The 144179-nt window shown below is 48.9% G+C and overlaps 2 protein-coding genes across 2 annotated transcripts; one reads left to right on the forward strand and one right to left on the reverse strand.

Annotated features, from left to right (window-relative positions):
- The first annotated feature begins 21028 nt into the window (after positions 1 to 21028).
- On the forward strand, positions 21029 to 46110 carry LOC149343437 (uncharacterized). The gene is made up of 4 exons (XM_089546968.1): positions 21029 to 21118; positions 21889 to 22161; positions 22300 to 22876; positions 45908 to 46110. Exons 1-4 carry the CDS (start codon positions 21029 to 21031, stop codon positions 46108 to 46110), a joined length of 1143 nt encoding a protein of 380 aa, XP_089403094.1.
- A 1760-nt stretch (positions 46111 to 47870) lies between these two features.
- LOC149343438 (phospholipid-transporting ATPase ABCA3-like) lies at positions 47871 to 106294 on the reverse strand. Its single transcript, XM_089546969.1, has 27 exons — positions 105976 to 106294; positions 105071 to 105301; positions 99639 to 99715; positions 99206 to 99355; positions 98173 to 98416; positions 92616 to 92810; positions 90868 to 91046; positions 89136 to 89264; positions 88052 to 88169; positions 85385 to 85539; positions 84309 to 84464; positions 82663 to 82873; positions 80687 to 80945; positions 79545 to 79603; positions 78492 to 78817; positions 75928 to 76058; positions 75504 to 75645; positions 74280 to 74622; positions 73765 to 73890; positions 70054 to 70332; positions 67137 to 67345; positions 65265 to 65519; positions 64507 to 64694; positions 57608 to 57781; positions 56814 to 57030; positions 48855 to 49071; positions 47871 to 48370 (listed from the first exon to the last, which is right to left on the reverse strand). The coding sequence occupies exons 1-27, from the start codon at positions 106247 to 106249 to the stop codon at positions 48258 to 48260; spliced, it is 5157 nt and encodes a 1718-aa protein (XP_089403095.1). The 5' UTR covers positions 106250 to 106294; the 3' UTR covers positions 47871 to 48257.
- Positions 106295 to 144179: the final 37885 nt, after the last annotated feature.

The raw sequence follows: 144179 nt of genomic DNA on the forward strand, positions 1-144179 counted from the left end.
TATTATTGCAGGACAGAGTAGAGTACCTGTCTGCAGGCGCCTTAAAGTTCGCTCCTCCGTCTTACTCAGCCCTTTTGCAGGGGCCGGGAAAAGGCGGTGGTTGTCGCTATAATGTGTTAATATTTCCCTGAATCGCAGCAGCGGCTGGTTAGTCTCCGAGCCAGAAGAGCTGGGATGTTGTTGTTGTTGTGACTGAGAGAAGGATGAAAAGGAAATTGCACGGGCCGGCTACTGGCTCGAGCCAAGCCACCACCGCTGCCACGTGCAGACAGAGGAGAGTTAAGAGAGCAGAGGAAAGAGAAAAAGGAAAGATAAGACGCGCGTCGCAGCAACAACTGCATCCGCCGGAGCGGACGCTGCACAAAAAACAGATAAGCAGCCGAAGCCGCGCTCGCCGAAGCGAGGACAGATACTCTTCCTGGATGAGGAGCCCGGTGAGTAAGCGCTCGGGCAGCCGCGTCAGCGGCCTCATTACCTCGTAAGCCCTGGTGGCCAGGAGCCCAAATGATTCGTTTGGGTGTTGGATCAGTGGCAGTCCGTCGTAGAATACAAGCAGCTAAGGGGGAGATCTCCCCTGCCAAGTAATGTTCACATGCTTTTCGGGAGTCCGTGATGATTATTCTCGAATTGGCGTGGGCGGCAGCAAGCGCTATCGCTACTTCCTCGGCCCGCATTGAATTCGGGGCTCGAAAGGAGAGTCCATCAACGTGCATTTCCTGGTGAACGACAGCGGCCGAGTAAAATCCCGTGGGCGATGGCCCTGCTACGTCTACATAATATACACCGGGTCGGGAGCCGTGTTGTTTCTCAAGAGCCCGAGCCCGCGCTTGTCTGTTTTCATGCATGTCGGTGTCCATGTTACGGGGGAGCGGGGATACCCAGAGCATATGGCACCATAGTACTGGGATACGCTACGCCTCCTCTGGAATGCAGTCGTGTTGGATGTGTAAGCGGTTTAGCAGGCGGCGCCCAGGAGCCGTCTGCGTGAGCCGCGTGTATTGGTTCACGAGGTGGACCTCCCGCAGCTCCTGGTAGGAGTTTAGCACCCCCAATGCCTTGAGTTTGGCATTAGAGGTAGCCACCGGGAGATCCAAGGCTCGCTTAGTTGCCTTGCATATGATGGCGTCTATTCGCGCCTCGTCTTGCTTAGTAGTGCGGAGATATGGCACGGCGTAGAGGATCCGGCTAGTCACGAAGGCATAGACGAGCCGGAACGAGGTGACACAGGCCGTAATTCACATTATCCAAAAATGGATCGAAGACAATCCGCGCGTCCTTAAACGCGTAGGGCCCATCAGGGACGCTAACCACCCCTCAACATTCAACAGAGTTATTCCCGATGTGTTTGACTTCTCGGAAAACTCCTGCACGTCTGCGTCGGGAACTAGCGGACTGGCGAGTATTAACAACGTAACCCCAGCCCCCACCTCCGACCATGGCCCCCAACCCTAAGTCGCGAGCAAGAACAACTCAGCCGCTTGCACTAACGCAGTGGAACTGCCGGGATCTCAAGAACCGCAAGAAGCGGACTCATCTCCGCCTCTATCTTGAGACCCCTGAGTTCCTCGTTGCCGTGGTTGCCCTTCAGGAACCCGGCGACGGTGCCAAACGCACAAACTACACTACATTTCAGCACAACCCGCAGACATGTATACTTGTTCGCAAGCGATATACTGCGCAGGAGGTCACGCTCCCCACAAAACCACCTTTCCCATGCACGAAGGTGTCAGTGCTGCCCCTAAAGCGGTCTGATCCACCTATACATGTTCTAAACATTTACTGCCGACCGAAACTTAAGAACGCCACGTTCATGAAATTTTCACCCAAGCTATGCAGGTGGCGGGAAGGGATCCCCTCCTGATCGTCGGCGACTTCAATGCCCCGAGCAGGCTATGTGGGTACCCTCGAGAGGACAGGCATGGGAGGAAGCTTGCGGAACTTCCTTCCACACTTGGACTGACCCTACACACTGGCTCCGCCAACCCAACACGTGTCTGCAATTCGTTTCAACGCGATACTTCATATTTACGCGCGATACCTCGTATTTACGTGCAACATACGCCATGCCGACTGGCTGAATACAGAGTACACTCTGGGTAGTGATCACTGTATAATGAACACAACCATTTACATGCGTCCCCTGAAACGCTTTTACACGGGATACATGTCCGGACTTAACCTTCACTCGCAACATACGCCACGCAGACTGGCTTAACACCGAGGAGACCCTCGGTAGCGACCACTGCATCCTTAACAATACACTAAGCACATGCCCCCTCAAGCGTCCCAGAACACAAGCCCGTATCCCAGCTTGGACGAAATTCAGGGAACATTTTCACTCACTTGATAATACACCCTTTTCCGAGTAAAGCTAACCAGTATGGTCCCAACAGCTGCTGACACACCTTTGCTCGCATGAAACTCAGATCCAGCTCTCAGAGGCGGTCACGGACGTGGATAACCACCTTCTACACCTCTGGGAGGCCCGCCGCAGCCTGGTCCGCCGTTGGCGACGCCAGAAACACAATAGAAAGCTTAAAGCTCGAATTGCCGAGCTTACCCAGAAAGCGGCAGAGTACGCGGCCCAGCTCGCCGACTCCAACTGGGTGGATAGATGCAACACGGCCGCGCGACAAATACCCAGCCGCAACACGTGGCGTATTTCGAGCCTTAATCGACCCAACCCAAACACGAACCTAAACACAAAAACATTTGCAGCGAGCCATGCACACTTTCTCTGGCAACACAACTGGCAAAAGAACTTCGGGACCAGTATTTGTGTACAGCCCAAGACCCCCATGGATCTGCGTACTCTTATGCAGGCAAAGAGAACACGGAGCTGGATCAACCTTTCCAGCTGCATAATCTGCGGGCGGCTCTCGCCAAAATGAAACGGGGCACTGTGCCAGGAAGGGATAAGGTCACCGTCAAGGTTTTGACGAACCTGCCCGACTTGGCATACCATGCAGTCCCTCCTGGAATACGTCAATGGGATTTGGTGCGGGGACACCCCGCTGCCAATCGACAGGAAAACGGCTCTGGTCACTTTTTTTCCTAAAACAGGCAAACCAGTTGACACAGATAACCTCCGCCCCATCTCTCTCGCCTCTTCTGTGGTCAAACTAATGGAGACGATGGTCTGGGATCTGTTATCTGCATATCTTGAACACAAACATGTCTTTGCGAGCACCGTGTTCAGATTCCGCCCACACAGATCCGCACAGGATGTTCGCCTGCAACTCAATCGGGAAGTCCTTGACCGCCTGGAATGCCCCCATAATGACTGGGTAGTGCTCGCCTTGGATCTTGAAGGGGCATTCGACAATGTAACACACGAGATCATACTCACTAACCTAAGCCAGACCGACAGTGGCCTCAACACATTCGGATACATATGCCATGCCAATTTTTAATGGATCGTCAATCCAAGATAGAGAGCATTTTCCTTACCTACTCGGCACGCGGAGAACCCCCCAAGGCGCGGTACTTTAACCGCTGCTCTGCAATCTAGCTATGATGCACCTGCCGGCCCAGCCGGGTGGTGTCGCCGGCGTGCAGCACGCCCTGTACGCCGATGACATCACTCTATGGGCCACGCAGGGCAACACAGGAGACATTGAAACCAGCCTGCAAACAGCGGCGACGGTAGTAGACCGCTACGCCCGCCGCTGCGGTTTTTGAATGTTTCCCTCAAAAATCGGAATTTGTGCACCTCCAGCCCTCACAAAAGTGCACAACTAAAATCTCTCTTTCTCTTGAGAGTGCTCTCATACGCGAAAGTGGCGAGATACGGGTACTAGGGCTCTATATCCACAAATTCAGACGGCCAGACACTACATTAGCCAAACTCCGTAAGGTGGGGGACCAAGTGGACCGCATGGTCCGCGGGGTTTCCAACACACGCGGGGGGTTGCGAAGTAAGGATGCCTTGCTACTGGCAAAGCCCTTTGTAACCAGTCGAATTCTCTATCTCCACCTACAGAAACAAGAGGAGCATGCGCTTGAGGTCATCGTTCCCAAAATTATAAAGCGTGCCTTTGACCTCCCCATCACTACTTCAAACAGCCGGCTTATGGCCGTTGGGGTGGTGAATACATTCCGGGAGCTCCGGGAGGTGCACATTACAAACCAGTACACGCGCTTGTCGCTGACGTAGTCGGGTCGCCGCCTTCTTGCTCGACTCCATATCCAACACACCACTCCCATGGAAGTCAGGTTTCACATCCCAGAATTGCGGAGACGTGCCCTCCACGTGCGGCCTCTTCGAGCAAACATGTCACACGAAGACCATAATGGTCAGCACCTGGCTCGATCGGAAGCCCTAGCCCGACATTATGGCAACAAAACAGGCGTATACTATGTGGACGCCTCCGGTCCTCACCACGGGGGATGGTACACGGTCTCGGTAGTTCACAACAGCAGCACTGGTAACGGCCTCATCTTCAGAGCCCGTAGTGCGACACAAACAGAAGAGGTCGCGATTGCTCTCGTGGCTCCACATTCCGATTCAAAATACATAATCACCAACTCGCGAGGGGCCTGTAGGAAGGTCAAACAAGGCTACACTCCCTTCCTAGCCTATCGAATCTACCAAAATTGCACACGGGATACGGACCCCGCGCACCGTTACCTTAATGGGCCCCTGCTAATCAGGGGTTGGCAAGAAACGAGGCAGCAGACGCAGCCACCCGCGCGCTCTCTCCGGGCTGTTTTCTCCTCCCCACCCGGTCAGGAACCCGATTTTAATCCGGCCTATACGTTCAAAGATATTGCAACCTACTATCAAAATAGTCATCGCCTATCAAAATAGTCATCGAAGAATGTTCTTTTAGCAATTATAAATAACATTATAGCCACACAAGTAATACCCCCTGGCCTCAAGGAAGCGCTTGTAATTCCTCTTTTCAAAAGCGGACAGGTTAATGTTGTCACAAACTACAGACCCATTTAAATACTTTCGTGCACTGCTCTTATACTAGAAAAACATATTTTTCACGTAATGCAGAGCTTCATTGAAGCGCACAACATACTGTCGCCTAATCAATACGAATTTACTTGCGGGCGTGGCACTAGGTTAGCATTAGAGGAATTAACCGATTTCCTTAATAGTACTCTCGAAAGTAGTGCATTCGCTTGTGCATTATTTCTAGATGAATGAAAAGCTTTTGACTCCATAAACCATGAAATATTACTTCGTAAACTTCATAGCTATGGCTTCCGAGGGCCCTTCCTAACTTTCCTTGAGAATTATTTGCGCGGTCGAATCGAAGTAGTAGTTTTCTGAAATATTAAAAGCAAACCTAGACAGTTGACCGCTGGAGTTCCCCAGGGGTCGATTTTAGCTCCCCTTTTATTTAACTTGTACGTTAATGGTCTCAGTCAAGCAATTTTTCACTGTCGGGTGTTTCAATACGCAGATGACACGCTTTTAGTATGTCGTCATACTAATTACCATCAAGCCGTGGCTGAATTACAAACTGACACTGTAAATGTAATCAGTTGGTACCGTAACAACTTAATTCCTATTAACCAAAATAAAACTAAATTAGTCAGTTTTCACGATCCGCTGAAATCTGTTTCTGTCATCACTCCAGTGTTTCTTCAACCTCCTCTGTGTAACAATTGCTCATGCTCTCCTATTCCATACTTCTCAAGTGTCAATTATCTCGTTGTCCATTTTGATTCTAAGATGTCCTGGAACACTCAGTTGGCTAACGTTTGTGAAAGGCTGCGAAAAATACCCTGCCTGCTATATTCTATTAAAGCACTATGCCCAATTTACATAAGGAAAACAATAGCACATGCATTGGCGTACAATGTGCTGCGATATGGAATCTGTTCTTTTTATTTCTTTCCAGTGCAACAAAGTGAATTCTTTACTAAAATCTATAATTCGGGCTGTGATGTATGGTGGGCAGATTACTAATAATTCAAATCTTTTTTCATGCTCGCACATGCCTTCGTTCAGGCTGTTATTCAAAGAAACTGTAATCCTTCCCTTAGCAAAAACTAATACGTTTGGAATATACGGAGGGCTATTTAAAATGTATTTTAAACATATTTTGTATTCATGAATGCACTAAAAATATGTAGGAAATACGTTTCTGAAATTTTATGCTTGGTATTCGAAATATATTTTTAAAATGTGCCAAAAATACCTCACTTAAAGCATACTTCGAGCACTTTTCAAATACATGAAAAAATATGCATGCAGTTTTAGCATCTTGTCAGTGTATTAAAAGTGTATTTTCGGAAATATGAAATTAATTCATCGAAAGTATACTTCAATTCTAGAAAACGGGCAGCCCTTGTAAACGTATATGTATGCAGTTTTAGCATCTTGTCAATGTATTAAAAGTGAACTTTCGTAAATATGAAATTAGTTCATCCGAAATATATTTCAATCCTAACAAACGGGCAGTCATTTTAAACGTCTTTGCACACTTCTAGCTGCCATGAACAGTCGAGTGCTCGAAATCGCGTTTCGGGAAATGGCATTTGCGTGTCGTCAATGTATTTGAAGTGTACTTCCGTAAATACGCAATTAATTCGTCCAAAGAACACTGAAATTCTAGCAAATTGGCAGTCCGCATTAGCATGTTTCCAGCGCACTACAAGCTGTCGTTGAACAATCTAATGCTCAAAATCGAGTTTCGGGACATCGCATTTTGGTGCTGGCCATCTATTTAAAGTGTACTTTCGTAAATACGCAATTAATCCGTCTGAAGTATATTTAAATTCTAACAAATGGGTTGTCCGCGTAAACATATTTGCATTACACTTCAAGCTACCGTGCAACAATCTAGGGCTCGAAATGACGTTTCAGCGAAGAGTGAAAACTTTCCCTTTCTTGTCATCCTTTCGTTTATGGTAACTTCTAGCAGGAAGGTGATCACCACTTATACCCCTGCTACACGGGCACTTCGAATGCCTTCCAGCCGAATGTCATCTAACGATGCTACACGTGTTTTGTCTAAGGGAGTGCTTGAAGATAATATTACGCCAATGAATATTAACCGCGTCAGCATGAAATTTCCCCGGGAGTGCGCCGATGAGGACGACTGCACTCATACTGTTGTTTACATCGCTTGTTTACATAACATCAAACGCAATCTGCGCTTTGGTTCTATTAAACAATCTGTTTTCTTTTTTACTGGTTGTACTCGTGATTGTTTACGCAGTGCGACAATGTGTGGGCAGCGATGATGCGATCGCACGCCTGAGAAAGCCGGGTTGTTGGCATCGCAGAGGACTGGCGCTTCTCGCTTCTTGTCCCGGCTTTCTTCGACGTGACCAGCACTTTTTTTTAAACTACTTTATCCAGAAGTATGTCTGGCGACTGTTCGCTTTAACTGAAACGGCCTAACTTGTTATCCACAAGCTAGCGACGGCGACGACTGCTGCTGGCCGTAAAGCACGGCTCGGCAGTCTGGGTCACACCGGCGATGCCCGTTCATCGTACGCGTGCCCTGCGATGTAAGCAATAGTTGATTTCAGGTCACTGTTGCCAAAACTACACTTGGTGACCATTTGCATTCGCTAAAGCTTGTGATTCGCTCTTCACAACCGCCGAAATCACAGATCCAACCCTGCGAGCTCGCTGGGCCTAGTCATCACGGAAGGGAACAGAGCCGTCGTCGATTGAAACTGATTTGGCAAGCGCTTATCGCTGGTGAGTGTTCAGGTATGCACACGTGAAATATAGCCGTTCGTTTCGCTCATTTAGAAGCACGAGCATATACACACCGCCGCCTCATCACCGTGCTCTCGCTCAGCCGCTGACAAGGCTGACCGTCCGCCGACCGGATTCGTCGGTGTCGTTGGCCTGAAAAACGTGTCCCTCTAGAATCATATTATAGTAAACTAGATATTTCACTATAATTACATGCTGTTGTTCAGCGTGATATATACTGTCGTTGTCGGACTAGTGTGACCGCCGTCGTCGTCGTCGCTGTACACTGAAAACGAGCTGAGGCTTTCGAATGCGTTTCGAAAGTGTCGTGCAGCACCGCGGCAGTCCGTCGAGTCCGAATGTCATTCCTATTCTCGACTATCATTCCACTCAATGTCATTCGAACATTTCCGTGTGAGAACGTGATAGCATTATACCAGCAAAAGCGCCTTGGGTACTCCTGGGTCCGAATAAGCCAGCGGAAAGGACCCCGTGTGGCAGGGCAGACCGGTTCCCTTACACGCCCATGTATCTGTTGGTTGACAGTTCGACTCCTGACCTGTGCCTGACGCACGTTTCAACTAGCAATTCCGTTCTCAATTAATCCTAGATTCGAACGCGACCAGTAGGGTACTTCTGCGATAATTTGGCAGCCCACAGTATTTGCGCAAAAAAAGGCATCACCGTGCAAAATAGTGCGTCGCTTTCGCTGGGTATATATACGGCAAGCCAAGTATGGCGCTTGTCGTAGGATTTGTTGTTTGCTGTGTCACTGTCGTCTCTGTGTGTAGGTATATGCCGTTCCCATTCAATCACGTGACCTTATAAGATCAGACTCCTGTTGATTAATGATAAACCCGTGTACGATTTGTTCGCCAGTTGAAGAATTAACCCGTGTCATTCCATGGAGCCGCCCGGTAGAATTTTTTTAAGCCCGAGTAAACACATTTTTAATGTATTAAATGTATATTTTTAGTATATTTCTAATGTATATTTTTATTATATTTTAATGCATTATAAATATGCTAAGCGGGCAAAAATGTACTTTTCACGTATTTTTAAGAACGTTTAAAATACTATTCCTAGTATACTTAGAAAGCATTCGTATTGCAGTTTAAGCATAGGGACAAAAAATGCGAAATAAATATGAAATTAATACAATACGTTTGAAATGCATTTTTAGCACATCCTCTTTTTCGCTAAGGGTTATGTATATATGGTACAATGAGTTCTGCCTCCCGTATGTCCCCGCCAGAGCATTAAGTCCATGCGACCGCTTTACCTTGCCCAGAGTACGGACAAGATATGGTAAACGTGTCCGTGCCTTTTATGTACAGTGGTGAGCAGCCTTGTCTAGAGCGCTCGGGCGGTGCACTTCCTTGCAAACAAATCCAGATTTTGTGGCAGCCTCTAGGGTCCAGCTGCAACGCTTGCACGGAAGTAGCGCCAGATAGCCTCGTAAACAAAGCATGCACGAAAACGTTGCCCTGTAATGAGGGGCTGCTCTCTAATTTCGGTTTTTGTTACCAAGTGCGCACTGCTCAAGCGCTCTAGACAAGGCTGCTCACCACTGTACCTGATCTGTTGAACGACCTGCCAGATAATGTTTTATCTTTCAGCACTCGGAAAGAAGTGAAATCTGCTATCTTTGATTTGTAGGTGTAATTTTCTCTTTTCTTTTTTTTTACTTCCTTTTTTTCCCCCGTCCTTTCTCACTGCCTTTCCTTAGTTTCACTCTAAATTTGTGCAGTATTGATTAACTGTGCCGTTCTCTGGGTTGCTCCATTCTGCCGAGCACTGCCCCACAAGCCCATTGTTGGCTTGGGCGGGCTCGTATTTGTACTATGTAATTTTTCAAATAAATAATTTTTATTTATTTATTATTTTTACCTTAGCCCATGTAATGGCCTGAAGAAGGCTGATGAGCGGCCCCTTCTCCGCCTTCTCACCAGTACATTGCTGTGCCCGGCAGCACTAAAACATTTTGACCCCTCCTTTAACGGTAGCTGCCCACACTGTAGTGCGGTGCCTTCTGACACCTATCACATGGTGTGGGCCTGCCCCTCCAACCCGGCTATTCCCCCCATCCCCAACCCAACCCGGGAGGACTGGGAGACGATCCTGCTCGGCTGCCACGACTTACAGGCCCAACAAGCCTCAGTCGTTGCGCCCGAGCAGCGGCCACCGCCACCAGGGTCCCATACTAGGGACCTCCACCTAGTGCTTGTAAGGATCGGTCCCTTACGGGCTTATCCGAACATACCTCTTGTCCCTTCTTAATAAATGTTTTCACCACCACCACCCACTAACACAAGCTCGTGTCCCGGACTGGACGACTTTCCACAGCTGTTTACCTATCGTAGGCCTCCTCCAGTCGGTATACGACGCCTGGTCGAAATCACTCATGTCTACCCTCACACAACACGAAAAGCAGAAACAGCTCACAGAAACACAAACGGACGTCGACAACCACCTGCTGCACGTTTGGGAGGCCTGCCTTAGCCTTACCAAACGATGGAAGCAACAGAAACATAACAGACGCCTAAAGAAACGCATCCTCGAACTCACACAACAGGCAGCGGAATATGCTACTCAGCTAGCCGACACTAACTGGGTGGACCGGTGAAACGCGGCTGCGCGCCAGATCTCTGGCCGCAACACGTGGCGCCTGTTTCGCGCTCTCATCCATCAAATACAAACACGCACGGAAACCCAACGCCAATTACATAGGGCCCTGCACAACTTTACAGGAACGACGACACAGCTAGTGCACACGCTCAGAGATCGATACCTGTGCAGCACTAAGGACCCCCGGCCGGCGGCGTACTCGTTTGCAGGCGTAGAGAACACGAAGCTGGACACCCCGTTCCAGCTCCACGGCCTCCGGGTGGCCTTAATTAAGCAAGATGAAGCGGGGCACTACACCCGGGCGCGACAAGGTTACGGTCAAGCTCTTGGCCAACCTGCCCGACACAACGTACGCCGCGCTCCTCAAATACATCAATAGCATTTGGGACGAGAGACTCCCCTCCCTCTCGATTGGAAATCGGCTCTCGTGACCTTCATACCGAAGGCCGACAAACCTATTGATGTGGAGAACCTTCGCCTCATCTCCCTCACGTCTTGTGTCGGCAAGCTGATGGAAGCGATGGTGCGCGACAGACTCTCCGATTTTCTCGAAACACAGCACATTTTCGCGGACACCATGTTCGGTTTTCACACTCACGAGTCAGCGCAGGATATACTTGTGCAGCTCTACCACGACATCTTAGATCCTGTCGAATGTCCGCACAACGACAAGGTGGTCCTGGCCTTGGATCTTAAAGGCGCATTCGAGAACGTCAAACATGAAGTAATCCTTGACCACCTTCTTAACACCAACTGTGGCCACAAAACATTCCATTACATAAAACAATTTCTTACAGGCTGTCAAGCCTATACACGCATAGAAGATGCGGAACACGGGCCATACACCATCGGCTCGAGGGGAACACCTCAAGGCGCGGACCTGTCTCCCCTGCTCTCCAATTTGGCAATACTTCATCTTCCCTCCAAACTGTCTTCATTGCCCAGGATTCATCACACTCTTTATGCGGATGACATTACAATCTGGGCCACGAAAGGTAACCTGGGCCGCATGGAATCCTGCCTGCAAGCAGCGGCGACCCTAGTCGACGACTACGCGGCCTACTGCGGACTCCAGTGCCCCCCAGCTAAGTCACAATTTGTGCACTTACGTCCCTCCCCTCAGGACACAACTCCGCTTCGCATCAGTCTCCCCTCGGGACCGATCCGGGAGGCCAAGGAGATCCGCGTCCTTTGCCTCTTCATCCACCACCAACACAGTGTCGACACCACCCTAGCCAAACTTAGCACGGTGGGAGATCAGGTGGGCCGCATGCTCCGCCGGGTCTCCAAAAAGCAGGGCGGATTGCGAAGCACGGATGCACTGCGGCTTGCCTATGCTTTCGTAGCGAGTAGAACCGTCTACTTAACTTCCTACTTTCACCTGCGCAAACACGATGATAACCAACTGGACGTCATCCACCGGAAAGCCATCAAGCGGGCTCTCGGTCTCCCGGTCGCCACATCCAACCAGAGACTTCTGGCCTTGGGCGTGGTGAACACATTCCGGGAGCTTCGAGAAGCCCACTTAGTCAACCAATACACGCGTCTTGCACAGACCACGTCCGGTCGCCGCCTTTTGGATCGGCTACACATCAAACATGACTACACCATTGAGAAAAGGGAGAGAGCGCCAGAGCGCTGGAGATGCGCCCTCCGGGTCCGACACTTTCCCCGCAACATGTCCAGAAAAGACCATAGCGGTCGTCGCCAGGCGCACGCGGAAGCGTTGGCGCGATACTATGGTAACCAACAACACGTGTATTACGTGGACGTTGCCGGCCCACACCACGGGGGTGGTACACGGCCGCGGTCGTACTCAACACAAACACGGGTAGCGGGCTCACTTTTAAAGCCTACAGTGCAACACACGCGGAGGAGATTGCCATTGCTCTGACCCTCACTAATCCCAAGTCGAAACACATCATCACCGACTCGCGAGGGGCCTGTCGGAACTATGAGCTGGGCTGGGCTCCCCCGCTTGCCTGGCGCATACTGCAATATAGCTGCCGATGCTAAGATCCAACTCCACGCAACCTGATTTGGTCCCCCAGTCACCAGGAACTCCAGGGAAACGAACAGGCCGATCAGGCCGCCTGTGCACTCTCTGCCCGGGCTATCTCCCTGTCCTTGGAAGACTACTCCCAATCAGACAATCTGGCCCTTATATTCAAACGCATCATCGATTACTACAAGGAGGAGCACCGGCGCTACCCGGCCCCTTGTAGTGGTCTGGATCGCGCTCACGAGCCCCTCCTCATCAAAATTCTCACCAACACTGTACTGTGCCCGACGGTGCTTAAACATTTCAATACATCCTTTGATGGCGCGTGTCAATTCTGTGGGGAGGTGGCTGACACCTTCCACATGGTTTGGGCGTGTCAATCGAACCCATCTATCCCCCCTTCCCCTAACCTCACCAGAGAGGACTGGGAGGCAGCCCTGCTCAGCTGTCAAGACCTAAAGACCCAAAAGGCCTTGGTTCAACGGACGAGGGCGGCGTTGCTTGCCAATGGGGCCCCGGAATAGGGGCTCCACCTAGTATTGCGAGCGGTAAGGGCCAAGAGGGTCCTACCCCAGTCACTTTTGTGTAAAAATTTAATAGACGATAAATGTTTTCCACGACCACCACCGAATACCCTGGTTCGATTCCCCAACTCGACCAACTTCCTACTGGGTTTTATTTATTCATCTGGTCTGAGTAGAAAGGTTGATTATCATGCAATTAACTTATTGTGCTTTAAATCGCGTTCCGATATCATTCGAATGCCATCGATTAACTAATGTATTGGCATATGCAGATAGAAGGCACGTAACCGAAGCGCGCACACATCTGCCGACACGGCTGCTAACGACAGTATGAGGCATGAAAGGCTTTCGACTTAAAACTCAGACCCGGGACAATGGGAGGCCATTCTAGTCAGTGGAGACCCTGATCACCAGCGTGGATTGGCACGTAGGGCCCTCGCTGCCGCTCAAGCCAGTGAACTGGTGGTGGTGGTGGTGAAAAACATTTATAGTGCAATAAATATTTACAGAGAGGTGATAGGGGTAGGCCCTATTCGCCCTTTCCCCTAACAATACTAGGTGGAGCCCCTATTCCGGGGCCCCATTGGCAAACAACGCCGCCCGCGTCCGGTGAACCAAGGCCTTTTGGGTCTTTAGGTCCTGACAGCAGAGCAGGGCCGCCTCCCAGTCCTCTCTGGTGGGGTTGGGGTTGGGGGGGATAGATGGGTTGGATTGACACGCCCAAACCATGTGGAAGGTGTCAGCCACCTCCCCACAGAACTGGCACGTGCCATCAAAGGATTCGTTGAAATGTTTAAGTACCGCCGGGCACAGTACAGTGTTAGTAAGAATTTTGATGAGGAGGCGCTCGTCAGCGCGATCCAGTCCCTTACAAGGGGCCGGGTAGCGCCGGTGCTCCTCCTTGTAGTAATCGGTGATGTGTTTGAATGTAAGGGCCAGATTGTCTGATTGGGAGTAGGCTTCCAAGGACAGGGAGATAACCCGGGGAGAGAGTGCGCGGGCGGCCTGATCGGCCTGTTCGTTTCCCTGTAGGCCCTGGTGACCGGGGGCCCAAATCAGGTTGCGTGGAGTTGGATCTTCGCATCGGCAGCTATATTCCAATATGCGCCAGGCAAGCGGGGGAGCCCAGCCCAACTCATAGTTCCGACAGGCCCCTCGCGAGTCGGTGATATGTGTTTCGACTTGGGAGTAGTGAGAGCCAGAGCAATGGCAATCTCCTCCGCGTGTGTTGCGCTGTAGGCTTTGAAAGTGAGCCCGTTAACTGTGTTTGTGTTGTGTACGACTGCGGCTGTGTACCACACCCCGTGGTGTGGGCCGGCAACGTCCCCGTAATACACATGTTGTTGGCTACCATAGTATCGCGCCAACGCTTCCGCGCGCGCCTGGCGACGACCGCTATGGTCTTCTCTGGACATGTTGCGGGGAAGGGGTCGGACCCGGAGGGCGCGTCTCCAGGGTTCTGGCACTCTCTCCCTTTCCTCAATATGGTAGTCATGTTTGATGTGTAGCCGGTCCAACAGGCGGCGACCGGACGTGGTCTGTGCAAGACGCGTGTATTGGTTGACTAAGTGGGCTTCTCGAAGCTCCCGGAATGTGTTCACCACGCCCAAGACCAGAAGTCTCTGGTTGGATGTGGCGACCGGGAGACCGAGAGCCCGCTTGATGACTTTCCGGTGGATGACGTCCAGTTGGTTATCATCGTGTTTGCGCAGGTGAAAGTAGGAAGTTAAGTAGACGGTTCTACTCGCTACGAAAGCATAGGCAAGCCGCAGTGCATCCGTGCTTCGCAATCCGCCCCGCTTTTTGGAGACCCGGCGGAGCATGCGGCCCACCTGGTCTCCCACCGTGCTGAGTTTGGCTAGGGTAGTGTCGACCCCGCGTTGATGGTGTATGAAGAGACCAAGGATGCGGATCTCCTTGGACTCCCGGATCGGTCCCGAGGGGAGACTGACGCAAAGCGGAGTTCTGTCCCGAGGGGAGGGACGTATGTGCACAAATTCTGATTTAGATGGGGCGCAGTGGAGTCCTCAGTAGGAATAGGCGGTCCACCCAGAAGCCCTTGAATCTCCTTCGGCAATAAAGAAGTTCTCTTCCTCCTGTTCCTCCCCTCCCCAACCCCAATCCCACCAGAGAGGACTGGGAGGCGGCCCTGCTTGGCTGTCATGACCTCAAAGCCCAAAATGCCTTGGTTCAATGGACGTGGGTGACGTTGCTTGCGAATGGGGCCCCGGAACAGAGGCTCCACCTAGAATTGTGAGGGGAATGGGGCCAATAGGGTTCTACCCGAATAACTTCCCTGTAATTATTTAATCGTTGATAAATGTTTTTCACCACCACCAGCACCAGGGAGTCCACGGAACGCCATCGCCCGTTCAGCGCGACGTCCTGCCCGTTGGAAACACCGTGTTTAAATTAACTAATTGATCAAGTACATGCTCTTAATTTTCTTAATTACCATCACCAAGCATTGTTTTTTCATTCTGAGCATTTTGAGACCTTTGAACGCCCTTCTTAGATTTTTTTATTTGATTAATTTATCAATTAATTAGAATGATTTCGCTAACACGTTATGGCCTGTCACACAGGAATCAATTATCAATCACTAGAACAACAAGCTTTAACGTGCACTCACACCGCACAGTACACGGGCCTCTAAAATTTCACCTTTATAGAAATTCGATGTTAGTGCACGTTAATGAACACAGGTCCAAATTTCCAGAGGCCTTCATTACCACGTGCCTCATAGCCTGAGTCGCTTTGGAACGTTAAACGCCATAAACGGAACCAGCATACCACCACGATGCGATTTTTTTTGTGCAGCCCTTGATAGAGCATGCAGTGGTCTGCAAATAGCTGGAATTTAACCCTTGACGAATTTTAATCTGCCTTGTTCGATGACAAAGACAATAAATGAAAAATTACGAGGAACTTTAGCGGCTAAAGTGGTGAAAGGCGAAAGCCTCAGTGCTGCATTCTGCTACGCGATTGTTCACTTCACATTCTGTTGGTGCATTAATTAACTGCCCATTAATGACGCTTGATCTTTGCCTTTAGGAGTGGAACGCGACAGCGTGTTGTAACGCTGCCAGGGAGTCCATAGAACACCACCACCCGTTCGGCGCGATGCGTTGCCGTTTGAACGCAACGCTTTTCGAGGAAAGGAAATGGCGCTGTAATTCTCTGTCATCTCGGTGGACACCTGAGCCGCACCGTACAGGAGGGGAGGAGGTGGAGTGAAAGAAGAAAGAGAAAGATGGGCTCTAATGAAGAAAATGAAAATTGTATTTGAGGAAAGGAAATTACGCATTAACTGTCTCACATATCTCGGTGGACACCAGTCGAAAATTGTATTCGAGGAAAGGAAATTGCGCACTAACTGTCTCACATATTTCGGTGGACATCCGTCAAAATTCGCGCGCAGTAACGTCACTACCATTTCGACCAATGTGAAACGCAAATTAGCTAACACGTCTTGGTCACGACAGAATGAGCGATTAAAGGTTTTCGCTTTTAAATACCAGCCCTCTACATAGAGGCAGAACGATGAAATGCATTACTAGGATTAGGAGAATTAGCTAACAAAAAATTTTTCACATACGCGGAAAGCGCCGAGAGGCACACACCGTCTCCAAAGAGAGCGAAAAGCGCTGATCAAACCGTACGCATCTGTATTGCCGTATGTTTTCGTATTGAGCGCAGAGAAATGCAATAGCCATATTGGTTACATGTATGTTAAAATTTAGTGCTTTGAAAATCAATACCTATTTTAGGTCGCATTTGACACTGCTTTCAGTGTTTTTCATCACATAGTTATTCGAAACAAAAAGGATTCTTTAAAGTAAAACGCCAGGTAACAAAAACTTTCCTGTCGCTTTAGGATAAATAGGTGGAAGCTGTTGTGATAACCAGGCGGAGCAGCTTTAGTATCTGCCGCAATGGCTCAGTGGTTAGGGCGCTCGGCTACTCAGCCGGAGTACCGAGTTCGAACCTAGTGGCGGCAGCCGCGTTTCGATGGAGGCGGAAAGCAAAAAATTGCCGACGATTACGTTATTTACTATTGCGAATTTTGAGCGCAGCTCATCAGCTGTTTCAGCTTTTGAGGCGGAAGCCTTCGATGCCTCATCGTTGTAGGCAGGAGTTGTGGACAGAAATGTCACGCTTTTCAATCGGTCGAAATAGCCGTGACGTCAGAGTGCGCGAATTTCGAACGGGACCAATTGTACTTTGCAATGTAACCAATTAAAGGAATGGTATAGAGATGCTCTAAGTGAGACTAGTTAATATGATCACTCCCCATTAAGCCCAATTAACCTTTCTACTCAGCCCAGATGAATAAATAAAACCTATTAGGAAATTGGTCGAGTTCGGGAATCGAACCACGGTCTCCGGTGTGCGAGACGAGCACGCTAACCACTCCGCCCGATGGTTTGGAATGAACGAAGGCGCGTATAGCGAATACGGTGTCTTCGTTCACTACCATCTTCCTCCCTTCCCGGTACGGCATGGTTCAGGTGTCCACCGAGGTATGCGAGAAAGATACATTTCCTTTCCTGAAAAACTAATATACCGACGAGCAAGACGTACAGCCGAACGGGCGATGGCGTTTTGTGGACTCCCTGGCAACGTTGCAGGACGCTGTCGCGTTCCACTCATAGAGGCGGAGCTTACCATCTAAACCACACATCAGTCACCCAAGCAGCAACATCGTGCTTAATAAGGCTTTCGCCTCACCGTACTTTAGGTCAGCAAAGTACCCCGCTGAATTTTCGATAGAGTGAGGCAAACAACAACAACAACAACACCAGAACAGGTGCACGCTGCCGCGCGCTATGCGTCATCGTTTGACGTTCGCCGGAAGCGCGTGTTTATCGGGGATCACCGCAGCTTATCGATTCGAGATATCCAGGCTTAACCTTAGCTAAGCCCCAACCAATTTTTTTTATTGTAGTGTTTTCGAGCGCAGCTCATTGGCGCACATGTCGCGGCGTCGTCGCCTTTGTTGGCCGTTCGGCGTTATTTGTGTTCATTGTTGTTGCTGCGACTGAGAGAAGAATGAAAAGGAAATTGCACGTGTCTGCCAACTGGCTCGAGCCGAGCCACCACCGCTGCCACATGCAGATAGAGGAGAGTTAAAAGATGTGAGGAAAGAGAGAAAAAAAAAAGAAAAGACGCGCATCGCAGCAACAACTGCGTCCGCCGAAGCGGACGCTGGCTGAAAAAACAGATAAGCGTTCATTGGCGTTGCCGTTGACGTTTTATACTCCGATAATTTTAAGAAAAGGAAGTGCGCCAACTGGCTCCCCGAGTCAGTGGACGCCTGAATCGCGCTTTTGTGAAATTGATGCGGCCGTATGAGCCGTTGCCTAGCAACCGTCGTGGTGGACACCCGAACCACACCTTACAGCAAGGAAGAAAGTGGGAGTGAAAGAAGAAAGACAAAGAGGGTGAGTAGTGAAAAAAATGAAAAATGTACTTGATGGTTGGTTCATGGGGTTTAACGTCCCAAAGCGACTAAGGCTATGAGAGACGCCGTAGTGGTGGGCTCCAGAAATTTCGACCACCTGGGGTTCTTTAACGTGCACTGACAACGCACAGTACACGGGCCTCTAGAATTTCTCCTCCAAAGAAATTCTAGCCGCCGCGGCCGGGATCGAACACGCGTCTTTTGGGTCAGCAGCCGAGCACCATAACCACTGAGCCACCGCGGCGGCTAAAAATGTATTTGAGGAAAGGAAATTACGCAGTAACTGTTTCGCATATCTCTGTGGACATCCGTCATCCGTGTGTAGAGGAAGGGAGGAAGTGTACAGAATGAGGGGCCGTAATGAAAAAGAATTAGAGGAAAAGAAATTATGCAGGAGATTGGGCCGCTGCGCGGAGGAGAGGTCACAGTTGGCACGATTCCAGCGCACTGATGGACACCACGAGCATGGACGGACACCGCGAGCATTAGCCATTAAAGGCTTTCGCCTTAATATTTACGGGTATAGCACAATGCGCTGTAGATGGTACTAGCCACAGTCTCGAAATAGGTCTAGTCCACAGCTCTGCACACTACACCACGCCGCATTGTGCCCTTGTCCACATGGACGCAATCGTTTCCTGTCGTTCTTCTTCCAACAGCGCAGAGCGCGCCCAGCGTCTCTCTGACGTTTTAAGGCGAATGCGTTTAATGGCTCATGCTCGCGGTGAACGACTATGCTTGCGGTGGCCATTCTTGCTCTGGAATCGTGCCAACTGTGACCTCTCCTCCGCGCAGCGGCGCAACCTCCCCCGAAATTTAATTTCCTGAAATTCATTTTCTTCATTACGGCCCCTCTTGGTTTCTTCTTTCACTCCCACTTCTTCCCTTCCTCTACAAACGGATGACATGTGTTACCGCGTAATTACCTTTCCTCAAATTACGGTTTCCATTTCCTTCACTACGGCCCACCTCTGTCTTTCTTCTTTCACTCCGATTTCCTCCCTTCTTTTACGGTGCGGTTCGGGTGTCCACCGCGACGGTTATTAGGCAACGCCTCAGACGGCCGCATCAACAGCGCGATTCAGGCGTCCACTGACCTAGGGAGCTAGTTTGCGCACTTCCAGTCCCTAAAAATGCCACCCGCGACACCACACCCGATCTCACATGGGCCACACCGAACATAATCGTTAAATCTCACACGGTGCTCCAGGATAGCCTTGGAAATGACCACTTTCCAGTCTCCACTATTATAGTATGTTCTTATACATACTATTAAGATCGACGTCAACAAGTCTCGCCGGGTGGCCGCCAGCACACCTGTTTCTACTGTGCATAGCTGCGAGCAACTTCAGCGTGATTACTTTCGGGCCTGCCGCCTTGGACCGCACGCACTGAGAGGACCCAGGTGACAGCTGACTTCAATTACGGAGTTTGCCCGGTTGGAGTACAGGACCAAAACCAGACCCCCTTCACAAAGTGCCTGCACGTGTAGAACGCCGCCGCCGCCTCGGGGAGACGAACGTTATCTTCCCCATTTGCCGTGACCGTGCCAGGGAACAAAGGGCCTCGTTTCCGGCTGCTCTTTGTTGTGCCAAGCACCGCGACAAGCTGGCGGGCATCATCTCCGACCCAAGCACGAGGAACCACTTTCTGGCCTTTTCGTGACCTCTTTGTTCCGGCCTCGAGCGGCGGGTGTCTTTGATTATGAGCAGATGTCGGTGACCCGCAGAAACCTTCGACTGGCCGGAGGCCATCACCTACCGCAGTCAACGCTACCTCGACGACAACCTTCTTTCCCTCAGACTCCACATGTGACGGGGGCGTGGCCCTAAGTGCAGTGGTGTGTTTGTGCGCACAAGTTTGTGTTGTTTGTGATCCGGGCCCCTCCCACCCCGGCGTGGGCGTCCTCAACCTAGGGAACAAGAAGGCTATAAATGTCAAGAACGAATGCGGCAGAATCAACTCACTAGAGCTCTCTTCAAGCCTCTCAGAACTCACTAGAGCCTCATTTGGAACCTCAGTTCTAACCATGATGTAAAAAGATGTAAATAAACCCTCTTGTAATCTTCCTCCCATCACTTAACTCTTTGACTTGGCGGCACTCCTGTCCTGGTGGTGGTGGGAACGGGTGTCGAAGCTTGACCACGGTTCCGTCAAGCGCGCAGCAGCAGCAGCAGCGAGCTAGCAACGACCCCGAACCGACCCATCTTCGCCAACAACTGGTGGCAGCGTCAACAACTGGTTGGCAGCGGTGTGATGAACCGGGTGACATGGTGCTGCATCTGCGGGTGAGTGTTTGGTTTTTGCTTTGGATCCTCCAGGCTTCAAATTCTGGGTTAATAATTTGAACTGCTGGTTGATCGGGTGTTTGTATGTCTGTAGCACAGGGGTAGTTGCTCAGAACCATCATGAGCGAGCAAAACCAATATTTAAAAGCAGCGACCGTGGACCTGACGAGGTTGTCGAGGACAGAACTGTTGTTCTTGTGCGACGAGTTAGGAGTGGATGTGGAGGAAAGAGCGGAACATTCGGATATTGTCCAAGCAATCCAAAATTTGGAAACTGAGGAAGAGGATGATTTTCAAATTGCTTGGGATAATGTGCACAAGTGGGTAAAAGAAGGGCAGCTTAAAAGAGCTGAGGAAGCGGAAAGAGAGAAGCTAGAGGCACAGCTACAGGAGCGTGAAAGAGCTGAGGAAGCGGAAAGAGAGGAACGAGAGGCACAGCACAAGGAGCGTATGGAGAAGCTAGCAGCGGAGCTAGAAGAGCTTAAAATCGAGGCTGAGAAAAGGCGGCTCGCATGGCTTAGTGGTCTTAATGGGGACGAAGTAGCATTGAGTGACGCTATCTCCGTCCAGACAGGGCCTTCAATGTTCCAGTCCATCGCCGAGTTAGAGAGACGTGACGCTGTAAGAAACGATTGCGAATTGGCGCACAACAGGCATGGATGGCACACGACAGAGCACGGCCAAAATAGAGAGGCTACAGAGACCGCCTCCGAGTTAGCTAAGTGTAACTCCGCGAGAGCTCGTTCAGAAAACGAGTGGAGAGGGCATGGATGGCGTCGAACAAAGCCGAGCCAAGAGAGACTTCCCAAGCTAGCTAAACAGACAGTCGCCCAGTTGGATAGTCGCAAACCTGCGATTAAGGGCAGAGAAGCTGAGTCTAACCGGCACCCGCGGTTTAGAAAAGAGAGAGCTCCGAAGAGAGGCGGTGCAGTGAGAGTAGGAACCGTGGCCGATTTGGTTAAGCGCGAGGACGCTAGAAAGGGGCCTGTACAGGCGACTAACGGGCACGGGTTTGGCACGGGTTTGGTTTGGTTTGGTTTATGGGGTTTAACGTCCCAAAGCGACTGAGGCTATGAGAGACGCCGTAGTGAAGGGCTCCGGAAATTTCGACCACCTGGGGTTCTTTAACGTGCACTGACATCGCACAGTACACGGGCCTCTAGAATTTCTCCTCCAAAGAAATTCCAGCCGCCGCGGCCGGGATCGAACCCACGTCTTTTGGGACAGCAGCCGAGCACCATAGCCACTGAGCCACCGCGGCGGCCGGGTGTGAAAGGGATAACTTCCCCAAAGGTAGACGTTTCGAAAAGGAAACAAAGGGAAGCCCTTTAGTGATTGAGAATCGTGGCAACTGTGAGTTAAAGCGTCACTGCGGCGTCAGTGAACAAGCCAATGTTGTGGCTACCTCGGCGAAGCTGGCGTATAAAGTCTGTGAAGCTGCTGTTGAGTTAAAACGCAGTATTGAAAGCCAGGCTGAGACAGAGGAAGAGAGCCCGATTCGAGAAGAGCAGTGCGTTTCAGAGGAAAGCACTGAGAGCGATAAGCCAGCTGCAGAGGACTACCTTCAGGGGAGCGAACTGCTCATTTCCGGGGCAGCTGAAGGTCCGTCTGTCAGCTCTGTGGAGATGACCATCTGTTGCGAAGGCAAAGAGGTCAATTTTGTGCCTAGTGAAGGATCACGCGATGCATGTCAAGGGCTGGAGGAAACAGTCCTGGTTCAGGCGGTGCACGCGGAAAGTCCAAAGCGAAAAAGGAAGAGGACAAGGACAAAAAGGAAACGGTTGAAATGTCAGGCCCTAAATTCGCGTGCGCGTACAGGTGCTAGTGTTAGCACAGATGAAAATGCGGCAGAAGGGAAAGAGAAGCCTTCCCGCATTAGAGCTCGCAAGCTTGCGGCTAAAGTTACTGGTCAGGCGACACGCGTGGATTGTTGTAAACCTGACCGCAGTAACAGAAAGGGAAGACCGCATCTTCCAAGCAGAGCAGGAGGGGGTTTTTTCAAAGGGCATCGGCCTGCGGGAAAGCCCAGACAACCCGTACCTGACAAGAAGGCAGAAAGGGAAAAGGCAAAGCGGCCCGAGAGACCGGGAAGCGCTAGGTTGCGCGACCGTCAGCGCATGCGAGCACAGGGATTGAGAAAAAGAGACCCAGCACGCAGGCGGGTTCACCGCGCGCAATTGAAAAGAAGGATGCGTCCTTCACTTTCGGCACTGGATTCCGGGAAGCTCGCAGGGCGAAAGGGTAGCCGAGCTTCGTGCTGGGGGCGACAACAAAGAACAGCTTCCCGCGCTGGTCGCTGTGCGTCGCCAAGAGCCGGTTCTCGACTTTGCACGCGCTACCAAGGCTTTTTGAGCGTGTCGAGGGGGCGCAGAGACGACAGAGGGAGTCAAAGATGGCTTTTTTCAGTGGCCTTTTGTAGCGAAATGACAGCAGTGTCATCAGTCAAAGCGCGACCCCAGAGGGCGCGTCTGAAGGGCTAATCACTTCGACACGGCGGAGGTGAGTCAGCTTTCACCTCCCCGTAGCCATTCAAAGTAGCTGGTTTTGTTCCTTTTTTTTGTGGGCTAAATCGAGAAGGGAAAGGCTACTTTGTTTGGGCTAAATATTTGGACTTGACGAATGTTACTGTGCTTCTATATAACTTCGGCAAATGTTATTGGGGCCCCTGAGTTAGGAATTGCGAGGGTTATTTGCCACGCTACGAAGTTAAGAGAGCACTCACAGGAGTGTAGCGAAGATTCCAGAGTAGACGATGTGCTGTTTGCATAGGTGGAACCGTTCAGAGCATTCAAGTTTTGCTGTGTTTGAAGGTTGGCACAGGTTTCTTTTGTGTCGATATTAGACTCAGACGTGTCAAACTTGGTTGAGATACCAAGATCTTGTTACTACATTAACGGCAGTGTAGCTAATGCCTTGCGAAGGCAAAGAAAGTGCGCAGAATATTGCATATCTGCGTATTCGTGTTTACTGGCGCGTGGTTAGTCAGCCGATTGTGGTATTCGGAGATTAACCAAATGAAGTGGCTGCAGAATTTTGCAGAGAGAGCAGCTGTAGCAGCTTGTGTACAGGTTATGGTGCCTGACACCATGAGTTTAAGAGAAGTTTTGCGCCAGTACTGGAAGGAGTACCGATTTTGATGAGCAGTCGCATTTTTGTGAGTTTAACTGGAGCAGTTGATTCTCAGTCTCGAGCGATCAAGGTTCTTTGAGAAGAGCCAGAGGATTAAACTGAGCGTGGGCCAAATTTTAAGCAGACTTTCGATATTCGGGTGGTATTGGGAATCAGAGCTTGATTGATAAGGAATGGAGTTCCTCTCAAAATGTGTAGGCTTTGACACACCACCGCTTGTCGTACAACATGGCAGTCTGTCTTTGGCGACCTCAGATGCGACGCGGACGCTCGCTTTGACCCTAAATTCGGGCAAAATTGAGGGGTCAGTATTCTGGAGCAGGATTTTGTTTGGAATTAAAAGGAAGCCTGGTGGGTCTTGAGTGAATTCCAAGCGCTTGCGCGTGGAGCGGTGCTTTGTTGTATGGAACGTCCCATCTGTGCTTTCCTTTGTTGGTGGTTTGGTGTTTTGGGTTTGCCTTGGAAGTTGATGTTGCAAGCCAAGATATCATCGTGGACGCGAGCCCATCTCTTCCTGCCCAGCGGTGGGGAACGCTGGCCATTCGAGATTTTCCGGGCCGCGGAGGAGCTATTAAGATCGACGTCAACAAGTCTCGCCGGGTGGCCGCCAGCACACCTGTTTCTACTGTGCATAGCTGCGAGCAACTTCAGCGTGATTACTTTCGGGCCTGCCGCCTTGGACCGCACGCACTGAGAGGACCCAGGTGACAGCTGACTTCAATTACGGAGTTTGCCCGGTTGGAGTACAGGACCAAAACCAGACCCCCTTCACAAAGTGCCTGCACGTGTAGAACGCCGCCTCCGCCTCGGGGAGACGAACGTCATCTTCCCCATTTGCCGTGACCGTGCTAGGGAACAAAGGGCCTCGTCTCCGGCTGCTCTTTGTTGTGCCAAGCACCGCGACAAGCTGGCGGGCATCATCTCCGACCCAAGCACGAGGAACCACTTTCTGGCCTTTTCGTGACCTCTTTGTTCCGGCCTCGAGCGGCGGGTGTCTTTGATTATGAGCAGATGTCGGTGACCCGCAGAAACCTTCGACTGGCCGGAGGCCATCACCTACCGCAGTCAACGCTACCTCGACGACAACCTTCTTTCCCTCAGACTCCACATGTGACGGGGGCGTGGCCCTAAGTGCAGTGGTGTGTTTGTGCGCACAAGTTTGTGTTGTTTGTGATCCGGGCCCCTCCCACCCCGGCGTGGGCGTCCTCAACCTAGGGAACAAGAAGGCTATAAATGTCAAGAACGAATGCGGCAGAATCAACTCACTAGAGCTCTCTTCAAGCCTCTCAGAACTCACTAGAGCCTCATTTGGAACCTCAGTTCTAACCATGATGTAAAAAGATGTAAATAAACCCTCTTGTAATCTTCCTCCCATCACTTAACTCTTTGACTTGGCGGCACTCCTGTCCTGGTGGTGGTGGGAACGGGTGTCGAAGCTTGACCACGGTTCCGTCAAGCGAGCAGCAGCAGCAGCGAGCTAGCAACGACGCCGAACCGACCCATCTTCGCCAACAACTGGTGGCAGACCCAACAATACATACATACATATGTTCTTATACATGTTCTTGGTAACCAAGAACATGTGTATTACGTAGAGGTTGCCGGCCCACACCACGGGGTGTGGTACACGGCCGCAGTCGTACACAACACAAATACAGTCAACGGGCTCACTTTCAAAGCCTACAGCGCAACACACGCGGAGGAGATTGCCATTGCTCTTGCTCTCACTACTCCCAAGTCGAAACACATCATCACCGACTCGCGAGGGGCCTGTCGGAACTACGAGTTGGGCTGGGCTCCCCCGCTTGCCTGGCGCATACTGGAATATAGCTGTCGATCTGAAGATCCAACTCCACGCCACCTGATTTGGGCCCCTGGTCACCAGGGACTCCAGGGAAACGAACAGGCCGATCAGGCCGCCCGCGCACTCTCTCCCCGGGCTATCTCCCTGTCCTTGGAAGGGTACTCCCAATCAGACAATCTGGCCATTACATTCAAACAAATCACCGATTACTACAAGGAGGAGCACCGGCGCTACCCGGCCCCTTGTAAGGGTCTGGATCGCGCTGACGAGCGCCTCCTCATCAAAATTCTTAGTAACACTGTACTGTGCCCGGTGGTGCTTAAACATTTCAATACATCCTTTGATGGCGCGTGCCAGTTCTGTGGGGAGGTGGCTGACACCTTTCACATGGTTTGGGCGTGTCAGTCAAACCCATCTATCCCCCCCAACCCCAACCCCAGCAGAGAGGACTGGGAGGCGGCCCTGCTCGGCTGTCAGGACCTAAAGACCCAAAAGGCCTTGGTTCACCGGACGCGGGCGGCGTTGCTTGCCAATGGGGCCCCGGAATAGGGGCTCCACCTAGTATTGTTAGGGGAAAGGGTCAATAGGGCCTACCCCAATCACCTCTCTGTAAATATTTATTGTATTATAAATGTTTTTCACCACCACCACCACTATTATATCTTATGATTCCAAGATTTTCAACCCTCGTTCGCAGCTTCTCACTGACTGGGATAAATTGCGCTCATATTTGGCAACTGATTCTACAGAACCCCGTACTGTCACTGACTGGACCGACCGTCTGGTGAGGGCCATCCAGGCGAACAGCAAAAGCATTAAAAATACCCCTAAGGCACCGCAGGTTTATCCGCATCTGGCTCATCTATGGGAGGCCCGACAGGGACTTCTCAAGCGCTGGCGTCACCAGCGACACAATCGTAAATTGAGACTCCGCATAGCCGCTCTCACTAGCGAGGGAGTAGAATACGCGAACACGCTAGCCCGTGCAAACTGGGCAACCTTTTGTAACGACCTCAAGGGTACATTAAGCACTAAACGCACGTGGTCCCTTCTACACGCTCTCTTGGATTCAACAACCACTAAATCTCAGACACAAGTAACACACAATGTCTAATACCACTAGAGCTCCAAAAGGGCACCGACGTAATTGGCCAACTACGAGACACTTATATACCCACATCTCTTCAGTCGGCAGATCCACCCATCTACTTCCACCTAACCCAGAACTTGATGCCGACATCACCTTAAACGAAGTCCGCCCAGAACTCTTTAGTATTCGCCGCTCTACGGCGCCGGGGCCGGATGGCATAACGTACTAGGCACTACTCAGTCTGGACGATGTCTCCCTCCAGGAACTCACGGAGCTCTTTAATAACCACTGGGAAGCTGGGACGCTCCCATCAGCCTGGACCCATGCCAGCATGTGATTTATATCCAAACCGGGCAAAGCCCTCACTCTTCAAAATTTGCGCCCCATCTCCTTAACGAGCTGTGTCGGCAAGCTCTTCGAGCATGTCATTCTCAATCGCCTGCAACCGTTCCTAGAAACAACAGGCTTTCTCTCAAACGTTCAATTCGGCTTCCGCCCAAACATCTCGGCGCAAGACGTACTTCTCGCGCTTAGAGAGTCCCTCTTTTGCACTAAGCGTCGTACAGCCTCTACGCGAGCCATACTGGCCCTGGATATCCGTAAGGCTTTCGACACAATAAGCCATGACCATATCCTCACGACATTGGTCACTACGGGGTGTGGCACCCGCATATGGCAATACATTCGGGCCTTCCTTCAGGGGCGCACGGCAGACCTCCATTTTGGGGATATTGCCTCCCAGCCTTTCCCCCTGCCTAACCGGGGAACCCCACAAGGGGCGGTTCTATCACCTTTACTCTTCAACATTGCCCTAGCGCCACTGGCAAAGGCCCTTGCTGCTGTCCCAGGGCTCCACACAGCCATATACGCAGATGATATAACCCTGTGGACAACGGGAGGATCCCTTGGAACAGCCCAGGATATTGCTATGGACGCTACAACAACAACAACAACGACTACTCCAAGCCGTCGGTCCCATGCGTAGCAGGCTACCTCTGCTGTTTCTACTGCTGCTTCTAGCCGCCACGTATCACTTGGTGCCGCCACGGAGCTTCGGCGTCCTGGGCCTGCCGTGGACGTCGGCCGTGAGTACCTGGTCAGCGCCGCACGGCCGTACCCCAGCCCGCCCGACCTGAACCGACCTCGACGCTCACCCCAGCCCCGTCCCCCGCCCGGACCACACTACACGACGACCCAAGACCCGACGGACCCAAGACCCGACGGACCCAAGACCCCACCGACCCAAGACCCCACTGACCCAAACGTGAAGACACCGTCCCCCTGCCTCTGCCGTTCGGTGCGTCCAGAGACCTCGGCCGTCAGCTCCTGGCACTCTACGGCCCGGATGCTTCGTGGACCAGGACTCATTCTCTCATCTTTCTCATCGTGGCGGCCAGCACTGCAGCATCTTCTACATACTGTTCGACCCCCCACTCAAGACCATCGCCATTTCGCCGTCTGTTCGTCACCGATCGGGACGATCGCTCGGAGGCCCTGGGTAGTGTGACGAAGACGAAGCTGGCAGTGGCGCGGGACAGAGCGCTCGCGCTAGGCCAGCGGCCATTAAATCATCTCTCGTTCATGGTTCACCACGCCTCATTCTTCAGCTGGCCGCCACGTTACAATATCCTGCAATCTGCCATAGAGATCACCACCACTCATTTAGCAAACACAGGCCTCCGTTGCTCTCTAAATAAATCGGAACTCCTGCAGCTGAAACCCCTCCCCAGTGACCCCCCGATTGAACTGCACATGTACGGGAATCCAGTGCCCATTGTGCCTCAGGTGAAGATTCTCGGCCTTCTCATTAACATCACACTCGATGCAACCGCCACCCTTCACCTCTTGCAGAGACAGACCAAACAGGTAGCTGCACTTATCAGGCGGGTGGCAGCACGCAATCATGGGCTGTCTGAACGCGAGACCCTCAATATGACAAATGCACTAATCATTAGCCGCATTACATACCACCTTCCATACCACATACTCACTCAGCGGCAAAGACAACAGGCGGACATCCTAATACGCACGGCTGTCACCTCTGCCTTACGTCTTCTACGGACGGTTAGCAGGAAACGTCTCCTGGCCACTGGTACCCACAATACAGTGATCGAATTAATAGAGGCTCAACGCGCCAACCAATTAGTCCGCCTGAGTCGCGCGGAAACAGGACAATGCCTACTGCGACAGCTACGTCTCAATTCACCAATTCCCACGCCAACAAGTCCTACACCTTACATGATTTCTCTGCGCACGCAGGATCACATATATCAGAAGCCCCTACCGCGCAATATGAGTGCTAGTCTCCATCACGGTAGGCGGCAGGCACGAGCGAGCTATTACACCAAAACGTACAGCAACCGCTCCGATATCCTTTATGTCGACGCGGCACAAAATTCTAAACCGGCAGTCGCAGCCTATGAAGACGGCACAGTGGGGGCCGCCGCCACTATTCGAACTAATTCGCCTGCAGAGGCGGAAGGAGCCGCCATCGCACTTGCTCTGGCCCACTCCATCATTGACAAAAACATAACCGAAATTTGCACAGATTCACAGGCCGCGTACCGCCACTACCTAAAGGGCGTGGCGACTCCGGCAACACACCGTATTCTTATCACGGCCACCTCTCTTGACCGAACGGTTACTCTGTCGTGGGTCCCTGGGCATGCCTCGATCCCCGGTAATGAGCGCTTTCATGCGCTGGCCCGAGAACTCTCCTCCCGGACCCCGGAGGATCAGGCACCCAACCCTGCGCAAGAAGCCCCATCGGTCCTCTCTACATATCACCAAATCACCACATTTTACAAATTCAGCCGCATGACACTGCCACCACCCCACAGTACCTTGTCGGCCGCGGTGGCTCAGCGGTTATGGTGCTCGGCTGCTGACCCAAAAGACGCGGGTTCGATCCCGGCCGCGGCGGCTAGAATTTCTTGGAGGAGAAATTCTAGAGGCCCGTGTGCTGTGCGATGTCAGTGCACGTTAAAGAACCCCAGGTGGTCGAAATTTCCGGAGCCCTCCACTACGGCGTCTCTCATAGCCTTAGTTGCTTTGGGACGTTAAACCCCATAAACCATAAACCAAACCTTATCCAGCGCCACATGGCGGCAATTACAGACAGGCTGCTTTATTTCACCCCACCGTCTCTCATGCTTTCACCCCGCCTTTCCTCCTGATTGTAACACCTGTGGCGTGCCCAAATCCACACTTTTCCACTACCTTTGGGAATGTCCTTCCCCAAAGGCAGTACCCCCCATCCCCAATCCCACTCATTCTTCCTGGGAGGCTGCTTTACGGACCGCTCAGCCCGGCGGCCAGAAATGGCTAGTGGATCGGGCTTTACGTGAAGCACAAGCCCGTGTACTCCTGGACCAGTAGGGGGCCACCCTGGAAGATTTTTTTTGTGTGTATGTAATAAAGTTGTTTCCATCCATCCATCCCTAAAAATGATTGGAGTGTAAAACGTCAATGCCAGTGCCAATGAAGACAACGCCGAACGGGCAACGGCGACGGCGACGCCTCGAAACGGCCGCCCGTGACACGTGTCCTGACTTATCTCTGGTTAGGAACACTACAAACGCCACATGGGAGAACCTGGGGGATACCCTGGGAAGCGACCACTGCCTTCTCCGCATCACGCTTTTGGCGAAGGCAGCCCGTAAAAAATGGGGCCAGGCGAAAATAACCAATTGGCACCAATTTCGAATTCAGGACGTCCCTCCGGTACTATTCTCTGACGGCTATGCGGAGTGGGCAACACAGGTCACCAACATACAGAAACAACACACGCAAACACTTCACACCACCGACGAGATCCCCGCAGTGGACAATCACCTCCTGCATCTGTGGGAGGCGCGCCGGAGCTTAACAAAACGATGGAAGAAACACAACACGAATCGCAAGCTTAGAGCTCGTATTGCACAAATTACGGAGCAGGCTGCGGCATATGCCGCCCAGCTCACAGACACCAATTGGATAGAACGCTGCAACTCGGCAGCGCGTCAGATGAGCTCGAAGGGGACTTGGCGTCTCTTGCGCAGCCTCATCGACCCTTCTGAAACGAAAGGGGAGACGCAAAAACAGCTCCGGCGGGCTCTGCACGGGTACCAAGGTACGACGGCGCAACTTGCGGACACTTTGTGCGACAGGTATCTCTGCCGCACAAACGACCCGGTTGGGCCCGAGTACACGTACTCCGGCAAGCCAAATCAGGATTTAGACGCCCCTTTTGAGTTGCATGACCTTAAGGCGGCCCTGGCTAAAATGCGCCGAGGTGGGGCACCGGGTCGGGATCGCATAACAGTGAAACTGTTGGCGAACCTCTCCGACTGTGCATATCTCCATTTGCTACAATACATAAATCAGATCTGGGATGGGTGTCCGCTCCCACTCGAATGGAAAACATCCCTTGTAACGTTCATCCCCAAAGAAGGTAAAGCCGTGACTACGGACAACTTGAGACCCATCTCATTAACCTCGTGTGTGGGAAAGCTCATGGAGACGATGGTTCGGGATCGCCTCTCTCCATACATGGAGGGTAAGGGCTTCTTTGCAGACACTATGTTCGGGTTCCGCCCGCACATGTCTACAGGATGTCCTACTCCAACTACACAGGGACATAATACGACCCACAGCCATGCAACAAAACGACAAGGCCATTCTCGCCCTCGATCTTAAGGGGGCGTTTGACAATGTTAAACATGCCACCATACTCTCTAACTTGAACACCACTAACTGCGGGGCGAAGGTCTTCGCCTATGTCAGAGACTTCCTCTCTGCGCGTCAGGCACTCCTCCGGATCGAGGACGAGGAGTACGGCCCGTACTCTATGGGTACACGAGGTACACAACAGGGGGCGGTGTTATCACCGCTCCTTTTCAACATCGCCATGATGCACCTGCCCGGCCGACTGGCTCAGGTAGATGGCATAAAACACGCACTCTACGCAGACGACATTACAATCTGGACCACCGAGGGGAGCCTTGGGGAGATAGAGGACCGCCTTCAGCAGGCCGCCACCATAGTCGAAGCATATGCTGCCGACTGTGGTCTCCAATGTGCTCCCGCCAAATCAGAGCTTCTACACGTCAGGACAAACCACAAGGACAACACGTCTCTACACATATCTCTGTCAGGCGGTCCCATCAGAGAAGTGGCGGAGCTCCGGATCCTGGGTCTGTTCATCAATAACAAACTTAGGCCGGACTCTACTATAGCGAAACTCAAGAGCATAGGTGAACAGGTAGGGCGCATGATCCGCCGTGTTTCCAACAAGCGGGGTGGTCTGCGGGGCAGGGACGCGCTACGGCTCGCCTATGCCTTCGTGACCAGCCGGATCCTCTACGCCGTGCCGTACCTACGCACCACCAAACAACAAGACGAGCGCATTGACGCCATCATCAGGAAGGCAACAAAGCGAGCACTGGACCTTCCGGTGGCTACCTCCAACGCCAAACTGAAGGCGTTGGGAGTGGTAAACTCCTATCAGGAGCTGCGGGAGGCCCACCTCGTGAACCAATATACGCGGCTATCGCAGACGGTGCCTGGGCGCCGCCTGCTAAACCGCTTACACATCCAACACACATGCATACCAGAGGGGACGGAGAACATCCCGGTGCTGTGGCGCCACATGCTCTTGGTCGCTCCGCTCCCGCGTAACATGGACATGGCTTCACATGAAGGCAGACGACAAGCGCGGGTTCGCACGCTTGAGAGGCAATATGGGTATAAAGAGGGCGTCTATTACGTGGACATCACAGGGCCGTCGCCCGCGGGATTCTTCACGGCTGCCGTAGTCCACCGTGGAATGAATGTCGATGGGCTATCTTTTCGGGCCCCAAATTCAACACGAGCGGAGGAAGTCGCAATAGCTCTCGCTGCCGCCGATCCAAAATCGAAAACGGTTATTACAGACTCTCGCCGGGCCTGTGAACATTATCTTGCAGGCGAAATATCACCTCTGGCCTCGCAAATTCTAAGACGCGCTCTCGCCGATCCAACTCGCACAAAAGTGATCTGGGCTACTGGCCACCAGGGTCTACGAGGCAATGAGGCCGCTGATGCGGCCGCCCGAGCGCTCACACACCGGGCTCCTCATCCTAGCTCTCATGGCTCAGAAGCTCATAAACCGCTTCTGCGGTTCCGCGAAATCCTAATTTATTATTGCGACAGCCACCGTCTCTACCCGGCACCTGCCAAGGGGCTGAGTAAGGCGGAGGAGCGAACTCTGCGGCGCCTGCAGACAGGAACCCTTCTCTGTCCTGCAATAGCAAAACACTTCGATCCGAACACAGATGGGCGCTGCCCGCACTGTGGAGAGATCTGCGATATCTTTCACATGGTGTGGGCATGTACTCAGAATCCTCACCTTCCCCCCTCCCCCACCCCCACCCGAGAGGCATGGGAGACTGCCCTCCTCAACTGCTCCACACTGGAGTCCCAAAGGGCTCTGGTCAAGCGGGCGCGAGACGGGGCCTCGTCATGCGGTGTCCCGGACTAAGGATACCGACCATGCAGCAGGGTTATTTATTTTTTTTTTAACCCTCAAGCTCTCTTTGATTAAAGTTTTTCACCACCACCACCACCACCAAAGAGCTGCGCTCTAAAACACTACAATCGAAAAAGCGACCGCAGTCGCCAAAGACAATAAAAATCTGTGCCTCCCCCGTAACCGAGAGTAGGGTAAGCATGAAATGCAGATCGTTGCAGAAGTGCACGCGGACACGGCGAGACGCAGGCTTGACAAGAGTATATATGCAGCGCGTTCGAAACTGTCAAAAGTGCCTTGAGGCGAAAGCGTTTTCCGCCCCACTTTGCGTATGTAACACTGGTGACGTCACCACTGGATTACGTCACACATAATTGATGACGAAGTAATGGCAAATTACTAATTAGTCACTAATTACTGATTAATGATTAAACACTAATTAACTGCTAATTAATGACGCTTAAGCTTCGCCTTTAGGAGTGGAATGCGACAGCGTGTTGTAGCGCTGCCAGGCAGTCCACGGAACGCCATCACCCGTTCGGCGCGATGCCTTGCCCTTTGAACGCGACGCTTTTTGCGGAAAGGAAGTTACTAAGTAATTCTGTGTCAGCTCGGTGGACACCCGAACCGCACCGTACAGGAAGGGAGGAACGCCACCACCCGTTCGGCGCGACGCTACCGGCGCTTGTATGCCGGTCCTGTAGGAGGGTTTAGAGAGTCTCGTTAAATCTCGTTGAATCACGTACAGTGCCCGGATGTTCTCGTTTCAGTGCCCGGATGAGTGCAATTCAGTGCCCGGATGTTGGCTCTCGGTCTCGGCGTGACGTCACCCCACTGCCGACAACGGGAGCCAAAAGCATTTCATGCTTAAAAACTGCACATGCGGGTAGCCCACCACGCGCGAAGCGGCTCGGGGAAGCAGCAGTGAGTTGACCAGAAGGCTTTCACCAAGCACACTTTAGAATTTCAAAAGGGTCTTGGGTAGTTTTTTTCGCGTCGCGTCGAAGCGATCGCCTGCAATTGTGCGGCCTTAGGTCGGCAGCCACGGTCCGTGGAGGCCTTGTCACCTTCGCGAGCGGGCGCATAATCATGGCGTTGTCACCAGGGGCGAGCAGACTTCTGCTGTGGCTTAAAATTCGCAAAGCGATCGCTTTCCGTAAGACGCTTCCTACCTCTCCTTTCGTCAGGGGCCGTTTTACGGAACGATAAAATAAGAACCTTGTCAAAAACGCGCCAATTAGCTCCGCCATGGCCGCGCTCCTATTAGTCGGGCGTGACCGGTGGCCATGTTTATTTTGCGTTATGGGTGACTGTTGTTTACGTCACGAACCCGACAGATGTGATGACATTGCACACCTAATTATGCAGGCTCAAATTCACGTCTTTTTGTGATCGCCTCGAGGCGGTCAATTTGACGGTTGCGTTTTGACAGAAAATGGCGGCGGCAGCGGCGGTGTATATGGCGATACGACTGAGGCGGTTGCGCCGGCGCGAGCAACGGCGAAGGAGGGCGCACGAATACGCGCGTTACATACAAACAAAACATGCTTATCCCGCAAAGAAATTCTAGCGATAGCCCAAGCAATGAGGGAGGGGGATAGAAAGGGGAGACCCTTGAATATTTTAACAGACTCACAAGAAGCGTGTCGAAACTACACAAAAGGAAGGGTAGGCAATACGACACTCAGGATCCTCAGCGAGGGGACACCCTCGGGGAGGAGAGAGAAACATAACATAATTTGGATACCAAGCCACGCGGGGGTCTGGGGCAACGAAAGGGCGGACGAACTAGCTCGAGGGCTTACTATGCGAGCTGGGGGGTCACAAGCCCCGGAGGAGCTCTGGACTAGCCTAGGGGCTGGGTACTCTGAAACACTAAGTTTATACAGGGGGCTAAGATACAAATACCCCCCACCACACAAAGAGCTAAGCAAGGAAGAAGCCGCAAAATGGCGGAAGCTACAGACAGGCTCCTTCCCCAACTTATATATACTAAGCAAGATGTTCCCGACACAATACCGCGCCACATGCCCTTGGTGCGAAGCGAGGCCAACACTATACCACATAACATGGGAATGCGACAGAAACATATCGTTCCACAAACACGACACACCAAGTGCGGAGCAATGGGAGAGCCGGCTCACCAGCTGCGAACTAGAGGCCCAAAGGGCACTCATAGCACACGCAAGCGAGGTGGCCAGACTCAGTGGAGCCCTGGACTAGGGGACCACCCAAGGGTAAGGAGGCAATCTCAAGACTTGAAGAGAAGACTTGAAGAAGACCTCAACCGCAGGCTAAATCTTAGAAATCAATAAAGTTTCTACTCACTCACTCCCTGTAAATCGTCCTTCGTGGTCGTCTTCTGTTTCCCGAGGAAAAAGAAACAGACGACCACACATCACATACTGCAACGCTTCATGCTCTGACACTTTTGTCATCGATCGTAAGAGCCGCACAACACAGACTCCAACAAGCTGGCTTCGTCGATCTTTCTGCGGTCTTAGTTCAACCATACAGTATCTTGATTTTAGGTCGGGTAAAAAACAATATCAAGGCGTGGAGCAGCTGTTTTGTGCAAAGCGGCTCGTTAACGTTTCACCGCCGTCAGCGCACCCCCGCGGCCGCAAAAGTTACTCACCAGCAATTTTAATAGCCGAACTTCGCACAGTTCTTGTTTTTCTTAATATTTTCCACTTTTAAACTTAATGTTTTTTTGAAATGAAATATTAATTACTTTTATCGTTGTCCTTTCCTTTACTCTTTTAGCAAAGATTTAGCAGACGGTCCCTCGTCATGCAAACCAAATGCTCCCGGGGCGCCGCCCTGCTGTAATTGGATCCGCCGCGGTGGCTGAGCGGTTACGGCGCTCGGCTGCTGACCCGGAAGACGCGGGTTCGATCCCGGCCGTGGAGGCCGAATTTCGATGGAGGCGAAATTCTAGAGGCCCGTGTACTGTGCGATGTCAGTGCACATTAACGAACCCGAGATGATCGATTTCCGGAGCACTTCACGACGGCGTCCCTCAAAGCCTGAGTCGCTTTGGGACGTTAAACCCCAATAAACCAAACCAAACTTGCTGTAACTGGCAGATTCCTCGTTGCGTCAAGCGTCGACGTCACATAATTTCATCATTTTGACATCACTGTCAATAACTTTTGACGGGATTTGTGATCATTCCGTAATCCGGTCCCAGGCTCCGTTGCTCGGCTTAAGCAGCTGTGAAGGTGACGACACTGAAATGCAGAACTATGCAGAAGCATGCGCGGCCACGACGCGACGCAGGCCGGACAGCGTGCTCCCCGGGCGTGTATACATCCGCCGAAGATGATGATGATGATGTCCTCTGGCTGAATGGCACATACCCACGGCGGGGGATTGGCCAGGGTGCATAGCGGATACAACGCGCTTCGAACTGCTGCTGCCTCGACCGTCGACGTCGATTTCTTCTATGTACGTGAGTGCGTGGGACTGTGGCGCCATCTTCGGGGATGACGCGGAAACTGGCGCCTCTTTCTATGCCTGTCCTGTGCGAGGGCTTAAAGGGACACTGAGGAGAAATTGAAGTTGACTTGCATCGACAGAATACCAGCTCCTGATTACAAAAACGCCATTCATACTGACAACAAAGCTCTTATAATGTAGAAAAGAGCTAAGAACCAAAATACAGGTATCGCCGCCACAGGCCAAACTCGCAATTACAAGCTTCATGACGTCATAGGACAAAACAGTGTTGCTAGAACCAATAGTTCTAGCAACACTAAGACACGAGAAGCCACGAATCACTGAGGCGCAGCAAATGCCACGGCCGGTCTCGACGCGCGCACTCTCTCCTAGAGCGAGAGAGCGCGCGCGTCGAGACCGGCCGTGCAAATGCATGCGCAAATCTTCTTGACGTCGCCAGATGGCGCAACGTGTCCGACAGCTACGCGCGCTCCTGCAGCGCCGGGACCAATCAGCGCCTGCATGCTCACAGCAGTATGCGGGCTCCCGGTATTCCGCTAACGGTAACAAAGTACACGGTATGCTAAAGTGTCTATTTGCGAGAACTTCGTTGACGACTTCGAGAACGGGCTCCATTGTAACGTTGGCAAAACGCCGGTGCAAACGTAAACGAAGCGACGGCCGCAATAGCCGATAGATGCCTTCAAAGTGCGGCCGGCGGTAGCTTTCTTTTCGGCTGCTGCTGGGCCGCACTGCTCGCCGCCAGAAATCACGGAGTCTGCATTACGTCATGTACACGTCATGTTTCACGTCACTTAGTCCTGTGTCGTCATAGGAGAATCCCAGGTTTGAATCAGAGCGGCGGGAAAAACTTTTTCAACTTCGAATCCAAATTTCTTAGAAATAAAGGCATCTTTCGCTGCCGGCCAAGTGGCAACAAAGCCATGAAATGCCGAACTATCGGATTTTGCTATAAAAAAAATAGTAAAGTTCAGGTTCTCTTCGTTCCTCGCACCAGAGGTGCCCCGCCAGAGACGGTTTAACTTGAAAACTGAAGCTTATCTTCGCACCAGGGGTGCCCCTTCAGAGACGGTCTTCGATGAGTTACGATGCAGAGATAAAGGGAATACTTGAAGATTTATATACAGATATTTACAATCACATACAAGTTAAGGCACTGGAGACATATTAAGCAGCAAAAAGACAAACAACAAAAAGGTGGAACTGGCTAACACTAGGGGAGGCCCCTACTCGGCGTAGCGAAGATGCATAGCACCTGACCTTAGCTCCGAACTCTTTTTCCGGCTCCGGGGCCCGGTTTTAAAGCCCGTGAGGCCCGGCCCACATTTGGTAGCTTCCAATCATGCTACACTCTTCATACGATTGGCTCATCGAGAGCATGGCCAGCCCTCTAGCCTCCGTAGGGCAAAACACCCTCTCCATTGCAAAAAAAATAAAAACAAACACAAACGCACAGTCGTGCCAGCACGTGCGGGGTAGAACATTCCCTCGCAAAAATAAAACTAAAAACAAACATGAAAACACACTCGTGCCAACACGTGGTTTCCTCCGATGACCCCCCGACCTTGACGTCGTCTCGGAATTGGGGATCATCGGGCTTTCACGGTCAGTTACCGCTGTAACTGCCACTGCGAGCTTGGACCCGCGTTCCTTGGCGACTTAGCCTCCCCAGGCTTACTAGCTGGCGCCTCCTCGACACCTGGTTAGCCGCGTCATTCAGCTCAGGTCGTCGCTGCTCGCGGCTAGCCGCACTGTCGCCGGCCATTCCTCATCTCTATTGCCCCCCTCGCCATCGGCGCCCTGACGCCGTTCCGTCCGGCAGTGCTTAATCCTCAGGAATTCTGCAGTCTTTTCGAACGAGACGTTCGTCGCGAGCTTGTGTCGCATATCTGGTGTCCGCCAAGACGAGGGGATTAAGACAAGGGGGGGTCGACGTGTTGCGGCCCTTCAGCCACATAGCTTTCACCGCTCTTTTGCCTAGCCGGCGCGAATCAGCCCCAAGGGGCGATGGACGCCCGAGCGGCCCGGCGCCTGCGCGCGCGCGCGCGCATCGTTCCAAGCAATGTCATTCTTCCCTTCGAGCGCACCCCACCGTCCCGTCCCGTCCCGTCCCGTCCCGTCGAGGGGGGGGGGGGGGGGGGGGAGGGGGTCCATTGAAGACGGCAGCGGCGGGGTACTGAGAAAGAATTAGCGGTAGTAATGACCCCGCACGCACTACCGATGCCTTACACGCCATTTACAAGATTCTAAAAAGGGCTAATTATAACAAAAGGGATCGGTGCCTGTCACGAAACCACCCTGCGGGTGACATAACATAAACAAAACGTACACATTCAAATGCGCGTTTCACACATTTAAATCCAGCGCTTTGGCCGAAGTCCAAGCTGTCGCGCTGGGACCAGTTGCATCAACAAAACTCAAAGCAAAATAATGCACACGGGCACCAACACAACATTACGCAAAATGCTTACGGGCGCCAAGAAAACATAAGCAAAATGCACACTCAAATACACACGGTGGCATGCTTGCTGTGCGCCGTAAACCGGAGTCCAAGTTGATAGGCTGTACCAGTTCACCTGCATGCACACCGTCGTCCTGCTCGCGAACGAGCACACATACACACACACTCGCAACTGGAGCACTCAGTGGCACTGATATGGGGTCCGTAAGCGGCCACGTGAGCCTCCTTAGTCGCACCGAGTGTCCCTGTGTGCACGTTCGAGCCACTACGCGTTAATCAACCACATTAACGCCTGAAGGTCACTCAGCTCCCTAGGCTGATGACACCACGGGGCGAGAACTCTGAAGCTGGTGCCCCCCAGGGTCAAATACGTCCCGGTCTTCGATAGGTCCAAACCCCTGACCACACGACGCACCTGAGGGCCCGCTCTCTCCGGCGCGCCGGTACGAAACTCGCGCTGCGTAGGGAGCGCATCCCTTGCCCTGTCTAACCATACTAGTGCGGCCGGCTTTGCTACAACTAATTTGACGTACCGCAGCACGGAACGTACCGTTCCTCGCAGCGACTTTCAATTTGAAAGCCACGCCCCTGCCTTCGGCTACTTCGCCTCGCTTGGAGCCATTTGCCCCGTTCCTGCACGAGCCAACACTGAAATTTCCGCTCCCTGCATTGTAGGCGCTTGCCGGCTCTGTAGCATCGTTTAACTCTGGGGCTGCATAAGAACTCTCGCAGTTAATCGACCCGAGCTTGCCTTGCTGCACGTCGCTACGCATCTCCTTGTCCTCGAAGGGCCTGGTGTGACACCCGTCGGGTGCGTTCAAGAACTGCGCGGCGCCCGGCCCGGTCGGCCCATCAGGCCCACCTTCGTTCTCTGCCTCGGAGGGAATGTTCCTGTCATCACTAACGCTATGGGGCGCTTCATGCCCTATGCCTGACACAATGTGTCGTTGCGGCAACGTTATATTTCCTGCTGTCACTAGCTCCGTGTCGGAGGTCCCCAACTCAGCAATCGAGCCTGCAGGAATTAGGCCGCTGTCCAGCTTGTTATCGGACAGCTTCGTCTCGATTGCCGCCGAAACATCGGAAATTGGCTGCTCCTTTTCGTTGCTAGCCGCGTGTAGTGGCGGAAAAGCTGTGATATTTTCGCGCCCCTCAGGAATCTCGCCCTCTCCTCCTGCCTTTTTATCGGCCTTTTCGAACGACGAGGTGTTCCCGCATGCCGGCTGCTTGTTTACAGCCACCTGGCTGCTGCTTCCTTCACTTGTGCTCGACGAGCACAAGCCTTTGCCTTCCAGCGCAGTCTGTCTGGACTCGGAGTAGTTTCCCCTGGCTAGTTCACTAGCCCTTCTAACCCCCTTGAGCTCAGCCAGCTCGAGCTCTAGCTGCTGGCGCTTTGCCTCTAACGCCTTCAAATCCGGAGGTTTTTCTTCGCATAGCGGCGCCTTTCCTCCATTCACTTTTGAAAGCTCAGCCTGAAAATAAGCTAAGCGCGCCTTCGCCAGCTCTACTCGGTACCTCACATCGAGTGAGGGCCGGCATGGATAACTCTCCATACCGCCGTATGTACCCCACAACTGTCCTACCGGCTCGAACACATGAACAGGGACGTGAACAATGCGACCAAGGAAACTCACGGTTTCGATGCGTCGATCCGCATTGCCAGCTTCCTGGTGTCGGAGTCCACCGCCACTTTCACCGCGCACTGCGATGAGCTGCCGCACGCCGCTGTTCCTGTGCCCGCTGCTGTTGCCTTGCTTCGACCCGCAGGCGACCGTCGAGTTTCCGACTCGACGCGCTGCTTCTCCTGGTTGCCGTCTCTCCGGAGGTCCTTTCTCGAAAGCTGACCTGTTGCCTGGTCTTCGCCTTTTCCCTGACTTCAGTCTTCTTCCTGCGCCGTCTTCTGATGGCCGCAGGATCCTGTCGACTGCGCCAGTAAAGTTTCACAAGTTCTTTATCTTCCTTCCTCGCACCAGAGGTGCCCCGCCAGAGACGGTTTAACTTGAAAACTGAAGCTTATCTTCGCACCAGGGGTGCCCCGTCAGAGACGGTCTTCGATGAGTTACGACGCAGAGATAAAGGGAATACTTGAAGATTTATATACAGATATTTACAATCACATACAAGTTAAGGCACTGGAGACATATTAAGCGGCAAAAAGACAAACAACAAAAAGGTGGAACTGGCTAACACTAGGGGAGGCCCCTACTCGGCGTAGCCGAAGATGCATAGCACCTGACCTTAGCTCAGAACCCTTTTTCCGGCTCCGGGGCCCGGTTTTAAAGCCCGTGAGGCCCGGCCCACATTTGGTAGCTTCCAATCATGCTACACTCTTCATACGATTGGCTCATCGAGAGCATGGCCAGCCCTCTAGCCTCCGTAGGGCAAAACACCCTCTCCATTGGAAAAAAAATAAAAACAAACACAAACGCACAGTCGTGCCAGCACGTGCGGGGTAGAACATTCCCTCGCAAAAATAAAACTAAAAACAAACATGAAAACACACTCGTGCCAACACGTGGTTTCCTCCGATCACCCCCGACCTTGACGTCGTCTCGGAATTGGGGACCATCGGGCTTTCACGGTCAGTTACCGCTGTAACTGCCACTGCGAGCTTGGACCCGCGTTCCTTGGCGACTTAGCCTCCCCAGGCTTACTAGCTGGCGCCTCCTCGACACCTGGTTAGCCGCGTCATTCAGCTCAGGTCGTCGCTGCTCGCGGCTAGCCGCACTGTCGCCGGCCATTCCTCATCTCTATTGCCCCCCTCGCCATCGGCGCCCTGATGCCGTTCCGTCCGGCAGTGCTTAATCCTCAGGAATTCTGCAGTCTTTTCAAACGAGACGTTCGTCGCGAGCTTGTGTCGCATATCTGGTGTCCGCCAAGACGAGGGGATTAAGACAAGGGGGGGTCGACGTGTGGCGGCCCTTCAGCCACATAGCTTTCACCGCTGTTTTGCCTAGCCGGCGCGAATAAGCCCCAAGGGGCGATGGACGCCCGAGCGGCCCGGCGCCTGCGCGCGCGCGCGCGCATCGTTCCAAGCAATGTCATTCTTCCCTTCGAGCGCACCCCACCGCCCCGTCCCGTCCCGTCGAGGGGAGGGGGGTCCATTGAAGACGGCAGCGGCGGGGTACTGAGAAAGAATTAGCGATAGTAATGACCCCGCACGCACTACCGATGCCTTACAAAAATATTAATAGAGCTCTCCTCAGTGTCCCTTTAAGAGAGCGTAGAGCTCACTTCGAAAGACTCAGCCAATCCGAAACAAGGCAAAAAATCCTAGAATGGGTCGAGCTACAGCACAATAGAAGGCTGAACCCCAAAGCCAGCCTAACCTAAGGTTGCAGAGCCACTTGCGCATCCCACCCATGCCAAGAAATAGGAATCCCATACACAGCGATGAAAGAAGGAAAGCCAGGGCCTAGTCCATGCCCGCAAACATTTCAAACGGTCTTGTTTCTGATCACATAGCGGAATGCACCGATCATACGGTGCTTTCTACCGACGCCTTCGTCAGCTGCCAAAAACTGCATTTGGAATCTTTTCGCAGGATTTGGCATAGAGCTATTGTGCCCGCAACCCAGATTAGATTCCTATATTCTCTGCGGAATGTTTGGCTCTTGTAATGGCCCTGCACAAAATTACATGTGTAACACGCTATCATCCTCACTGATTGTCACTTTTAGTCTCCCTTGAAACTTCACAAAAATATGTTTTGAGCCATTTCCTGCGATTTTTTTCCCATCCACGTTAAAAGAGGTCCGTTTTGTCTGGGTTCCTGACCATGCAGGTATTCATTCAAACGTGGCTCATTACTAAGCGAGGTCAGCTTTGGACGGGTCAGTAACGCATCCCGTCCCGAATTTCAGTCTGCTGGCGATTTCCACGTTTCAGCGGTTCCAACACATATCAGCCAGGTTACGCGATCCCTTAATAAATACCACTTATTACCAGCATTTAGAATATCATTGGAACGTCCATTCGTGTAAAACCAGGCTGTGTGATGTATAATGACGCGGTTGCGGCGCACGATTCCCAGTTTAAATTTATATCTATGCAGATGTGGGTGGTCACCGACAAACCTATGTGACCCTTGCGGGGTCGTTTAATTTGTAGACCATATTCTCCTTTACTGTCTAAAGTTATCACTTCAGAGAAAAATTTATCTGGAGGTCCGGGTTAGGGCTCCCGTTATCTCTGCCAGTGTTATCATCGTTAGGTGCGAGCGCCATATGAAGAGCGCCAAACTTGTGGAATTCTCCATGACTACATAATTGCAACCGCTAGGTTGATTTGCTAACTCTTAAAATTCTCGGACCTCTGTTTTTTTTCACCAAAATGGTGTTTGTTATTTTACTTTAAATATTCTTCTGACATTTTCCAGCGATACATTTATCAAAATTCACACTTGGCTTTAATATTATGTCGTAATCTCCTGTGGAATTTACCTAGTTTATGCCACTACACCTTGGCCAATCCCCCCACGCGGGTATGTGCCATGCTTTAAGAGGAAGAAGGTGAAGAAGGCCATCGAAAGACAAATGGTTGGACAAGAACCTAACACTGCAGCTTGCACAGAAGCAGCCGCTGGCAAATCGGGACCTGCAGTCGCAGCAGTGGTAAACGGGACTGGCACCCTCTAGATCACGGCTTCGATAAAGACAAGAGATGCAGACGTTGCTGAGGAGGTGGCGATAGCACTAGCCTGCGTCGGCACGAAGGCAAACATAATAATCAGCGGCCTTCAAAACGACTATATGGAACCTACCGAAAGGAAGAGTCTCGGTCCAGGCGAAGAAAATCCTCGAATCAAGAGCGATCACACGCAAGATCACAATCAAATAGACGCCAGGCCATGCATCGGTGTCGAAGCGAAGCCGCTCACGCGCTCCCCCGAGATATCCAGTATCGGACGAACGCACAAAGGCTCCACATCCCAGAACACGGGGAGAGGCTAAACACACTACACATCTGCGAATATTACAGGCTTAGCAGGAAAATATTCCCGACAGCACACAAACAACTAAACAATGAAGAGACGATAAGCCTTCGAAGGCTGTAGGCTGGAAACAACCCCAATCCCAAATGAATACACCACCTACAAATAGATTACTGAGAACACGGTAAACGTTGTGGACAGAGAAACCCACTAGACCACATCATATGGCAATGCCCTTCTCAACTGGGGCTATTGCCAACATCCTAGACTTAGAAGCTTGGAAGCCCCTCCTTAAAAGCGAAAACCTGAAGAAAAAAAAGAAGCCATTCACCTGGCGGCTGAGGCCGCGAAGAATCAAGGTATTCTCTGGCGCTTTTAGTTGCTGAGTCACGGCCCCTAGCTCGGGCCTGCGTACCTGAATAGGGGAGTAGGGGAGCCTCTTATATTGGTGGAAATATAGTTTTTAGTCAATCAATCAATAAAACAATCAATCAATCGTTGAATCTCGTATGGTGCCTGGATAATCCCATTTCAGCTTCCCAATGACTGGAAATCAGCGCCCGAACGGCGTTAAATTGGTGCTCGGATCACTGGAAATCGGTGCCCTGATGTTGGCTCTCGACTTTAGCTCGACGCCTCCTCACGGTCGGAGACAACGGAAGCTGAAAGCATTCAATGCTTAAAACCGGCCGCGGCCACCACGTTTCTATAGAGCGAAGCTCAAAAGGCACCCGTTGGCTGTGTGATGTCAGTGCGCGTTAGAGATCCCAGGTGGTCGAAGTTATTCCAAAGCCCTCCACTACGGCACCTCTTTCACTTTTACAGCCGGCTCCCTTCCTTTTCTCACGGCGCGGCTGAGGTGCGCAACGAGAAGCGAGTCAGTTACCGCGGCTTTCAGTTACTGATAACCAATCATTCTTTAGTAAAAAAAAATCATGACAGCTGCCCTGTCATAACCTAAGATTGGGGACTAAGGCTAGAGAAGACTCGAAGACCATGTTCGGACTTCGCCCGCACAGGTCCGCACAGGATGTGCTGCTACAACTCAGTCGCGACGTCCTTGACCCGGTCGAATGCCCCCACATCGATAGGGTCGTACTCGCCTTAGGCTTGAAGGGGGACTTCGATAACGTTACTCATGGGGTAATACTCATTCACCTTTCGCAAACCGGCTGCGGACGCAACGCGTTCAAATACATTCGGCGTTGTTGAGAGATCGCCAATCCTGCTTTAAGATCTAAAACACTGAACACGGCCCATTCCGATTTTGAACCAGAGAAACACCACAGGGTGCAGTACTGTCTCCTCTCCTATTCAGTCTGGCTAGGGTACACCTGACGGCCCAATTGGGTGCTGTTGACGGTGTGCAGCATGCGCTGTATGCCGGTGACATCACCTTGTGGGCCACTCAGGGCTTGATCAGAGACATTGAGGTCTACGTGCAGCAAGCGGCGACCATAGTGAGCCGGTATGCTCGCCGCTTCGGCCTTCAATACTCCCCGCAAAAACCTGAATTTGTACACATACGCCCCTCTCTTGGAGACGGGACGAAGTCCTGAACACACAGAAGTCCGGGTACTTGGGCCTTTCATTCATGAACACAGACGGTCTGACACTCCTATGGACAAAACTCCGTATTGTAGGGGACCAGGTGGGCCGCATGGTCCGCCGGGTTTCCGAAAAGCGACGGGGGGATGCGGTACAAAGGCACCTTGCGGCTGGCGCATGCATTCTTGACCAGTGGTATCTTGTATCCGACTCCTGTCCTCCACCTTCGAAAACTAGACGAGAATGCACTCGAAGTCATCCCGCGAAAATAAATATTAAGAGAGCCCTCTGTCTCCCCGTAAGCACCTCCAACCAGCGTCTTCTGGGCCTGGGCAGGATGAACACGGAGCGGCTTCTTCGTCTTCATACCCACACACTGTGCAAGGCATCACTCATTCTGATCCTTCCTTCACAGGCGGTTGTCCGCGCTGTGCGAAGCAGTCTTCGGACATCTACCACATGATGTGGGCCTGCATATCCAACCGAGTCATTCCCCCCCACCGCAACCCCACTAGGGAGGACTGGGAAGCGACCCTGCTCGGCAGCTATGGCCTGAAGGCCCAAAAAGCCTTGGTCGAGCGCACCCGGGGAGCGGCCGACGCCACTGGGGTCCCGTAATATGGACCCCACGCAGTATCTGTAAGGCCCGTACTCTTAAGGACCGGCTTATGCATACCTCCACGCACTTATCTTTTATGAACAATAAAAGTATGTCACCTTTAACACCTAGGCATGCAGCGTCCTTAGTAGGGAAAGCCGCGGGTCGTGGCTGTTCGCCGCGACCTGTCCACCAGCGCGGTGGTGGTGGAAACCATTTATTGCCAAACAAATCGCAACAGGTGCAGAACCGCACTTACATGGGACGAGGCAGCCATTAGGAGGCCGCCCTTACATTGCAAAAAAACAGCCTATTGCAGGGCTATCTGCTTCAGGGCGTCGGTGACGATTCGGGGCTGGTCTGTAGCAGTGGAGCTGTCCAGGATAGTTTCTAAGTGTGACTCTGTCGGGGTTGGGGATGGAGGGTGTGAGAAGGTAGTGCATATAAGGAGTACGTGAAGAAAGTATCCCGGTTTCCTACAGAGCTTACAGGAGAAGAGGTAGGGAGAGAACTGATCGGTGTAGCGGCCGTGAAATAGAATGGGGTAGAGAGTAATACACTATTGGAAGGCATGGGTTAGGGAGGGAGCCGGCGGTACCTAAAGACACCGGGTGTCTGTGTAGTGGGTAAGGATGTCTCTGAAGGTAAACGACGCTGCTTGTCTGGTGCAGGGGGTCATACTCCGGCGCGGAAAGTAAGACCTCGCCGAGGGTGTGGACCCTCTTGTTGACCTGAAGGCATGCGTGTGCGGGGGTCCAGATAACGGCTACGGGACGGGTAGGATGCCAGAAGCGTAAAATATGGCCGTGGTGTGAGATACGAGGCTTTTGGCCAAATTGGATAGGGCGGATTTTGGGTCGGAGAGAATTCTGATGGGATAGCTGATGAGAGCGAGCGCAAAGTTCGCTACCTCTGCAATTTCGGATGAGTCTGTGGTGATGGAGCTTGATGTGAATAACAGGACCTGATTGCGTGCTACGGCTAGGACCATGCGGGAGCCCGACGAGAACGCTGCCATGCCCACCTAGGCTACCTCGAAACAGACGCCGTACTGATTGTGCAAAGCTTTTGCGTGGGCGGCCCTACGTGCTAGGGGCGCATGTTCTTGGGTATGGGAAGAATGATTAGATCGGAGCGCAGGTCTGGAGGTAGGGGTACCCCTCGGTAGGATGGGTGACCGGGGCGATACCTAGAGAGTACTCCGCTTTCGCAGACCCGCACCGCGGTTCGCCACGCACCGAATGAGACGGGTGGCTTGATGGGGTTGGGTCTGGAGAGCTTGGATGGTGTCGCCGGTTGCGATGCGGGAGTCAGGTACGGGGCCCAGGATGCGAATCTTGGAGACTAGGGGAATGGAGTCGTTCCATAGCGTTTCTGAGATGGGTTGGCGAGGTCGTGCGGCCAGTGGCAGTAGAGGAAAAGTTCTGATTTAGAAGGGGGGCAGGCAAGGTCACGCGCGGGAACCTACAGTTGACAGTTCACGGGATGACAGTTGGACTGAAGCCGGTCGGCCTTTATTGGCTGAATTTTGACATGAATACGATGCCTTGAGACCACATTTGCGCATCCTCAGGTTTCAGTAGTCATTATCAATGCCAAACTAAGAAGACCAAAGTTTTTATTTTCTTTTGCACGCAGTAAAGACGGCAATGACGAATGCTCGGGGCGAGACCTGTGGAAAGTGCTCCGATCTATTCATCACAGGTTTCACTACCATAAAAAATTGCGTCGAAATAACCTCGAGTCTACCAAATACTTTCACGCTGAATGTATTCTTAACAACAGCACAGTATGAATGTGAGATATATGTTCAAAGACGTGTATACATATTCAAGTGTTGAGGCGTTTGATGGCATGGAACAGCGCCACAAACTTAAAAAAAAATCTGAGTAGCTGCGAAAAAAAAAACCGCCATACCCTATTAGAGGGAAAGAGCAACAGTGTACCGCCCTATAGCTGACATGCTGCGAGAAAACAGAGGTCAGGGAACGAAATTAGAAGTTGCGTTACACTTATTATGGTCGCAGATATTATGAAAAAAAAAGGAAGTTAACTGGGGTAGAATAAAACGTGGGAATAATAAACGCGTCAGATAAGTATTGCCCTCGTCAAATTAAGATAAACATAAAGAGATAAACAAAGATAAACATAAAGATAAACATCCACTTCAGGCGCTCTCCACATTGTCCGCGTTCTTCCGGCCGCCCCTGGCTGCACGCACGGGTTTCTTGGACGTCAGTTGGCGGATGCGCTTGTTCTGCGGATTGCGGCCCCACGGATCTGTGACGGTGCAGTAACAGCCATGAGTGATCGCACTTATTTGAGAACACGTATCGTTACAATGTGCACTTGAGCATATCTTCACGTTCCGAAGCAACACCGGGGGTCATTTGGCGTGCAGGAGTACAGGGCTTCAATTTAACAAGGGGCGAGACACTAGGGAAAACACTTAAGACCAACAATACTAGATTGTTAGTCCAGAGTCAGTGCCTGTTTTCTTTTGAGTGCTTCCTTCCGTTTTGTCTCGTTCCTTGCGCTTCTTCTGAGGATTTTCGTTATGAGCCAACTGGTCGCATTCCTGATTTTCACTTGAAGCCTCTTCTTTCACGCCTAGCGAGCAGTCGACTCATTCCATGTGTGGATATACTCGCCTATTACACGTGCCCGTTTCAGAGTCCGTGCCTGTGCCTGATGAGTATTTTTAAGCATGTATCCCCCACCCCTGCGCTGAAATTTGCGAATATTCGCAGTGAGGGGCGCTCACCTTCCCGCAGCGTCTTCGCCGTGGCCTCAACGGCCTTCTCCTTGGCCTCTGCGGCGTCCTCGGCCATGTCGGCGCGTGCCATGCCCAGGATGATCTCGTCCAGCGAGCAGTCCGACACCAGCACCGAGTCGATACGGAACCAGCGCTTCAGCTGCGCCAGGCGGCCGAACACCTCGCTCCAGGCACACCGGCTCGAAATGTAGTAGAGGAACACACCCTGCGTGTAATCGCATTGCAGAGTATGGACGAAGGTTACAACCGGCACATCTGGTATATCTGCGACCTTTGTTTTTCTAAGGTGCTACCATTTTGTAATTTACCGCCATTTTTCTTCTGTCTAGTCCTAAACCGCCATGCTGAAGTGTGCGCAGCACCTATATAGTTTCCCAGTGCTGGACTTGCAGAGGTTTACGGCTTTCCTGTTAAGTGCAACCTGCTGCACCCACAGAGAAGATGTTGGCTTCAAGAAACGGTTTGATTTATAGCCGACAGACACAGCTACCTAGACGACGATGTCATCTAGGTAGCAGGCTGCGCCAGGGCAACTCGTGTAGAATTCGGTCCAGAACGGCCTGGAACACCCGCGGCACGCAACCTATCCCATACGGCAACCGTCGGAACCGGAACAGGCCCAGATGTGTATTGACAGTGAAATTCTTCCTCTCGGTCGTCCAATTCGAGCTGCAAGTATGCGTTTCACAAGTCCAGAAACGGAAAGACCGCTGCACCTAGTAAGGTTGCGGCAACGTCCTCTCGAAGAGGGAGCTGGTACTGGTCCACCTCAATTTCTGGATTTACCATCACTCGGTATTGACCACATACCCGAAGCTCCTGGCCATTTTTCCTTGGAACCATCACCAGAGGTGTCACCCAGTCACTATAGCGCACACGGTATACGATTCCAGCTTTGTCCAACTTCGCCCATTCCTGCTCAACCCGTTGGAGCAGCGCATACGGCACCGGTCGCGCCTGACAGAATACAGGAGACGCGTTCCCTTTAATAACAATGCTAGTTATGAAACCTTTTATCGCTCCGTAAGCAGGGTCGAACACTTCGGAATATTTGTCAGTGGAAGATATTGCATTCCCTAATGCCCTCACTTGCATCACTTTATGCCACCTAATTTTAATTTTTACTGCGCCAGTTTCGGTCGAAACAATGTTGGCATTTTTTATCCTTTAGTCTCTTTGACAATTACTAAAGGTAAATGAAAGCACTGATCATTGTACCTCCCTTCAACATCAATTATTCTTTTGATACGTACCCGCGTGCATTGTACTTAACAAATTTGAGATCCGCTGGTCTCATTTTAGCGTTTTAGAAGTGCTTCCCGCAGTCGTCTACCGACAATGCGGAAACCGCTGCTCCAATGTCTAGTTCTATTGGTACACTTCTGCCGTTTAACCATGCACAGACTACAATGGCCTGGTTGCACGAACATTTTCCAGTGTGACAAAGCATAAGTAGGTCACTGTCTGACGATTCATACTCTAGTTGATGCACAACTACCTTTGGATATTTTTTTGGAGATGGCCTTCCTTCTGACATTTAAAGCAAGGGCTGCTCAAGAACGGACAACTTAAGGTGCGTGACGCCTACCGCATCGAAGCTGCATTGATTTAGTCCTTGGAGTCAACGTCTTCGGTTACTGCTTGTTGGTTGAGTGGAAGCTGCATTCATTTATTAATTTAGTCATGTCCCCAAATATCCCAAATATCGCCCTATAGGGTATTGCAGTAGGGTGGGGGGGAGAGGGCGAGGTAAAATAAATGAACACTTGACGGCCTATGTTTCTGAACCCGGTCGCAAGGTCCAAGAGTTGCTATGCCAGAGGATGTCGCTGCTATTTGACGACTGCGCATCGCTATTTCCGAAGCCTATTTCCGAAGCCATCGGTAATGTATCTCACTGTTATTCCATGGCAGTGGCGATGCTGTAAAAAGGCTCCCAGATGAGCTCGCTGTCACTCATTGCTAGCAACCGGCAGCGTGTTGCCTCCGAATGCAGGCCAGCAATCAGGCGGTCCCTAAGCGCTTGTTCCAGAAAGCTGCCGAAGTCGCATGCGGCTGTCAATTTTTGAGCTGCACAACGACGTCCGTGGCACTTTCTTGAGGTATTTGCTTCCTTTGAATAAAGGGTATCTTTCGTTCACCACGGAACGCCTCGAAGTATAGTGCTTCTGCTACGTCAATACAACTTCTTTACACGTCGATGGGCTGGGCGCCTTGGGAAGAAGAAGGCTTCGGAGCATCGCGTACCCTTCCCTGATATGTCGCTCAGGAACTGATGCATTTTCTTGGCCTCGGCAGTATTATTAGGCGCGATAAAGCTCGAAGCGTTGCACAAATAAGTAAAGTTCCGCTGTCAGGACCGAATTCCACTAGCTTGCGGACTGCGGATGCGATCTTAGATGGTGTCATGTATGCTTGGAATGACGTTACAAAAGAACGTTATCAGGTTTATCAGCCGCAATCAAATGCTTTCACGTCTGCCCGAGAGAGTGCTTCTACGCCTACCCGGGGGAGTGCTTCTCCATCTGTTCAAGACTGACAGACAAGCGGAAATGAATTTCATATACTAAACATAAATGCACGCAGTCTTGTTAATAAGGTAGAGGCGCTGGAGCACGTTTTATTAGAACACCAACCTGATGTCGCAGTTGTCACGGAAACTTGGCTTCACCCTGATATTTTGGATACGGAGATATGCCCCCCTGGGTATGGCGTTATCAGATTTGACCGCAGCAGCCGAGGGGGAGGCGTAGCTATTTTCATTGACAATACGATACAGCACACGGTTATTTCAGGCCCTCATAACATCGAATCCGCTTTTTGCCGAGTCTATCGCGGAACACATGAAATTTTAATTGGCGCTGTGTATCGTCCTCCGGGCGCAACTTCAGACGTCATTGATGCATTGAACGACTTTCTACACCATTTGCGAATTCAAAACAAAAACGCGATAATCGCGGGGGATTTTAACGTTGCGGATGTGAAATGGGATGAAATGATGCCGGGGCAACGTGAACGAGAGGCAGCGCTCGGTCTTCTAGATTTGTGCTTTTCTCATGGGCTTCAGCAGGTAGTACGAGAGTACACAAGAGTACAGGGTAACAGCAAATAAGTTTTAGACCTTTTTCTAACTCAAGGTGTTTTGTCACAGCCGGTGGAGGTAGAAGTGTTACCTGGTCTTTCCGATCATTGTTTAGTTAGTATGAAATTGTCCTTTGCTTCTTTTCGAAAGAAGACGATTGAAGTGTCATCTTACAGAGATTTTAACAGGGCAGACGACACCGCCGTACTTGACGAGCTAGATTACTGCGTTGGCCCGTTTGAAGAACTAAGTTGTAACGAATCAGTGACTGTTAATGAACTATGGTTAGAATTCAAATCTTTAGTCCATAGGTGCATAACTCGTTATGTGCCATTGGTCACAAAAAAGAAACGTGCGTGCAGTCCGTGGATAGCAAGGAACATTATTCAACTAAAAAGAAAAATCGGCAGGCGTAGGAAAAAGTACCGACGCACACTCGATCCGGCTGCGTTGAGTGACATGCTAGCTCTAAGTAGTAATATGAGGTCACACATAAAAGAATCTAAATTTAAGTTTTATAACGTTACATTGGAAAAATTTCTACGAGAATCACCGCAAAAGTTTTGGAGACACTTGGCAGTACCAAAGAAAAAAGTCGCAGAGATAAGCTCAGAGAGCGGACCTATAAGTGATAAGACTGAAATGTGCGATCTTTTCAATAGATACTTCGCAAGTGTTTTCAGTGAAGACGATAACAAGCCAGTGGATACTAGGTTCGCTGCTGAAACACGTGCAATTGACGACATAAGCTTATCGATAGAAGGCGTACTGAATTTATTGTTTAGCCTAAAAACATCAAAATCAATGGGCCCTCATGATATTCCTAATCTGTTTTTAAAGCGATACGCAGAATGGTCAGCTAGATACCTCGTGCTAGTGTTTAGGAAGTCACTATCAACAAGCACGGTTCCCGATGATTGGAAAACTAGCAAAATAGTTCCTATTCTCAAGACTGGAGATTCAAAAACGGTCAGTAATTATCGTCCCATCGCACTAACGTCAACCTGTTGTAAGCTTCTAGAGCACATTGTCTCAAAGCACATTCGACAATACTTAACAGATATTGAATTCTTGAATAGGTGTCAGCATCGTTTTCGACAGGGCATGTCAACGGTTACACAATTAATAGAAACTTTGCATGATTTCAGCGAAATCATTGACCAGAAAGGGCAAATTGACATAATATTCCTATACTTTAGGAAAGCCTTCGATCAGGTAAATCATAGAAAACTTTTAAGCAAATTTCAATCAGTACTGAAAAACTCAAATATAGTTCGTTGGCTGGAAAGTTTTCTTGTGGGCCGCAGGCAATTTGTAAGTATTGACGGGAGCGCATCCCAAGTGTGTGACGTGACATCGGGAGTACCACAGGGCTCGGTACTCGGACCGTTATTGTTTCTTGTTTACATAAACGACCTCATTGAAGATTCAGAAATCAATGCCAGATTATTGCAGACGATTGCATTATTTATACTAATGTTAATTCAGTTGAAAATCAAGTTAAACTTAATGGTTACCTGCTCAACAATAGCGAATGGTGTAGAAAGTGGTAAATGTCTTTAAACCCCAGTAAAACAGTATGTATGACAATCACACATAAACATCAGCCACTCGAATTTGACTACTCATTACAAGAAAACAAACTTAATCGAGTAACAGAATATACATACCTGGGAGTGACAATTACTTCAGACCTGCGTTGGAACACTCACGTACATAACATTGTTGCTAAAGCAAATAAAAGATTAGGATTCATTAGGCGGTCACTTAAGCATGCTACACAGGATACTAAATAGATGCTCGTACGCCCGATAACGGAATATGCGTGTGAGGTGTGGGATCCCTACACTCAAACACTTGCAGCTGAAGTGGAGCGAGTGCAGCGACGTGCACTTCGCTCTATCTATTCTCGCTTCCGAAGACGAGATCAGGTAACCCCACTTTACACTTTAGCGAACTTGCGCCCTCTTCAATGTCGCCGGAAACAAAAAAGACTCATTCTTTTCTATAAGATTATGAACAACATGGTACATATCGATAAGCAGCAATACATAAGCGAAACTACTTCACGTATCACTCGGGGTAAACATTGCAGACACGTAAAAGAACAAAAGTTTTCTAAGCACTGCTACAAGCATTCCTTCTTCCTGTCCACAGCGAGAGAATGGAACAGACTGCCAGAGAATGTGGTGCTCGCATCGGGTGTGGATGTGTTCTCTGCTGGAGTTCGTGATTTATTGGTATAGTGCCTGATATAATGCGCCTTGCATTTGTGTTGGGCATGGTGTTGTCACATTGTTTGCTGTTTAGTTGCAGCGATATTTTTGCGCATTTTTTTTTTGCTTAGAGGTCAGTTCCATTTTTTGATATGTTAAAACTTGGCACCGACTGGACGGTGCTGGTGTTTTGTTTGTCGTGTTCCGCCTTTGTAATCTGTACCTTGTATCACTCCTATCTTGGTCCTGACCGGACTGATAGTATCTCTAATAAATAAATAAATAAATCTTCAGTTCTTGTTGGATTCCATCCTTGTTCACCAGTTGCATCGACAGAGAAGACGTCCTCAAGAAACTGCTTTATTACAGCCGACAGAGCTAGCAGGCACACAGATGTAACTGATGCATTGGTCATCCCGAACATCCCCGCAAATTACCGTAAATGCATAGTGGTTTTATAGGCACGGGGCGAGGGGGAGGAGGCATTATGTGTTGAATACGGATCTAGTACAAGCGGTAAAAAGCTGATGTAGTGATATAGTCTTCGTTTTACGCTGTAGCTGCTGGTCGAAGTGTATTGCGCGTCTTTCAAATTAAACTTTCCGCTTATGACTCAGCGCTTGCATTTTGTGCCTCTCTTGTCCTCATTCTTCTTCAGCTGGTTGAGGTTGCTGCCGTAATAATTCGCTAAGATTTCAATCCTCTTGCTCCTTGACTAAATGCAATTTTTTTTTTCTTTATTGTGTCACGGATTCTCTCCGTGTAGGGGGCAGAGGTAAAGGCAAAATGCCTGACAGAGCCTCTGCGCCCCCACAGTTCAAGGCAGCATAACGTGTCATTTACAATCATATTTGCTAAACATTTTTAGCACACAACAGAAAGCAAAAAAAATAAATAAGTTATTTAGATCACATGACTTCACAGCATTAGTTTTTCTTCAACATGGTATATTTTAAAGAGGAAGAAAAGGCATATGCAATAGTTATTATGTAATAACAAAATTGGCTTGCATCAGAAGCCAATCAAAGAAAAGAAAAACCACAATTCATTGGTCCGAAAAATAAATCGCATATGCAGTAAATAGATCAGTACACACAAGCATTTCCGGAAAAAACAAGGTTTGGACTGATGTGTGGGGTACATGCTGAAACACTGGCAAATATATTGTACAACCGAACAGAGAAATAACATAACATAATATAACATAAATAATAGAAATAACATAACATAATGCAACGTAGCTGAGGTTACATGTGTTATCAGGGATGAGCGCAAGTTAACAAAAAGAGAATGCAATGTCACTGCCCACTAATAGCTTTTTACAGTTCTTTTTGAAGTTGTGGAAGGATTGTGTGTATTGTACATTAAAGTGATCACTGTTTAATATGTTAATTGTTTGATAATTCAATTTTTGCCTTCCGTAATTAGTTCTTGTGGCGGGCTTGAGATGGTGTGGTCTACGTATTGGGTATGAAGTGCAACTGTCTACGGGTATTGTGTGCAGCCTATTTTTATAAATCCACTGAAGTTGTGTTGAAAGGGCAGAAAGTACTTGATGCCGCAAACATTCTCTTGTGCTTGTTGCAGTGCCTATGATGAATGCTGGCTTGCATATAAACAACTACAGCTCGTTATTCTCGCTAATAGTGATCAATCAGCGCCTAGCTTTTAACCCCTCTGACCCTCCTTTATCTAAGGTCAATCTTATATCTACTATCTCTTGCAAGCAGAAGTTACCTTTCTATTAACATAGTTTTGTATTTGTTTTTAAGACACTTAGGAAACTAAGGTCATCATGCGCTAAACGCGACGTTCATGTGTTTGCATTACCCATGCACAGAGCACGTACCATCACTAACAGCAGTCTGACTCTCCAGACTGAGGGTAATGCTGAGGTTTATATGTGCCCAGAGACCGAGTCCCCTTGCAAAACCGATTACTGAATGAGGCTGCTGAGAGAACAGCGCCACGATGAATACTGCCTTAATTTATACTTCATCAGTCCACGTTAATGCATATTCCGATGTACCGCAAGTCAGTTACCCCGAGTTTCATATTATTACGTTGAAAGAATTTGGCCACATCTCCCTTCGGGTAAGCTGCCCTTTCTGCATTAATTCAATAATTAACCTCATGGCCCTCAATGCAGGAACGCAGAAATACATTCTTCGAATTCTCCATTCTTTATTTGCCAAACATGGGTTGATATCATTTTGCACCTAAGCGAGATGTTTATCGCGATTTCAGATGACCAGTGTTCTGCGAAGGTAGCAAGGACGATAATAAAGTTCGATGAACAAGGTGGAAAGAAGAGGTCTTCCCGGAGCGACCGAAAAGTCAGGCAGTTAGATATGGCCAGGAAATCCTCTGTCCTGGGTAGGCCGCGGCTGGAGTTGGATAATTATACAACACTAGTAGGAAAAACTGAGCACTGACACTAAAAATTTGGCCTACTAGAACATGGAGGACTGGTAGAAAAAATTTTAGGGCAGCGGTGAGTTCCGGCTGGTCAAGCATCTTTCCGGTTTGCTTTCACTGCACACATTTAAACATCTGTGTCAATGGCCAGAGTAAACCTCAAACCACGCTCACTATCGCGGCATGCGCTCTCAGTCAGCGCCACCCAAAGAAAGGGATATCCGCGCGTACCTCTCGGTAGTCGACGTGGCGGGCGCTGGGGAAAAAGCTGGTGAGGGCGATGTGTATGCGCTCAACCAGGTAGACGGTCATCTGCTCCACCAGCCTGAAGGTGAGCGCACAGCCGTTGCCGAACCTCTCCCGCAGGTGTTCCACACTGCCCAGGGCCTTCAGCTTGCCGCCAGCCATGATGCCCACGCGGCTGCATGCCGCCTGGCACTCCTCGGTGCTGGGGAGAAAAAAAAGTAAATACGTCATGACGAAGGCAATGGCGTGGTGACATTCTCACTCTCGGCAGACTTCAAGACTGCCCCGCGAGTTAGTGGGAGAAGCAGAGGGTGAAAAATCGAAGACAACAAGAGATGCCGTAGAGGGGTGCCTCTATTTGTGATTTCGACACCCTGAGGTTCCCAAAATACAAGCTGATATTACGTTGCAAACCGGTGTTTTTGCGTTTCATCCACATAGAAATCATTTTGTTGAAAAGCAAAGAGCCAGTTACATCCTCTGGCAGTTAAAGCACGTCCTCTGCTCTCATGTGCTATTTTTCCACTTTACGAGCACGCTGTACGGTTTGTGAGGTTCAGTACGCAACTGCAATGATAAACACTGCGTTCTGTACGACCACTTGTGGCTTACAATCTGGACTGCGAGTGCCTATCGCGTCATGTTATGTCAACGTATGAACTGCAGCGGGGCAGATTGCCACTAAGGCGGCGCTGTACTCCACAGGCGACAACCTCAAATATACAAACTTAAATAGAACATAATGAGACATAATGAGGACCGTCTCCCTGTGACCGCACCTGTACGTGGTGATGAATATGGCGCACCCGACGGTTTCCCGAATGTGCTTCAGCGCCCCGTAGATCATCTCCCGACCGGCCAGGTCGATGCCCGTGGTCGCGTCGTCCAAGAGTACAACACGAGGCAGGCCCACGAGCGCCACGGCCGTGGACAGCTTGCGTCGGGCGCTCCAGCTGCGGCGAGCAGGAAGTACGCCGACGTGAGCGGAGTACGTATCGGCGGCAGCCAGTTTCAGACACTTGAGTTGCAGTGCAGCAGGTAAGTCGGTTGTAGAGGTCGCCATGTGTGCAAGCACAGATGGATGCCATTCGAAAGGAACCACTTTCTACCACCCTACTTCGATTGAAACGCTCTAAAGCAGTTTATGTTTGCAAGACGCTTGGCCGATAAACATCACCTTAGCACCTTAGCATCACCTTAGCAAGATTCTTCGACCACGCACACCTACTTTTTTTGCAGAATATGTGGCTATTAAACTGGGAACGATATGTCCTCTTTGCCAAATATAACAATGATAACCTCGTAGTGTCTTCTTAATTGAGCAAAAAACGTGATCTCTGAGACTGAGTCAACGGTTATTTTAAGTATAAGAGTTGCCTTCTATGTATGAAAAGAACTAACAATGAAGCAACCGAATGTCTCTCCGATTGGCTTTTCTCCGTTGTTTACGCTGTGTCACCTAACGCCCTCAAAAAGTGGCAGCTGTGATGTCTTCAAACCCGAGCGTGTATTATAGACGGAATCTTCATAGACTTTCCACTTCTGTTGCCGTCGTGAGTATAATGCTGGCACAGACAGAGGAACCATTTCGAAGGTCTTCTCAAAGTGCCCCTCTGCTGCGCAATATTTGAAAACATAAATAGTACGGGAAAGGTATAAGTACTCTTTGACTTGCTTCGAATCTTATCCCGAAAGCGCGATTGGCAAGAACCATAGAAGGCAGTGCTCCTTGATCTAGAACAGGGGTTCTCAAACTGGGTTCCGCGGGCTGTCTTTTTGTGTTCCGCGAGTACCCGCACCGTCCCTGACCCGGCAGCTGATATGAGACTGGCTCTCAGTGCTACTGAGCCACGCTTTGACTTGCTCTTAAAAGGGAAGCAATACCACTCATCACATTAGTATTTGTATTAATCTGTGCAATAAACATTTAACTTTTGCAACTCTCTCTTTGCAAAAATGCACTCAACAACATTGCTGGTAAGTGAAAGCAGGGGGGGGGGGGGGGGGTTCCCTGGAACTTATTTAAGGCTTTTGGGGTTCCTCCAAGCAAAAAACTTTGAGAACCCCTGATCTAGAAGACTATCCCTAGGGTCTGAAGATTATGAGGTACGCAAGCGGCATTCTGAACCACGAAAGCATTTAACCCCAACAGACAGAATATAACTGGCCGAGCGATGAAAGTTAATGAATAAGCGTATGGGCACCGGCATAAGGAAGTATATTATGAAAAGAATCGAGTATGCTCTAAAGAACGAAGGTTGCCTAAAAGCGGTCAAAAGGAAATTAGGCATAGGCAAAAATCGTATGCGCTAACAGACAAGGAGGGCAATTTTAGTACCGATATGGATAAAATAGGTAAAGTATAGCCGAGGAGTTCTACAGAGATCTGCAGCAGCAGCACCGGTCTTATACGGCCAAGGCAGCACCTGCTACCGACGACGACGATACCGAAGAGCATTCCAGTTAGGTTTCCGCCTCGCACTGGTTCCTCGCGCTAGTTATTTTCTCAATGGCTCAAGGCAGAATATCGCTCCCTGGCACTTCTGCCAATAAATCAGCCGTTGCTTTCCTCGTTCCGGCCACAGGCTGGTTGATGTGACAGATGTATGCGGCAGCTGAAGCAGTTAGGGCGATGATGAGAGAAAAAGTAAGGCACAGCAATTGTACATACCGCTGCTAACGAAATAGCAATTAAACGAAGCCTTAGAACCAATGCAAATGGAAAAGCAGCTGGTAAGGATGACGTAACAGCAAATCTATTGACGGACGGTAAAAAAACTGTGCTAGAAAAACTGGCTACCCTTTATAAGCATAAGTAATGCCCCATGACCTCGATTGTGCTGGAATCTTCGAACAATAATAACATTTTCTTGACTCTTTTCTTATTATGGGGAAAATGACCCTTGTTCGTTGGTTTTAGTAGCTTTTTTCTGTAATAACTATTGCCATAAAATGTAATGCAATTCACTAAAAGAAGCTAAATGAATGTGGCTTTTAGGAATATGATTCAATGACGAGTTGCACGTTCCAATAAAAAATTTTACCTGCCAATAACAAGATTTCGGGAAAAATACTAGCAAAACTTGTGAAGACCGGCTTATATCTAAAAAAAGAAATGTTAAAAACTTGTGTGACATATCCTTATATTATACTGGCCACAATCTACGAAATAAACAGACTTGAATCTCAGTATTCTAGGGACAAAACAAAAACTCGAACACGGCAGCTTGTGTTCTAGGCTCGTTTCCGTCGTCGCCGATGTCGCCGATGTCGGAACTGAATCCCGGTGAAAATGCAGCACCTTCAGACTCGCTGCTGCTCGGATCGTCGATAAAATTAGTTTCAGTGAAAGCTGTGTCCTGTGATTTGCGACGTTTAAGGGAGCGCGTTGCGCATGTGGAGGCTGCCAAGCGAGTTTGACGCTGTCTCGTCTTGAGAGCGCGTTCAATCATGTCACCTTGCGGCAAAAAAAGAAAAGAAATACATCGAAAACGAAATTTTATTTGTCTAACTACAATCCTGATGACAACGTGCTCGTAAGCAAAGCGGAAGGCACCAAAGCTCAGTGGCGAAGTCATCGTTAGCGGGCAATGAGCACTGTACCACGTCTTCGCAGCGTGTAAAAAAAAAAAAATGCCGCCGCGCGGTAAAAAAGGAAAGTACATCGAAAACGAAACTCCGGTTCTCTAACTACAAGCAAGGCACGCAACGTGCCCGTAAGCAACGCGGAAGGCTCTGAAATCAGTGTTTGAAGACAACGTTTGCAGGCTAACGATGCTTAAACGGCGCAGTAAGAAGAGTCCAGAAGGAGACGTCGAGGACTTGAAAAGATCGACCAGCTCACAGTGCGTTGCCTACAACGTATTCACAAGGTAATCGATAATAAAATCAGAACCCTGAACTTGACTAAACCAAAGGAGCTTTCGTAGTCGACAATAGACCATAATCACACCATTAGTCAGGTTATAGAGAAATATGCAGAATATAACCGACCCCTACATTTAGGCGTTATGGATTACGAGACAACATTTTACTCAGTCGAAAGCTCAGCAGTAATGCAGGTAATACGGGATCAGGGTTTTTGAAGAGCCCTATGTAAAAATGCTGGAACACATGTATAGCGGCTGCACAGCCGCCAGAGTCCTGCATAACGGAAGTAATAAAATATTTAGAGGAGTCTTAGTTACAGAACTGGTTCAGAATTCGGTAGCATTAAAGTCCGAAGCGCGCTCGGCGTGCTTTTCCTCAGCCGTCATTACTGCTCGGCGCATGCGCTGAACCTCTGCAGCCGCCGATACTCTATAAATATTCAACGCCACACTTCCGTGGTCGCCCACTCCGCATGCGGGGATTTCCCAGTACAGTAGGCACATTCTGGGCGTTCACTCTGTCTCCATTCCAACCCGATACGAGGAGCTATCTAGACACGCCTGTACAAGACCAAGCGCACCTGTGAACTGCTGCCGAGAATGCCACCATGCTCGACCATGTCACGTAGTCTCATGACGTGACGCATCCCGACGACCAATCAGCGCTCGACCGTGTCACTTGACAACTGCCACCTGCCAGCGCACCTGCCAACTCAGCCCCATTACCCGGTTTCATTATGTGACATGTTCTGTCGACCAATCAGCACTCGGCCGTGACAAGTCACCATGTGCCGTCATCACTGTTTCGACCAACATCGAACTTTATGACTAACCAAGCCCTGTTATTTCCGTGATGAGGCTTCTAAAGCTTTCGAATTAAAATCTCTATAAGGAAGAGTGTAAGGCATAAAGACATGAGCTTTCCAATGCTAATCAACGCGTGTTTACAAGAGTTAATCAGATACATGGATTGGGGACAGAACGGGAGAAGACTTGGCAGAGAACACCTTAGCAATTTGCGATTCGCTGACGACATTGCCTTCCGAAGTAACTCAGGAGACGTAAAGCTAACCATGATCAATGACGTAGACAGGCAAAGCAGAACGGTTGGTCTAAAAGTCAATATGCAGAAAACAGCAGTTTACGTTAGGCAGCCAGGCGCTGGAAGTGGTAAGGGAAAATACGTCTACTTAGGGCAGGTAGCGACCGCAGGTTCAACCCGCAGGTCCAAACCACAAGTATGAAATCACTATAAGAATAACAATGGGTGCAGCGCATGTGGCGAGTACCCTCAGATTATGGATGACAGTTTACCAATATCAATCAGATCTATAACAGCCGCGTCTTTCCAGTACTCATATATGGGGCAGAAATTTGGAGGCTAACGATAACGTTTGAACTTAAGCTGAGGATAGCACTACGAGCTATCAAAAGGAAAACGGTAACTATAACGTTAATATACAGGAAATGTGGAGAGGGAATCAAGGAGCAAACGCGAGTTAATAACCTTTTAGAATTGATGTGCGCTAAACTGACGTTCACATGGGAAAGGAGAGACGAGAGGAAAGAAGCGTTGAGGACAGTTAATGACACCCTAGCCGAAATCAAGAAGAAATGGGCATGGGCAGGATATGTAATGGGAAGGCAAGCCAACCGATGGACGTCAAAGGCGGCGAACTGGACTCCATGAGAAGGCAAGCGTATAGGAGCGGGTGGCAAAATTTAGGTGGTCGGATGAGATCTGGAAGTTTGCGGGGATAAGGTGGCCGAAGCTGGCGCTGGACCGGGTTAATTGGAAGGATGTGGGAGAGGTGTTTCTCCTGCAGTAGGCGTAGTCAGACTGATATTAAGGCGAAAGCCTTTAATGTCTCATCGTTGTAAGCAGCAGTTGTCGACAGAAATGTCACGCTTTTCAGTTGGTCGAAACGGTCGTGACGTCACAGTACGCCAATTTCAAACGGGGCCAATTGTACTTAGGCTAGTAACCATGCAACCAATTGAAGGGATCATATAGTGATGCTCCAAGTAAGTAGGACTGAGCTTAGTTAATTGCTTAATTACCCCATTAGCCTAATTAACTTTTCTTGTCAGGCCATGTAAATAAATAAAACCGAGTAAGAAATTGGTCGAGCTCGGGAATCGAACTCCGGTCTTCGGAGTGCGAGACGAGCACGCTACCACTCCGCCATGCCAGCTCGATGGTTAGGGATGAACAAAGGCGCGTCTAGTGAACACGGTGTCTTCGCTCACTGCCATCCTCTTGCCTTCCCTTCCGGCGAGGTGTAGGTGTCCACCGAGGCATGAGAGACATATACATTTCCTTTCCTCAAAAAACAATTTACCAACGAGGGAGGCGTAGAACCGAATGGGCGATAGGACTCCGTGGCAGCGTTGCAAGACGCTGTCGCGTTCCACTCTTAGAGGCGAAGCTTAATATCATAGCCACACATCAGTGACCGCACTTTAGGTCAAAAAAGTGCACCCCCCCCCCCCCCAAATTTTGACGGGTGTCCACCGAGATATGTGAGACAGTTACTGCGTAATTTCCTTTCCTCAAAAACCGTTGCGTTCAAACGGCAACGCATCGCGCCGAACGGGTGGTGGCGTTCCGTGGACTCCCTGGCAGCGCTACAACACGCTGTCGCGTTCCACTCCTAAAGGCGAAGCTTAAGCGTCATTAATTAGCAGTTAATTAGTATTCAGGCATTAATCAGTAATTAAACATTAATTAGTGATTGGTCATCACTTAGAAATTAGTACTGAATTACATGTGATGCCACCAGTGCATCAGAAGCGGTCAAAGTGGTGCGGAAAACGATTTCGCCTCTACGCACTTTAGACAGGCAAAGTGCCCCATGAATTTTAAGCGACGTTCTGCAGTTTTGAAGGTATCTCAAGCACAACGTCCATTTCATTGCGATTACGTCACGAGAGAGTGAGTAAAGTTTCAAAGTTTAGTCTGATCAGAGTGTTAAAAGTTGGCAATAACATAGGATGCGTGGGGAATTTCGCCACTGGTACCGCGGACCGCACCTGCAAAGAACTGCACAACGCGATTAACGCACCTAGTAGAGCGATGTAGTCAAACTACCGCATAACGAATTTTATAAATAGTATTTTATAGACGTGAGCTCATCACCACCTTGACTGTCAGTGAAAGGAGGAAACCGATATGGAGAATGCAAAAAAGCAACAGGTCATCTCGAGATGGGTGAGTACGAGTTTCAATGGAAAACTCAAGCTCACTAAAATTAAAGAAAAGATACGATGTCAAGAAGGTCTTCAGATAAGATTATGGAGAATACCTTCTGGTAAGGAGAACAAAAAATATCGCACTGATATATGTATAGAAACTCGTGGAGCAAGTTGCAGCAGGAGCAAAAGTACATTTAAACGATTCAGCAGTTGCGAAGTGGAATTACGAAGTTCGAGGTCAACTGCTTACATTATCGTAAGCCACTTAGCTGCTGGCTATTACGGGAAAAGGTAGCATAGTCCGGCGCACTGATGCAGGCACAATGAATAGGCATGCGCAGGCTTTCCACGGTTTTTTTTTTCGCAAATGCGTTTGCTTCCGAAACATTTGCCTGAGAGGTGCGTCACAAGCGATGCTGCCAGGTCCGCGTACGATGACATGGTTTACGCAAAAAGCGTACTGGTGCTATAAGACGGAGACAACGCACACAAGGCAGGAATGGCGCCAGTCCTGTCTTATGTGTTGTCTCCGTCTTTTAGCACCAGTACGCTTCTTGGGTAAACCATGTCATGCTAAAACCAACTAGCTCAAATCAAAGTCTTGCTCCACGTACGAGTACTCTCGGCATCTCCGGTGCGCGACGTCGGTGAGGTCGACGACTCTGACGAGGCTGTTGACGAGCTCGTCGATCTTCTCGGCAGGCACGCCTCGCAGGCGGGCAAAGAACTGCAGCGTCTCCACGGCTGTGAAGTCGTCCATGAGCGTGTCCTCCTGGTGACAGAAGCCCACGCGGGACTGCCACTGCGCATGCCAGATTCGTGTGAAGGTGGTTACTCTCGCACAATACTATTTTACTACATAACAGGCTCGAAGTCGCGTTCAAGGATTGACACGATTATTAACACGGCCGCGGCACTAACTTCTTACACGTTCATATTCACGCTGCCACGACACTAACTTCGCCTTAGAGAAGTCATCCATCCAGAACTAGTCGTTGAGAGTCGCAATCAAGAACGAAATGTCTTTTCTCTGCGACATCAGTGCATTACCTCCAGAAGTCGCAACGTTCAGCAGAGCGCGGTGCCGGACGCTATTGAAGCGGTATCTTGGACTCATGGTCAGAGTTTCCAAGGCTCACGTTCCCGAAGGCTCACATGGCTCGCACCCGCTTGGATCTCATGATATGCAAGAGGACACAGTCATGGGTTCCCACACTTAGCGGCTCATGTGAATGTTCTCACTGGCCGCCAGCAAGATAGTTAAACTTTGTTTCCAACGACTGCGCACGAGGTGGTGCCGTCGCCCCCGGAGAAGTTCATAATAATGCTATCCCTGTAAGCATGGGCTTTCTCGGAAGACTTGTATACTCACAGCCCTGGCACCCCAGGACAGCTTGATGTCGCTCATGTGGCACTCTCCGAGCGTTGGCGGCGACAGGCCGGCCAGAATGTGAACCGTGCTGCTCTTGCCGCAGTTCTTGACGCCCAGCAGGCCGAAGCACTCGCCCGGTCGCACTGCCACGTTGAAGCCTCGCACGGCGTGGTCGCCACGGAACCACTTCTGCAGGTCTTCGGCTACCAGCGCGTAGCCCGAGAGTGAGCGGCTGCGGCACGCTAGGTACACGGCCTGCAGAAACAACACGAAGTACCATGCCCACAGTTGGCTTGCGCTCAATGTCGAGTTCGACAAACCCTCTAAATACTGCGAGGACGGTTTTGTTGGTCCTTATGTTTCTTACAGTTTTGAAACTGTAAGAATGAGTGCGGACACTGACGTCGTTTTCATGACGTTATGTAATCCGTTACTTTGTCCCTTACGGCACCACTGCTTTGCGATGGCAGGCGTTGCCACCGGCAAGGGATTGTGCGCCACAGGTTGCCATTCTCGGGAAACCTCGCGCGGCCAATCATTGATTTAATTGCCACCTGCTGCGGTGATCATTTTCCTTACAATCTAGTGGGACGGTTGTGATGGCGCAACGTTAAGAAAATGAAACGCCATCATTGGCCGGCTCTCCTACACTTGAGTAAATGAAGAGCGTGTGCTCAACGGTGTCAGCAGAAAAGTAAAGAATACTCAAAGAAGCAATCTGCTATGTATTTTACTGGAGACCACGAAACAACTGACACGACACACGCAGAGCCTTGGCTGTCGTATCATTTGTTTCGTGGTCGCCAGTAATGTGTATAACACGTTTCTTATATCATGTACAACCAACTAGGACCAGTTTTCGCTCTTTTGGAAGAATGAGTGTTCCAGACGGATAGGACGAACCAGTGAACACGACAGGTATACAGTACGTCCCCCGTGAAAGCGCAGCCCCACCCTCTCATCAAACTGTCCTAGCTTAAGGACGTTACGCTGCCAGCTCTCATTCGCAATGGGAAACAAGAGAACCCGTTGCTACCTCCTGCGCCGCTGCCGTCACAAGCCCGGATAAATGGTGACACGAAGGTGTCTCCGTAAACTGTAGACAAAAGAAAAACACATGCGGAACGGGGAGGCATTGTCGCCCGAGTATCAGTTAGCGTACCGTGTGCGAGTGGGCACTTCTACTTTTTAGCACGCTGGAAATACTTCAGCAAGGAACGTAAGCTTAAGCAAAGGTGGTTCATGGGTTGTTTAAGGTCTGCTTCCTCGTGCTGTTGGTAGAGAGGAAAAAAAAACAGCCAGACAAAGAATACCCAAAGAAAAATAAGGAGGGGACGCGCAAGCTCCGGGTTAAGGGAATGACGCGATACCGTTAATTGGTTAATACCCCAATGTGCTCAAATGGTAATTCCAGACTTTACATTCATATATCAATGGCAGTCCTTATACCACCGCTGCCCAGTGGTGCAGCGGTTAAGCCATGCGTCACTGCCTTGCGATGCCAGGTGTTGCAACCGGCGGCGGATAGTGCACCCAGACCCAGGTTGCTCGTCCCGAGAAACTTCTCGCGGCCAGGCATTTATTCAACTGCCACCTCCAACGGTGGTCAGTTTGCTTACATTCCGGTGGGCAAGTTGTGATGGCGCCACAAGGTCACGTTGCTTGGGTGGCCTACCTAGGATGCCGGAGCAGCCGTTTACTGTGACCCCCCCCCCCCTGGTACGGTATACGGGGGTACACTTCCATAGAGTGCCTTCGTTGTTGGGCTAGCTGCCGCCGTGGTGCCATTTTGGGGGATCATGGTAAGCGTGCGATGTTGCGTACGCGTGAAAATGGGTGGTTTGCGAGATTTCTGGTGGAGCACCCACCTACCTGCGTCTCGCTGTACACGTCCGGATCCTGGTTCTCTCGATCGGGCAGCTCCCCAACGGAGTCTCGGCACAGCGTGCGTCCCGAGTGGCGCCAGCTGATGAAGAGCAAGAGAAGCGCCCCTTGCACGAGCATCGAGGCCAGCTCGAGGCCCACACCGACGTGGTAGATCTGGAACGGGCTCCAGTTCACGTCGCTGGACGGGTACAGAGCTGCGCGCGACAGGAAGGGGCCGCCGAAGCGCCATTGTCATAAACAACAATTCCCCCCAAAATCCAATACCAGCTCCATTATGGACTAGCCATAATGGAGCTCAATCTGCGTCAATCACGACAAGCTTGCCTGCATTTCCTGCATTCCCTACTGTTTTTCGTGCACGGAAACAAAGAACTGGAATGGCCTGCCCAGCACGGCTTTCGTTCATCGCAAGCATGAAAACATACAAAAAAAGCAGTGAATAGCTGCTGACCTCTGGATTTCAACTGTATCTCAAATGTAAAGCATCATTCAGGGGCCTTTGGTATGCTAAGGTATTTGAGAGGTAAATAAATCCTGTGCTTGTATAGACAGGTTGCCCTCACATCACAGGGGCCGCCATGATGGTGACCAAAAACCTGTGCCTTATTTAGACCATGAAACCCACACTTTGGAAGCTTATGGACCGGTTCCATGGCGCAACTACCTTTCAAAGTGCATGTTCGAGCAGGTTACGATAAACGGACTAAATATGCTCGGAGCTCATTACCGCTCTCTTGATATTTAGCGTGGCGGCCACTGCGCCGCCTCTCCAACCTGTTCAATACAATAAGGACGTCAACACTTTTAATACAACAGCAGTACAGCTGTCATAACACCAGAACCCCTCCAACGGGTGTATGCAAATTCCCTGATTGCTCGAGACTGTGATGACGTCACAGGTATCACGTTACCGCCAAGGACTAATCACAGCGCGCCACCAGATTCGAAAAGCCATCTCCTCCGAAGGAGCTGGGAAGCAGCGAGATCAGATGCCTATAGCGTACCGGAGACGTACTAGCGCAGGCGTATGCAGATTTACGACGCCGGCTGCGCACGCTCACGGGTAGAGTCGCGGCTAGGTGGCGCCACCCGGCGTGTGCAACAGGCGTCCGGTACGCCGGTACACTTTTACGCTAATACGTATTCGGCATTATAAGTATGCTGTCTCTAGTACTAAACGACATCGCCACCGGAGAGGGCAAACGTAGCAGGGGGCGTCAGCAAGAACACCAGAACTTCTATTATGGGGGGGGGGGGTCAGTGGCTACTCCAGCGGTGGCTGGGGAAGTGTGAAGAGCTGCGGTCGAATTTCTTATTACCGGCTACCGCAATCGTCGCCTAATTTTTTCCTCATCCAATGTTAAAAGCTTGAATTGTCAATGAATTTTATTTATATTTTTATTACCTGTACTGCTAAAGGCTGTGCTTCTTTGATGTACATGAAACTTATACGACATGGGCTGATTTATATAGAAGCATACACTAAGCGATTAAGAGCATTAAAAAGTTTGTGCTGCGCCTGTTTCAAATCTTCTAATCTTGCCCACGAATAGGGGCAGCCATTCAATGACTTCTACTAGGAGATGATTATTTTAGGTTACTTAAATGAAAGCCTTTAAGACTGACTATATGAAATTAAAGCAACTAGCTATGCTATACTATGCTTTACGATAATAACGCCAATAGCTGGAGTCTGGAGGGGGGGGGGGGTGTTGCACAGCCCTCCTCTGCAGACATCTCTGCAGTAGACAGAGTGTAAGGTGGACGGATGACGTATTGAAAAATTAGTCTTTTATTGCCATATTGCCATGAGCGGAATTAGAAGCCCCGGGGGGGAAGGGGGGGAGGGACAGATCAGCTTCGCTGGCCACTGGACAAGGTCACTCCGCTATAGCCAACTCCGAACATTCCAGGTGGTTAACTGGCAGTCTCTCGCGCTGTGCTTTAGATGTCGTCTACATACACTTTCATCTGTGCGCAATGGATCCAAATGACATCGCTATCGCATTTCCCCGTCACCTTGCCAGCCAAGGATCGCCACTGAGGTTACTCGACCTTCTTTAAAGGTTTGAAAACTGACTTTCCTAAATTTCTTTCCAAGCATTACAGTGTAGCAGCAACTCAATTTTTAGGCTCTTTACACCACCGATTTTTTTTTTGCTTTTTAGAAAAATTCTTCAGATATCAATTTTCCTCCACCTTGAGCTTGGCGCATGATAACCTTAGATGCTAAGAACACAACTCAACACAACACAACATTTCCCTCTCAAGTGGCCTTAAGTGGCCCCATAATTTTTCTCGTTTATCTCTCCCAAAGTTTCCCAGATTATAGGTCTCAGTGCCCATCTAAATTTTGGCTTCAAGTGGCGCTGTAGTACAAGAAGGAAAAAAAACGCGCTGAGTTTTCGCCTCCTTAGAGGGCTAGGAAGGCACATCAATAGCCGCTTCAGGTGTAAACTCGTGCTAACCAGCGAACATCATGTCTTAGTTCATCGTTTACCGTGCTCAAGGCTAAGCCATTCGTTGCACAGTCTGAGTTTTGCGGTAGCGCATTTTTATTCCGAATGACGAAATTTTCGCAAGTGTGGGTCGCCTCATCTTACTATGTAGATGCCAAACATAAAAATCATCTCATACAGAAATTACCAGTTTCCTTTTAATAGAGCGGAGTCTACGAAGTACTTAAGAATCGAAGGCGGCGCCTTCCTACAAAAATGGTCGTCGCCATCCGGCACGTTTGCGGTGGCATGGAGGCACTTAAGCTCACCTTTGATAAACGTTAAATAGCATGCAAGATGTCAGTATAGTGCCGATATAAATTGGAAGATATAAACTCCTGCTGACCGTCAGGGGAGTATTCCCGAAATATAAGATAGATGCACACTGCGCGCGAACCACTCACTGAGGCAGCACATGTCTATGGGCTCCTTGGCGAGGCCAGTGAACCTGTCTGCCGCGTAGCTCTTCCAGTAGTCGAACACCTCGCGGCAGAAGGCGACCAGCGCGGTGATGTTGCCCCTGCGCCAGCCGGCCAGGTTTTGGCAGCTGGTGTGCACCCACTCGAGCGTCACAACCTTGACGACGCCCATGAGCAGCGAGCAGGGCGGCAGCAGGCGGCAGAAGCCGGCGAGCACGCTGCTGTAGATCTGCAGGAACCGGGCCACCTGCATCGAGAGCAATCCTGCGGGCGCAGCGGAGCCCTTCTTTGTCACGACGACGCAGGTCTCCTAGAGCATCTATTGCGGCGGATTCGGCACAACCGCCACTCGCCATATTAAGGCGAAAGCCTCTAATGGCTCATACTGTCGTCTGTTAACAAAGCGTGTCACACGTGTTTATCTCGGGAACTAGAAATATACAAGAAAAGCACTGATTGCTTCAGGAAGAAGATGAAAAAAATGAACCTAGAAGCCAGGTTTTATGACTGTAGGTTAATTAGTTAATTAAGGTAATGCAAAATGTCGAAATTGCGTTAAAATAGCACGGACCTCGATATAGCCACGGGAATCGTGTGACGTCGCATCCACCGGAAGTCGTCACGGCATAGTGAAAATTGTCAGAGAATGGCCGGGAAAACGTCAGATTTGTGTCAAATTAGATAGAGAAATGTGTAATTAAGCGTAATTAACACTTAAGATCCCTCGAAATATGTACAATTCGGGTATCGATATAGCCACGGGAGCGGTATGACGTCACATTCATGGTGCTGAGCGTGATAGACAAGCGATTATTCATTTCCGACTCTCTGGGAGTCGAGTGTATTGAAAAAGAAGCACGTTATTGCGCATGGCTTTAAAAGTATCTTTTAACGCGATAGCCGTAAGGCATCCGTTCAGTGGAAAGACTGGCGCCGTTCATCGATTTCGTCCCGTAGGCGCTGTGGTACGGCGGACCTGACGTCACATGTACCATCACTCGAGACGTGCCGTCACACAAGGATCTGTGGAATGAAGGCTATTGAAAACATCACATATAATACTAATTAAAAGCTACGGCAGATATCAAATGATGTACGTTTGTGACGTAAGGGATTTCCTTTCAAATAAAAAAGGTACTTTAGTCGGGGATTTGAACCTGCGTTCCTCGAGTAGCGAGTCAAACACGCTCCCCGTGCGCCACGCAGGCATGCTTTTGCGGCATGGTTATATGCGAGATTTACATGCATGTCGAGTGGTCATTCACGTAAAGTAGCATCTTACAATTGGACGCTAATGATTACGTGTGCAATTAGAGAGGTTTTAATTACGGAAATAGTAACTAAGTAATATCATCTTTCCTTGACGCGGCATAGCAGCGCCAGCATTCGGCAGCCACCAGAAAACCATAGCTATCTGATGTACATCGCTTCCCAAACAGATGGCGCGAGAGCAGTATAAAGTCCTCGAGTGTCAAACCTGCATCGAAAAGAAGAGTGTCCATTTCTACGAAGTGATATGCAATGAGCACCGCATGCCGCTGAAGGGAAGCATTAACGCTGCAAGGACATACCCTAGAAGTGGAGCTTCAGTGTCCCTCGCATCTTTCTTGCCACCGCAATGGCACTGCGCCGTGGCCACTCATTCAGAAGGCCGATGTCAGCATTGAGTTCAGGAACAGCTAAGACCCATCGCAGAAGACTACCTCGGCACTGCAAACCTCTTAACAGAGCCAATGCCAGAGCTTGGGGCTTGGCGCCAGCTTGAAAGCGTACCTTACCCGAACGTTTATAAAAATTACAGTCAAGCCCACTTACAACGGCCGGCAGGGGCCGCCGCGTGGGTTCGATCCCAGCCACGACAGTCGAATTTCGATGGAGGTGAAATTCTAGAGGCTCGTGCACTGTGCGATTTGAGTGCACGTTAAAGAACCTCAGCCGGTCGAAATTTCCGGAGCCCTTCACTACGGAGTCCCTCATAGCCTGAGTCTCTTTGGGACATTAAACTCCAACAAACCAAACCAACTTATAACGGCCACAGATGTCACGAACGCCTGCTTATTACGAATAAGTTGCAATGAGTGCGGTACTACCATCAAAATATGCCTTAAGGCAATGGTAACTCATCTCATATACACCGAACAACTGCTGCCGCTCCACTCGGTTATAGCGAACGAGTAGGCGGCGTAAATTCGGCTCGGTTACTTAAAACTCGTGCTTGCAGCTTAGCGCGAAAAACCGAAGAGTGCCTCAGCCACCGCGACACCGCCCCGAAAGAACACTTGGAACCAGAAAAGCAAGAAAAAGGCGGCATTGAAATGGCAGGTTGTCGTAGCGGCATCCGGGCGCTATCAGACTGAAGGTCGTAAAGGAGTGCAGACGCTATCACGAATGCCGAGAGCCGAGAGCGAAAGACGACTCTCCGTTTATTGCAGCCGAATATCTACAGGAATGATGACGTCATGAATAGCGGCAACGATTTGAAAAATTTGAATGCCTTCCTGGCCATGCTAGTGACGAGGTGTGCGTCGCCTGCCAACTTGGCTTTATCGTTTGTGCTGCTTCCACGTGCAGGAAGATTCAGGTAAGCAAACAGTGCTGTTGATACATTCTTTGCGCAGGTGCGCTGCGCTACTTTCGTCGCTGCATGGGCCCAAGAACGATAAATCACGCTGTCGAAGACAAAGATGATCAGACACATTTAGATTAGTGGTAGCGAGTCTTTCATGCATAGTTGGTCGGATGTGGTATCGGAGCGCTACGATCGCGCGGACGACAACATTGCAGAGCCGTCTCGGAGGGCCTTGACCCGTGTGGGAATTAACCATCTTACTCCCTTCTTTCAACTCCCCTTAGTCTTTCGGTGTGGTTCGAGCTACCAGCAACTGTAGGAGTAGTGCAGATTGGGCTAGTTTGTGTAAATTCGTAATGGTGGTTCAACGGCTATTGGTTTGTCTGTGTTTGCGCTGTTGAACCACCATTATGAATCTACCGGCAACGACTGATGAAACGGCCCGTCAGATCGCGTTATTCAATTGATCTTGCACTGAGGACTTCACTGACGAAGGACGAAAACCATCACTAATCCCCCCCCCCCTTCCCTTGCGACTCAATAAATAAGTTAATACCATCACCCAGTCACCTCCCTTCTGAATATACAGTGTGGGAACACTATGTCGGTCCCTGATGTTACTTAATGCGGCTGTACAGTCAGGCCGCAATGAAACGCGAACACGCATACGCGTATGTCATACATTTCTGCTTTGCAGCGAGATATTCCTTTACAACCTATTTTCGATTATGCATTTCAGTAGGCCCTTTACCCATGCACATGAATCAGGCTAGTTGTGCACTTCAGCTGAAAGTAGGCAGGTAGAATATGTTGTTTTCTTGACATGCTCTGTTCACGTTTCATTCCGGCCTGACTGTACGTCTTAGCTGGTGTATCTTGTTTATGAAGTTGAGTCCACAGGCCTCAAATCGCTTGCAGGCGGGTTGCGAAGAGGCAGAGGACTTATCGCTGTCAGTAGAGCGGTTAATCCATGTCCACTTAAAGCCAAGATCAAAGTGGATGAAAGCCCAAGTCGGTTACAATAAAGGAACTCCTACAAGCAGCTATCACTGTGAAGCGGTGCTATTCCTACGCAGCTATTTCTCCCTCAGCTGAATAGCAGTGGAACGGGCCCGGATGCGGCGCACCTCCAGCAATGAAGAACAGGATCACCATGAGGTAGGCCCTGCTGGAGTTCTTCGTACAGTATGCGAAGAGGTGAACCAACAGGATTCCGACTCCGCTGAACGATGCGACCAAGGCCAGCAAGGCATCTGCATGAGATTTGACGTTGGAGTCACAGATTAAAAGTTTTTAGATACCGATTTATAAGTCCTCCGCAATGCAAGCTTAGCAGGAGGCGATAGAGAGTTGGCGGGTGGATGAGATTAAGAAGCTTGCGGGGATAGAGTGGCCGCAGCTGGCACAGAACAGGGTTAATTGAAGAGATATGGGAGAGGCCTTTGCCCTGCAGCGAGCGCAGTCAGGCCGATGATGATTATGATTATAAGTTCTGTGGGTTTGACTCTGTTGTATATTTCCGAGTAACAACCAGAGACCGCACATCCTCGATGCGACTGGCCAAAGAAGCAGTTATATATGAAAAGGAATGGCATTCTTTGTACTATTCAAACAACGCGTGAATCGTTGACGGCCAACTTACTGTAAGAGACCGCGCTGAGGGAGCAGTGGAAGATGAACACAGCTGAGACCGCAGCGGTGACCCAGAAGTAGAGCAGCAGGTCGACCGCCCAGTTGACGAGGCAGTGCAGCCAGCCGGGGATGCCCGTCATGAGCTGCAGCATGATGAAGCGACTCACAGACTCGGCGCTGGGGTAGGCCACGAATACGACAAGGAACAGACCGGTCGCCAACGGTGCAAGCAGCGACCACACGCCGACCATATGATCGACGAGTGCGTGGACGCTCTCCATGGGGATGTACACCGATACGGGTGGACGGGCGACGCCTCCTTCGTCCTCGTTGCTCTTGGCGTCCACGACGCTCTGTGGACGTACGGGATGGGCACAAAAGGCAGCCCTGTAAGCCTTTCCTATGGACATAAGATGCACCTAGATGCACCGCAAGCTGCAGTCATCGTAACACTTGGAGGGAACGCGCATGGTGGTCGTCTAAAAGATAAGAGACGTACCGGCTATAGAAAGCAACCGTAGACACGATTCAGTTTGCGTTTGGGAGAACTGGTTGGTGGTGCCTTGCGGAGCTAGCTTGAACACATTTATGTAAATGAATGCAGAGCGGAAATGTACAGAAGGAGCAAGCATCAGAAGTCTGTTATGTCTTTCTGTATGTTTTTTTTTAACGCGATAGCGTCAGTACCCCTATGTCGGAAAAAATTGTCGGCGTCGGCGACCATTTCAAGCCTCGCATCCGGGAACGCAGGTGCGCCACCTACGTCACGTGACCTCATGGCGTCATCACAACGTGTTCACCGGACTGCATTGCGAGCAAACTGACCACCGTGGCAGGTGGCAGTCCAATTAATGACTGGTCGCTAGAGGTTGCTCGGGAAGAGCAACCTGTTTCGCGCGAGCCCCATCGGTGGCACAACCTGCCATTACAGGGCAGTGGCGCATCGCTTAAACGCTGCACAATTGCGCCAACAGGAGTATGAGGCCCCTCAGGGATGTATTAATGTGAAGTACAGGATGAGCAATACCGCGTATATGGGCATTCCTCAAGTGTTCCCTCCAGTTCTTTTTTTGCCCTCGTATAAATAAGTCCAAGCTAACCCCCGAAGACAACTGTGGAGAGTTTTTGCATGGTGTCGGATCGGGTAGTACCTCTAATATACTGTTATCGTCGTATCTGCTTTGCCTATACAACAACAATGCGATTTCCTGCGATCCCATGATTGCATCCTTACGGTCTGTACGATGTGGATAACGAGGAGCGTGTGGAAGCGAGCTGTGGCGTCTCCCGTGTGCAAGCGAAGGAGGGCACTGCTGACGAGGTCAAAGGCGATGGACTTGCTCAGCATCGCGTAAGGATTGAACCATGCCTGCACCCTGCGATATGGGAAGCAGCGGGTCAGTGAGCGCTGCAGATTGCTCGAGCAAGGAAGACTGCGTCGGGCAAATCCTGACAAATATTACTTATTAACTCTTCGGTTTAAAAACTGTCCGCTGGCGACGGAGAAGCAGTGAATATTGTTAACTGTTGCCTCTCTGGCACACTCAAAGAAACCGCTTTAAGAGTCAATTGGTACAGCTGAGCCATAGATGCTCAGGAATTTCTTAATCATAGCGTGCCAGAAAGAAATAGTGTTGCTAGGCAGGTTCGGTACTCACTGGCCGTTCCTGAATATGGCGCCGAAAACGTAGTACTGCGTATAGGCGATGTAGTTCGCCTCGGCTATCTCCAGAAGTGCGGCCTGGGATGTGCCATTGTAGACCCCTAAAACGGCCCCTTCTTCTTGCACCTGGAACAAACATTTTTAGCGCTTGCTGGCAATGGGTTACATTGCTCGGAACGCGTATGTGCTATGCTGGAGACAGCACAACCACAACAATCTTGCTCTCGAACACCACAATGATAAGCTCCGAAAAACCATTTTTGGAACATTGCAGACACAGAAAGGGGGCATTCACCTGCTTCTTAAAGGCGTGGTCTGACACTAGGGGATGCATTGTACACGTCAGGCAGAGAAATGCAGATCACGCTCTTAAAATCCTGACTGCGTGTTTATATTTCGGAGAACAGTAGACTGCCTTTACGATGAACTTGAAATGGCCATGAAACTTCGTTTTATCAGAAGTTCATCTTAACAGAAGTGTACCTAGCATGAAATTTGAAGATGTCAGCTGTGCCCAAATATACACTGCATGTCGTTTATGAATAAAATAGGCTTGCAGTGAGAGGATAATTGCTGATGTAATATCTACTTCGCTGTTCATGCAGTTAGCAAAAGAATGAGCCACGGAACTAGCTCACGGTAACCCACTTGAAGACGACATTGCACTAGTTTTATTTTTTAGTGCGTAGCACTTCTAGCCGCAATAACTGATTTTGTGGATGTCTGTCCCAGGCCGCTCTCTCTCTCCGCGAACTTGAAGCACCTAAGAGAAGGTGGCCATGCGCGTGTCACGAGGCGCAATGAGGAGGTGGAGCAGCCGCACAGCTGCAGCCAATGAGAGAATGGCGCATATTGCATTTACGGCCGTCGCGGCAGCCACCGGGAAGTTTGTACAAGTGTGTGTTATCCGGACTGAGTTAGTCACTCACGCACCCTCAACTTCGGCCTCTGTCCCCTCGCGTCAGTCTCCCCTCAGCCTTCACGGACAGCAGACCTGTACGCGCGGTGCACGCTAGACTTGGGCTCGGTTCCGCTCGCCGCATCGTGAAGCAGCCTGTGCTCACCTCCGCATCTTAATGGGCGCTCGCATTCACGCGCACTTCCTTGCTCTGCGATTACCTTTATTCGCCCTGGGGACCCCCTTTCACTGTTCTGGATGTGGCGATGCCGGAACTCTAGTGCATCGCAGATCCTCATGCCTTGCATTCTCCTCGCACCCCTTTCTTTCCGTTGCTTACTCATTGTTTCTTTCCCCCTTATAATCCCGCCTTCTAAACCAAAGTGAAACGAAGCATGACAAAGTGGAAAAATGCATTGAAAAGTTTAGCAGGGATAAGCAGTGCTAGCGCACCTACTTCGCATTTCATTACCTATGCAAATCGGCTGTTAATTTTATTTCATTTCAGCTTTATAAATACCTTTCTCTCTTCCACAGCGATATTTATTTGCCCCTTTTATGACTTTGCATTCCGTACGGCTTCGAGAGCTCAACTGGGCAGCAGTTCGTCTCTTGACACTTTTTAGTTTCAGAGCGTGGCTGTCACAAACGGGCCGAGTATGTGCATCATGCACTCCGTCGTCCGCCGCAGGGAGTGTGCACGCGGCGCTGGTACATGGTAACCTCTGCGCCACGATAACGAGTGTTTGGACACACGCTGCGTCAGCCGAAAATTCTGCTCTCAAATGTCAATCAGCGTCTGCAATCCGCGCCTTTTACTCAGCCGCAGCTCCAGCAAGACAATAAAACTTCGGTTGGGCCTAGTTGGTACATGTTGTAATGAATGTGTACGTTGCGCAAACACGGGACGAACCGCTAAGAAAAGACACAGAGACACAGACAGCTTCGCCCCAAGACGTAAGTTTCCGCAAGATAGCTTTTTTGCGCCAAGGCGCGAACGTGCGCAGAAGATACCTTTTCAGGGGAGCTTTCAAGCCTCGTCGCGTTTATTTTCTGTGGTTCTATCCTGAACAGTGCTAGTGCACATACGCTTCGTGAGTGCCCTTTTGCGGGTTGCCGTGGTTCACGGTCGCTGGAAAAGTTCGCCGTAACCAAAGGACAAGTGAAGGTTTGTTTCAAGCGAATATTTTTTACGATGAATCCTATATGGGAAACCAACCAAAATTCTCACACTTTTTACTTTATCCTAGAACTCGTCTTACCCGAGTTCATCTTAGTCGGAGTTTTTCCTCAAGTTTGTTTTGCGAAAACTGTACTGTGGGCCGGTATGCGGTGAACATGAAATATTTTTACGCATGGAGGTTCCACGGTTTTCTTTGATTGAGACACAACTAAGCGCCGAAAGTGTTGCTAGTCTTTAATAAAGTCCACCCCCCCCCCCTTGATATTTTTTGATGCAATCTGATCGATAACGAAACAGGTAAGTCCCTATTTGACGTTGTTAGCTTTTCCCGAATTGAGAGGCTTGGTACACTTGGGTGTGTCAACTACGCATCTCGCAGCGCATCTCTGCAATGCTCGCTATTAGGTTGTAGTCTTGTCACGATAGGAGCAACGACGCGTTAAGTGGACGCCATTATCCACTAAGGCCTGAGCCGCACCAGCGTCTGATAGAAGGGCGTCAGCGTGAGCCGAGACGAGGCGTCATCGTCCAGGAAAGTGACGGCGCTCGGGTAGTGGTCGCTCAGGGACACCGGCACGACGATGTCGCTCGCATCGTGCGAAGCCTCGGCGGACAGCTCTGCGGCGCCGTTCGCCATCCACCGCAGGGCGACCAAGACAATAAGCGTGGGCGCGACGAAGGCGAACGTGATGAGCAGGCAGCTGCGACGCGCGAACAGGAAGCGCTCCGTGGACAGCACCTGGACTTGGGCCCAGGTCGTCGGCCCTCTGCCCGCGCCCGCCACGACAGTCGCCAGGTCGCTGGCTGCGGAGAGAGAGGAACAGACGCTTCTGATTTCTTCGTCTAGAACATCTTGCTTTCTATGTAGGACACTGGGTGAGTCGGGCAATGCGAAGAGAGAACAGCTCGCTAGACGGAGTCACACTAAGAGGACACGAACTCAGCCCTGCGCTTGAGACGCCCTCTTTCGCTCATGGCTGGGAGCATTCATCTTCGCAAGATATGACGACACTCTGCAGCGCTGAATCTAGGCTGGAAATGGGTGCCGTCTCAAATGTCACGGTACTTTGAAGCGACAGGTGACGGCCTCGGTCTTCATGTACGATTCACACAAGGCGTCCAGTGGGCTCTTCTTGAACCGGGCTTTGAATTAAGGGTCTTTTCCTCCCTGCTGTGGCCTTGCAGAGATCCTTGGCACCTTGAGTATGTATGCTAACGAAACGGCTGGAACAAGATTAGCAAACCGCGAGGCTGCGGGTAAGCACGGCAGCATAAGTACATTAATTTAGCAGTAGCGCCCTTTGGCTATTGGTAAAAGGCAGCTCTTAAGTTCACTACAGTCCGAACCGAGAACGTGGGTGCCAAGCAAGTGATTGGCGCTTCTGCTCCCTACAAATCCCCACCAATGCCCGCATCACAACGATGGCCAAGGCACGGCCTGCAACGCGCCTCACCGCGCAGCGCAGTGCGTGAAAGAAAAAGGTGATACGGCGCCGCTGCTGTAAAGTTAAATGTCAGATTTCTTACGTACGCCACTGTTGTCCGAAGACTGTTGTGCCTTGGCTCAGGGAAACGCTGTCCATAATCAGCCTGTAAAGAAGAAGGCAAAAAAGTAGTGATATGTTATTTTCGTGCCAATTCCACAGTGTATTAAAGCAGTTGCGAGAGCTCCGCAGCGCCCTTTATATTTGATAATCTATTCTCAGCAACCTTAGTAGACTCAGGCTGACTTCAGTAATTCTTATCTTGAGTCATGTAGGTCACAAAAAGATTGAGGTTTTGTTTAGAGAGCAGACTGAAGCGAAGTTTGGTGGGTTTGTTCCCTCCTAGTTACTGCAGCAAGAGAGTATTGCACTTATAAAGGTGTCAGAGATTCAGTAAAGGCCGATTCACACGACGGACCGTTAGTCCGCGGCCCGCGCACTACGTGTTCATGCGTCAGCACATTGAGAGGCGCGCTGGATGGCTGGATGGATGGCGGCCGACAGCGCGCCTCTCAAAGTGCTGACGCATGAACACGTAGTGCGCGGGCCGCGGGCGAACGGTCCGTCGTGTGGATCGGCCTTAACTGGCATCACGATGGGCGGACTGCGTTCTGGTACAGAGCAGTACAATGCACCGGAAAACATTCTTAGCTGGCCAACTGGCCCAAAAGGACGCAGTAATTAGTTTTAAGGATCACTGAGGACAAACAGAAATTTGCCTGTAACATTAGGGTACAGCGTTCTAATCCAAAATAAGACATCACTTCCGAAAACGGTGCTTTTACATGCTAAAGAATACCAGAAAACGTAGTACAGGTGTCGCCATCACAGTCTGATTTCTGAACTAAAATGCGTGCGTCGATACTGATTTTTGGTCTAGTATACCGGAGGCTAGGCTACCCCAACATTCAGCAAAACTGTGGGCACCCGTTCTTTTTGGTAAGGACGTCATGGCTTTGAATCAACCTTTGGGAAGATTGTTAAATGTTGCAAATTCTGTTCGTGATAAATGGGCCTTTGCTTCCGGACAAGCGTGAAAATAATCGTAAAGGGTCAAAAAATCACTTTTCACTGAAAACAGTGACTGGATATAGTTTCTGCTTCAGTTGTTGGATATAGTAGGATATAGCTGTTATTCTTCAGACTTCTTTTAACCGCTGAATACATCGTCCGAGGTCGGTGGACCCGCCTGAGATAGATGTCCTTGAGCGTGCACACGGTGAGCCGGATAGACGCGATGCCCAACGAGGCACCGCGGGTCTCCAAATCCAGGAACAGTTGGTCTAGACCGTTGGGGCTGACTGTGTACAGGGCCAGTGTGGCACTTCTGGCTGAGTTCTCGATCATCTCTGCCGCTGGGGCGCGCCTCTGCACCGCGTTCAGGAGCCGCTCTGCGCTAAATTCTGCTGGAGGTGGGCGCTTGGCGATGTGTATCTTGTAACCAACTCCTGCGAGGGAGGACGTGGAACAAGGAACAAGCGGTTTGGTTTGGTTTATGGGGGGTTAAAGTCCCAAAGCGACTCAGGCTATGAGGGACGCCGTAGTGAAGGGCTCCGGAAATTTCGACCACCTGGTGTTCTTTAACGTGCACTGACATCGCACAGTACACGGGCCTCTAGAATTTCGCTTTCATCGAAATTGGACCGCAGCGGCCGGGGAACAAACGGCTTTTCCGTGACCTACTTACATGACGCTGTAAACGTTGGGAGTAACGGCGTGCTGATGACTTGAGAATAGCAGCCACCATTAAACTGGTGGCTGCTATTTGAAGTGCCATCACAATTTCACTGTCGCAGTTGCCAGGTTCTGTTTCAAGAGGAGTTCCATTACTTCATTTTCACTGTTGCATTTTTGCAACATATGTGTCCTTCCTGCGATGTTGCCTTTTGGAACTGGAGGTGTTTCTAAAGCAACGTAATGAATTCCTGTCCGACGTCTGCCGGAGTTTCTGAAAAAGGTGACTCTGTGGTCATGGCGGTCGGCAGTGAGCACGAGGCGGCAGGCCGCGGCTCCCGCTTTTCAATAATAGAGGAATTCAAAAAAAAAAATAACAATACTGTGCAGAGCGGTGTCAGTTCTTGTTGAAAATTCCCAGGTGGTGGAAAATATTACTGAGCCCCCCTCTATGGCGCCTGGTACCAGTGCCTCCTTTCAACCCCTCCTTCGTTTCTTCCTTCAAGAAGCGATCAAGTTATCCATAAAGGGTGCTACCATAACTGCGTCTTTCTTTTGCTTGTTTTGATACCAGACAGAGAGAATACATTTTATTTCGCAACTATTCCGCGGAGAGCCAAGCACTCCACGAAGGCAGGGTAGATAGGAACAATGAGGTGATTGTGCGGCTAGTGGTCATTCAAAGAAACAGTTGGTGTGGGCGACTTAGAGTTTTGGGTAGTCAGGTAATCTGCCTTTCCATGCCTAGAAGTCGCCATAATGGATTCATCACGACAGTCAAGAAAGGAGGAAGTGCAAGCGATTTCTTTATAGGCGCTTGTTTTCTGACAGAGTAAAAAAAAGAAAAACCGTATCTCTAAACGCACAAGAAGCGCGCCGTCTGGGGTCTAGAGATACTGGACTACATTGGAAACAATACGTCTAAGCATTGTATTATTTCAGTGTAGCTGCAATGTCTGTCAGTGTAGTACCCAGTAGAGGTGACAGGGAAACCATACAAAGGGGTCTTCGATTTCTGGGCTTTTGCGTGGTTGCTGTGAGTTAACCTAACAGTGCGGTAACCGAAGAATGGGAAACAAAAAAAGGCGGCACTCAGTCCGATGAAATGATGAGGTTATGAAATTTACAACTTTAAGGAACTTGGAATGCGACATGCGTAACTGCAGAGGTCTGGTAGCATAGGGGTTTTTTCTTGATGTGTACGAATTAATCTAAAAAAATGTGTAGATGTGTACGAAAAAAAAGATGTGCACGAAAAGAATCACGACCATGACGTGGCAAATGGGTTTTGAGATAAATTAACTACACTTGCTGACTGAGGCTGCCACGCTTTCACGAAAAAGGCGCGCCAAAAAGTTTATAAGTTGGCGAGGGTGTTCACGACGTCCTGGAAGCTATGAAAGCGTAAGCCTGACTTCAAATAGCCAGAAAATTGTGACAGCGTGCTTGTCGCCGCAGGATCGCCGCTCAGTCTGTGCACAATGCACGCACCGTAGGTGGACTTGAGGTACTGCGGCGAGGCGTTGCAGACGACGGTGCCTGAGGAGAGGGCGATGACGCGGTCGGCGATCACGTCGGCCTCGGCCATGTCGTGCGTGGAGAAGAGCAGAGTACTCGAGATCCGCACACGAAGCAGCAGGTCCCAGATGGAGCGGGCGCTGCCGGGGTCCAGGCCTGACGTGGGCTCGTCCACGATGAGCAGCTGCAAGAGGCACCGTTCCAAGCAGAGCACGGTTACCACGTACACCGCTCTTTCAACTCGTCTTCAAGAGGCAGGCACACACTCACCTGCATTGATCGCGTCGGTGTCTACTCTCACATGAGAAAACTAAAAAGAGTTCCTCAAAAAGTGGTTTAAATTGGGGCGTCAGAAAAGGCATTATTCCGTCCTCTCGGTGTCTTCTCCAGCATACTCGGACAAAAACTTTGAAAATTGAGAAATTGTAAGCTACTCTTATGGAAACATTGAAGATAATAATCTAGTCTTCTGAAGTGTAGAAAAATGTTTCTTTTAAGTGTTTCCATAGACCGCATCGAACAGTTAAGACTGCCACAGAAAACCAATGCGGAACGCTATTGACGATAGCAAAAACGTTAATAGAAAAAAAAGTCAATACTTCCGTCGGGTGACTTGCAGATGTATTGATTGTTATGGTGAGGTCTTCCATTATATGAATTAAAGGTTTCCCGCTCAAAAATGCTTTTGTGCAGAACAGTGGGGCATGCACGCGGAAGGCGGAAATAAGTAGATAACGTAGACAAAGAAAATAAAGGCGGAACACACTTATGTTTCTTTACAAGGCAAATCGTTTTACGGCTACAACAAGTGCACCGTTTGTTACTGTCAGAACAGCTGGTGGAGAATGAGCCAGAGGAAACAAAAAGAAAGACGCGGTCGGGGTGATCGGCGTTACACCGTACTTTCTCAGACAAACGTCTCTACAACGAAATAGTTACAAAGAAATAATGAGCATAAAAGAAGCTCTCATTAAATCTATGCATCTAAATTTAATTTTTCTGAAGTAAAACGTAGCTGCAAAGGGATTTAACAGACCTAATATGAGCCTGCTGCTATTTCGCGTTGATTACAGTCGGGCTTGGACATATCGAGTGAAGATGTTTCGAATTGTTGGATATATATCGAACACATAAATCACCCCCTTGAAAATCCTGTTAAAAAAATATAGAAAATGCGCGCGCGGTAAATTTAACTGCAATTTCACCGGTCATTCTATATATCGAACGGCACGCCACGCCCCTGCAAGCGGCGCTTCTTCTTACGCTGTCCATCCCTTTAACCGCGTGAGACAGGGCAGGTGGGCCGCCTTGGGCAGCTGCTGGCGCTGTGAATTCGCCTGGCGAGGTGAACGTCAGGTGATTTAGAGGGGCTTTCAGTACCTTGAGCTCATTTTCCGCGGCACATAGCTGTCATGTGGTGAAGTCAGCAGAACTAACTAAAGCATAACCGCGGCCTTCGCCTGGCATGCCTTGCTCTCTTCTCTGCAAAAGACGCTGCAGAATCCAAATTCACCTTTTTAATGAGCAATATTTTTATCTATAGCGTGTTGGTAACAGAAATAAACATCTTATGATAGGCAGTTGAGTCTGAAAAAGTTAAAGGTGCTGGAGGGTTGTACCTTGGGCTCGGCGATGGTGGCAACGGCGATGCTGAGCCGCTTCTTCTCCCCGCGACTAAGTTCGTCGGTCAATTCCCGTGCCTTGCGACCCAGGTTTATTCGGTCGAGGCTCGCCTCCGCTGCTGCCTGGACCTCGCGTGGTCGCATCTCCTTGATCTGGGCCGCGCAGGAAATGAACACGCATCGTATTCGAGAGCGGACAGTTGGCAAGTGCCGCAAGCAATCTATGACCCTCAGTAGTCTTCCGAAACTTTGTTAAACGCCAGTTCAGTTCTGTTTTCTCAAGCGGAGGCCAGTGTCTTCCAGCGACTGACTTTACGCGATCGAAGGGCGTTTGCGGAAATATGTGAAGCCTCGTTTCAAACGAGACTTGTCCACAGTTGCACTAAGCCCTAGTGAGAAGCAACAAGCGTGACTAAAATCTTTACCGTTCTCATAATTTCAAGACGACTTATTTACCTTAAAGAACCAGTGCTCATCGATAATAAGCATAGAATAAGCGACTATTTGGTTTCAAATAATGTGAAAAGTAGAGCCCTGTTACTGTGCAAACAGTTAAGTTCCGTATTCAGCGCTCATTTGTGGCAGCATCCGTCTAGAGCTACAATGTCACACATCACAGTGTATTGCCAAAGCAATCCAGAAAGTTTTCTGTTTAGTACCATTCTAAATTTGGACCACTTTTTCATTTTTTACTTCTTTGGTTGTCTTGTGTAATGCATGGCGCCGCATTCTATGATTATTTTCAGGCGCCAAAAAACGTTTTAATGTGATGTCGATGTTTTGTGTGCCTTAGTTGGGAAAAAAAGTTTGTGCCCTCTTATTTTGTTTATTTTTTCTTCTTGCTACTTTACGACTGTCTAACCTTTTGTTGCTGCTACAAAAAACGCACCATTTGTTTTATTTGACTTTTGCTTATTTTAATGTGTTTCGCTCTTTCTATTTATTACATTCTAATTTTCTGTCGGACCTGTCACTAGATTGGTACTGAAAGATTTTCGTTATTTTTGAGTATTGATATGAGAATAAAAATGATGAAGATGACAAAAAGGCAGCAATGCTCATCTGCGACTCACTGCGCCGAAGAAGAGCAAGTGCTCCCAGACAGTCATGTCGGGAAAGAGGAGGTCGCGCTGCGGGCAGTAGCTGACGGAGCCGCGGGCAAGCCTCGTGTATCTCACCATGTCGTAGCCACGCACGAACACACTGCCCACACTTGGCTTCACCAGGCCTGCCGGAGAAATGGGGAACGCGGGAATACGCAGGTAGATATGCACACGTTTATGGCAAGAAACGCCCATTTTCAATAATGAAAAAAGACAAAAAAAAGACTGCCATTAGACAGCTTCAGAGGCGCAGACTGACGTTCCCCGACCTTGTTCGTCATTCAACTCCGTAGCCTACGGTCGCACAGGAAAAATAAATATTTCCACTATGTGTATGCTCGTACTCTTCCATCTTGAAATGTCTAAAGAAACGAACAGCGACTAAATCAACTAACCATTTTAGTGGTTAGCCTGCGGTTGTTACGAATGAAGGTGTACTGCTCTTCTAAACGTCCAGCTCATTCGGTTCTAATTTTGCAGCAACCGGCCTCAACCATTTCTTCAGAGTTCAGTTTGGTCAGAACAAACGCGCAGTGTTCAATATGGTGACATTTTGTTGCTCCAACCCTGAGGGCCAGTTAAGCTCGGACAAAGGGCCTAGTACACAACTGTGTCATTTGCACAGGAAGTTGGCCATAGTGCTCGAGCAACGTTAAAAAATATAAAATATTAAAACTTAGCGCATTAAAAAGACAGGACGAAGACAGACGGACAATAACAGTCAGAGACCCTGTGATCGTTCTTGTGAATCTGCCTTCGTCCTGTTTTTTTTTTATTATTGCGATAAGTTGTTTTCAACACTAATAAAACAACTCGCCATCAGCGTGCTCTACTGAAAATAAACGAAGCTGTCGCGCTGCAGTGTGTTGAGAGACACAATGTGCTTTGTTGTTGGGTGGTTATAGAGGTAACGTAAAACTGAATGCGCGGCTTCTTTCTAACGCACAAGCGTTAGGGACATTCTAATCTCTGCATCTGAGCTAAAGAGATGGGTTCCTAATGTAAGGCATTCCAGAATCAAGAAAGCCATTTCGTTCCTCAGGGAGACCTTGATTGCATCACTAACTGGTACTTTGAATGGGTAAAGACTTTTACATGTAATGTCAACGCATTTCAATTCATGTTCCTTAGTAAGTAATGCACCATGACCTTCAGCGCAGTGATCTTAATCTTCTTTCAACGACCTGCATGGCTATGGCCATAAGTCAAGGAGGCAGCTCCCCGCAGTTGATTCGGTACGCTTTTCCTGCAGTTTCTTCTATATTTCTCATTGACAGAATGGATGTATTTCAGCATGGAAATTAATTTATACGTAACCCTACGAAGCATCCTTGTGGGTGAATGCTTGGTAACAATGCAGTTCCCTGGAGGTTGTTGGCGACGTGTGCAGCATAATGAACACAATTCCGTGCACTCGAACATTGTTCGCGTTGTGCGGGCTTAACGCGCAATGCCTGCCCTTTCTGAAGGTCATTATTTGTTTCACCCGGAAGTTGAGATCGTACCGATGCTGAAAACTCTCTGTGGGACACGTACGTGCCACACAAGGCATATCTCTGGCGCCGAAGGCGTGCTCTACTGCAACCGCGTGGTTCTAACCTCCCCGCTAAAGTTGGTCCCAGTGTGAGTTGCACAGACTCCTGCAGTCAGACCTTACCGGCCATTGCGATCGCGGAAGCCGGCTGCTATGACTGCAACCGCGGAGCTTACGCTGAACAACTACTGGGTAGTCGTCGAAGGCTTCAGCCAACGCGTGTATGGCTCCTGCGCACCATGCGCTACCAACAAGGATGTCCACCAGATTCGATCACTTAGAATTATGAACCTCATAACCGACCACTGCGTTACTCAACCAGTGAATCTAGGCTCCGTTATTTTAATTATGCAATATGGCGAACATTTGCGGTGGAGGGAGAGCTGCGGATCTATCTCAGCCTCCTCAGATCCTTCAAATTAAAGCGCATGAAAATCTCCATGCGGTGGGACTTCTTCATTGCCATTTGCGCACACACGGCCGTATTGCAGGAGGACAGATATATTGACACCAATGATTATCGACGTATTCTTCACGTCAAATCATCTCGCGCAGCGGTGCAGTAGGCTATTACGGCGTTAGAGCGCAATAGCCGCAAAATGATTTTTTCTATCCGTACAGTGTTCCCCACATGTAACCGGGATGCGTGGTTTAGCTTCCCCCTGGTAGAGCGGAGACCTTACGATATCCTAAACATCAGAAGGCCTTTCTAAGTGAAATTTTTGTATGATGCAATAACCTCATAGAGGCTATCATTCAAATGTCGTGCAGTTTGGATGATTGTGCTTGACATTTGTATGACATTTGATTGATAACGCATAGACATTTGTATGACAAAGTTATATGAGGTTATGCATCAACAACCATTTCCACTAGGGTTGGAAGGTAAGAACACGGGTTCTCTTTATTTTACAGAGACTAAAAGTTTAAGAGGAGTCATAAGTACTCCACTAAACTTCTGAGAAACATACCGTGTAACCTGGTTACCTTCGGCAAAAACTGCACATATTTATGGCTTACAAGCAAGGCGTCTGTCTTCGTACACCGTGCCTGTGCACACGTTGCAGACACGGACCAAAACCACGCCCGAGCCGTGCGCTCACCCGCCACGATGTTGATGAGGGTCGTCTTCCCGGCGCCGTTGCGCCCCACCACAGCCGTAGCTTCCTGTTCGTACGCCTGCAGGCTGACCCTCCGGAGAGCGTGCGTGCTGCCGTACACCTGAGGAACGCAAGAGGAGGCGTTCTTCGTACACATTTACAAGCGGACGTTCCCAAAGACAGCTACTCTCTGGGATTTGAGGGAGTTAGGAAAACGCTTGAAATTCTCCCAGCTGTCACTAACCAAAAGCTGTAATGAACTCAAGATTTCACATTTCCATCCACGCACTGACATGTTTAAGTAGTTTTTGATTCAGCACAGCCTAAATTGTTGGAACGCGTTCCCTAGTGTCATTGGCCCTCTGGATAGAAAGCATTTTAAATTTAGGAAATTGAACCTGGGTGTCTGCTTTCCGTGTTCTTTAGTCCCTTTCAGGCACGCTCTCGTATTATAATGCAATTGACGAAAATAAATGAGAAGATAAATGACATCCCCTTTCCTGCTTCATCATGGCTCTCGATTTGTTTTGTCGATATCCTGATATCCGTGATAAGCGTTGCGCGGAATATAATATGTATGCCTTCATAAAACATTCGATTCATAGGCTGCTTTAAACATGTGACCTGTTTGCTATTTATTCACACCTTCGTACAACAGGCGTGAAACTGCACATGAGGTCAGTGCTTGCGCATAATTTGCCTGTCGGTCGTCTGTAATGGAGTGCGCCAAGTGACCTGTGGACGAGGAAGATCTTGGATTCATCGGCCTGCTTAGTTAAGCTCGGAGAAACGCCAGACTTTCCAGCTTGTGACGCGCCGGTAGAAAGAGCTGGGCAAACTGATTCGGAGGAAAATTATTGTATCCAAGCACTTGTCTCCTGTCGGTTGACTCTGCACGTGGATGCCATTCTTCTCCTTCGACATCTGTCAACGGCCCGACACACAAGCAATGGCTAAGGCGCGCCTGTAGCCTATGAGCACCTTATATGCACGGTAGGTTTTTAAGTCTCAGTAGCTCGACATCCAAAAAGCTAAAGCAAGTGGCTAAAGGTACACTCGATGATCCCGCACGGGCACATGGGTTTACCATGGTGACGTCCTCGATGTGCACAACGGGTCGGAGAAGCCAGGGTGCTGGCTCGAAGCGCTTGTCGGAGTAGTCCAGAGGAATGTAGGGTGGTACCCGAACTGTCGGATTTTCTTGCCAATACGAAGGCTACGAATACACAACAACAGGAAATATATGTCTATGAAAATGACAAAAGAATGAGCCAAAAGAGGCAAGGACCAAAGAAAAATTTCATGCTAGTGTTGTCCTTTCTGTCTTCTGCCGTTTTCTTTCCTTTTCTTGGAACGCCAACTATCCAATGAATTTATTCTTGCATTGTAGTGGAAAGTTTATTAGCGGCGTTACGTATTGTACACCTAGAATACATAAAGGGTATTTCTTAAGAGGATACAGGGTGTTTTATTCGATTCAGTAAAAAAGTTGCACAAAAGCCGCCAGAAAAGCTGCAGTGCACAGATTTTCAGGATGGCTTATACATGTCCAGGCGGACACTTTGCTCAGGCATAATAGTAAAAGCTGCATTTATCGAGTACGTTGTAACTGGTTTCCTGATTCAGCCTTTTAGGCCAATTACGGATTGAATTGAATCGCGCACACCGCTTTATAAGTTATTCTATGGCGAGGATGCGAATTTCTTCATTGTAATAGTTTTGCTACACAAGACAAAAAGTCTGCCCAGGATGATATTTGCCGAAGACATCCGTGATTACCTCGTCGCCGTAAGGAAAATTCTAACACCAATTAGGCTGGGTAGTGCAGTAGCGTGTGCCCGTAGCATTTATGGCGCAATCGCCAAATGTTTTGCCATTGGTGGGTTTGGAGCCATGGTTTTCGCTGGTAGGATCGCGACAAGTTTTTCATTGATTATAAAACTGTCTGATTGGCTGGAGGGAAGTGACATCGTCAGACCAAAATTGACGTCACTTCTTTTAATGGCATCAATAGATTCTAGTGCTATCGCATTTCTAACACAATGTAATTGGTTGGTCCTGCGAACTTTCTTGCTGTGAAATAAGCTTGAGATTTCAACCGCAATGGCAGTTTCACAAAACTCAGCCAAAACACGTAACCCTATTCAAAGTAATTTCTGTTTAATGAACATAATTTTTTTTCTGCAAACAATCAAGCTATTACAGGTCATAGCAATATGTACCTCACTTCATAGCAGACGTGTCTAGAAATTCCAAAAGTGAAAAGAAAAAGCGGATTATACAGAGGGAAGAGCACCTTCTTAAACGAATCACAATATTCTAACATGTCCAACATCGTTAAAACATTTAAAATCTGTAAGGTACTGGTATATAATTGCTCAATGGAATGGTCCATTATTCCGTTATCTAGAAAAATCTTTCTTTTATAGTACTTCCATCGAACAGTTAAGACCCCCATAGAAATACAATGGGGAACGCTTTAGCGGATAGCAAAAACGTTAATAGCAATAAAAAATTCAAGCCTGCCGATGGGAGACCTGAGGATATATTCATTATAATAGTTAAATCTTGCCATGTATTAAAAATGTTCGCTCATCAACTCTTTCCGGTTAAAAAATGCATTTTTGTAGAACTGTTGGGTATGGTCAAGTTCGTGTCATTATATGCCCAAGTTACAGATCGACCCTTTCAGCATCGACCGCTTCAACGCGTATTCCCTCTCACTGATTCACAACAGTTGTTTTGAGTGTACAAGGAGACTGTAGGCCGTAACGAGAGCGGCAGTTCCACGTATATGCAAGGAGCAGCGGTGGGCGCACCCTCAGAAAGTACAGCGGATGCAGGGGGATGGGCGAGTTCCAGGGCAGCACGTTGGACAGGTAGAAGATGAGCGCCAGCATGGCCACCACCGTCAGGAAGTTCACCATCCAGATGTCGGCCACGGTCACCGAGTAAACGCCCAGGGCGAGGTCACCGATGTTTTTCCACCCGGCACTCCCTGGAGTAGATTAGAAACAAAGAAAACGTCTTGCAAAGATGGAACGTACAGGACACTGATCTTTTAGTGTAGGAGCCATATTTTAAGACAAAACAATGGTGCTTAAAACTGATCGGTTAGGATCTTGACTGGCACTCGGCCACCGCAATCTAATGGCATCTCTGACATAAGGGCAGCTCGACGTCTTTCAGGTCAGAAGAGCATGCCGAGTATCTTTTAGTGTAGGAGCCATATTTTAAGACAAAACAATGGTGCTTAAAACTGATCGGTTAGGATCTTGACTGGCACTCGGCCACCGCAATCTAATGGCATCTGTGACATAAGGGAAGGTCGACGTCTTTCAGGTCAGAAGAGCATGCCGAGTATCTTTTAGTGTAGGAGCCATATTTTAAGACAAAACAATGGTGCTTAAAACTGATCGGTTAGGATCTTGACTGGCACTCGGCCACCGCAATCTAATGGCATCTGTGACATAAGGGCAGCTCGACGTCTTTCAGGTCAGAAGAGCATGCCGAGTATGTTGCTAACCGTTTGGAGTTCGATTATTTCCAGAACGGTGAACAGAAAACCCCGCTGTGACAAAGATCACAAGTGAGGTAGCCGTCAACATATTGCACAATTACACTGTTTCTTATGTGATGCGGCAACAAACTGTTTTCTCATCATGTTCTAAACATCTTGAGGAATCTGCATGCTACTTTGGATTTTGAATGGAATTACGGGGCCGAACGGGCCTCTAGTTTCGCGAAGGCAGTAGAGGATGTCAGAGTGTTAAGCTTGTTAGCAGCACATGGCTTAACTAACAATTAAAGTGTGCCCAGAACACGATAAGGGTCAATACGGTACTCTTCGTCTGTAAATAGCATGCGTGCAAAAGGCATAAAACATAGAATTGTATGTCGGCAGAATTTATTTCCCCCAAAATATCATAGTGAAACAAAACACGCACTTTTGTTTCTCTTTTTGTAGGAATCTTAGTCCAGGTGAGCTTGCTATTTGGCCCGCTTATGGGAAGTACGAAACAAAAAAATTATTTGCCTTGGCCTGTCCGGCACTTTATGAACGTTTTTACACTTCCATTATATTTGTTAGGATCGTGTAGGACTAAGATGGATAGTAATAGCTTCGATGCTACTTTGTAGGTGGCGCAAGCCAGCTCTCCCAAGCGGTAGAGACAGTCATGTTTGGGGAGACGACGGGCTCTTCCGGATATGCATAAGAGATAAAACTTTTAGAAAGGAAGCAAAGCAAAGGCAGACGTTGGCATATATTTATTTGCTAGTCGAAGATAAGGAAATTAATCAAGTAACATACGGGATACCTTTAGGGAAAGCGGATGAAAAGATTATGTGTGGTCTGTGGGATCCGCACCCACGACCTCCACATATCACATAAGGTACTCTTTACCTAGAGAGTTAAAACGCTACGTCTTAGGCATTAAATTCTCGTCTGTCCGCCTACGCTGACATGGATAAGGTGTAGAAGTTTTTTCCTGCCATTTTTCCAGCCAATGGCAAATTGGACTTAGGTGCATAGTTCCTACTTCGAGCGATAGCCTGGACTGCGCACCGTCGAAATCGTTCTGGATGCCCAGTATGGTGAGCACGTTGTAGGTGGCCACGCTGGGCAGCAGCGACGAGATCAGGATCACGGCCCTGTCCTGGAACACGAACTCCGCCAGCGAGCCGGAGCCGGTCAACGAGAGGAAAGCCCAAGATGGGAGCAGCAGACACACGAAGAAGGCGCACAGCAGTGCAGGCAGCACTGCGGAGGAAAGGTTATTAGTAGGGGTGTGCGAATATTCGAAATTTTCGAATATAATTCGAATATTATATTTTTAGTATTCGTATTCGATTCGAAATCCAATTATTCGTGTTGTTTCTAATATTCGAACCACGCGAATATTCGTATCTAGCCGAATATTCTATTGCAAACACCGGCGTTCATTTCGGTCCGCAAGTCCTATCGACAGAGACATAGCAACATGGCGGCGCCCACAGCAATGCTAGCAACATGGCGGCGCCCACAGCAATGCGTAACGTTCGGCCATGCAGTAGCTGGCTGCGCTGGTGAGCTTCTTTGTGGCTATACCTGCGAGCTGGTATAGTCAGAGCTGTGCACGAAATACCTCGCAATACGTGCCAGCTCAGTGCCAATTGAGAGGGCATTTTCTGTGGCTGGAGAAGTCTTTTCAGCTAAAAGGGAACTACTACTGCCTGACCATGTGGAGCAGGCGGTTTTCCTTCACGACAACCTTTTATGCTCATCCCAGCAACGTGCTTTTGTTCTTATAGCAAGCTAGCCTTGATCAATGCTGTGTACTAGACAACTTCTCTGATATTTCCACTCTTCTAAGAACAATGTTCGAGACTGATAATTTTTGTGCAGCCACACACACCTTTTGTGCTCATTTCATCACTGATAGTTGAACTGTGTTGTTCCTAGGTGCTCAAATAAAGTTTTTGTAGTGGTTAAATGCGTCTGTCTTTGATTATTCGATATTCGATTCGATATTCGGAAGCAAGTATTCGTATTTGATTCGTATTCGAAATATTTGATATTCGCACACCCCTAGTTATTAGAGAGCGTTGAGGCGGAATGCATATTCGGTGCACGTCTTGCAGTGACAGGTTTGTGGGTAAAACGCGGACTATGGTTTAGCGCTAGGATACGCCCGTAGAGAACCTGAAGCAAGAATCGCCAAAATACGCGAACGAAGAGCTACAGTCGTGACTACTAGAAATAACGTTAGCACTGGCGCATTCTTGAACAAGCTCGCCATGTATCGTAAGAAGAAGGGAATTTAACTGTGACGTCGTGGCTAGCTGGCAAATAAGCGCCAGATTATATATCTCAGTTTATGGTGTTTATCGACCGAAAACACTGGGCACTCGAAGAAACCTTGCTGTGCATGTTTTCACGTGCTGCCCCGTTTTTCTCTGCTGCGACTCTGTATCATTGTACGACTGATTAAGCCAAAATTGCACCTTCATCAAGCAACTGTGGCCGCCATGAAAGAAAAAAAGGAGAAATGGCTTGAAGCTCGTGATAGCTCCCGGGCACTATATTGTTCTGCAGCTGCACTGCTTTAAAAATTTTGAGGGGGTACTTCAGCTTCGCCTCAAGAATATGATCCGATGACGTTAGTGGGTCCCTTCAGCGTCCTGGGGTCCTCTTTGGATGCCACCGCGGATTGTGTTCTTTCTCTCGCCATCGCATAACGCTTAAGCTACCCTTAGAGTACAATGTGATAGCCCTCCCGCGTAAATGCTCCCTCTCTGTCGCCTAGGTTTTGGCTACATGCCTGTATATGCGGATCGTGGGGAGTCATGCAATTGATGGCACAGAGGTGCAGCTCTTCCCGAGAACTTCTCGTGATCAATCATTACTTTAACTGCCACATGTCCCAGTGGGCAGGCGGGCAGGTTGTGGTGATGTCACAAGCTCACGAGACCTAGGTTGCAGGTATTTTGCATTGTGTTGTGTTTGGGTTTATGGAGCATAAGCAACTCAGACCATCATGCTCCAAACACATGGTGTAATTTCTTTCAAATATTGGGTGTACTCAGTGACAGTCCTTGTCCAGATGAGGATTCCGAGGAGCCCAGCAAATCAAATAGAGACCTCAGCCTTCTCAGTCCTAAGGAAATGGATGAGGCAAATCATGAAATGCTTCAAAGCGCAGGGTAAGAATTTTTAGAGTTTATAGTTTTTGTGATATTATAGTTTGTTTAAGGTCGACGCTTCTTTCGGGAAACTAAAAACAGATGAAATATCAACAAGTGGATTATCTCCTAAAAATAAATTGGGGTGGAAGGAAATGCGTTCATTGTAAAATACACTAAAATATATTTCCCTTAGCCGGTCCAGTTCTGTGCATGGAAATAAAACACGATGAGCTCACATCTACGTTTATCGCACAGAGGTTTATCTTGTTTTTTCAGTCGAAAGTTATGCGTTAGGTTTGTGTCCGATGCGCATGCAGCATATAAATTACCTCTATAAAACCTTCCTCATGCCTGCATGATCTCCATTGGTTCACTTGCTCTTCTTCCGTAATAGGCGTTAATAAAGGTCACAGCAAAGCTAGCCGTCTGACGCTTTCCGTTACACACGCTACTATCAACGAACCTGGACTTAGAGACATATCCTCCTGAATTGGAAACAATGTTCCTGTCTGATATTAGGCAGTTCAATTCTTATGAAGGTTTGGTTTAGATTTACGGAGTTATGTACCAAAGCGACTAAGGCATAAGGGACGCCGAAGTGGTGGGCTCCGGATAATTTTGACCACTTGGGGGTCTTATCATGCGCTGACGTCGCACAATATACGGGTCTCCAGCATTTTGCCTCCATCGATCCCAACCGCCGCGGTCGGGATCGAAGCCCCGGCGACTTCCGGGTCATCAGCCGAACACCATAACCACTGAGTCACCGTAGCGGCTATCTTATCAAGGAGAAATGTGCGTAACCACGTTCGAGTATCTGAGCATCGCTCGCATGGTCATCCTTCTGTTCAGCTTCTTGAGAAGCTTCAAACTGGGATCTGTCACATGAAGGATCTGTCACTTGACCCGCGAACTTCATAAAAAAATCCATATAGAAGATCGACTTTTCAAAAAATTTATGAATTCCCGTAATGAGGCGGACCTTCTAGCTTTTAAACGTTTCCGTAATGTTTTAAATAAAGAACTGAAAAAAAGCAGGGACACCTACTACTTTCGTTACTTTTCGATGTGCTCAGATCGAATGAGTGAATTATGGAGTAAAATGAATGCTCTTATGGGACGTGGGCAGGAAAAAGTTTCCGTAGTAGAGATTATACATGACGGAAAAACGCTGAGAGGGGACGCAATGGTTAATGCTATTAACGAGTTCTTTGTTAATAGGAATGTGACTGCATGCCCTTCAGGAAACTACACAATGCAAGGTACAGCTAACAATAATACTTTTTTCTTAGAACCAACCGACATTCAAGAAGTTTGCTCTGTGTTTGCAAATTTGAAGAATTCGTGTAGCTGCGACGCTGACGATGTGCAAATTAGTCCAGTGAAATATGTCCTTGACGTTATAAGTCCCATACTAACCTACATATATAATCTTTGCCTTTCAACTGCAGTTTATCCAACAAAAATGTAAGTGGCTCGAGTGATTCCGCTATACAAAAAAAAGGTGATAACCGAGATGTTTCGAACTACCACCCCATATCAATATTGCCAGTGATTTCTGAAGGTCCGGAAAAAATTCTATTTAAACAACTTTCACGTTTCTGCCACAAATATGATATAATCACAAAATCGCAGTAAGGCTTCCAAAAACATCGTTCTACAGAATTCGCACTTCTTGATAAAAAAAAAACTACATTTTGCAAAACTTTGAGTATAAGAACTACGTTCTGGGGATTTTTGTTGACTTTACGCAGGCTTTTGACAACATCAATCACTCTATTCTTTTTGATAAATTACATCACTACGGTATCCGAGGACATGCACTTAATATGTTAATTAGTTATCTCTCTCACAGAAAACAATTTGTCCAAGTAAGCCATTTAATATCTAATCAGAAAGCAATAGTCGCAGGCGTACCCCAAGGAAGTATTCTTGGTCCCTTCCTCTTCAATTTATACATTAATGACATAGTATGTATATCATCTGACCTAAAGTTTGTTATATATGCAGACGACACTAGTATATTTGTGCCTTCATCCTCTTGTGCTGACGCGTTCGTTAAAGGAAACATAGCCTTAAAAAGCTGGAAGCTTGGAGAGACAGAATCAACTCAATATTAATACAAAAAAACAAAAGCAGTAATTTTTCACCCCAAGCAGCTATCTACAGACTACGATCTTCTATTTAGAGGCACAGGGATTGAGGTGGTCGAAACTATAAAGGTTTTGGGCGTTTTCTTTTCCAAGACGTTGCAATGGGATGACCAAGTAAACCATATCTTGCAGAAATTATGTTCCAGAAGAGGTATATTCAATCGAAATCGTTATGTCTTTTCAATGTCTGCAAAACTAGCCATTTATTATGCCTTATTTTCCTCCTACATAAAATATTCTCATTTAGTCTGGGGCCCAACGACCGACAAAAACCTCAGTAGTCTTTTAAGGATGCAAAATAAGGTTTTACGGATCATTAAAAATTTGCGTAAGTTTCACTCAAGTAAACTTATCTTCAGGAATCTTAAGGTCATTCCAATAACTAAAATGTATCAATATAAACTCCTTCGCGAATATAAATTCAGCATCAAGGAAAATCAAAGGCTGTTTTTGGACATATCGAACTTAGAATTAATAGGCAACGCGGCCTATAATACAAAGACAACAGACCGTTGGAAGGTGCCAAAATGCCGTACGAACTATGGGTTTCAGAGTCTTAGGAATAACCTGCCTCGATTACTAAATGAACATATTCAAGCAGAAACAGATATTTTAGAACTAAATTTCCGGAACCTGAAGGCGTTGTTTTATTAATTTGCATGTCCCTAATACACACCACGCATTTCATAAACAAAACACCTTGTAGAGATATTTCGCCACTGTTTCATTATAACTCTCTTTATTCCCCGACCGTGACATGAGCTTGTCGCCATATCATTCATAAAAATGCCAAGTTATAATTTTGTTTGTTTCTGTATATTTCTGTACATTTTGTTCTGTGCATTTGTTTTGGATTGTGTTGCTTCGTTGCCGTCAATGCCAGGGGGACCTAGGTTTTTTTCAAGCCGGAAAGGAACGGCTTTTCTTCTTGGCCCCTTTCACAATGAGTACGTCATGTCGTGAAGAACAAATCAAATGAATGAATGAATGAATGAATGAAGTCATGCTCAAGAACACCAGAGTGAGATGTTTGCGAAATGGGAGGACCTAAATTTCCCACACTGTAGTTCTGGAAGAAACTTCGAGAGGAGCGCTGGCGCGGGCCGGCACCCGCCGGAATTGGCATCATCACTAATCAATGTTTGTCATGTTTTGGCCGCATTCCCCTTCTTTGTTGATGCGTGAGAACTCATTGACCAGGGTATATGGACTCGTCAAACATCCATATGGAAGGTTTTTTTTTTCTACTGCTTCCACCTTAGTATCGTAGACGTAAAGAAAACAAGGACATGATTCGATTCTAACCGGAAGGAGCGGCGCAGGCGATGAGCATGGCGGTGAGCATCTGGAGTGCGCTGTGCATGAGCATGACCGCGTATAGCAGGGATGCGTCGGTGCTGTCCAGGAAGGCGACGCCCGTGACTGGCTGCCGCGTCTGGGAGCCGAAGTAGACGCACACGGCGCTGTGCACCAGGCAGAAGCTGAAGCCACACGCGAAGTGCCCCGCCCAGAAAGCGCCGTCCTTTAGACCCATAAGCCGCTGGTACTCCTGCGAGGGTGTGAGATATCGGTCGGTGAAGTTACCAGAAGCAGCATTGGTGCCACCTCGGTATTATCACCGCGACTCTACTACGTATTGCCCTACTTCTTTTCCATTCCAGCAATGGTTGCACAGGAGCGTTCACCAGTTTACCGACGAGCAATGCGTAGAGCCGAACGGGCGATGGCGTTCTGTGGACTCCGTAGCAGTGTTGCAAGACGCTGTCGCATTCCACTCTTAGAGGCGAAGCTTAACGTCTAAACCACACATCAATGACACAAGCAGCAACACCGCGCTTAAGGCTTTCGCCTCACCGCACTTTAGGTCAACAAAGTGCCCCCCTGAATTTTTTTCGTAGTAGAAAAATGTCGCGTGTTCTCGTTTTGACCACGACGAATGTTATTCAGGTGAAACAGAATGCGTGCGATAGCAAGGATGACATTGTCATGCACTGCAGCCAAACCGACAGCTGCACAGGAGAACACGATAAATTTTTGTGCCATGAAAGTGCACTGCCTCAGGTCTAATAATCCACTGTGTGCGTCAACACTAGGACACTATAGCTGACTCCAGGAGACTATAGCTGACTCTAGGCAGCCTGCATTGACGAGATTTAATAAGCAATCTTAGATGATATCGTGCGTCGAGAGCTTCAGATGTTGGCTCCACATGTTGTCAACGAGGGCCTACCCCCTGGGACTTCAAGTCTAGCGCAGCTGTTGCTTTCATTTTTCACTGAGAAGTCCTTTATAATGACACATGGATGATTTGTCGCACTTCTACGGCAGCAAATTTTACCATGAGACCGCTGGTCCTTTCGCTGCAAATCCTGTATATCTGCTTGGCAGTCGGATACAGGAAGCTCACGACCAAGAACCAGAACAAGCCAACACGGTAGTGTTCGATGTTAGCCGGGAACCGAGGCATGGGAATCCGTCTTGTGGTAATCTGTAATGCAACAAAAGAAGCCAATAAGCTGTTGAACGGGGAAGGCAGGAGCTGTGCGAGAACCCTCTTATGCTACTTATGTCATCAGAACTGCCATAACTGAAGCCCTCATTAAGCCACTTTAAGCCACTCTCAGTTAGCAAGATTCACTTGTGGCATGCATTATAGAGAGCGATGTGGGTCGTTCAGACGTAGGGTAAGCGGGGAAGTTTTTTTTTCTTCCTCGCGTTAAGGGCAGACCTTCACTAAAATGAGATTGAGAGACGCAACAGTCGGAGCTTACGTTTGCCTCTTCACCGCTTTCGTCTTGTAAGCTCAGGTGGGCCGTGTTGATCTTACGCTGGGCTTGAAAGGCGGCACCTGCGAAGAAAAAGAACGCTTCACGTGCTTCGTCCCCGTGTGGATCGAAATGCAATACGTGCTATGTACAAAAACCTTTAAACAGATGCATGGCTGCCATGCGAGGGCACGAAGCAAAACGATAATTCCAACCAGCAGATGCTAACATGTGCACATCTGTATTCGCTGTTTCGTAATCATCACTTACTTTTGCGTCAATGCAACATCAAGAACGTGAAATGTGTGATTACCAAAAATATATTGCATGATTGCTAGACTTGGGCGTTGGATCGGAGTCGGGAGTAAAAATTTGAGAGTTAAAAGGGAAGCTTAGAAGATCTTTATAAAATATAGCGCAAATAATCGGCATCGCGGCGGAAGTGCGAATACGAGTGTTCCATTGTCGATCAACTTATATAGCCTCTTCGACTGCCATCATGGTCACGATCGGCTCTTTTTACCATCATTGGCTATTTGCATAGTGCGAATCATAGCCAGCTCCTCGAAGCACTCGGGCTCTGCAGATGTACAGCTCCTTCCACACTGAGAGGGAAACTGTAAGCGCGTGACGACCGTGCTTTGCGAAACGCTACTGCCGACAGCCGACGAGAACCGACGGTAAAGGCGCATGCGCAATAAGTCCGGTCGGCTACTTAATCTGGGCATGCGCCATGCGCTGCCCGTTATCACCGGCTGTCGGTAGCAAAGCTATATTGAAAATGATAAATAGAAAGAATAAGATGTACCACGCCTTCGTTAAAAGTCGTGACCCGACAGAATTCACTGACTACATGAAATATAGAAATATGGTTAACTCGCTGGTAAAACAAGCAAGAACTCAGAATTATGAACAGCTATTTTCTGAAATAAGAAGCAATCCCCGAAAAATATGGAATGAAGGTAGAAATCTAACCAATCAACAGAAACCGTGTGTAGACTTTCATATTACAACACCTAATGGCATTTTGTCTGGCTGTGCAGCAGCAATCGCCATGAATAACTACTTTGTTTCTTGCTCTGAAAGTACCGATCCTAACACAAAACAGAAAAATAACCCCGCTACTTGTTGCGCTGACCTTGCAAATTCGATCATGTTAACTGCCGTGACACCGCCTGAAGTGAGAGGAATAATTAATACTCTAAAAAACAATACAGCTGCTGGCTATGACGGCATTTCGTGTGGACCAATAAAATATGTAGCTGATTTAATATCTATTCCTTTGGCTCATATCATTAATTGTATGTTCGTGGTCGGTGTGTTTCCAGATCGATTAAAGATAGCACGCGTAACTCCGATTTTTAAGGGTGGGAACAGCTATGCTTTGAATAACTACCGACCAATTTCAGTCCTGCCGATCCTGTATAAACTTTTTGAAAATGCAATCAACGTCAGGATACAAAACTTTTTCGATAAATATCATGTAATCAGTCATATGCAGTACGGATTTCAAAAAACAAATCTACAGAATCAGCCCTGCTTAACATAAAGAATGAGATAATAACAAATTTTGAACAAAGACAATATACGCTTGGATTATTTCTAGATCTACGCAAAGCATTTGATTCTGTGTGTCACGATGTCCTCCTAGTTAAACTGAACAGGTATGGGATCCGCGGAATACCACTAGAATTAATAAAAAGCTATCTGTCAAAGCGGTATCAATATGTCAGTTTTAATAAATATACATCTCCAGTTCTGCCAGTTAAAAGAGGCGTTCCACAGGGATCTATTCTCGGGCCCTTGCTGTTCATAACATACATAAATGATTTATGCTCTATCCCTTATACCCCAAAACTGATCATGTATGCAAATGATACCAACGTCTTTTTCTCTAGCCATTCAGTCCCGGAAATTGAACATGCGGTCAATAACTATTTGCTCCACTTGTCTACTTGGTTAAGCACAAATAAATTATGCTTGAACATTGAGAAAACCAAATACATATTGTTTGCACCACTAAACAAGCCTAGGAATTCTGCCATAGATATTTTGTTTGATGGTAAAGGAATAGCTCAAGTCAAAGCCCAGAAATTTTTAGGTGTGTGGTTTGAGGAAAGTTTATCATGGAATTCTCATGTCAACAGCCTCATAGCTGACCTTAGTAAAACAATTGGCTGCTTCTTTAAGATTTTCCCACTCATCCCTCAATGGTTACGGACTGTTCTTTATTACTCACTCTTTTATTCCAAGCTTTCCTACTGTGCTTTAGTCTGGGGTACCACTACAAGTCACAACTACACAAGATTAATTAGCCTGCAAAAAAAAGTGTGAAGAATGTTTGAGCAATATCACGGCCCACCGGAATTACTGCGTACAAGACCCCGCTTTTTCTGAAATATAAAATGTTAAAGGCCAATCAAGTTTATTATTTCAAATTATTTCAGTACATAAAGAAAGCGAAGCTTTACAGTGTACGGAATTCTAGTGCAGCTCCTGCATACTCACTTCGTAGGGAAACATTACGGCCACCCAAAGTAAGGACGAATTATGGGCGACAACTTATTGAATATCAAACAGCTAACCTTCTGAACAAAATGCAAGAATTAACAGATCTGAGTGCTAATGTCTCTAAGAACACGCTTAAAGCTCTGCTGCTCGAAAATAACTTAGAATGCAATTAATCTGTGATGTTTCTGTCCATAGTTTAATTTTCTGGGAGTGCATTATCGTTTTGAAGCTTGCTGGCTGTTGTGTGTTGCTATTATGATTTTGCTATCATGTTGCTAAACTTGCAACGACCATGTTTCAGAATTGTGTACTTGCTTGTGCTTCTTTGTACTAAGTATTCTGTGTTGGCATGTACGGTCTATTGTTTGCTACATACGCGTTTTTTTTTCTAGCATAATTTATTTACCCTTTTTTCCCTCAGTGCTGTGACTTTTTCTTATTTCCCCCCGAAGACCTTGGTGTGGAACTTTTCGTGTAAAACTATGTTAAATGACTGTTTGTGCCAAACTGTATGCGGGGCAAGAGCCATCGTTAGGCGTTCCGCCTTTTGCTCTTGCTCCTCTTTCTGTATCAGAAAGGAAACAAATAAATCAAATCAAATCAAATCTGCGCATGCGCAGTTGCTGCGTGCGGCACTTTGTAAGCGGTAACAGTGGCTGTAGCGCTATTTTGAATTCCTTTTGTATTTGCTTTCCGCCTGTTGAGGTACGAATGTATATGTATATAGGCCTACTCTACTAGCGCGATACGTGCTGTTTGCAGCCACAGATGAGCGGCCGTGGTTAACTAAATTACAGTTGCACACTGTTCTTTTGCAGCCATAGCCGTTTTTGACTAGGCAACCCCGCCGACGCGCGTGTCCAAGCGCTAACGGACTGAATATAGCGCCTGCAGCTAGCCAACTGTGCGCTGATAAATTTTAGCCCAGTGTTTTAATGTTGATGGCAGTTAATATGTAACCCTACACTTCGAAAACACACCTTAAGGAGTTCTTGCTCCTTAAACTTTAGCACTTCGTTTTTCTCGGCCGAGGATTTTAGTGCCTGCAACTCATGGCTAAACGATTTTACAGCAGAAGAGTTAAGACTACACATGTATAGTGTTGACACATTACCAGTCACGAACAATTGCACAGTGTTGCACCGGTGCTTCGTAAGAACATTCATAGCGTCGACTCCTTAAATTTATCGACACATTTAAGTTATGGTTAGGCTAATGTATACGTTGTGCGGTAATAAATATTCAGAAGTTCTCGAGGATGCGTTCTGGGAGTCTGGTTTGACATAATATGTGTGCAACGGATCCTGCAACCTATCGGCTGTTGCCGCGATTCCAAGTTGGGCTACGAGAAGGAACCGGCAATTGCTCATTTCCCCATAAATTACGCGTAGAAATGACAAATGTACTCATTCGTCATCTAGTCGCCAGAACGCTAAACAAGTATTCGATCAGTTTTTTATGAAGCGTTAAAAGAAGTATCAAACATGCTAAATAGCTATGAGGACATACACTAAGAACGTATTGCCCTACCAGCGAGCAAAGAGGCAGCAATGCGTTTTTTAGCGCACTCCGTAAAAGGTGCACGGCATGTTGACCCAGCGCTGTGTATAGATTTCCATTGAAAAAAAAAAAAAAAGACAGAAAGCTTAGGATTGCCAACGGAAACAGGTTACCTCCACAAAAGAGGTCAAGTTTATTCGGTTACCAAGATTTTAACTGACGTTTAACGCTACACTAACTGCTAACCTAAAGACCTCCAAAGCCGCTTTTTAAAGCCTCCTTCTTTTCATAACTACACAAAGTTTCTATGCTTTCAGGCGCGATAATATGTCTGTGTAGCCAACAGTAAGCATTTAATTTATTTAGAGCTTTTTGTTTTTAGGCAAAACCCTTTAACTCAATTCTTGCACCACTAACACATTTTCCAAAAGCCGCCGCGGTGTGTCAACGGTTACGGTGCTCTGCTGCTGACAAGAAAGACATGGGTTCGACCCCGGCCGCGGCGGTCGCATTAGGATGGAGGCGAAGTGCTAGAGGCCCGTGTACTGCGTGATGTGAATGCAGGTTAAAGAACTCCAGGTGGTCGCAATTCTGAAACTCCCTCCATTACAGCGTCCCTCGTAGCCTGAGTCCCTTCGGGTCATTAAAACGCCACAAACAACCGAACACACAACTACACGACGAAAGATCCAAATAAAAATAATTCACAAAAATTGAGTTGAACTCGATTTTTCTTCGCAAAATGTTCCTTATTGAGTACACACAACGACAACGGAATTAGTTGCGATTAAGTGTTATGTATGCATAAAAAGGCACCAAGAACGTACTGTACGTTTTCCTGAACAAAGCTGGAGACACCGCACGAAAATTTGTGGATATGTTGAGCTTATTTCAAAACAGTCTTCTTTAAACTGGTGATTTTGAACCTCTTTAAGCGCTCTTTATTCATGACCTGGCTTAATTTGAGGATACATTCGAAAAACAACTTTTAGATGCGATATGCCGAAACACGACTTATGTGTGAAGCGCTGTCCACACGAAGGATGTCCTGCGCAGAGGCCCTTTCCATTTAAAATGACTTTGTGGTGCTTATAAGCCCGAGGTATGGAAATTCTTGGTGAATTACTAGATCTTTGCCCAAGGGCTCTTCGTATACTTAATGACCGAAATCTACCTCGCGACTTGGGTAGTATACCTGCCCCTAAAGTGGAGTACACTAGAGGAGAGTTTGCATTTTTTAGGTGCCTGATTAATTCATGGTTGCAGTGCAGTAGTAATCTTATTTGGTTTGCCGATGCAAGTAACTCATTGCGGTCGCTGCTGGCGGTTATGCACGTGACTTCGAAGAAACATTTCATGGCCAGCTTAACACCATCCAGGATAAGAAACGGACACCACACTTAATATCAATGGCCTCTGCCGCTTACCGAACTGCGGTTTCTCGTACTCCTGCTCGTAGTAGAACTCCTTCGGATAGCGGAAGTCCACTCTGAAGGCTTCCTTCGGCGGCGGCTCGTTCTCGAAGAAGTGCAGCTTGTACGCGAGCGTCGGACTGCCGTCATCACCGCTCCCGCTCTGCGAGAAGTAGACGCACAGGTCGACGCCCGTGCTCTCGCAGTTGTCTAGGAGCTCGTCCTCGGTCAGGAAGCCCTTCAGATCTGCAAGGCGGAAGACCAGAACATCGATTGCAAATAAGATTCCAACTTTAACTTCAGATTTCTCAGCAATGATAGTGTCTTTTACGGCCGCACAGCCGCCAGCAGATTTATGGAAGAGCTGGGAATCAGATATCATCAAAAAGGGAAATTGTATGTAATTGTCCTTACTGCCTACTTTACGATTCTGTGCCTGTAGCAGCATATTGTTTCGTTTCATAGCTCTATGAGGGCGGCAAAGGTCAATTGTACAAACTGAAGCAGAACATGAAAACTGCTTTGCGAGAAAACAAACTGCTTCACTGGAGTGGATGGGGCAGAGACGATAACAGCAACTGAATATTTTCCTTCCTCCGAATCCGACGATATATAATTCAAAGATTCTGGGCCACGTTGATATGACTGAAGCTAACTGTGATAAACTGTCGGCTCCTGTGTTGACATCTGAGTATAAATTTAGGACTTTTCTGCCAATCAGACAAAAACTTTTTCCCTTCTCTTCCTTCATTCGAAGGAATTTTTCAATATCTTTTTTCAAGAAAGGCTGAATTATACTCCTTAGAAAGAAAACATACTTTTCATTTTTTACCAGAAAACACTATTCTTTGTGTTTAAGTTAAAATTTTACACTTTAGTCTCCTGCTCATAGCGGGTTACGAAATACACCATAGCCTTACCGCTATCTGCGTACGAGGCGTTCATAAGGAGCTCGATGTACTCCGTGTTAGGCGCATAATAGATGGGTCTTTGCCCCGTCTCCTCGGGCGCGCGCAACGCCATTTCGCTCAGGTAGATCTCCTTCAAGCCCGGACGGCTGCCGAAGTTGGAGGACAGAAAGGCGATGGCCAGCACCACGACACTCAGCAGCTCCAGCATTGAGCTCACGTAGTGGCGTTTGATGCACTGAACCACGAGGGTGCGCCACACGACGGCCGCTGTCTGGTGAACCATTATGGGTCAGGCCGTCAACCGCTCGACGCCTGCCGTGTTCCTGGAAAGGTCATATAAAAAATTATGGTCGACTTAAGTGGTTACGCAAAAAGATCCTTTGATGGCACGTGCCAGTTCTATGGGGAGGTGGCTGACAGTTTCCACATGGTTTGGGCGTGCCAGTCAAACCCATCTGTCCCACCCAACCCCAACCCCACCAGAGAGGACTGGGAGGCGGCCCAGCTCGGCTGCCAAAGCCTCAAGACCCAAAGGGCTTGGTTCAACGGACGCGTGCGGCGTTGCTTGCTAATGGAGTCCCAGAATAGGGGCTCCCGCTAGTATTGAGGGGTAAGGGCCAACAGGGGCCTACCCCACCTTTCTCTAACTATTTAATGGTTGATAAATGTTTTTCACCACCACCACCATGAGCGAAAGTAGCTCTAACATTGCAATGTTGAGCAGCAAAGGCGAGAGCACAGCGCCCTGAGGAATGCCCCTGGACCTTATGCGGTAAGGTCCGTACGCCTGATCATCGATCCGGAGCAGGTCCTGCCGTTGGGCGAGGAAGTCCCGGATGTAGCCGAACGCCTTTGCATCGCAATTGGTGTGGCTGAGGTTCCACAGAATGCTGCCGTGTTCGACTCTATCGAAAGAGCCCTTATGGTCTAACGCCAAATTAGCGTGATCTCTGCGTGTGGTCGTACGAGGGGTGATAATGTACTCGTGGAGTTTTAAGAGTACCTCTTGGCCCGACAAGTTCGTTAGGAACACGTATACATGGTGTCTCCGAACAGACTCTAGGGTTGGAGATAGGGAGACAACCAGTCTCCAAACATTGTCTCCATGGGTCTCAAATACTACTCCTTGGGAGCTCCCACATGGTAAGATGGAGACGAGCTGTGGAAATATGCGCTAAAGCAGATGCCATCAAACGGGAAAACTGAAAAATATTTTTTAGGAAAGGAAATGGCGCAGTAATTGCCTCGCATCTCTGTTGGCACTCTAACGGCGCCGTAAGAGAAGAGAGAAAGGTGGGATTGAAATGGAAAAAGAGAAAAAGAGGTGCCGTTTTAGAGGGCTTTCGGTTAAATTTAGACCACGTGAGGATCTTTAACACGCAGTGACATCGCACAGCACAAGGGCGACTTTTGCGTTGCGCCGAAAGGCGGTCTCCGCGGTCGGGTTCGAGACCAGGAGCTCCGGCTCTGTAGCTGAGTGCCTTAACCACGGACGGTTAAGGTCCCAATTGCAAACTTGAATCGTTTAATAAATGCTGGTGTGCTCGAATATATCTGTTCATTAAAGTGTTAGATAGCAGAAAGTAACCCCAAGATCTACTCAGAGCCGTTCCTCATAGGCCGGCTGCAGCGTCAGAAAGTGAAAATCTGCATCTAAATTCTCGCATCGCATATCAGATAGATCCGATACTGATGAGTTCTTACGTTCTACACTTCGGAGGTATCTTATGATGAATTCGTTCTGCATGTTTTCTACGGGGCCTCGATAAACCAGACAAACACACGGTTTCATACTGTAAGCCTAAGGTCGCATATCTTCGTGAAACATCCGTTTCAAATTAAGCCATGCGCTTACTACCACCGTAAACTTCATTCAGCACTTAGAGCCTCTTCCAGCTTACCTTGGATGCTCGAGGGATTCGGCAAACTGCGTGTTGTTCGGAGGAATCGGATAAACGGCGAGCAGGCATGGAATCCAGAACGCAACAAAAGAGAACGCGCTTCTTTGTCACCCACGTGACATGGTTCATCGTCGTCTTCCCTGAAATTTAAACTGGTTTTCGGAGGAAAGGAAATGGCGCAGACGTTTCCAGCACTGCATCCACGAAATACGGGTGTAGTACGATTGAATGAATGCACTTCGACCGGCTGTGGTTTCCGTTTTTCGTCGTTGCTCCGGCGCCACATCTACTGCGCGTCGCGCTGCACTCCCACTGTTGGCTTGCGCCTGGAAGCGGATTATACAAGCATTGGACCACCGCAGTGCATGCGTGAGCTCGACTTCACAATCGTTATGATAAATGTGTTTCGACGAACCGAAATGCCGGTATTGGTGATATTTAGGTGGGCACCCCAACATATTCATGCGGAATGGGGCTCAATAAGGAAGACAGAAAGAGGCCCCGTAGCAAAGATCTCTGGATTGATCTCGGCCGGCCGGGTATTTTGGATTTCGTCTTCGTAGAAACGTGGTCGCAGAGGCCGGAACTTCATCTGGCTTCCTCGGGTTCAGAAGCCAAACCCCTCAACTACTGGGTAATCGCGGCGTGTCACGAATGCTTGGGCAAACGTTAATGTAGATGCGCTGAGAAGACCCCGTAGTAGATAAGCAGCCTAAACGGTAAGGCATAACAAAACTAATGGCACGCCAGAAGGTTTGTTCAATGTTGAGAGAGCCGTTTCTAAAGCGCAAGCCTTTCTTGACTGATGAGTGGCGTGGACGGAAGTTGTAGACAAATAAAATGCTCAGGAACTTTGAATGATACCGCGATAGGTTACCTAACAGGATACATGCAAGAGCGCTGCGACAAGGGCGAGCTGCCGCAGCAATGGAAATCGGCAAATGTTAAACTAATACCTAAACCGGGCAGGCCTGCGCAGCTCAGGAATTTCAGGCCCATATAGCTTACGTCGTACGTAGCAAAAGATAATTGAGCACGTCATCCAGACGATATTAATCCGATACCTGGAAAAGCAAGACCTCCTGCCGCACACGATGATCGGGTTCCCTGTGCACGGAGGATATCGTTCTGCAAATTAAACACGACATCGTCAACTCGGCATCGAAGGATGCGAAGGTGATCCTAGGGCTACACCTGATGAAAGCCTTCGACAACGGAAAGCACGAGTCGGTACTCAACGGACTCAGTAATCTAAATGTGGGTGCTAAAAAATTCAGTTACATGTGAAATTTCGTTTACGGCACGACGGCCTGCATAAAAATTCCAATCCATTGAGCCTTCCAGTATTGGGCTGGGCAGCAGGGCCGTTCTCCCTTACCCCCCCCCCCCCCCCCCCCCCCCGGGGCTCGGTGTGGTCCCCCCTACTCTTTAACGTGGTCATATGCGCGCACCCCGGGCAGTTCCCCGGGCAGTGCGCGCTCCCTGGGCCAGGGTAGTGACTCGGAAATTGAACAAAGGCTTCAGGGGGTGACCGGCACAGTCGTGAGATACGCGGCCGACCGAGGATTGGCTTCGCCACAGGATTCGCCACAGAAGTTGGAACTATTCGTCTACAATCCTAAGCATCTCAGGTGCAAGACACCGTCGGAAGTTCGAATTCAAGTAGCGGGAGCAGAAGTCCCAAAAGTAGAGCAGGTTCGAATTATCTGCCTAGTTCTCCAGTCTCACGGCCACAACGGCGAGACTCTAAAGCGATTGGAGAGCCACGCGATGCAGACACTGAGCCTCATCAGGTGGGTTGCGAGCAAAGGCTGGGAATTAAAAAAAATAACGAGGCTTGTACAAGTTTATATATTCAGCAGAGTTACTTACTCTACGCATTATCTCGACGGAAGTAGGCGGAAAAGATGAAACTACGGATTAATACGAAGATGCGTCAAGCGTGCACTGCGCCTGCCCACGTGCACATGCACGGAGACACTCCTATCACTCGGACGCAAAACACGTGCGTGGAACTGGCGGAAGCGGTGCGCGCATCTCAGACTGAGATATTGTGCGTCACAGGAACGGGCAGGACGATTCTAGCTAATGTAGGAATCAATCCGGACTGGGGCCTATCCAAGAAGGCAAACATTAAGAAGGGAATCAGGAGGTGGCTAACCGCGTTTCCACAAGTAAGCAGTCTTAAATTCTTCCGAAATTTTTTACGTCTCTTGTTTTTTTTCTTCTTTCTTTACTTCATCCTAATATTTCTCGCAGTGTTAACTTGGGAAACTGCTCAGGCTATGGAAGTGCCGTAGTGAAGAGTTCCGGATTTAAAAAAATCTCTGCCTCTCCCGTAACCGAGAGTAGAGTAAGCATGAAATGTTTACGGGCCTAATGTCATCTCGGTGGACACCCGAACCGCACCGTACAGGAAGGGAGGAATGCCACCACCCGTTCAGCGCGATGCCTTGCCATTTGAACGCAAGGTTTTTTGAGGAAAGGAAATGGCGCAGTAATTCTCTGCCATCTCGGTGGACACCAGAACCACACCGTAATGGAAGGGAGGAACGCCACCACCCGTTCGGCGCGATGCATTGCCCTTTGAACGCAGCGCTTCTCCCCCGGGCCCCTGTGCGCCTGCGCGGCTTTTCTTCGATGCGCGAAGCCCCTAAGAGATCACGTATGACAACGAAGTGTATCGTGGCATTTATGTGCTTTTTGCACGCGTTATTAGAAATCGGAAATTATAATCCCGTGCATTATCAAACGCACAGCGACTGATATCTTGATAAACATTGAGAAGGCACTGGCAGCAGTTATTTTTTGTGCCTCCTTTGGAGACCAACCGGCGCTTGCATGCCGGTCGCGTAGGAGGGCTTAGAGAGAGTCTCGTTCTCGTTTCAGAGCCCGGATGACGGGTCTCGGCGTGACGTCACCACACTGCCGACAACGGGGGCTAAAAGCATTTCATGCTTAAAAAACACAAGTGGTCACAATCCTGAGCGATACAATACGGCATCTATTATTCTCCATGAGCAACGTCGTATCGCTAAAACGCGCATAGAATGACGTACCCTTTATTATGCCATGCCATGCCATACCGTAAATTACAATATTAAGAATGCCATTCCGTGCCATAAAATATCATACCATGCCGCGCCATAACATGCCATAACACAGATTGCCCTACCATACGAAAGCATACCAAACCATGCCATGCCATGTCATACATACCATGCCACACCATACCATTTCATGATATGGCATGCCGTACCATACCCTACCATACCGTGCCATGCCGTACTATGTCATATCATATACATACCATGCCACGCTAAACCATATCATACAATGCAATACAATTCTATAACAAACCATGCCATACCATACCATAAAATGGCATGCCACACCTTACGCCACCTTACCACGCCAAGCCACTGCATATCATACCATACGGTACTATCAGCATCAAAATTTTGAGCAGCCATTCATTGTACATTTTCTTCCCGCTTCTTCCGAGTGACACCAAGACAGCCTTAGGTATGGATCTCTCCAAAGCTTTTGATCGCATTTAACATCAGGCGATCGCGAATGCCCTACACCCATTGAATATGGTTGCGAGCACGTACCCTTACGTTCAAGGAATCCTCACTGACCGCACGGTTGAGATACACTTCGGCCCTCTCTCTTCTCCCTCATACACGCTCCTGAGTATCGGTACCGCTCAAGGGTCCGTCCTTTCCGCGTTCTTGTTTAACATCACGCTCACCCCCCTCGCCCAAAAATTGCCAACTATTCCTCACCTAAAGCACACTATACCCACGACATCACGCTGCGGATCACCCACGGCACTGACGGCGGCATAGAGAACACCTTACAGGAAGCAGCCACCCTCACCCAAATTACGCACGGAACAACGGACTGTCTTGCTGGCCATAGAAGTCCGAACTGCTCTTCATCCGGCCTAAGAACTGCCGCTCCCCCCGCTACCCCATTGCCATTGAACTGAATGGAGATCCGGTACCGGAAGTTGGCACCATCCGCGTACTGGGCCTGCACATCCAGAACGATGGCAAATATACAACCACCCTCAAGAAATTCAAGCAGGTTGCTGGCGCGATACCACATCTCATTCGTAGAGTTTCGGGCCATAATAGAGGCACGAAGGAGCGCGATCTCTGTCGCCTCATTCATGCCTTTGTCCTCAGGCGTGTGCTGTACACTACCCCATACCTAGAAATTCTGAAACACGACATAAATTATTTGGATGCCTTGATCCGCAAGGCAATCAAGGTAGCACTCATCTTCAACCTCAACACACCCAGAGACAGACTACTAGGCCTGGACCTCCACAATACGACCTAGGAAGTCGTAGAGGCCCACCGAGAGGTCCAATACATCAGGCTCACACAAACCTCCACAGGCCGGTATATCCTGGGCTCCCTCAGAATCAGAATACCGGCCAACGACCCAACCCTCCTCGCCATCCCACGACCCCTTCTCCGGGAGCTGCTCATCAAACCGGTCCCGAGTAATATGCACCCGTCCCACCATGAGCAGCGCCGCAGAGCCCGTGCGAAGGCACTCCATGAAGCGTACGGTTCGAGAGCCGGACGCAGTACGGATGGACGCTGCCTGCGCGGGTGTTCAAGTGACAGCAGCTGTGCTGGACTCTTCATCCACCGTGCTCACGCTACTTCTCTCCCAGACACCTCCAGAGAGGCTGCAGAGAAAGCCGCCATTGCACTTGCTGTCACCCGCACGGAAGCCCGGTACATTTTAATTGACTCTAAAATTGCGATATTAAATTTGGCTCGAGGCCGACTCCATGTCCCTGCTTTTGGCATAGTGGGCTCGCCCGATGTACCCTATGCCCGTCACACCTAACACTACATATTATCCAGACAGGCCGGACATCAGGAAATTAGTGTGTTGACCAAATTAACAGCAGGTGTATATGCGAGAAAGGGCGCGATAGATGTAGAAGAAATTTTTCGTAGGAAAGCACACTAATCTCAATATTACTGGCAAAAGAAGCTCGAAAAATCGTTTATGCAAACAGGACCCTGTCTTTGAAATGGCTTCGACAAGTGCTGCGATAGGGTAAACACTCCGCAATAAAACAGTTGTATGCACAATACGTATTACTTCAATGAAAAACGTAATTTGTAGCCCCACGTTTTTAGAAGCTAGGATAATGAAACCTTTTTTTCTTAGGGCACTGAGAGAAGGCACGCGTAATTCATAAAATTTTCAGACATTTCGAAGTTTTAGAGCTTGTTTAACACTTACCGTAATTTTCATCAATTTCTGCACTGCATTGTGAACACTGCGCATTTGACTTCGTAATTTCCAGTAAAGAAGTGCGGCGATATATGGTACGTTAATTTACCATTATTTTGGTGTGTAGCTTGCGGGCACAAACCCTGTGCAGGTGCTCCTCGTCTGTAGTAAAAAATAAAACATCAACCAAACAAGAGGTTTATTAACGTTACGCTCTATATTAGGCATATTTTGTGCGGCAGTTTTAAAACCTATATTACACGAAGAGAGGGCAGTGGCATGGCTAATCGGGAAAAACTGAACCATGTTCGAAGTGTTCATAACAGCCGTTCCGCGAATGGATCCCTGGCATCTCTTCCTCCGGTCTCTGGGTACGTTGCCCCAGCGTTGCTACCAGTGTCGGCGTCCTCATCCGACTGGTGGTCTTCGGCGGCCTCCGTAGAAGAAGGCGAGGAAGATCCCTGAACCCCGTGGGCCCTGCGACGCGCACCCTTCGAGGCGGCCGACGTGTTGGCGCTATCGGCGATGGTGCTGGTGGTCTTCTGGTCGGCAAAGGGCGCGGGCGATGAGCTGGACGCGTTTCGCGGCGACGGCCTGGTGGTCAAGATGAGCAGGAGCAGCAGCAGGAAAGTGGTGACGAGCAGTATGACCACGTAGATGGCCAAGACGGGCAGCACGTGTTCGCCAGCGGGTACGGACTCCCACGACGCGTCCGTGTAGTGACCTCTCGGTCGCCTGTCTTTCTTGACCCCTTCCTTTTGCGGGGGCGGACGCGGTTGCGGGTTCATGGGAACCACGTAGTCGTTCGCCGCCATTCTTCTTCATCTTCATTCTCTACTTCCTCGGAAGGAAATGATCACCAGTGGATGATGATAATAATTAAAACGCTTACAGGGCCTAATAAAAATGCTTACCCGTTCGGAGGGGTCGTTAGGTCATGGCACCTGGAAATATGATTCGGAATGGCAATTTGTACTGCCTATTACCATCCTTGGCATTTGCCTTTTTCACATAGCAGTGAAATACGGGATTTGTTAGACGCATGTTCATTTATCGAAGTGATCCGCTGATGATTTGAGTATTAATATAGTATACAGAAGTTCTAGGGTTTTATTCAGACTGGCACCGCGTAACCAGCGATTTTCAATTTCAATTTATTTTCCCCATGTACACAAGGTGAGGGCCGAGGGAAAAAAGCCAGAAATTGTGGCTTGACGTGCCCCTAGGCCCCTAAATTGCAGTGCAGCAGGTAGCACATAAGTGTTCTGCACAAGTAGCATCCCAAAATGCAAACAATAGTTATCAAAAATGGTTTGGCGCATTATTAAAAAAAGTGACAAGGAATGAAGTGTACAAAAAAATTGTAACAAAAAAGGAAACAGAAAAATACACGCCATCGAAAAACACGAATTCGGTTATTCACGGAAACGAAAGAGATAAAGAAGCAGTGAATCTAAAAAGTAGCACATGCATCGTGTATATCTTTGCGGCATGCTCGTGAAAAATCAACTTTCCATTCGATAAAACCGTTCCACTGGCCGCTTGTTAAGTGTCTGTGGAGAGAAATACTGAGTAAGAGTTGTTTTACTAAGCTATCCCTCTGATAGCTGCTTTATTTACCCAGGTAATTCAGTTGTCCGCAGCAGAGAAAATGAAAATCTATACAGCCGCCTTATTGCTGGATCCTGCTAGCACAACAGGGTGTCTATTTATCACTGGAGAAACAGCCCGCAGTTTTGAAGCTTCAAGAAGTCATGAATTTTTTCTTGATGCCGTTTTGATCGGTGGAAGGTCTTAAGGGCAACCGCTCTCTCAAGACAGCTTGTGAAAGCACCTACATGAAACTTAACTGTGTGATTGAAGCAATGGTATGATACGGTATGATACGGTATATATTGGTTTATTGGTTTATTGGGGTTGAACGTCCCCAAGCGACTCATGCTATGAGGGACGCCGTAGTGAAGGGTCCGGAAATTTCGACTACCTGGGGTCCTTTAAAGTGCACTGACATAGCACAGTACACGGGCGTCTAGAATTTCGCCTCCATTAAAATTCTATCGCCGCGGCTGGGATCGAACCCACGTCTTTCGGGTCAACAGCCAAGCGCCATAACCACCGAGCAACTGTGGCGGCTAACGTAACGTAAAAGAAGAGACGGTGAGTAAATTTCACAGGTTCTCTTTCCTTGCACCAGAGGTGCCCCGCCAGAGACGGTTTGTTTAACTTTAAGACTGAAGCTTGATCTTCGCACCAGGGGTGCCCCGTCAGAGACGGTCTTGTGATGAGTTGAGATACAGGGGTAAGGCGAATACTTGAAGTTTTATATACAGATATTTACAGCGTATAGAAGTTTAGACACTCAAGACAAATTAAACGCCAAAAAGATACAAAACAACAAAAAAAGGCGGATCTGTCTAACACTAGGGGAGGCCCCTACTCGGCAGAGCCGAAGATGCATAGCATCTCACCTTAGCCCAGAACCCCGCTTCCGGCCCCGAGGCGCGGTTTTAAAGCCCTAAAGACCCGGCCCACATTTGGTAGCACCCAATCATGCTACACTGCTCACATGATTGGTTTACCGAGAGCATGGCCAGCCGTCCAGCTTCCGTAGGGCAAAACGCCCTTTCCATTGCAAACTAAAAGTAAAAACAAAATACACATTCGTGCGAGCACGTGCGCGAATCGGTACCGCGGGGCGGGGGGACACCCGTAGTTCCCGGCGCGTTCGCGAGCGGCCGCGTTCCAAGAAAGGAGACGCTTTGCTTTGAGCGCCCCAGCCGCGTTCCGATGACCCCGCGTACACTACAGATCCCTTACACGCCCTTCCCAAGATTCTACAAAGGGCCCAAATGGCACTTTTAGAATTAGAAACCAAAGGAATCGGTGTCTGACACGAAACCACCCTTCGGGTGACATAGCATAAACAAAACGTACACATTCAAATGCGCGTTTCCCACCTTTAAATCCAGCGCATTGACCGCAGTCCAAGCTGTCGCGCTGCGACCAGTTGCACCAACAAAACCAAAAGCAAAATGCACAGAAGCACCAACACAACATAAACAAATTGCACAAATACACACGGTGGCATGCTTGCTGTGCGCCGTAAAACGGAGTCCAAGTTGATAGGCTGTACCCAGTCCACCTGCATGCACACCGTCGTCCTGCTCGCGAATGAGCACACATAGACACAGACACTCGTGACTGGAGCGTTCACAGCACTCGCCCAATGTCCACGTGAGCCTCCTAAGTCGCACCGAGCGTCCCTGTGTGCATTCGAGCCACCACGTGTTGTCAGTCAACACAATTAACGCTATAAACGGTAACTCACTCATTAGGCTGGCGCCACAACGGGGCGTGAACTGAAAAGATGGTGCCCTCCAGGATCAAAAACGTCCTGATCATCGATAGGTGAAAATCTCTGACCATGCGAAGCACTTGAGAGCACTGTCTCTCCGGCGCGCCAGTACGACACGCGTGCTACGTAAAGAGCATAGCCCCTGGCCCGTCCAAATATACCAGTACGGTCAGTCTTGCTACACTTGATATGCCGACCTCTAGCACGGAACATGCTGTTCCTCGCGTCGACTTTCAGCGTGAAAGCCAGGCACCTGCCTCTCTCTACTTTGCCTCTCTTCGAGCCATTTGCCCTGTTCCTGCTCGGGCAAACACTGACGTTGACGTTCCCTGCTTGATAGGCACTTGCCGGCTTCGTGGCATCATTTAGCACCGAGGCTACATGAGCTCCCTCGCAGTCACTTGACCCGAATTTGCCTTGTGGCAAGTAGCCACGCATTTCCGGGTCCTCAAACGACCTGGCCGGTCACACACCGAGTGCGTTCAACAACTGCACGGAGCTCCGCCCGGTAGGCGCAACAGGCCCACCTCCGTTCTCTGGCTCGGATGGAACGCTCCTGCCATCATTGACGCTACGAGGCACTTCCTGCCCTATGGCCGACACAGTGTGTGTTTGCAGCAACGCCAGATTTTCACCTGTTACTAGCTCTCTGTCCGAGGTCACAATCTTAGTCATAGAGCCTGCAGGAATTCCACTGCTGTCCTGTTTGTTATCCGACACCTTGGTCTCGATTGGTCCTAGATTGTGAGAATTGGGCTGCTCCTGTTCTTTGCTAGCCGCCCGCGGTGGCGGAAAAGCTGTGATATTTCCGCGTCCTTCAGGAATCCTGTTGTCACTTCCTGAACCTTTTGCGGCGTTTCCTATCAAAGATGCGTTCCCGCTTACCGGCTGATTGCTTTCAGCGTCCTCACTGCCGTTTCCCTGACCTGTGCATGACGAGCATAATGCTTTGTCTTCCAGCACAGGCGGCCTCACCTCTCGGGACTCGGAGCAGTTCTCCCTGGCGGAATCACTGGCTCTTCTAGACTCTTTCAGCTCAGCGAGCTCCAGCGCTAGCGGGAGAGAGCGTCGCGTCGGTGACGGGAGCGGTCGCATGCCGCGTCGGCTCCGTGATAGCTCGCAATAGACCTTATGCGAAATGCACTGCCATCTAGCGGTCGCCGCGCGCGATCCGCCATGTTGGAGGATAGCCGTCGGATTCACAGCACGTACTGGTACACGCTCGTCGCGCGCGCTCGAGTTTCACCGCCCTCAATATGCTCATATATTTATTTATTATTTATTTATTGATACTGCAGGCCAATAAACTGGCCCTAGCAGGAGGGGCAATACAGTAAAAAGTGTGACAATGCAAAACAACAACAAACACTAACGAAAAATAATGCTGGATGTAGCAGTGTTACTCAATGAATACATTCTGGCACCAGCACAATAACTAACAAAACATGAAGAGTGGCACATGTGAAATAACAAACAGGCGGGCAATTTTTACTCAAAACAACAAAACTGTTTCTGGGGGAAAAAAAAGGCATGACAGAGTGAAGGAGTTAGGAAAACAACAGATTGTGAACACTTTTGTTTCAGTTAGTTTATGGAAGAAAGATGTTTTTCTAGCTCTTCTGCAAAGTTTTGTGACTGCAATACTTCGACAGGTATAGAATTCCATTCATGAATAGTACGCGGAAAGAAACTATTCATATGGGATTTTGTTTTAGAAAATATTGGCGTAAGTGAAAGGTTATGTCTGTGTCTTGTCTGGCGTGAACTTAGAGGTTTTACGCAATGAGGCCGCTGAAGTGCGCTTTTTCCATTTATAATGTTATGTAAAAATTGGAGACGACTTATCTTCCGCCTGTTTTCCAGCGTACTGATTTTATTTGCAAGCATTATTAAAGACGGAGAATCCTCTCTTTTATATTTACTGAAGATGAATCTGATAGCCTTCCTTTGAACACGCTCTAAATTCATTATATTCTTTTTAGTATGAGGATCCCATACAACTGCTGCATACTCCAGTTTGGAACGGACAAATGTGTTGTATGCTAACATTTTGGTATTTGCAGGTGCATTTCTAAGTTTCCTTTTCAAGAACCACAACTTGCGCAATGCTGCTGAACATGTAATGGAAATATGGTTTGACCAAGAGAGTTTACTATTGAATGTGACACCCAAATACTTGTATTTTTCAACCTCAGATATTATTGTGTTGTTAAGTACATAAGAAAATACAGTAGGTTCTTTTTTCCGTGTGACTCGCAGCAAAACTGTTTTGTTTACATTGATTTCCATGCACCAAAGTTCACACCAATCACGGATAGCATTAACTGATTCCTGTAAATAATTGCTGTCGTTCCTGGAAACAATTTTTCTAAAAATGACACAGTCATCCGCAAATAAATTAACATAGACATCATCAGGAATTACGTCGACTATATCCTTAATATAGATCAAAAATAAAAGTGGTCCTAATACGCTGCCTTGCGGCACACCAGAAGTTACCTGACGGATATTGGAAGTACATTTGTTAATTTCAACAAATTGCTGTCTATGACGGAGGTAGGCCTGGATCCATGTTATAATATTTGTAGGAAGACCAATGCGCTCTAGTTTGCGGAGTAATTTTCCATGTGGAACCTTATCGAATGCTTTACTAAAATCAAAAAAGAGCATATCGACTTGCCCGGACGCGTCAAGCACCTGAGAGATTTCATGAACAACTGACACAAGTTGAGTTGTTGTCGACAGTCCCTTTCGAAACCCATGTTGTAATGGAGAGAGGACATTATGGTCTGTCAAAAACTGACGAATAAAGCCTGCGACAATGTGCTCTAATAATTTGCTGCAAGTGGTCGTTATAGAAATGGGACGATAATTGAATACTGTAAGATGGTCACCCTTTTTATGAATTGGAACAACTCTTGCGGTACGCCAGTCAGATGGTATTTCTCCTAATTGTAATGATAATTTGAAAAAGTCAGTTAAAAAAACGCATATCTGTTCCGCATACCTTCGTAAAAAAGCATTTGGTATATTATCCGGCCCTGCAGATTTCCTGACATCAATTTCTAAGAGCATATCCAAAACACCTTGCCTGGAAATCACAATGTCGTGTACCTATCATTGTTATGATGTTCATATTCATCCAGGTCAGAAAACACACTCCAAAAATAATCATTGAAGTGTTCGGCAATACTGGAAGCGTCTTCAATTATTTCATCATTAACCTTAATTTTATGAATTAAAATTCCTTCTGCCTACAGCAAGGCTGTAGGCCTTGCTGTAGGCAGAAGGGTTACAAAGAAGCCCAGGGAAAAAAGGCAAGAGCGCTTGATTTGTGCGCATTTCTATTTTTGGACTGCGATCCCAGACATCCGCGGCACAAATGTTGCAGAACCGCCCCTACATGTCGAGACATCGCGCAACACATTTCGTTATCGCCATGTACCAAGTGAAATTAGAAATAAGGTTTTTAGGCACGAAGAAAATATCAGACAAAAGCTGTTTTTCTGCTGCGATTGCCCGTGAAGTGCGGCGATTATCGGCCTCGCAAGAGAGTAATCGTGATCAGCTGTTCAGTGGTACGGGTCGCGCTTTGTGAGAACCGTCGCTCCTAGCGTTATCCGCTGCAGCGGTTACACGCGTTAGTTTTTAGTGCGAATATCTGTTTCGACGGAAACACTAGCAAGGGTCAAGTCCCCGTGGCACAGCACGTTTGCGCTCTGCAAGTCAGTCAATCGTTTCTGTTAGACCAGGTAAAGGTGCCTATTTTGTGGAGCGACGGCTTGTATGCGTGTAGCGATTTCACTGAACCGGCCGGTTTCCACGAAACCGTGTGTTGTGTAAAAAAAAAAAGAAAGGACCGTAAGGGCAGCCGCTCAAGCGGTACCATAGTTCCAACTAGTAGCGGGAATGCATAACGCGTGTAGAATCCTCCAAAAATATCACTGCAAAACTTCTTGCTCGTCGTGGTAAAACCATAGACACTGCTGCATTCCCGGGCTACGTGTTTTTAACGGCGATAGCCCAAGAATGGTAAGCACTTGTGTAGTGGGGTCGTGCGGCGACCCAGGGGTCTATGTGTCTGGTAATAATAATAAAATGTTTTCTCTCTCGGTCTAGGGCACTAGGGCAAACTAGGGGCTCTAGAGCACTAGGGCAAACAAACAAATGCTGTATGAACTTTTCAAGGAAAATGAAAAGCGTCGCATGTTGAGAGGCCACTTTTTTGGACACTACCAACATGAGCGTGAAGTTTACTATCGTTTGCTTTCGGCGCCGACACAACACACAGAAAACGCAACCACAACAACAGCAATTCAAGCAGCACGCCCGTCCGCAAAAAGTATTGAACCAAATAAAAACTGACTCAAACTAGACCGAAATGCGCACATTTTTAGTCGTAAACGAAAATTACGCTTGCTTCGTACATTTCTTGGTGTTCAGCGTAGGCAAACTGACGTAGGACTCCGTGAAAAACATGTAGCTCCGTACTCGGTGGCGTTCGGAAAGTGGTTTGGACGCGTCGTAAGTGTCTGCGAAGTCACTTAGAAACTTGGGCAGCAGAAACACGTCGACTGACCATTCAGTCATGTTTACAGGCTCAAGTGACAGTAAATAAGATTTTCCAGCCAGCACAGCAGTAAGGAAGCTAACGCAGGGCACGCCTTCCAGACAGGAGAGGCGGAACGAGCTTTTGTCATCCTCCAACATGGCGGATTTCCACTGATTCTTCTTTTCTCCGATAGATGGCAGCAATTTTGCATAAGGTCTATCAATTGCGATACATCAAGTTTTCCCCCTGTAAGCCTGGTACCATCGTCTCCAGGAACCTCAGTGGCACCCGTCTACACCACGTTTGTAAAGGTGGGGCCAATTTTTGACCACTTTTCGGGCATTTGAAGTCTTCGTCACGCCGCGGTGGTGCTAAGCCTAACGGCGCCGGGGCCTGCGATGGCCCCGGTCGGCGATCCCTCGGCCTCGGCGGCTCCAAATCAAGTCACCGGGTACGACCCACAGTCCTTGCGGATCGTAACAATGGATACAAACAAATCCGAGGGTACTACTCAAGGCGAGGATCCTCTACCAACCGAGGACGATTACCTTGAAGATATGGTCCGCGTCTGGCGCGGAAAGAAGAACGCGGCGGCGGCATCGAGGGACGCTGGTGCTGGTGCCATCCAGCAACAGGCGCCGGCTAGCTCTACGCATACGCAGGGCTGGAGTGCGCTGAACGCAACCTCGAAGCGCTCCAGGCAACTCCGGTGGCGGCCGCAGAACACGCCGCGTATCGAAAAAGACGACATCGTCGTGGTGCTGAAACCGCGAAAGACGGTCGACCTCACAGCAACACAGCAACTTTTGGTCCCGGACAAGCCGGCGCTGCAATCCGCAGCATCCTCGGGGACGACGCAAATGCAGGACTTGCGGTGTGGCCTGTTTGGGACCAAAACGTGCTAGTATGTGCGTTGAAATCAGTCGACGCCGCGGAGAAGCTACTCCGGGATGTTGTGCTGCGGGTTGGGGAACGCGAGCTACCGTTCCGGGGACACGCCAAACTCTCCGGTGCGTTCTGTCGCGGCGTCGTGAGTTTCGCCTGACGAAACGTCTGAAACCGTTAAAAGAAAACTCTGTGCGGAACCAAATGTTGTGTCTGTGCGCAAGCTGGGGGGAACCCCGGTTGCGGTGATCACCTTCGCGGGGACTAAGGTGCCACGGACGGTGTTGTACAGCTACGAACGGCTCCCTGTTCGCCTGTACAAGAAAACAGTGCCTGCATGCCACCGCTGTGGCACAGTGGGCCATCGGGCCGATGCGTGCCCGCGACCGCAGCCGGGGCGCTGCAAACGCTGCGGAGTCCAGGTTCCCGATGCCACTCCTGACGGCCCGGCGGAACATGACTGCGTTCCGAGTTGCCTCATCTGCGGAGGCGGCCACCCTACCGGAGCTCCTGGCTGTGCCGGGCGGTCCCGGAAACCCATCAAACCCAGCTCCCCATCAGGATCCAAACCGAAGACAAAGACGGGGCCCAAGCAGGCTCCTCCGCCCAAGGCCAAGAAAGCGTCAGCCGATCAGGAAACCAAGGCCAAACCGGGCCATCGAAACCAGTCAGGTCCGCGACCCAGGCGGCGCCCCCAGTCCTCAACGCCAGGGACTTCCCGCCCTTGGCACCCGTACAACCACAGGTGAGCAGTTGGAGTAGGGCAGTCTCCGGGCCCCCTACCCGTCCCTCCCCTACCCGTCCCTCCCCTACCGAAACCGCCCTACAGCAGCAGGTAGAGGAGCTCAGGCGCCAGAACCAAATTCTAGCGCGCAAAATTCAGGAATTAGAGGCCAAACAGGCCGGGTCATCTGAACCAATGCAAGAAGCTGAGCCAGACGACGAGGATGACGGATCATCCGTAACATCTTGCCTCACTAGCGTCTCGCGGCAGAGCGGGGACACGGTAGTTGGATCAGCTGGTCGCGTCGCCGGCCTAGAGGCACTGCAGCGCCAAACCGAGCAACTGGAGGAGCAAGTGGCGGCCCTCCCGAACCAAATCATGTCAGCAGTCCGCGAGTACTTCCAGGACATGTTCAAGGCAGCTTTAACGCAAGCACTTCCCGACCTTATGGCCCAGGTCACTGACTCGGTCCTTAAAGCCGTGCAGCCCTGTGTCAGCACCCAAATTAAGAACACCACAAGCTGCGAATCCCCATCACCTCAAACCTAAGACAGCCTTCCGTCAGGCAGCGGAGGAACATGGTTCAGGCTTGGCAGCTGGTGGGTTGGTGCGGCCCCTCACTGGGGTTGCGCCGGCTCCCGGCCAGAGCTATTCCGATCAGCCTTAAATAAATACGACAAGATGGCTAGCAGATGTAATAGGAATGCTAAAAACTTTGAAAAATTCCAGATCATCCAATGGAACTGCAGGGGTTTCAGATCTTGGAAAAAGCGGTCACACCTCCAGCTTTACCTGCAGTCCCTAGGTGACATGCCGGCGCTCATTGCCCTACAGGAGCCCGGCATAGACGCTAAATTATCAGGCTACAGCACCTTTCAGGGGGGCCCCTCTACGAGCATCCTGGTGAATAAGGCTTACACCGTGGTTCAGGTCGACTTAGACTTGAGTACCGAGCAAGAATATACAATGGTCCGAGTACTGCCTCTCAGACGCCGCGACCCGTCAATACATATCCTCAACATATACTGCCCTCCGCGTAAGCCGCGCGTAACTTCAATGAAATCTTCCTTCGCGCGATAAAATTGGCAGCCAAAGAGCCTCTAGTGATCGTTGGAGACTTCAATGCTCCCAGCCTTCATTGGGGCTACCACTTCGAACAGGCAAGAGGACGTAAGCTGGCGGAGCTCATCTCCACCCTCAGCCTCACGTTGCTCACGGACCCGGCGTATCCCACTCGAGTGGGGAATTCGGTAACCCGCGACACGTGTCCAGACCTTTCTCTCGTTAAAAATGCTAGAGCGGCTGCATGGGAGAACTTGGGAGATTCTCTAGGCAGCGACCACCTCCTTCTCCGGATTACACTCGAGGCAAAGGCAGCGCGCAAAAAATGGGGTCAGGCCAAGGTGACCGATTGGCACAAATTCCGGAATCACACTATCCCTCCCGTACTATTTTCCGGCGGCTACGCGGAATGGGCTAACCACATATACAACATTCAGAAACAACACGTCACAACACTACAAACCACCGAAGAGATCCCCGCAGTGGACACCCACCTCCTGCATTTGTGGGAGGCGCGCCGGAGCTTAACTAAACGATGGAAAAAGCAGAAAACTAATCGCAAATTACGCGACCGCATAGCCACACTCACAGAGCGGGCTGCAGCGTATGCTGCCGAGCTCTCAGATTCAAATTGGATAGCACGCTGCGACGCCGCAGCTCATCAGATGAGCTCGAAGGGGACGTGGCGTCTCTTTCGCAGTCTAATCGACCCCTCCCAAACGAGAGGGGAGACGCAAAAGCAGCTCCGGCGGGCTCTGCAAGGGTTCCAAGGTACGACGGCGCAACTTGCGGACACTCTGTGCGACAGATATCTCTGTCGTATGGAGGACCCGCCTGGGCCACAGTACATGTACTCTGGCAGGCCTAATGAAACACTCGATGCCCCTTTTGAGTTGCACGACCTTAAGGCGGCCTTAGCAAAAATGCGCCGGGGTACGGCTCCGGGACGGGACCACATAACAGTGAACCTGTTGGCGTACCTACCGGACTCAGCCTACCTTCATTTATTAGAATACATCAACCAGATCTGGGACGGGCGTCCACTCCCTCCCGAGTGGAAAACGTCACTTGTGACGTTTATCCCTAAAACAGGTAAGGCCGTGAATACGGACAACCTGAGGCCCATATCACTGACCTCATGTGCGGGCAAGCTTATGGAGACGATGGTACGGGATCGCCTCTCTCCATACCTGGAGAGTAAGGGCTTCTTTGCAGTCACCATGTTCGGGTTTCGCCCTCACATGTCTGCACAGGATGTCCTTCTCCAGCTGCACAGGGATATAATACGACCCACAACTATGCAACACAATGACAAAGCCATCCTCGCCCTTGATCTGAAAGGGGCTTTCGACAATGTGAAACACGGAAGCATCCTGGCCAACTTGAGTTCTACCGATTGTGGGGCTAGGACCTACGCGTATGTAAGAGATTTCTTGTCTAATCGCCAGGCCTTTCTTCGGATTGAGGGCGAGGAATACGGCCCTTACATGATGGGAACACGGGGTACCCCTCAGGGAGCAGTGTTATCACCGCTCCTGTTCAACATTGCTATGATGCGCCTCCCAAGCCAATTGGCCCGGGTGGAAGGCATTCAACACGCGTTATATGCAGATGATATTACAATTTGGACCACTCAGGGGAGCCTTGGGGACATGGAGGACCGCCTTCAGCAGGCTGCTTCCATAGTCGATGCATATGCTAACGACTGTGGGCTCCAATGTGCTCCAGCGAAATCAGAGCTTCTGCATGTCAGAGCGAACCCAAAGGATAGGACAGCAATACACATCTCTCTGTCAGGAGGTCCTATTAGAGAGGTGGAGGAGCTCCGTATTCTGGGCCTTTTCATTCACCAGAGACTCAGACCGGACTCCACTATTGCGAAACTCAAGAGAGTAGGCGAACAGGTAGGGCGCATGATCCGCCGCGTTTCCAACAAGCGGGGTGGTCTGCGGGGCAGGGACGCGCTTCGGCTCGTCTATGCCTTCGTGACTAGCCGGATCCTCTATGCCGTGCCATATCTCCGCACTACTAAGCAAGACGAGGCGCGAATAGACGCCATCATCCGCAAGGCAACTAAGCGAGCCCTGGATCTCCCGGTGGCTACCTCTAATGCCAAACTCAAGGCACTGGGGGTGCTAAACAACTACCAGGAGCTGCGGGAGGCCCACCTCGTGAACCAATACACGCGACTCACGCAGACGGCTCCTGGGCGCCGCCTGCTAAACCGCTTACACATCCAACACGACTGCACTCCAGAGGAGGCGGAGCGTATCCCAGTGCTATGGCGCCATATGCTCTGGGTCTCCCCGCTCCCCCGTAACATGGACACCGACATGCATGAAAACAGACGACAAGCGCGGGCTCGGGCTCTTGAGAGACAACACGGCTCCCGACCCGGTGTATATTATGTTGACGTAGCAGGGCCATCGCCCACGGGATTTTACTCGGCCGCTGTCGTTCACCAGGAAATGCACGTTGATGGACTCTCCTTTCGAGCCCCGAATTCAATGCGGGCCGAGGAAGTAGCGATAGCGCTTGCTGCCGCCTACGCCAATTCGAGAATAATCATCACGGAGTCCCGAAAAGCATGTGAACATTACTTGGCAGGGGAGATCTCCCCCTTAGCTGCTTGTATTCTACGACGGACTGCCACTGATCCAACACCCAAACGAATCATTTGGGCTCCTGGCCACCAGGGCTTACGAGGTAATGAGGCCGCTGACGCGGCTGCCCGAGCGCTTACTCACCGGGCTCCTCATCCCAGCTCTTCTGGCTCGGAGACTAACCAGCCGCTGCTGCGATTCAGGGAAATATTAACACATTATATCGACAACCACCGCCTTTTCCCGGCCCCTGCAAAAGGGCTGAGTAAGACGGAGGAGCGAACTTTAAGGCGCCTGAAGACAGGTACTCTACTCTGTCCTGCAGTAATAAAACATTACGATCCTAACACGGATGGGCGATGCCAACTCTGTGGGGAGACCTGTGATATCTTCCACATGGTGTGGGCATGTACTCAAAATCCCCACCTCCCCCCTTCCCCTACCCCTTCCAGAGAGGCATGGGAGACTGCCATCCTCAACTGCTCCTCGCTTGAGTCCCAAAGGGCTCTGGTGAAACGGGCGAGAGACGGGGCATTGTCATGCGGTGTCCCAGACTAGGGACGCCGACCATGTAGCGGGGCCGCTCTGTGGCTCACAAACTCTTTTTCCCAAAATAAAGGTTTTCACCACCACCACCAGCGCTAGCTGCTGGCGTTTTGCTTCTAATACCTCCAAGACGCACTTAACATCCGGAGGTTTTTCCTCGCATTGCAGCGCCTTTCCTCCATTCACTTTTGCAAGCTCAGCCTGATAATAAGCTAAGCGCGCCTTCGCCAATTCCACTCGACACTTCACATCAAGTGAGGGCCGGCTTGGATAACTCTCCATACCGCCTTCCGTACCCCTCAACTGTCCTACCGGCTCGAACACAGGGACGTGAACAATGCGACCAAGGAAACTCACGGTTTCGATGCGTCGATCCGCATTGCCAGCTCCTTGGCTTCGGAGTCCACCTCCACTTTCACCGCACGCTGCGATGAGCTGTCGGACGCCGCTGGTCCTCTGCCCGCTGCTGTCGCCTTGCTTCGCGACGCCGGTGACTGTCGAGTTATCGACGCGCTGCTTTTCTGGACCGTATGCAGTCCCGCGTCGCTGGACTACTGCCGTGGTCCTTGCATCCTTGCCGCCGTTTCTCCGCAGGTCCGTTCTCGAACGCTGACCTGTTACCTTGTCGTCGCCTTTCTCCCTGCGTTCAATCTTCTTCCTGCGCCGTCTTCCGATGGCCGCAGGATTCTCGTCGACTGCGCCAGTAAAGTTCCTCAGGTTCTCTTTCCTTGCACCAGAGGTGCCCCGCCAGAGACGGTTTGTTTAACTTTAAGACTGAAGCTTGATCTTCGCACCAGGGGTGCCCCGTCAGAGACGGTCTTGTGATGAGTTGAGATACAGGGGTAAGGCGAATACTTGAAGTTTTATATACAGATATTTACAGCGTATAGAAGTTTAGACACTCAAGGCAAATTAAACGCCAAAAAGATACAAAACAACAAAAAAAGGCGGATCTGTCTAACACTAGGGGAGGCCCCTACTCGGCAGAGCCGAAGATGCATAGCATCTCACCTTAGCCCAGAACCCTGCTTCCGGCCCCGAGGCGCGGTTTTAAAGCCCTAAAGGCCCGGCCCACATTTGGTAGCACCCAATCATGCTACACTGCTCACATGATTGGTTTACCGAGAGCATGGCCAGCCCTCCAGCTTCCGTAGGGCAAAACGCCCTTTCCATTGCAAGCTAAAAGTAAAAACACACAAATACACATTCGTGCGAGCACGTGCGCGAATCGGTCCTGCGGGGCGGGGGGACACCCGTAGTTCCCGGCGCGTTCGCGAGCGGCCGCGTTCCAAGAAAGGAGACGCTTTGCTTTGAGCGCCCCAGCCGCGTTCCGATGACCCCGCGTACACTACCGATCCCTTACAGGTGACATAATGTAAGCTGTATAAAGTGTGTAAAAAATATGCATTGTCATGCCTCAGTCATAGTCATGACTAAAGACATTTTGGAACGCAGCATGACTCGACACTAATAATTTCTCATTTTCGCACGTGAGTGTCTCGAATTTTACTCATTACCTGAAATCTTCACGAGAGCTGCACATACCCCGCTATGGGTCTCAAAAGAAAGTGCGCAGTCTAGAGAAATTATTCATGTTGTCGGGGCCTGTAGGTCAACACAGAGAGGATAATGTATTACCCAAAACTATACAAAAAAATACTCGCACATTCGTAGGTTTTGGGAGCTGTCTAAATTCCACATTTCTAGGCACGATAATGAAAAATTTTATCTGTAATATGCATTTTCGTTTTCGCCCCATGTGACGTGAATGTGCGTCAGTGTGAAAGGGAGCTGTCAGTTTAAAGACAATTTTATTATTTTTGCGTTGATGATTGATTAATATACTGTAGTGGCACTGCAAAGTAAATTACAAAGAACTGTTCGCGTCAATCATGATGATTGAATAATGAAATGTCGAACACTAATAACTTGTTCCATGTCATACCCTTTCTCTTACATTGAAACAAAGCAGTATATCTATCTTGTCCGCTTATCGCATTAAAACATTTTAATCTGATTCCCGCAATCACGGCTGGGGATAACAAGGGGCGGCAAACGCCGCAGTCTCTCAGGGCTGCGCCGCAAGCGCAGCGGCGGCGACGAACTCCTCGGCCGAGTTGCACTGCTGCAGCCGTCCCTGCCAGGAGAGCAGCTGCTCGAACACGGCGCGCTCCCCCCGCGCCCTGGGCTCGGGCACCTCGGAGCGCAGCTTGTGCAGCACGCTATCCAGCACCGCACCCAGCCACATGACGTTGCCGTAGAAGCGGGGTGCAGCCCGGTTGCTGCGCACGGCACCGAGAAAACACAGAAGGCGAACCGAGTGAGTCTAAATCCTGAATTGGGTAAAATGTGGTTAGACGCATCACCACTGAGTAATCTCGAGGAAGAGTTATTCTGTGGGGTGGCGAGCTGTGGCTGATGTCCGATTGGAGTTAGTCACTTAAGCAGCAATGTTTCCTCTTAAATGGACTGCTGGTTGTTGCAACATGGCCCACATATAATGAAGCCCGGCAGCAGTGCCTTTTATGGCTGTCTACTGAAGTGCTGCGAGAACGATCCGCTCCGCTTATTAGGTGCGGTTAATAACTGCCTCTAAATCCGCGCATCAAGTGTCGGGAAGATATAGACCGTCGAGCAGTTAATTTTTCATCAGATACCAAAATATCTGGGCCGTGGCAACTTCTTTCGCCGAATCAGAAAGCCATCAAAATTACAACTAAAAGACAGGTTTCAGCGGCGCCTTTGAAACAAACTCTGGGCGTTTTGCATTTTCTTCTTTACTGGCGGCAGTGGTCGCATAACCGTGGCCACGTTGCATAAACACGATGATCTATACTTTCCTCCTTTCTCTTTCACGTCTTTCAGGCTGTGATAGCACTAGCTATAACTAGTAGTAATGCTGACCTGATCTTCAGCGATTCAAAAACAGCCATCCGAAATTTGGCGAGGGGCAGAATATCTGTCACAGCGGCGCGATTGCTGAATCGGGCCACGGGGCGAGGCACTACGGAGGCGGAAATTGTCTGGGTACCTGGACGCTTTGTGAACCCTGGGAACGAGACGGCTCACATGAATGCTCGAGGTTTCGTCAGCCGAGTAGATGAGCCGGATGTCCCGGGAAGGTCCACGAGAGATGGGCTGGTATCTTTTCATGACATTACTAACCATTTCAGACTTGAGCGGAGGATTTACCCACCCCCGGACAAGCAATTGGAGAAGGCGCAGGAATGCGTCTGGCGACGATTGCAGACTAGATGTTTCTTCAACCCATACGTGTTGAGCAAAATCTACCCAGACGTTCAGCCGGAGTGCAAATGGTGTCAGGAATTGGCAACCTATGACCACATATTATGGAGCTTCAGCACAGCACCGCCACCGGCGGACATTATGCGTGATCCTTCCCTCGAGCAGTGGGAGGCCGTGTTGGCCAGCTCAGACCCGGTCGTCCAGACCAGGGCCATGGAGTGGGCCACCCAGGTCGCCGTCAGCCATGGGTTGATGGCCATCTAATACGGAATCGTCCACACATGCTCTCTGACGAAAATAAAGTTTTTCCACCCATCCATCCACTGTTCCCACGTGTAGGGAGGCAGCCCGTCGGTCATACCTGGTCAGTCTTTCCTCTCTCAAATTTTTTAGAAATCTCTTTTTGCTGCAGGATCATTTGGTGTTATTGCCGCGGTTATAAAGAGTTAGTTCCTCGCATCGCCGCTGCTTCTGTTATCGAATCACAGTGCAGTTTCTCTCTTTATACCTGCTTTTTTTTACAGTCAATAATCAAGGCGATGCATATCACTGTCCCGTATGTCAGAAACAGAGACTGCGTGTCAAATTCTTCTGACCCATCTATCTTCAAAAGTGGGTCTCATCTTACCTGCAATCTGAAGTAGGACTTCCGAACGTGGCTTCGTGGTACTCGAAGTCATCGTCGTCCCGGCCTTCAGAAAGAATGCAGAAACAGAATTTAAGTAGCACTGAGTGACACTGCAGATTCACATAGAAAATTAGAGCACTCAATAAGCGTTCAGTTTTGTATGCCTCTATAGGGCCAACGAACAAGCGAAATAAACCACGACAAAGGCAGTAAGTATCCATCGAAGAAAGAGATTTGTGAACTTAACAGTGGTCAAAAGTAACGAATTGTTCGATGCCAGCATTCAAGGTGGTCGTGAATGGTTCAAGGAAAAAACGTTTTAACTATACTAAGCATGCAAACACCACTATGGTTGCTTCTTCAAAATGCAGCTGAAAAAAAAAGAAAAAAAGAGCCCTTTTCTGCTTTTCGAACTGCTTCAGGAAGAAGGCTGCCGTTCAAATCGACAAAGATGTGGTGGTAAAGTTAGTTCAAAGCAATACACCCCGCACCATTGTCAGTGGACCATTGCGTCTCTGTGCAGGTACACACGAAAGGGTATAAGTTGTGACCACTTAACAGAATGTTTGCTCCTCAATTATAGGGAAGGGACAAGCTTACTTTTCCTTTATACTACTCGTGAGACATTTTCAATTTCAGTGCATAAAAAACATCGGAAATAGTTCCTGTGCGCAATATGGCTGTTACCTTTAATATTGGCGCTGCATGCACTGTTCTCTACTAAACTCGTAAGGCTGTACCGCAGGAGAGACTTCTTGTGCAGAGGCTTTGGCAACAGTGACGAAGGCATGCGTGACGTAATCACAGTGAGAACGCAGTAGTGGCGGCCGCATGTCTTCCTGACCTTCACGTAAAAGCAATAGTGTTTGCATGCCATCCATAGTGCATAGTTTGCACCCATAGTGTTTGCATGCCAGCATACAATGTCGCTGGATGACGTTTTGGTTGCTAGGTTGTTGGGGCGAAATTGGCTTAATGACTGCAATAACCAGAAGTAACTTTCGTCATCGAGGTAGGTTACAATACTCGCATACACCCCGACATGATAGATACATAGAGAGGGAGACTCCGCTGTCGACACTGTAAAGCGATGTTTTCAAATTTCTTGTACATTCAGACAAAGCGGGCACAGATGCTCTACTAGAAATACCAGCAATAAGAAACGCCAGCTTTCAGTTCGAGTGCATTGATAACCGTTAAAGCTTCCTGAACGCAGTAAATCTATTAGGCATGTCATACGAATGCCTTCTTGGCCTGCAATGAGAAACTTGAGTATTAAGTTTTTGGCATTCAGCTGGGCGCGTCATCAGGGATGTATTCATTGATGCGTCGTCGGCGCACAGGAAAAAACTGATTATTTTCCGCTGCTGCAACTGGGTTCACTCGAGCTCAAGCACGAATGAAGAATCACGGCGCGTTGACGTGTGACTGAACACTGTTGCATACGGTGGCACTGACGAGACTCTTTAGATGTTCGCCAAATTCGCGTCTGGCAGCCAACGTAGTGAATCAGTACTAGGTGCTCCTCTTGTCTATTACTGCGCCTGCACACTGTAATTTAAAGTATTTATGAATGCTAATCACAACTAAAACTGAAACTAAGTTTACGCTGATTCAAAAATTGGAATCAAACGCTGTAAATTTGTGTGCCGCGAATTATTTCGCTCATGTTGTTCGCTTTCTTTGTGCACATGGAGATCCACACTAAATGCCCCACCCGTGCTATACGAGTCTGTACTCTACAGTAATAAAAGGTTTCTGCTTTCAATCACCCACTTTCTGCGAGTGCAATTTACTTTCTTTATAGGGCACTACGAAGAAATTTACAGAGGCTTATGTAGGCTATGTAATCAGCAACATTTGCACGCGAACGCCATCCGGCAGTACTAGTTTCAAGCGCAGACTTTCTCATAGCATGATAGTGTACGTTGCAAGGCACACTTTAGATGTAGGCAGCAAGAAAAAACAAAGACGATACGTATTTTGCTGTTTCTCCTCATGGATGCCACAACAAATGCTTGGACTGAAACCTACGGCGTCGTGCGGCTGCACGTCGATACCGCGCCTTCCGATCGTGGCAGCATGCTAAGGGGCGTCAGAACGCGCGCTATTTTTCAAAGTGTCCCCAAAGAAAACTACGGAGTGCCTTACTTCGTGTTCGGAAGTAAGTTCGGAAATTTAGTAGCTAAAAGTTGACAACGTATTCAATAATTATGAAGTAATATTCAACATTGTTTTATTCTTTCAACGAATGAGATAAGAGGGTATTCCACTAACTATTCGAATATTTGTAGCATTCGCACAGCCCCAATATTGAGAAGAAACATCCCTAAGTGTGCTTGTGTGGTAACTGAACCCGTACCTGTATCGAGGGCGCACGACAGGCATCCTGAGAGGTGCGCCCTGAGGCCCGCGCTCTCCACCGACACGGAATCCGTGCCCGGGGCGAAGCGGTACTCGAGGCTCTCGGCGTCCGTCGGGGCCACCAGCAGCTTGTCGGCGTCCACGCCCAGGTGTCGGAAGCCCAGTGCGCGCTCGGCCACCGCCACGCAGCACGCGGCCTGCCGCACCAGGCTGAGGCCCTGGACTGCGCTGCGAAGCTGCGACACACGGGAGAGTCGCATCACTATATACCGGCAATGTCAAGTGAATCCCTAACTGGGTAAGAGGAACGGAACAAAAATGAGTGAGAAAATACTCTCGCGGAGAGAAAATAAACGAGGAGTCCATTTACGTTCGCAAGCAGCAATGTTTTCAAGCTATCGAACCGGAAATCAAGGGCGTTAATCTTCAGCACTGATGAAGGAATACTTGTTGAACCCATTGCAATTGTTTTCTTCGGGTTTCGTTTGACGTTGATTGTAACGTCGCCCGCAGCTTAACTCGAATGCTCGAGCACGTACCTCGGACCGACATCAGCGCTGCGTTGCGTCGGCCGCTCGGTACAAGACCCAGCTGCACATTGTGTTTAGGGAGGCTGACGTTAGCTTGCACTGTGCAGCCGCCCTGGAATGGTATCCGGCCCAGCGACATACACCATGCGGCGCTAATGTCAGTCCAAGCGATGTGCTATTTCGTTTGTGTCAAGCTTACGGGTGGCGGTACATATGCGGCGGTAAAGGGATAACGTTGTTCGCATCTGTGAACTGCAAGAACATGTTCCCAATTCGCAGGCTGCTATCTTCCTGCCCAGCTCCGGACATGGTTCTGCAAATAAATGACCGAAAGTAGAAGCATGCATGCGTAACGGCCGGGATAGGCGGCCGCGTTTCGATATAGGCCAAACGCATAAAGCTACCTTTCCCTGTGCGATGTCGGTCCAAATTAAAGGACGCTAGGTGGCCTCATTTAATGAGAATCTCTCCCCGACGGCGCCCCTCATAGCCCATAAGTCGCCCTTCGGGGCGCCAAAGCCCACAATTTACTATTTACATAAAATACCTTACAATGAAGCAAACACTGTTTGTTTCATTGTAAGCCTTGAGTGTTTAAGATCCCTGATTGGTTAAAACCTGCCACTGCCTGTAATTCCCTTTCCACTAACCAAGGACTTAGAGGAAGCCATGTTACAGTAGTTAATATATTGCCTAGATGCGATAATATATTAATTTCAGATGCAAGTATTCCAAAAATCACAGAGGGCACTTAAACTATACTTACGCGGAAGCATGCATACGGGATGTTCCTCTGTGGCGATGGTGTACTACTATAATGTAGTGGCCAGCAAAGTTGGACTGTTCGCGCTGTCCGAACGGAGCTTGTTGAGGACGACGATACCCAAACCTAGCGCGATGGACTGCCAGTCTAGCGCAGGGTGCGTTTTGTTACAGTGATGGCGTACTGTTCTATTTCAGGCGCCAGCGAAATAGCTTGGGTTCGAAAACCAGTTCGGAAGAAATTTTTCTTTCTTTCCTAATGATATAGGCACTGCCGATAACGTCATAAGGTCACGTGGGGGTTTCGTTCCATTTATAGTAGACGGCCAGTTAACGTCATTTCCTGACTGATGAGCCGTATGTTTCTTTCGCAACAAAATATCGTAGTTCACAGGAAATATCCTTGGCCCATTGTTTCCTGTGTGCAGCTATAGGACGCCATTTGTCGGCCTCTCTAAGTTGGATTTCCCCCTATACATTTCTATATTTGTACTCCACTTATCTGCCTACAAAAACGTTGAACAGAGCTCACCGTCATCTTTGAGAGCGGCCTGCCGGCGTAGCACAGCTCGAAGACAATGAAATGTCGAGTCAGGCAACACTGGTTCGTACCTAAACAAGAAGCAGAGGAAAGAATATCGCAGTAAGAAGACGCATTTCGGATTCTACTTTGACGAGCTAATAATGCTCTATCCCAAACAGGGTTACAATCTACAACTAAGTGTTTGAACATCTCTTGCCGGCCTTATTATACACGGGTAATCATCAATACCGTTTGCGGGAGAGGAATGAAGCCAGTTTATTAAAGGCCCCCACTAACTAACATAAGAACAATTATTTTATAGCCCTCACAATTTGGTGAAACCTACGAGAATTTGAATAACCGCGGAGGCTTAGCGGCTCTGCGGTTCGGTCTCTATGCACGAGCAGTGATTTTCTGTAACGAAAATTTTAGTTTTTTCTCAGAAATTTTTAATTTAAAATTAAGGGCTGAAAATTTGACATCAGTTTTCTCATTGTTTTTTTTGAAACCGTTGTCTTTTACTAACTGTTTGTGGGGAATGAGGTCAGAAATAGGAATTTCTTCTGTCTATTTAAGCGAATTTTTATTGTGCACATAGAGCGTCACTGTTCATGAAGTCACAAGATGGAGCATCGACTGCGCTGGTCCAATTTCGATACAGAACAAATGCAAATCCGCACGCGTTCTTTACTGTGTGTTCAAGTATCACACAATAAATTAACTACCTATACTACCACCGCACAGCTTTGGTTTTAAAAGAAAGTGATCTCCTCTTTCCGCGTCATTTACCCGTGTCGATCTTTCCATCAAAGAAATAGAATTAAACAATTGAATAATGTGCGCTCGTTGGCAAGAGCACATTGTGCACATTGTGCACATTCAGCATATTCTGCCTGTGCTTCTGAATGTGCAGCAGAATGTGCATCTTCTGCCTGTAAGGCGTGAGGTCTGTCAAGAAAAAAGGAGACCCTTAAGTTTTCTTGAAGCATCTGATGAAAATAGGTCTTCGTTTTTGTATGTTTTTTTGTTGCGATGTCGGGCTTGATATGCCCTTCTCAATGGCGTTTTGGCAATTTATTCATGATTAACCTGCTTAGAACTCAGGGCGCGTTCTGTCTTTCCTCCCGGTGTATATGCGACTTCCTTTGTTGCGCCTAGGTTAACAATGCTTTCGAACCGTCAAGCACTGCTTTCCATTAGGTTGCAGCTACAACAAAATTGAGCATAAAAAAGCGCTGCCGATGGGAGTGCATGGACTTCCGCCGCACATGGAAAGCGAAGCGTACAACCTTTTCCACTAGCCTCACCTGACGGCGCAAAAGTCTCTTTCGAGCCACAAGGTGCTGCCAACAACCCATTACATCCTCGTCCCGGCATCCAATCCTCGCCCACCATCCCATCATCGTCGTCACTGTTGTATTGGCAGAGAAGGGGCCGACACGGATTTATCCAGCCAATATGGGGCTACTTGCTGCCAATCGCATGAAACTGCCGTTGGAGCACAAAGAACCTGGGAGCACGACCACTTACTTCATCGGCATCGCCCGGTGCCAAGAGTGCAACCTGGCGGCATATAACATGGACGACTACGAAGAAGTATAAGTCGTTCGCTTGCGAGAGTCCGCTAACCTGGGCGCACGACCACTTACTTCATCGGCATCGCCCGATGCCAAGAGTGCCACCTGGCGGCATATAACATGGACGACTCCGAAGAAGTATAAGTCGTTCGCTTGCGAGAGGCCGCTTTAGTGGCGAACGGGTCCGAAACAATCCAATGGCTATTCGCCTTTATTTCAGCCTTACATCAAACTAGTACTGCTACCTCCACTGTTGATACTGCTACTATTACTGCCACCACTACACCTACTACTTCTACTAATACTCACTATAAAACCACACTCTCTATTTAAGGCTACTACTGAGTTTATTACAACTACAGAGAAGTTTAAACTCAATTACATAGTGAGTGGTCAAGGCATTCGGCTGCTGAGCAAAGGACCGCGGGACGCAATCCCGCGGTGGCGGCCGCAGTTCGATGGAGACGAAATGCTCAAGACGTTTTGTCAGCGCCAAAGTGGTCAAAATATCATGCTAAGCCTTTCACTAAGGCCGGCGCTTTCTGATTTCAATAATTTCATCCCTTCATTTAACACGCAGTTCAGTTCCCAATCAAAAAATTACCGACGATTACGTTACTTCCTAATGCGAAATTTGAGCGCAGCAAATAAGCTGTTTCACCTTTTCGATAGTGAGTCAACCCCAGCTGCGGAGTTGGTTTCAGGGACAACGCCGCCGATGCCGACACAAACAATATGATACCCTCGCTTCCGCAGCGCTAAGAACCAGGTCTAGCCGTGGGAAGGTGGTCACGTATTCGTCGACGTACCGGGGCCTACGTGAAATAACGGGCGCGTCGGCAACTGAAGAGCACCCTATCCGCCACACAAGAACAGGGGGGGGGGGGGGGGGACCCTTTCCTCCTCTTTCTGCATGGCGGCGACGGTGTTCTATGCAGTCACGTTATCTTGACTCTCTAGCGGCGTCAGCGGCATCCAGCGGTATCAGTCGGTCGCTGCTAGCGCTGGGGGGATGAAAGGGGGGCGGAGCTGGTTACGAGGCCGACGACAACGCCGACGACGACGCGAAACCCAGGAACGGACGCCAAAGAGCTGCGCTCTAAAATACTTTTTAGCTCCTTAAACCACACCGATCTTGTTTTAATCAACATGGTCATACTCCGATCAGGCTATCTGTATGCTACCTCGTGCGCAGATCGAAAGCAATAGAAATGAGAAGGTCTCCATGGTGGTGTTATGTACGCTTCCGTCGGCTGATTGTTGCGAGAAAACGAAAGGCAGGGTGTTCTCACCGGCCATCTCGGAGGCCAAGCTGTCGGCCAGGGACTCGGTCGAGCTGCTCCTCTGGTCGTTGCGCAGGAGCCACTCTGGGAAGGTGTCGAACACGCAGGCAATCCTGCGCATGACAGGACGCTATTGTTGGGTGGGGGTGTCGCACCAATGGAAACCAACCAAGTGTCGCACTACAGGCCGTGCGAGCTGCACGCTGATTCGTTTCTTTGGTTCGACTGCTGCGGCCTTCGGCTGCTGTGTTGAAGTATGAAGGTGCGATAACCACGGTAGTGACCGAATTCAGATAAAAAAGTCCTCAAATACGGCGTCCTCATAGCCGGCGGCTCTCTCTTGCTGCGTATAAGTACACAAACATCAGAAGCTTAATCGTTCACCGTTGCTTCCTTTTAATCCATGTCGGCAGCGCGCACGCAGTGTGAAGACTAAGAGCGTTTAGTCACATCGCTGCTCGTCTGCAGAAAGCGGCACGTTGCCAGCTTGTTGTTCGTCATTATTTGTATCCGATTGTCTCCCATTAAAGAAGAGGAAAAATCTTCACTACCTACAAGAACCCCAGTGGTGACAGACGCTGCAGCTAAACTGGAATAATAGGGGTGACAGTTCTAGATTCGATGTGCAGAGGATGTTCAAGTTTTTAATTTTGCAACATAAATTTTCTGGCCGTGCACTGGTGGATTCGGAATACTCGGTTTCCGGAATGCCAGGCGAATGGATTTTGTCCCTAGCCACGGAAATTCGTGAAAGCGTAGCAATGAATGAACTGAGAATTACGTTCTGCGCCAGGCTCTAACAAAAACGAACAACATATCGAACCTTTGGACTTCGATGAAGTTGGGCGCCTTGTAGCGCATTCCATGCCTCAAGGTGCTCAGCTTGCTGAAAAGGAACGAATAATAGGCCCCATGCCATGGCATTAAATATCTTCCCGTACACAACCGGTAAGTTCGCAGCTGCTCAACACCACATACTCGCTTCTGTTCGTTGACAGGTGAGCACACAAGTACTTTCACCTTACGACGACTGTGCGAACCCGCTCACATGCCGAACAGCGTTTGGCTTACGGTTTCCGGTCTTGTAAAACACGCAAAAGGACTACAATGTGTTGCGCTTCCTCAGCATTACATGACGGAAGGGTGAACACCCGTTTGCCCATGCAAAAAGCTAGGTAGCAACGTCATACATCGGGCACTCTGCCGTGCCCGCATTTCTCGAAAGTACAATTTAATTAAAAACGAGAATTACATTTCAAAGTGGAGCCTTCCTCTACTTCTACACTTTTCAACGTGTTTCCAGTTATTAAGATGATAATATGTCCGCGATAGTATAGAAAAAAAGATGATTCATCAACAACAGCTAACCAACCTAATTTTTTTTTTTATTCCAGGACGGTCGATTTTATTGCCAAATAAAGGCTCGTAACCCCAAAAATGAGCTCAGTTTTTAATAATTTTGAATCTGGATCGTTTTTAGAGATTTAAAAAAAGAAATTATGCACCGCAAACTACTGATATCAAACTCAATTGCGTTACTTTCAGCGAGAGTAGTATATTTCATTTTCACGCTTGGGATGATGTGTTTTGACATAACAGGCAAGGAATACTATCATTTATTATTTTTCCTTCGGCCTGCAGTACTCTGTTCCAAGCTTTTGTAACATAATAGGCCGCTTAGGACTGCGTGAGCGAAGTGACTCTCAGAGTGACCTACAGCCCATTAGTGGAGACTATAGTTCAAGTTGCACCACATATCAACTGAATACGCAGTGCCAAAGGTTGAAAAAGGTTGTCACTCGGCAGCGAGCTCGACGCAAAAATACTGCCCACCACAAGTACGCCATTCCTTCGCGAAGGAGGTTTCGACCTTATATTGCAAGCTATACTAAGCGAGACTGTACTTCAGTATATGCACGGCTTGCTTAGGGACAAGCAGTGTAAGGAAGCAAGGGGAGTCAGGGCTACTATAAGGTGATTATTATCGAGTGATGGCAGCATAGCTCACACGTAGCACTCGATGGCGGCGGTGATGACCTCGACGCGCTGCTCCGAGAAGTGCCCCAGCACGGGCATCACCTTGAACACGGTGCGCTTGAGCAGAGAGGACACCAGGAACACCTCGCTGTGGCGCCCGTGGGCGAGCCACCTGGAGCGGCTTCGCTCCCTGCAGCGTTGCGTAGAAGGGAGAAATGAAATCACCCGCTTCAAATGGCCATTCTACACTCTTTCGTTTGCCTAAGCTCAAACCTGAAGAGGATTTTGAGCCAAGCCATTGGCTGCATTACAGACAAATGAACCAGAGCGCTAAGCAGGGTGCAGTACCGTTGACATTTGCCGCGCCACTCTAAGTGGTAATCCTAAGCAAATAAGCAGGAAAGTAGCGATAGTTTGGAGAACATTGCTTGTGAGTGAAGAAAGTTGGGCGGGTTGGTATATACTCTTGATTCACAACAGTGCAGAAAACATGGACAAAAGGGAGACTAGATAAAATAAGCGCTGACTTCAATTTAAATTTATTGCGGGAAGGAACGAATATAAATATCACGAAATTAACAGAAAGAAACAAAAGCGGAAGCAGCATACAAGGCGCGAATTATATGCGCAAGTGCTATCTTCCTCTTGCCAGAGTTTTTTTTGTTGGACAGTTGCGCATATAGTTCGCGCCTTGTATGGCGGTTCTGTTTTTGCTGTTTTTTGTAGGAATCGTGATGTACATATCCTTTCTTTCTCGCAATAAATTTCGTTTGAAGTCAGCGCTTGTTTTGTCTAGTCTCCCTTTTGTCAGTGTTTGCTGCGCTGTTGTGAATCATTAACATTGCTGAACTCCCGGTTGGTCAGTCTTTTCCCTGGAATCCCGAGACAGTTGCTCGTTTCCACAACACGCCCTGTTCCCATTGGATACAACGTACGCTTTCCTTGTGATGCCTATTTTTGTGTATGTTTTTTTTTTGAAGCAGAATGCAAAAATATTTGCAAAAATTTGCGAGGCCAATAGGCGCAGTTAATATAGACCCTTTGCACAGATTCATTATTCGCGCAGCAACACAAAAATAAAACTCGGCTGTACATCATCAGTCAACAAAGCAATGGCGATCAATGTTCAGCAGCCGTCATATTAAGAGGTCAGCAAACATTAGCCTCTATCAAAAAAATAGGTTTGGTTTGGTTTGGTTTGGTTTATAGGGTTTAACGTCCCAAAGCGACTAAGGCTATGAGAGACGCCGTAGTGGAGGGCGCCGGAAATTTCGACCACAAAAGTAGAAATGTTTAATAAAGAGTACGAAGTTCCTAGCCAATTTTATTTGAAGTGGTACTTTATTCCTTACTTTCACCTCGTAATATTGAGTGTAGGGAAATTAAAATTGACATTCCTTGCACTTCTTGAATTCGTGGCAGCCAAACACAAACATGAACTGAAAGCGGGTAATTATTCCGTATGAGTATTTACAACAATTTCATTACGATTCTTAAAACAAAATAACTGGTGAAATCAGTAACCTATTGAACAATGTTGCGCTGGACTGATACCTATTCCCTATTCGAGTATGTTCTTATACACAGTGCCCTTTTCTCTAAACAGATAAATGGATTAACGTATGATGTCTAAGGATTTGTCCAGGACCCATTTCTTTTGTTTTTGTACGCACGCAATCTGCCGCGCAAATAACCTTAAATCCTCCAAACTTATCTAGGTAGGATAGTACTGTGTTTCTCTCAAGTCAAAGTATTCCGCTGTAAAGACTGGCACCATTTAGCGGCTCAACGGAGGCTCTAACACATAAATATTCGACTGGACTTTATTTTGTCCAGCTCTTTCTACTAAATATGCTGGTGCTTCGTGGATACCCTGGTTAGAACAAGTGATTATGTTTAGAAGGGTTGTTTTGTAGGCCAGTTGGTGATCCATAATTCAACACTCAAACTCTCTCAAGAACAGCACTGGGGGGCACCTGCCGGCGCACTGCAAAGAATGCGGCTGTTTCCCGCTCTTAAGCGGTACAGTTATTTTAGGCCGCAGAAAAGACCAGCTTGAAAGATACATTTTTGAAGCAGCAGACATTCTTCGTTCGGGGACAAACACATGCGTGAGCGATCCATCTGTGACGCTTCTCAAGAGAGAATTAGAATTTCAATCAAAATGATTAGATTTTGGGCATGACGATGTACGCTTGTGTCACACGTGCAATGGGTGCTAATCATTTTGTACCTAGTGCTCTCTTCACTGCATGTCATCTTTTTTTCTTTTTTTTTGTCGTTGATGAGCGCAAACCATATATTCGTTGACGCGGGTTTCAATAAAATCAGGTGTTAGTTGGCGCTCTGTGGTGTGTTTTCTACGTTTTGTCCTTGTCTGCCGCGCCGAAGCATTTCTTGAAGCAAGTGATTATGCCTAACATAGGACATTCACAACGATGAGAGTGGCCGCGGCTCCCTCAGAACTATGATAATTCAAGATTTTTCTGAGAATTTAAGAGGCTAGCGGCCACTGGCATATGTTTAGCCTATTGGTTTGCATGATTCGAACGACGGCATAATGCGGTCACGACCGAAGTGCCGGCCAGCTTTTTGCAGGACTGAGCGTCGACTCACGGGTTGGGCAAGATGTCGGCAAAAGTGATGGGCGCGTCCTGGCTGCACATGTCCAGGAGACGGCTGGGGAACACAGTGATGGGCTGTGGAAACGAGGGGCAGTGTTAGACGGATCTTTGCACTTAGAGCAGACAATGCGGAGGATGACTCGCCCCGATTATGAGACAACGTTCTTTACTTTGAGACCCGAGGAAGGGAGAAAAACACTCAAGGATTTCATATTACGCTAAGTTAATATGGGACTGGTTAATTGTGCTGATTCTTACCTTCTTAACAGATTCCCTGCCCCTTTGCAGTGCTTGCGCGGGCCCTGTAAACGCATGAAGAAGTTTAGTTACATGCCATGTCTGTTACCCCTTTGCTATGATGAGCTGGAAAAAAAGATTGAAATAAAGCACTGCCTCAGATGTTTGCTAATGCATACATCATCTCGGGCGCCCCAAAAATAAATAAAAATAATGTCGCACCGCATCAAAGTCACAGTGGGTTAGTTCTGTAACCCAGTGAGAATATTACTGCGGATTGCGCTTTTAAAATTTGTAAGAAGCGTACATTTATTAACATTATTAAAGCACCATATATCGAGAATCCGGAGAGCCCGACGCCAGAACCCAGACTTTAGATTGGCAAAAAGGTAACAATACAGAAAATGCTATTTACAATAGAAATACGTGAAGTAATTAAGCTGACAAATTAGGCATTGCAAGAAGAATTCACTAATGTCCCCTAAAAAAAATGTCCCCTATTAAGGCTCATGAACGTAGAGGTTAAAAGTTAATGGAAAGCAATGCGCCATGTTAAGTTGCGAGTGTCCGTATGACCACAATGACTGTTCCGCACCGCGTATGCTGGAAGCGTTGATCGAGTAGGCCTTGCGACTGGTGCTCACGGGCCAGACACCTGGACAAAAACATTGATGTAAACTAACGCAGCCATGACCACTATTTTTGGCCAAAAACTTTTCAAACTTGGAAAATTGTAAGGTACTGTTATGAAAATATTGAGGTTAATGGTCCATTCTTCTGATCCGTAAAAAAATGTTTCTTTTAAAGTTTCCATCAGTCGCTTAGAACAGTTAAGACTGCCATAGAAAAAGCAAAGGGGAACGCTTTTGAAGATAGCAAAAACATTAATGGAAAAAAATTCAAGACTTCCCTCTGGTGATCTGCGGATATATTGATTGTTATATTGAAATTTTACATTATATTAAGATTAATATATTATAGTGTATTATATTATATTACCTTGCATTACACTATCCCATGACATACCAACTGCTCAACAGGCGCATTAATAAGAGAACTTAAAAATAATTATACGCTGTGCCTCATTTTCGGTAAATGTCAGATGCTGTAGCGAAATATATTAAATGCTTATGTCGAAGTCATTGGTAACACCACGTATTAAGATTGCTTCAAAACCTGTTTCGTTCAAGCACACATGTCAAACTCATCTGTAATGATCTTGATTGGGGCTAGTTTGTTTACAGATTCCGACATGGTTTCTAGCGATGAAAACACACAGACACATAAAGAAGCAAGAAGATACACGCTAGCGTGTGTCCTGTCGATTTTTTTCTGTGTCCGTGTCATTTTAGCGTTAGTTACCATTTCAAAACTCATCTCGCCATTCTGATCGCGTAGGAAAGCCTGTGGCTCCTAAAGGCCTGCATTCGGAAAGAGGAGAGGATGAAAGCAAGAAAGGGGCGCAGGCAATATCAAACGGTGGTTTAATGTTGTGTGAAATGAAATTGCTATCTCAGTACTCGCTCAGAAAATATGTCTGGTCGTTGGCTTGCAAATGAGACTCGG

Source organism: Amblyomma mixtum, chromosome 5 (genome assembly GCF_055824585.1).
Source record: "Amblyomma mixtum isolate Tamu chromosome 5, ASM5582458v1, whole genome shotgun sequence".
Taxonomy (NCBI): Eukaryota; Metazoa; Arthropoda; class Arachnida; order Ixodida; family Ixodidae; genus Amblyomma; species Amblyomma mixtum.

Coding starts and splice junctions, on each gene's coding strand:
- LOC149343437 (XM_089546968.1), top strand. CDS start 21,029: ATGGAGAAGCTAGCAGCGGAGCTAGAAGAGCTTAAAATCGAGGCTGAG. Junction 21,119..21,888: donor GTGGTCTTAATGGGGACGAA/GTAGCATTGAGT, acceptor CGTTTCGAAAAG/GAAACAAAGGGAAGCCCTTT. Junction 22,877..45,907: donor AGCTTCCCGCGCTGGTCGCT/GTGCGTCGCCAA, acceptor CTTCCTTCACAG/GCGGTTGTCCGCGCTGTGCG.
- LOC149343438 (XM_089546969.1), bottom strand. CDS start 106,249: ATGGTTCACCAGACAGCGGCCGTCGTGTGGCGCACCCTCGTGGTTCAG. Junction 79,604..80,686: donor CTCAAGGACATCTATCTCAG/GCGGGTCCACCG, acceptor TCTTCTTTACAG/GCTGATTATGGACAGCGTTT. Junction 49,072..56,813: donor GCCACGTCGACTACCGAGAG/GTACGCGCGGAT, acceptor GATTACACGCAG/GGTGTGTTCCTCTACTACAT.